Below are 139377 nucleotides of genomic sequence, written 5' to 3'. Positions count from 1 at the left end.
CAACGTCCCAGACTCTTCCATCACCATCCCTGGGTATGTCCTGTCCCACCGGCAGGACAGACCCACCAGAGGTGGCGGTACAGTGATATACAGTCAGGAGGGAGTGGCCCTGGGAGTCCTCAACATTGACTCTGGACCCCATGAAATCTCATGGCATCAGGTCAAACATGGGCAAGGAAACCTCCTGCTGATTACCACCTACCGTCCTCCCTCAGCTGATGAATCAGTCCTCCTCCATGTTGAGCACCACTTGGAGGAAGCACTGAGAGTAGCAAGGGCACAAAACGTACTCTGGGTGGGGGACTTCAATGTCCATCACCAAGAGTGGCTCGGTAGCACCACTACTGACCAAGCTGGCCGAGTCCTGAAGGACATAGCTGCTAGACTGGGCCTGCGGCAGGTGGTGAGCGAACCAACACAAGGGAAAAACTTACTTGACCTCGTCCTCACCAATCTACCTATCGCAAATGCATCTGTCCATGACAGTAGTGGTAGGAGTGACCACCGCACAGTCCTCGTGGAGATGAAGTCCCGTCTTCGCACTGAGGACACCATCCAACGTGTTGTGTGGCACTACCACCGTGCTAAATGGGATAGATTCAGAACAGATCTAGCAGCTCAAAACTGGGCATCCATGAGGCGCTGTGGGCCATCAGCAGCAGCAGAATTGTATTCCACCACAACCTGTAACCTCATGGCCCGGCATATTCCTCACTCTACCATTACCAACAAGCCAGGGGATCAACCCTGGTTCAATGAGGAGTGTAGAAGAGCATGCCAGGAGCAGCACCAGGCGTACCTAAAAATGAGGTGCCAACCTGGTGAAGCTACAACTCAGGACTACATGCATGCTAAACAGCGGAAGCAACATGCTATAGACAGAGCTAAGCGATTCCACAACCAACGGATCAGATCAAAGCTGTGCAGTCCTGCCACATCCAGTCGTGAATGGTGGTGGACAATGAAACAACTAACGGGAGGAGGAGGCTCTGCAAACATCCCCATCCTCAATGATGGCGGAGTCCAGCACGTGAGTGCAAAAGACAAGGCTGAAGCATTTGCAACCATCTTCAGCCAGAAGTGCCGAGTGGATGATCCATCTCAGCCTCCTCCCGATATCCCCACCATCACAGAAGCCAGTCTTCGGCCAATTCGATTCACTCCACGTGATATCAAGAAACGGCTGGGTGCACTGGATACAGCAAAGGCTATGGGCCCCGACAACATCCCAGCTGTAGTGCTGAAGACTTGTGCTCCAGAACTCGCTGCGCCTCTAGCCAAGCTGTTCCAGTACAGCTACAACACTGGCATCTACCCGACAATGTGGAAAATTGCCCAGGTATGTCATGTCCACAAAAAGCAGGACAAATCCAATCCGGCCAATTACCGCCCCATCAGTCTACTCTCAATCATCAGCAAAGTGATGGAAGGTGTCGTCGACAGTGCTATCAAGCGGCACTTACTCACCTATAACCTACTCACCGATGCTCAGTTTGGGTTCCGCCAGGACCACTCGGCTCCAGACCTCATTACAGCCCTGGTCCAAACATGGACAAAAGAGCTGAATTCCAGAGGTGAGGTGAGAGTGACTGCCCTTGACATCAAGGCAGCATTTGACCGAGTGTGGCACCAAGGAGCCCTAGTAAAATTGAAGTCAATGGGAATCAGGGGGAAAACTCTCCAGTGGCTGGAGTCATACCTAACACAAAGGAAGATGGTAGTGGTTGTTGGAGGCCAATCATCTCAGCCCCAGGACATTGCTGCAGGAGTTCCTCAGGGCAGTGTCCTAGGACCAACCATCTTCAGCTGCTTCATCAATGACCTTCCCTCCATCATAAGGTCAGAAATGGGGATGTTCGCTGATGACTGCACAGTGTTCAGTTCCATTCGCAACCCCTCAAATAATGAAGTAGTCCGAGCCCGCATGCAGCAAGACCTGGACGACATCCAGGCTTGGGCTCATAAGTGGCAAGTAACATTCGCGCCAGATAAGTGCCAGGCAATGACCATCTCCAACAAGAGAGAGTCTAACCACCTCCCCTTGACATTCAACGGCATTACCATCGCAGAATCCCCCACCATCAACATCCTGGGGGTCACCATTGACCAGAAACTTAACTGGACCAGCCATATAAATACTGTGGCTACTAGAGCAGGTCAGAGGCTGGGTATTCTGCGGCGAGTGACTCACCTCCTGACTCCCCAAAGCCTTTCCACCATCTACAAGGCACAAGTCAGGAGTGTGATGGAATACTCTCCACTTGCCTGGATGAGTGCAGCTCCAACAACACTCAAGAAGCTCAACACCATCCAGGACAAAGCAGCCCGCTTGATTGGCACCCCATCCACCATCCTAAACATTTACTCCCTTCGCCACTGGCGCACTGTGGCTGCAGTGTGTACCATCCACAGGATGCACTGCAGAAACTCGACAAGACTTCTTTGACAGCACCTCCCAAACCCGCGACCTTTCCACCTAGAAGGACAAGAGCAGCAGGTACATGGGAACAACACCACCTGCACGTTCCTCTCCACGTCACACACCATCCTGACTTGGAAATATATCGCCGTTCCTTCATTGTCGCTGGGTCAAAATCCTGGAACTCCCTTCCTAACAGCACTATGGTAGAACCTTTACCATATGAACTGCAGCGGTTCAAGAAGGCGGCTCACCACCACCTTCTCAAGGGCAATTAGGGATGGGCAATAAATGCTGGCCTTGCCAACGACGCCCACATCCCATGAACGAATAAAAAAAGGGATGATATGCTAAATGGATCATCAATCTAGGCCATATGAGTTGAGCTAAGAAATAAAAAAGGGTCAGTCACACTACTAGGAGTGTATTTTCGACCCCCGAATAGCAAAAGGGAGATAGAAGAACAAATATGTAGGCAAATTTCCGAGTGCAAAAATAAGAGGGCAATAATAGTAGGGGACTTCAACTACCCTAACATCAACTGGGATTCAAACAGTGTGAGGGGCACAGAGGGCGCAAAATTCTTGATCGGTGTCCGGGGGAACTTTTCTAGCCAGTACGTGACAAGCCCAACAAGAGGGGATGCAATTCTAGATTTAGTCCTGGGAAATGAAGATGGGCAAGTGGGTTAAGTGACAGTGGGTGGCCATATTGGGGATAGTGACCACAATTCAGTTAGTTTTAGCATTATTATGGAAAAGGACAGAGTTAAATCAGGAGTAAACGTTTTAAATTGGGGGGGGGGGGGGAAAGAGGCAAATTTTACAGAACTAAGAGGTGATTTGGCAGAAGTGGACTGGACACAACTACTTGAGGAGGAATCAGTGGCAAGCCAGTGGGAGACATGAAAAAATGAAATTCTACGGGTACAATGCAGACACGTCCCCTCAAAGAAAAAGGGTGGTACTGCCAAATCTAGAGCCCCCTGGTTGTCTAGAAGTATACGGGGCAAGATAAAGCAGAAAAAGAAAGCTTATGACTGTCACAGAAAACTAAATACTGCAGAAAGCCTAGAGGAGTACAGAAAGTACAGGGATGACGTAAAAAAGGAAATAAGGAAAGCAAAGAGAGGGCATGAAAAAATATTAGCTGGTAAGATTAAAGAAAACCCAAAGATGTTTTATCAGTACATTAACAACAAGAGGATAGCTAAGGAAAAGGATGGGACCTATCAGGGATGATAAGGGTAACTTGTGTGTAGAAGCAGATGATGTGGGTAGGATTTTAAATAAATATTTTGTCTCCATATTCACAAACAAAAGGGATGATCCGGACGTAGTAGTTAAAGAGGAGAGGTGTGAAATATTGGATAAGGTAAACATAACGAGAGAGGAAGTACTAAAAGGACTGGAATCCTTGAAAGTTGCTAAGTCACCAGGGCCAGATGGATTGTTTCCTAGGCTGTTGAAGGAAGCCAGGGAGGAAATAGCGGATGCTGTGAGGATCATTTCCCAATCTTCACTAGATACAGGGGCGGTACCGGAGGACTGGAAGACTGCAAACATAGTACCATTGTTTAAAAAGGGTATGAGGGAAAGGCCGAACAATTATAGGCCAGTCAGTCTTACCTCGATGGTGGGCAAACTATTAGAATCAATACTGAGAGATAGGATAAACTGTCACATGGAAAGGCATGATTTAATCAAGGATAGCATGGATTTGTTGAGGGAAGGTCATGCATTACAAATCTGATTGAATTCTTTGAGGAAGTGACACGGAGGATTGATGAGGGTGGTGCAGTGGATGTTGTCTACATGGATTTTAGTAAGGCATTTGACAAGGTCCCACATGGCAGACTGGTCAGAAAGGTAAAAGCCCATGGGATACAGGGAAATGTAGCGAATTGGATCCAAAATTGGCTCAGTAGCAGGAAACAAAGGGTAAAAGTCGATGGATGACTTTGCAAATGGAAATCCGTTTCCAGTGGTGTGCCACAGGGCTCAGTGTTGGGTCCCTTGCTGTTTGTGGTATATATTAATGATTTGGACTTGAATGTAGGAGGCATGATTGGCAAATCTGCAGACAACACAAAAATTGGCCGTGTAGTTGATAGTGAAGAGGATAACTGTAGACTCCAAGAAGATATCAATGGGTTGGTGGAGTGGGCGGAAAAGTGGCAAATGGCGTTCAAGCCGGAGAAGTATGAGGTAATGCACTTAGGGAGGGCAAACAGTAAAAGGGAATACGCAGTAAACAGGAATATATTGAGAGGGGTAGAGGAAGAGAGAGACTTTGGAGTGCATGTGCACAGGTCCCTGAAGTTGGCAGTACTGGTAGATATGCTGTGAAGAAGGCATACGGAATGCTCTGCGTTATTAGCCGAGGTATAGAATACAAAAGCAGGGATGTAATGATGGAACTGTATTAAACGCTGGTAAGGCCACAGCTGGAGTATTGTGCGTAGTTCTGGTCACCACATTACAGGAAGGACGTAATTGTTCTGGAGAGAGTGCAGAGAAGATTTACAAGAATGTTGCCAGGGCTTGAAAATTGCAGCTACGAGGAGAGATTGGAAAGGCTGGGGTTGTTTTCCTTGGAGCAGAGAAGGCTGAAGGGAGACTTGATTGAGGTGTACAAATTATGAGGGGCCTAGATAGAGTAGACAGGAAGAACCTGTTTCCCCTAGCGGAGAGTTCAAGAACTAGAGGACATAGATTTAAGTTGATTGGCGGGAGAATTAGAGGGGACATGAGGAAAAACTTTTTTACCCAGAGGGTGGTGGGTGTATGGAATTCGCGGCCCGAATTGGTGGTAGAGGCAAGGACCCTCAACTCTTTTTTAAAAGTACCTGGACCTGCACCTAAAGTGCTGTAAGCTGCAGGGCTATGGACTGGGTGCTGGAAGGTGGGATTAGAATGGATACCTGATTGTTCTTCAAGCCGGCACGGACACGATGGGCCGAATGGTCCCCTTCTGTGGTGTATCTTTTCTATGGTGCTATCTAAACCCCAGAACTGGACGAGAATCGGCACATATTAATCCATAGACCAGTTGAAAAGGAATCCGTCTAGTTTGTTAGAAAATTGTTCAATATAAAATGCGCAGGTCTCAGCACAAGTCAGTCTGAAATATCGACTAACTGAAACCAAATTTCCTCATAACATCAGCACCGAAGAAAAATATGCAAATTATAGAGCAGTCAAATAGCTTAACGGAAATATTTGGTATTTTCATACAGAAATTTCCCCCTTCCCCAAAAAAAGGGAAGGGGGAAGCTGAGTGCGCGCTTAATATTTTATTTGTGATATTTATGAATGAGTTACCTCTGGTAGATCAGATCACTTTGACCGGGCTTTTATCTCCGGGAAACACGGGGCAGCTTCTTGTAACCAAAAGGCACAGGTTCGTTTCATTTAAAAGCAACGAGCTCACATGGTTCACACTATATTTATTACAGTTCGCTGAACATACATTTGAATCACATTGACAAAATCAACAATCTTATGTACTGAGAAATAAATACACAGGATGAAACAAAAATAGGCAGATGTTACCTCTTAAAGAAATCTATCTAACCTTGCTGTGAGCCTGTTGGAGTTGCCATGGCAATGGTTGTGAGCATCGCTGCCAAGGGTTTCTCCCCAAATATTCACATATATTCAAAATTACTTCAGCCGAACTCATTCCTGGATATTTCCGCCAACCAATCACTGAGAGAAATTTATTTTGCAATCTAATAAAGTGGATTAATACACGTTTTACTGCCGGGGGCCCAACACAAAATGATGATCGATTGTTGTAATATGATCTGAAGAACCAGACATAATGACAACACCCTGAGGGATAAAAGTCTTAGAAAAGGCGTGTCATCAGTAAACTCCACAATGCTGTTTGTGAAAACCAACTCAAGTTCCATTTCATCAGTCTAGACTTTGCAGAACACCTATTTAACAAGCTGGGCTTCGCAGCACATTTTGCTGTGCTTCATATTATGAATGGGTTAAAGATTCTTTATAACGTGCCGTCAAGCTCCCCCAGTTCTAATTGCAGATCCGTCCCTGGAGATCTTTTGAATATACTTAGCTTGAAAGGAGCTGGTGTCTGCTCTCAGTGAACTGTGGCAGCTGATCAGCTCACTGTACACCATTCCAAAATAGGACTGGAGCCCTCGAGTTCACAGGATTGAATAGAGCCCATCTGCCACCCAGAGCCTTCACTTCCACTTAGTGTATCCCACTCGGTCAGGGAAATGTCTACAAACAATACCTTCTGAAAGATTTTATCTCTGTGTCGGTGGCGAAAATAATCAACCTGTACGAAAAAGGTATGTTTCCTGTGTATGGATTCTGTGTTTTGAAGATCGATTCCATAACTACATGTCGTGTTATAGGTGCATTGCTTTGTGGCTATTTATAAACTGCTCATTCTGATTTTTGCCCGGACAATAGCTACAATTAAGCTTTTGAACCGAAATTATTATATTTTGGAAAATAAAATAATCATATGTTATATTTCTAATCAGAACATTCAGGAAACTGGCGAAGCTGTAACCATAGTATCGATAAAACTAGAAACGGCCAGTGTAATTGGATATAACGGAATATATTTAGCAACAAACACAGACAGTCATGCTGGGAACACATAGTACCTTGAGAAGTTCTTGGCACCAAAGAAGCTTGTTAATATAGAAAGTATGTTTTACAGTGGATACTCGATAAGATCACATAATTTGGATCTTTCGATAGTACCTTTCATTTGAACCACCTTATTACAAAAATATATAATAATTTTTAAAAAACTTTTTAAGGCATCTTCCAAAGCAGTGAAGCTTACTGTTTAAAACCACTGTTTGCGGCAAATTTAATATTTGGTTGATAATTCAGACCGGCTATTGTGTTAAAAATTAAGAACAGTACTGTTCCAAGGAATAACTGACCAGCATTTTATTTATTTGACAATTACGCGTTTATGCTTATCCAGGTAAAGGAAGACATTGCTGGAGAACGGAACAATTTTACATTTTAGACACCCAAAGGTAGGTTTTCTGTTGGAGTAGGGTGGAGCTCAGTCATGCTCGATTTGTGATTCCCCATGCCCTCCAAACATCTGTGTTTTCTATCGTGGTTCTTCCCCTTGGGAAAACTATAAGACATCGGTGCCCGCAATCTCAGTGGCAGGAGTGCTGCTTTGTTTCAATGGGAGCATCTTGGGATTGAGTTGACTTTCTCCTTCTGGCAGCTAAAACCTGTAATGGACCTGCTGCAGGCTGTGTTACTTCTGGCAGCCTGGTCCTAATGTGCTTTCTGCAACCTTTTCAGGCATCAGAGGAGGCTGGTGGAAGAGTCCTGAATGCCAGTGACCTGTCAGGCAGAGATCAGCATCCATTTCTATTCTACTCATGCCTCAGGCAGACTCGAGGGGCCGAATGGCCTATTCCGGCTCTTAATTCGTATGTTTACGCTGCGCTACTGAGCACTGCCTCACCATAGCCATTGATCTGTGTGACAGATCAGTGAACCCTACTCTCAGTTCTCTGTGACCAATGTGGTCAAGGACAGAAGAGATACTTGTTCCAATCTGGTACCCAGGCCTATGTAACTGCAGTCTGAGCATCATGGGAGATGGCAAATATTAATGTAAAGCCATAGTAGGTTTTCCTACCTTGGCTGCAGTGTTAAGATCAATGAACTTTTTCTTGTACTGCTTCCATGTGCATGGTGTTGTGGAGGAAGCACCAACACTGGTGGCCATCTCCACCCATTCCCTCTGAGCTCCTCTTAGAATCATAGAAAGTTACGGCACAGAAGGAGGCCATACAGCCCATCATGTCCGTGCCAGCCGAAAAAGAGCTATCCAGTTTAATCCCACTTTCCAGCACTTGGTCCGTAGCCCTGTAGGTTACGGCACTTCAAGTGCACATCCAAGTACTTTTTAAATGAGTTAAGGGTTTCTGCCTCCACCACCTTTTCAGACAGTTTGTTCCAGACCCCCGCCACCTTCTGGGTGAAAAAATTTCTCCTCAGCTCCCCTCTAATCCTTCTACCAAATACTTTGAATCTATGTTCCCCGGTCACTGACCCCTCTGCTAAGGGAAATAGGTCCTCCCTATACACTCTATCTAGTCCCATCATAATTTTATATACCTCAATTAAATCTCCCCTCAGCCTCCTTTGTTCCAAAGAAAACAACCCTAGCCTATCCAATCTTTCCTCATAACTAAAATTCTCCAGCTCTGGCAACATCCTCGTAAATCTCCTCTGTACCCTCTCTAGTGCATTCACATCTTTCCTGTAATGTGGTGACCAGAACTGTACGCAGTACTCTAGCTATGGCCTAACCAATGTTTTATACAGTTCTAGCATAACCTCCCTGCTCTCATATTCTACGCCTCTGCTAATAAAAGAAAGTATCACATATGCCTTTTTAACCACCTTATCTAACTGTCCTGCTACCTTCAGGGATCTGTGGACATGCACTCCAAGGTCCCTCTGTTCCTCTACACCTCTCAGTATAGGAAACAGAGAATAGTGCTGACCAGTAGTTTTTCGGACTGGAAGTGGGTATACGGTGGTATTCCCTAGGGGTCAGTACTAGGACCATTGCTTTTTTTGATATATATCAATGATTTGGACTTGGGTGTATAATGATAGACTTCAAGAGGACATAGACAGGCTGGTGGAATGGGCGGGCATGTGGCAGATGAAATTCAATGCTGAAAAGTGTGAAGTGATACATTTTGGTAGGAAGAACGAGGAGAGGCATATAAACTAAAGGGTACAATTCTAAAAGGGGTGCAGGAACAGAGAGATCTGGGGTATATGTGCACAGGTCATTGAAGGTGGCAAGGCAGGTTGAGAAAGCAGTTAAGAAAGCATACGGGATCCTGGGTTTTATAAATAGAGGCATAGAGTACAAAAGCAAGGAAGTCATGATGAACCTTTATAAAACACTGGTTTGGCCACAACTGGAATATTGTGTCCAGTTCTGGACACCGCACTTTAGGAAGGATTTGAAGGCCTCAGAGAGGGTGCAGAAGAGATTTACTGGAATGATTCCAGGGATGAGAGACTTCAATTACGTGGATAGACTAGAGAAGCTGGGGTTATTCTCCTTAGAGCAGAGAAGGTTGAGAGGAGATTTGACAGAGGTATTCAAAATCATGAAGGGCCTAGACAGAGCAGATAGAGAGAAACTGTTCCCATTGGCAGAAGGATCAAGAACCAGAGGACATAGATTTAAGGTGATTGCAAAAGATTGCCTGAGGGGGTAGTGGAGGCAGATTCGATCGTGGCTTTCAAAAGGGAATTGGATAAGTACTTGAAGGGAAAAAAATTGTAGTGCGACAGGAATTAGGCGGGGTGGGGGAGGGAGGGGGAGGTGGGACTAGCTGGATTGCTCTTGCAGAGAGCCGGCACAAACTCGATGGGCCGAATGACCTCCTTCCGTGCTGTAACCATTCTATGATTCTATGAAGAATATAAGAAAAAAGCTAGCTGGTACAGTTGACTACTGACAGACATTTGTGTCTGAATAAACAGTCACCAAGCACACCCAAAATAATAGAAACAATGAATTTATATTCCCTGATTTATGGAGATAATTCTACAGAATGAGGCTTAAGGCTGAAGACACTGCTGCCTATGGTGGGCCAATGGGAGGGAGTGGTTTGAACAAGAGCCCAAAATCAGAGGAATGGTGGGTTTGGCGGAAATTTATGCTGGAAGAGATTACAGAGAAAGAGAGAGGTGATGCCATGAATGTATTTAAACATAAGAATGAGAATTTAAATTTGAGGCTTTGGGGAACCGTTAGCCAATGTAAGTCAGTGAGGACAGGGATGGTGGGCGAGCGGGACTTAATGAGTGATAGGATACGGGCAGCAGTTTTGGATGAGTTTAAGTTTACAGAGGTTAGAGGATGGGAGGCCAGCCAGGACAGCATTGGAATAGTCAAGACTGGAGGTGACAAACACATGGGTGAGTGTTTCAGTGGCAGATGGACTGAGGTAGGGATCAAGGTAGACAATGTTACAAAGGTGGAAGTAGGCAATTTTTGTGATAGAGTTCATGAGATCAGAAGCTCAGCTCAGGGTTGAACAGAAGCTGAGGTTACTTACAATCTGGTTCAGTCTGAGGTAATGGCTGGAGAGGGAGATGGAATCAGTGGATGGGGGGTGGAATCAGTGACAACTTCCTCTGAACTCTCCATTCCTCTGACTCTGGCATTTTGCTCAAACTCCACCCTCCCTTCACCTCATCATTCATGGCCATACCTTCAGATGCATGGGCCCCAAGCTCTGAAATTCCCTCTCGAAATCCCTTTGCCTCGACACCTTTCCTCCTCTTTAAAACCCACCTCTTTGACCAAGCTTTTGGCCACAATTCTTAATAGCTCCTTCTTTCGCTTGTTATCCATTTCTAGAGTACACCTCTGTGAAGCATTTTGGTAAATTTTAAACTTTAAACATACAGGTTATTATTATGGTGGGGAGCTGAAGGGATAGGGGATATAATGGGAGTGAGGTGGTGGGAGGAAGCACAAGTGATTGATGGTGACGATGGGAAGGGAGCTGCCAAGGGCCACATTTGCCCTGAAAACCCTACTACAAATACAGCCTGCATCTGTTGGTAGCTCCTTTCCCCACCACACCACCTACCACCTCCCACCTGAAAGGAAAGAAGAAAGAGACAGTGAAAGACACAGAAGAGAACAGAGAGAGAAGCAAAAAGAAGAGTTAAAGAGAGAGAAGCAGAAGAGAAGAAAGAAAGGAGAGACAGAAGCGGAGCAGATGAAAGCAGTAAAAGAGCAGCACAAAGACAGCAGAGACAGGTAAGATAGACCATTCATAGAATCATAGAATCATAGAAGTTTACAACATGGAAACAGGCCCTTCGGCCCAACATGTCCATGTCGCCCAGTTTATACCACTAAGCTAGTCCCAATTGCCTGCACTTGGCCCATATCCCTCTATACCCATCTTACCCATGCAACTGTCCAAATGCTTTTTAAAAGACAAAATTGTACCCGCCTCTACTACTGCCTCTGGCAGCTCGTTCCAGACACTCACCACCATTTGAGTGAAAAAATTGCCCCTCGGGACCCTTTTGTATCTCTCCCCTCTCACCTTAAATCTATGCCCCCTCGTTATAGACTCCCCTACCTTTGGGAAAAGATTTTGACTATCTACCTTATCTATGCCCCTCATTATTTTATAGACTTCTATAAGATCACCCCTAAACCTCCTACTCTCCAAGGAAAAAAGTCTCAGTCTATCCAACCTCTCCCTATAAGTCAAACCATCAAGTCCCGGTAGCATCCTAGTAAATCTTTTCTGCACTCTTTCTAGTTTAATAATATCCTTTCTATAATAGGGTGACCAGAACTGTACACAGTATTCCAAGTGTGGCCTCACCAATGCCCTGTACAACTTCAACAAGACATCCCAACTCCTGTATTCAATGTTCTGACCAATGAAACCAAGCATGCTGAATGCCTTCTTCACCACCCTATCCACCTGTGACTCCACTTTCAAGGAGCTATGAACCTGTACTCCTAGATCTCTTTGTTCTATAACTCTCCCCAACGCCCTACCATTAACGGAGTAGGTCCTGGCCCGATTCGATCTACCAAAATGCATCACCTCACATTTATCTAAATTAAACTCCATCTGCCATTCATCGGCCCACTGGCCCAATTTATCAAGATCCCGTTGCAATCCTAGATAACCTTCTTCACTGTCCACAATGCCACCAATCTTGGTGTCATCTGCAAACTTACAAACCATGCCTCCTAAATTCTCATCCAAATAATTAATATAAATAACAAACCGATCCCTGAGGCACACCGCTGGTCACAGGCCTCCAGTTTGAAAAACAACCCTCTACAACCACCCTCTGTCTTCTGTCGTCAATCCAATTTTGTATCCAATTGGCTACCTCCCCTTGGATCCCGTGAGATTTAACCTTATGTAACAACCTACCATGCGGTACCTTGTCAAAGGCTTTGCTGAAGTCCATGTAGACCACGTCTACTGCACAGCCCTCATCTATCTTCTTGGTTACCCCTTCAAAAAACTCAATCAAATTCGTGAGACATGATTTTCCTCTCTCAAAACCATGCTGACTGTTCCTAATCAGTCCCTGCCTCTCCAAATGCCTGTAGATCCTGTCTCTCAGAATACCCTCTAACAACTTACCCACTACAGATGTCAGGCTCACCGGTCTGTAGTTCCCAGGCTTTTCCCTGCCGCCCTTCTTAAACAAAGGCACAACATTTGCTACCCTCCAATCTTCAGGCACCTCACCTGTAGCTGTCGATGATTCAAATATCTCTGCTAGGGGACCTGCAATTTCCTCCCTAACCTCCCATAACGTCCTGGGATACATTTCATCAGGTCCCGGAGATTTATCTACCTTGATGCGCGTTAAGACTTCCAGCACCTCCCTCTCTGTAATATGTACACTCCTCAAGACATCACTGTTTATTTCCCCAAGTTCCCTACCATCCAGGCCTTTCTCAACTGTAAATACTGATGTGAAATATTCATTTAGGATCTCACCCATCTCTTGTGGTTCCGCACATAGATGACCTTGTTGATCCTTAAGAGGCCCTACTCTCTCCCTAGTTACTCTTTTGCCCTTTATGTATTTGTAGAAGCTCTTTGGATTCTCCTTTGCCTTATCTGCCAAAGCAATCTCATGTCCCCTTTTTGCCCTCCTGATTTCTCTCTTAACTCTACTCCGGCAATCTCTATACTCTTCAAGGGATCCACTTGATCCCAGCTGCCTATGCATGTCATATGCCTCCTTCTTCTTTTTGACGAGGGCCACAATCTCCCGAGTCATCCAAGGTTCCCTACTTCTACCAGCCTTGCCCTTCACTTTACAAGGAATGTGCTTACCCTGAACCCTGGTTAACACACTTACCAGACGTCCCTTTGCCTGCCAACAGACTCTCCCAATCAACTTCTGAAAGTTCCTGTCTAATACCATCAAAATTGGCCTTTCCCCAATTTAGAATTTTAACTTTTGGGCCCGACCTATCATTCTCCGTAGCTATCTTAAAACTAATGGAATTATGATCACTGGTCCCAAAGTGATCCCTCACTAACACTTCTGTCACCTGCCCTTCCTTGTTTCCCAAGAGGAGGTCAAGTTTTGCCCCCTCTAGTCGGGCCATCCACATACTGAATGAGAAATTCCTCCTGAATACACTCAACAAATTTCTCCCCATCCAAGCCCCTAATGCTATGGCTGTCCCAGTCAATGTTGGGAAAGTTAAAGTCCCCTACTATTACCACCCTATTTTTCTTGCAGCTGTCTGTAATCTCCTTACATATTTGCTCCTCAATTTCCCGTTGACTATTTGGGGGTCTTATTTTTCAGTTCTACCCATATAGACTCAGTGGGCGAACCCTCGGATATATCCCCTCTCACTACTGCCGTGATGTTCTCCCTTATCAAGAACGCAACTCCCCCTCCTCTCTTACCTCCTGCTCTATCTTTCCTATAGCATCTGTACCCTGGAACATTGAGCTGCCAGTCCTGCCCCTCCCTTAGCCATGTTTCAGTAATAGCTATAACATCCCAGTCCCATGTACCCATCCACGCCCTGAGTTCATCTGCCTTGCCCATCAGACTTCTTGCATTGAAATAAATGCAGTTTAATCTAGACTTCCCTTGGTCTTTGCCCTGCTTTCTCAGACCATCTGTCCAGTCATGTTCTGTACACTCTCCCTTTACTGCCTTTTGTTTCTGTCACCACTTTATTTCCCACTGACTTCCTACATCGGTTCCCATCCCCCTGCCACATTAGTTTAAACCCTCCCCAACAGCACTAGCAAACACTCCCCCTAGGACATTGGTTCCAGTCCTGCCCAGATGCAGACCGTCCAATTTGTACTGGTCCCACCTCCCCCAGAACCGGTTCCAATGTCCCAGGAATTTGAATCCCTCCCTCTTGCACCATCTCTCAAGTCACGTATTCATCTTAGCTATCCTGTCATTCCTACTCTGACTAGCCCGTGGCACTGGTAGCAATCCTGAGATTACTACCTTTGAGGTCCTACTTTTTAGTTTAACTCCTAACTCCCTAAATTCAGCTTGTAGGACCTCATCCTGTTTTTTACCTATATCGTTGGTACCTATATGCACCACGACAACTGGCTGTTCACCCTCCCCCTCCAGAATGTCCTGCAGCCGCTCCGAGACATCCCTGACCCTTGCACCAGGGAGGCAACATACCATCCTGGAGTCTCAGTTGCGTCCGCAGAAACGCCTGTCTATTCCCCTTACAATCGAGTCCCCTATCACTATTGCTCTGCCACTCTTTTTCCTGCCCTCCTGTGCAGCAGAGCCAGCCATGGTGCCATGAACCTGGCCGCTGTCACCTTCCCCTGGTGAGCCATCTCCCCCAACAGTATCCAAAGCGGTATACCTGTTTGAGAGGGGGATGGCCACAGGGGACCCCTGCACTACCTGCCTGCACCTCTTACTCTGCCTGGTGGTCACCCATTCACTTCCTGCCTGTACACCCTTTACCTGCGGTGTGACCAACTCGCTAAGCGTGCTATCCACGAGTTTCTCTGCATCGCAGATGCTCCACAGTGAATCCACCCGCAGCTCCAGCTCTGAGATACAATCGGTCAGTAGCTGCAGGTGGACACACTTCCTGCACACATGGTCGGCAGGGACACTGGTAGTGTCCATGACTTCCCACATCTTGCAGGAGGGGCATATCACGGGTGCGAGGTCTGCTGCCATGACTTGCCTTAGCTTAGTTACCCCTTTTAAATTACGTTGAAATGAGAAAATGTTAACTATACTAGGGACCTAGGTTCACTAAAAAAACACTACCTGCTATAAAACCTGCAGACCTTAAGTTTGGTTAAAAAGAAATACTCACCACCAACCACCCACCTGCTTTACCTGTGACGTCACTCTTTGATTTTTTTGATCAGAACCCGGTTGGTCCGCTCTCGCTCTGCGCTGTTTTTATCCCCGCTGCTCTGGTGAGCTCTCGCTCTGCGCTGTTTTTATCCCCGCTCCGCTCTCGCTGTTTCCCGCCGCTCTGGTGAGCTCTCGCTCTGCGCTGTTTTTATCCCCGCTCCGCTCTCGCTGTTTCCCGCTGCTCTGGTGAGCTCTTGCTCTGCGCTGTTTTTATCCCCGCTCCGCTCTCGCTGTTTCCCGCCGCTCTTCTTTATTTTATTCATTGGTTCTCTCAACTGGTCATTCAGGATTGGTTGCTTTCATAAGTACTTAATAGTTTTTCCATTGGCAGCTTTCCAGCTGCTTTCCTTGCTTTTTATTTATACATTCCCTAACTCATTTCTGACTTGCTACTGTTTTATTGTGAGCCAATCAATAAAGTGTGACAGAAAATGTGTGAAGGACAAAATGTGACAGGAAGTAAAGTTACTTACAGGAAATGTGTGCTACATGCAAAACTTCTAATCTATTCGTAGATATTACTGGCTTATCGCATGTGACATTGCTCATGGGTAGTCTGACACAGGCCCGGGAGTAGAGCAACGAGGCAGAGCAATTGGGCAAATTGGGAGCTGGAGTGGAGATGGAATTCCATACAAACCTTGAATTGAAGCAGGCGTGGCCTAGGGTCGGTTTTCAGTTTGTTAGCAACTGGGAGTGAAAACTGCAGGACCTGAGGAGACATTCCTTGGGCTGTGGCTTGGAGTGCATGAGTTCCTTGGGCTGACATTGGAAGGGAAAATATTTCTGGGACTGAGGCTGGGAGCAGAGGGCTTGCTGGGGCTGAGGTTAGGAGCAGAGGTGTCCCTGGATTTGAGGTCAGGAGAGTAACATTCATGTTGAGGCCAGGACAGAGGCTGGTGAGAGAAGCAAGGTCACTTCTGTGTAGTATAAAGTATGCTTGTACTATTATTATTTATTTGTAGACCTCCCATAGTGCAGTTCATTGAGTTGGGCACTTGGTTGGGTTGTAGGAGTACCTGAGAGAGACTGGATATGGGGAGTACTTGGGGATTGGGGTATTGGATAGCTCAGCAGGCCTAGGAACAGTCGAGATAAGGTGGTTCAAGTGCAAGGATACTTGGAAGGGCTGAGGCATGGTAGCACAGGGGCATCTGGCATAGAGGACTATTGGGGGAGATAAACAGAGAGAAATGTTGAAGGGGTGGGGAACAAAGCTTCTTGATGGGAGATGCAGCAGATCATAGTTGTCTAGGCTTTGGGAGTACTTAGAGGGGTTGGTGATCTAATAGTACGGTGGGATGCCTGGGTTTGGGAGAACTCATACCATCTTAATGCCCAGATATCCTCTTAGCTTCTGCCATTTGCCTTCTCTCCTGTCATTGCTGATGAACCCTATCCCCAGCCGCATCACGATGGAAAGTTTCTTCCCAATACCTGTTGGCGGTCACACCCATTACCTAATGTTTATGGCTTTAGCCACAATTCACTTTTGAAATTGTTGGGCTACTGGCTCCTACTGGATAATCTTTACAGATTTAGCTGCTGATTACTTTTCAAATGGCAGGCTGCTGCCATCAGCTCCTGCTGCCTAATTTTCACTGATGACAACTAGGCAGTGGGAAAAGGAGGTAGCGGCCTGGCCTTTTGAAAATAGACTGCAGCTACAGCCACAAAGATTATTTAGTAGAAGCCAGAGGCAAGTGACCGGCACTTTGAAAGTAAAGTGTAGCTAAAGCAGGGCAGATTAGGTAGCAGAGAAAGGAGGCCAAGCGACGCAGCAAGCTGTGAAGATTGGGCAGCAAGAATGAGGGGTTACCGGACCAGTGGTGGGAGGCAGCGTAACAGATAGGGAGCCAACAGGCTGTCAGGGATTGGGCCAAGAATGAAGTGGACTGGAGAAGCAAGTGGGAGGAAGGCTAAAGGAGCTTAATTGGGCAGTGGCAGAGAGCAGGACTGTCGTGTGGCAGAGAGCAGGACTGTCGTGTGGCAGAGAGCAGGACTGTCGTGTGGCAGAGAGCAGGACTGTCGTGTGGCAGAGAGCAGGACTGTCGTGTGGCAGAGAGCAGGACTGTCGTGTGGCAGAGAGCAGGACTGTCGTGTGGCAGAGAGCAGGACTGTCGTGTAGCAGAGATTGTGGTTAGAACCTGAAGCAGGTGGGAGGAAGGCAAGTGGCTGCATTTTGGATTTATATCATTTTAATTTTAGATAAAATGTTAAATTTAAGTGGAACTGGTTGTTTACAGTTGGTGTCCAGATTATATAAGGGTTAGCTGGCATGTATGAGAGGCACAGCAGCACCACCTTGTGTTGGGAGGTCTCAAAGGTATGTTTAATAGTAAGCATGTGTCGTTTAGAAGCAGGTGGTATCCAGGTGTTACTCAGCATGATAGAGGCATGGGAAAGGTGTGACAGAGAGGTGAAAAAGCCATGGCACAGGAAGTAAATGTGACAACAGGCAGTGCATGCAGTCACAAGTCTTTTAATGTATTACAAGCCCGTGTATAATTAGTTATAGTGTTTATCCTCTTAATGTTACCTCAGATAGAATCCAAAGATTTACTGAGCTTTGTTTTGATACAATAAAAACTGATATAGATCATGAAGTTCATGATTCCATCTGTTTTATTGTTTTTAGTGTTGTTCGTCCTTTGAGAGGGCTAGATCATGTCCTCCCACCAGTTAGTTGACAAATTTCACTTTCCCAGCATGACCAATATCACTGTCTGATGAAGCATTATCTCCAGAACCCTGCAAAACTTCTCATACATGAAGCAACCCCATCGAAAGTTTCCTCCACTCATCAATAGCCTCCTGCAGATTACATTTCCACCCTGTGCACCATGCTCACCTCCATGACCAGAGACAAGACAGAAAACCTGAGGTGAGCCTGGAAGAGCAACCTAGGCCAACCATTAAGGGAGGAGTGGTGAGAGATATGATGACAGACCTCAACAAAATATACAAAGGAAACTCAAGATCATATATTGCATGTACTGAACCCCACACAAGCTCCATAAATTTCATCCCTCCATACCAGGTGACTGCTGGAGGGATTATGGTCACCTTCCTACACATATTCTAGTCATGTCCCTGCATTCATCCATTCTGGATAGCAGTCTGGATGACCATCAGTCCTGCAATTCCAGAGAACCCAGCTCAGTGCTTGCTGGGCCTACTCGCTGGAGAGCAAGACCCCCCCCCTCCCACCCACTAATGTGCAGGCCAACACAACTCTTACAATTAGCTGCAAGAAGGTGCAATCCCTCTCTGCAACAAAGTACAGTCCTCCCTGCAACAGATATGTGGCTGAAGCACAACGGAGATAAATCCTAATCAGAATAAGTGAGGTCTGACTTCCACCTGGAATTTATAGAAATACCAAGCAGCCTGGTTCTTGGATGTTCACTCAGCAGAAGCTGCCCCACACCCAGCACAGCAACTCACCCACAGTGCATGAAGGCAATGACGTGACTACTAGTATGTAGGGCTTTCCCCTATCTGTTCCCAAGTGTAACTAATCTGCAGAAACCTAGAACAAACAAATCGTCTCAACCCCTTGACCCATGTTGCTCCCAGCACCAGCAAAGTCATGGCATCAAACCTGGATGTATCAATACAGTCCTCCAATGAGCACCATGCAATCAAAATAGATAGTGACTTTATAAAATATACATGCATGATACATTTTTGAGAATTCAATAACAAAAAAAGTGTAACTGTACATTCATCAGTTCACGTGTGTAACACAGCGAAATATATAAACATTTGTAATTTATTTAACAAATCAGATACCAGAAAAAATTTCAATGCTCCAAATATGTACTGCAACACGTGAATGGTGTCATCTCCCATTTATTTATCTATAAGAGGTCTTCAGTGCATTAACACATCAATGAGTCAAAGCAATCAGTTGTGTTGACCCGCTTTTGTAGTTAGTTTCTAATTATTGTCCTTACATCCAGCCAAACAAAGCTCTAATACATAAACTATACAGACTGCATTACATTTTATCAACTGTCCAACTACTTTTGCGCACAATGAAAGAAAAGCAGTTCAGTCATTTGTCTTTATGAGGCAACAGCATAAAAAGACACACCATTATCAAAGCATAATCTGTAAAGCTAGAATTCTTGCACAAAACTCCATCCTCCCAGCTGTAACTACTTAAATGTTCTTTCTTTGCAACTAGTCAAGTTAAAGTTCTCAGTATAGTACAGAATACAAACTTAAATGCAAACAAAAATCTGTCCTAATCTTTTCTAAATTCTTGTTTTGCAATTATTGCTTTCAGACATACAGTAAAATATTTCTATTTTTCATTTTCACCCCGAGAAATGCATTTATATAGACAAATTAACAAAAAAAGGTAAGCATCTGTATTAACATTTTTATACAATTTGAATCTTTATGAATAGCTACCAAAATATAAAAATATTGTTCATAGTGTACCAAATGCACAAGTCTTTTTCTGTCTTCTTCCTGTATTTCATTATGATTTGCTGAAATACAGTTTCCTGGGATCCACATCAGGATTCTTTGTGTTTTCACTGAAAATTCTTACTTTCCACTCACACTTCTTCTGTTCACACATATTTAACTACTTTGCGGACCCCCTCAAACTCATACTGTCAGGTTAGGGGGGCGCCATGGCTGCATTCACCATTACATCTGGGGAAGAGCAACATCACCAGCCTCGCCAGGCATGGCGTCCACCTCCGCCACTTGGAGCTCCACAACACAGTGCTGCACCACAGGCACCTGCACAAGAGCACAGAGGGCAACAGCAGAGAGGGGTGCCGCTTGAGGAGGTCCCATCAACATCTGCCATTCACATTGAGGAGGAGGAGGAGGAGGAGGAGGTGGAACTCATGGGCAGAGCAGTGGCTCACCTGGCTGCTCGTGAAGCCAGGGAGTCACTGATATGTGAACGGTTCTCCTAACATCAGAAAGTGTGAACAGTCCAGTCCTCACACCACCTGGATAGAGCAGCGTCGACACCCACCCCTCCCTCCACAAAACAGGCCTGCAACTACACATACACCCACTGTTGTCAGGGCCTGAATAGACTCATTTATGAGCCGTGCTTGAAGCTCAATGGAGGCTAGCCTTCCCTCCATCGCGGACATTCCCGCGCTTACCTGTGACAGTATCTCAGAGATTCCCTCCCATACCTGTGCCATCATTCCACTCATGCAGGAATTGGACTCCTCCATCCTCTGCGCTATTGTGGAGAGTGCGCGTGGCACCTGTTCCAGTACCTCGCAAATGTGCTGCTATCCCTCGATCATTCTCCTTTTAAAGGGTGGCCCCCAGGGTCCAGCATCTGCGTCCAGCTGAGCAGAACCTGGAGAGGAGTGCTCCCACCAACGCGGACTCTCCGCAGCTGCCCCTGCCACCAGTGTCTGCTCGTGCTCACGTGTGTGGTAACTCACCAGGTGCCAACCCAACTAACTGAGGACAAGGACCTCCGAGGTGTGAGTATCTGCACTGGTGGATGGCTCGCTAAGATGTGACGGTGTACCCTCAGAGGCCAGCAGTTCCTCTGAGGAATCGCCCTCTGCCATCACAGTGGTCGCTGAAGGCTTTGTAAGAGAACAGAAGGCAATATTAAGCATCATCACAGATGTGCAATGGTGCGATGAGCATACTGAGGTGCTGAAGATGGCAAGGCATGTTAACATCAATTCATATAGTGTGTGCTGAATGTTAAAGTTGTGTCACCAGACGTTTATCGGGTGCCAGTCTCGGCGTCCCCGACAGACAGGCACTCGAGGGTTCGGCTGAGCTCGAGCGCCTCTTGCTTTGCCACTGTGAGGACAACGATTTGTTGCGGCCCCCCTCTGGTCCTCGCCCTCTCCTGTACATTCTGAGCTCTCTTCTCCTATAAGGGGAGAAAGTACAGACGTGTGAGTAAGCGATGGTGAAATGGCCAACCGATGAATGCATTGCTTTGGGTGCAGCAGACCGTGAAAGAGATGCATCAGACAGAGTCATGACATTGTATGAGGATTGGGTTGAGTGGTAGTGGTGGGGTGAATAATAGGGAGGTGAGGAAGTGCTGAGAAAGTGCAAATAAGTTGAGGATGAGCCTTAAGTGGGTGTGAGGAGTGATGTGATAGAGTAGTGTTGGCAGTGCAGAATGAGTTGGGGGTTGGGGCGGTGATGTGGAAGACGGAATGTAGGAGAATCAATAAGTGTACTAGTTAGGTCATTGAAGCGCTTCCTGCACTGGACCCAGGTGCGCAAGATGTTGCTGCTGGTGGTGACCTCCTCTGCCAGCTCAAGCCAGGCCTCCTTGGTGGCAGAGGCAGGCCACTTCCTCCCGTCCGCTGGGTGAAACAGATTCCTCCACCTCCTCACCCCATCCAGTAGCACCTGGAGTGAGGCATCATTGAAACTTGGAGCAGCCTTTCCCCTGGTCTGCTCCATTATGATGTGTGGGTGTTTGGTCTAGGAAAAGCCATTGGAGGACTGCCCCGTTAAATAGAGCTCCTCCAGCTGACAGCCTGTGATGCGGGTGCACAGTCTGCCCGCTGCGCAGCTTTTGGACAGCAAACTTGGAAGCCATGTTAAGTGGCACCAATTGAATCGTGATCACGTGGGAAACGGACATTTTTTATTGGGTGGGTTACCCACGCGCGCATTCACCCCCCCACTGCCATCCCGTCTCCACTCTAATACCGGGGCCTAGGACTTGAACACATAAATCTAGGTTGACACTGCAACGCAATGCTGAGGGAATACTGTGTTATCGGAGGTGTCATCTTTTGGATGAAACATTAAAACCGAGGTCCCATTTGTCTGTTCAGATGGACATAAAAGATCCCATGGCAATTTTTTGAAAAAGAACAGAGAGTCCTCTCAATGTCCTGGCCAACATTCATCCCACAACAGATTAATTAGTTATTCATATTGTTGTTTATGAGACTTTGCTGTGCACAAATTGGCTGCTGTTTTTGCCTACATAACAACAGTGACTACACTTCAAAAAAAATTGGCTGTAAAGTGCTTTGGTACATCCTGAGGATATGAAAGACACTATATAAATGCAAGTTCTTTCTTCCTTAACTTTTCACGATCCTTCCTGGCCACTGCAGAAGGACATGAACCAAATCAGCCTATTTGTTTTTCACAAATGCATAAAGCAAGTGACAAAACTTTTTCCAAGTGCCTCATTTGCATTCTAACACTGAGCCTATGCCTTCTGCAGGTATTGTGCCCATTTTTGGAACCGTAGAAATCCCAGGATAGCATCTTTCTTGGAATTACATGGACATTCTATTTATGAAGCTGTCTTGCCTCCATGCCGGTTGCAGCTAAGTCAAAACCATAAATAACTGGTACCTCAAATGTGTTGGATTCTTATATCCATAAAAGCCTTTGAAACAGTGGGGTTGATTTTACCCCTACTGGGTGTAGGCATTAAAAACGAGCATTAAAATTTACCTGCTCAGATCCTGACCATTTCCAATTTTAACCTGTAGGGTTTTGCAGGTGGGTGAAGCACCTGCCTAAAACAGACAGCAGTCTCAAAAATTTAGGCAAATCTGGGTTCTATTACATCAATAGGACTCTGGTGCAGTTTTAACCGAAGTCTGAGCGGAGAAGCCACTGAGATACTAACAGTTTGGTTCATTCTGAGACAATGGCTGCAGAGGGGATAGAATCAGTGGTAAGGGTATGGAGTTTGAGGCTTAGGCCGAAGACAATGGCTTCAGTCTTGCCAGTATTTAGCTGGACCAAGTTACTGCTCATCCAAGTCTGGATATCGATCAAACAGTCTGAAAACACAAAGACAATGAAGGGATCAAGAGAGGTAGTGGAGAGGTAGGGCTGGGTGTTGTCAGTGTACATGTGGAAATTGACCCCATTCTGCAGATTATGTCACCAAAGAGCAACAAGTACCAAAACTTGAACCACAAACTCGTTTTACCAAATGAGTTAGCCAAAAGAATTACAGCAAAATAAATTGCAGGAAAAATCTTTAACTTACTGTTAGTCCCTTCTCAATTCGAAGGCATAACCAAGCAACTCCGGACATCCAATTTGTATGAGCAAATTTGTGAAAAAGTGCACTTCAAATCGGAAATAGCGTGTAGATCAAAATGATGTCATATCTGGACCGTTACAATATTCAAATAAACCTCCTGCCCCTTTGCTTCTTGAATCTGTCAAAACCCTAACTGGAAGTGTACATCATATTCATTATAGACAAAGATCTGGAGGCAGAAATTCATCGGCCCCCAGTTTCAGGTGCAAAGGTCAGCCTGAAATTGGGACTTGAGCCTCATTAATATTAATTGGGTGAGCTGCAGGTGTCTGTTGCGCTTCCACAGGCAGCTCACCCATTTGAACAAAATGTATATCGGATCGCTTGCCTCGCCTGCAGCCGGCGGTAAGTACTGGGAGGACGGAGGGGTGGAGTGGCAACAGGGGGGTCGATTGGATACTTTGGAGTCGGGGGAGCACTTCTACTCTTCCTGCCTCCACAGTGACATTTTTTAATATATATATACTTTTTAAACTTACTTTTGTTGGCATGCGCTGCTTAAGCTGCAGTGGCGGCTAAAGAATCTTGGGGTGAGAAGGCCAGGCACCTACATCTATGATATCCAATTTCACGATGGCGACTAAAACAGGTGTTAGGTCCCTCATTTACATAAGTAAGTGGCCTAACGACTATTTTAGGCAGTCACCAGGGATGCCTGAAAAATGGCCCAGTCCAATATTGCGTTGGACGTCTTTCAGGCGTTCTTTGGGTGTAAGATGTTGGTCCCTAAAATTGGTCCCTGTTGCGCCTGTTTTATGCCCTTAAAACAGGCACAATGAGGTCTAATTTCTACTCCTTGGTGTCTGAGATATCTTTCATACTTCTGGCAAGTTATGTCCCAATTATGCCTATTTATGGACAGGAATTTGCAACTGGTAAGACTTGTGATGCTGACCTCCCATTATATAAAATTGATGCAGCCACATGCTAATTTGTAGATGAACTAACTTGGTAAATATGCATGATCAGTAAGTTTTTCAAAGTTTGTTGCTAAGGACAGTCTTCAAAGAAATTGTTTTTAGATTAAGGAATTATAGCAATAAAGCACAAGAGGCTTTCAGTGTTCAGAGTGTGTTTGCATGCATAGAACACCGTAAGAGTGTTGGGCTCATGTATTCCATGTATAACATCTCTACCTGAAAGACTCACCTCAAACATACATTCTGTTTAGCATGGGACAAGAGTAAGTTCATCACTTTTATCTTAAGAAATTGTTTCACTGCAAGAAACTGTAAGAAAATATGAAAGGAGTATTTGTTGGACTATTTGATTTTAACTAAAGAATGCCCAATGCTTGAAAAGTGTAAATTAACCTCTTATGGACTGTTTTTAGATCTTTTGACAATTATTATGCTGGATAATATTTTGCCTTGAGGGCCAATTTTACAAATGTGCTCTATTGGCGGCAGTCTTGCCTGCCAGCTGCACACGTTGGGAAATCATGAGTGCACTGGCTTGGTAAAGCATAGGGTATAAATTCAGGTCTCAGACTGTAAAGGACTTGGCCCACACGAGAAGAGTGTTGGCAAGAGCCCAAGTTGTAACAATCAATCTCTTTTAATTGTTTGTGACTTAAGAAAAGTACCTATTCTTTTCATTCAAAAAGGCTTAACAAGCACAGATTTCTCAAAGGCAGTTCATTCTTCAAAGAAATAAAAGAGAGGAAAGATAAAGGAAATATGGCAGGTGTGGTTTATATGATTTTTATAAAGCATTTGACAAGGTATCATGGGGTGATTTTCAACTGCCGTGAAGGCCCCGTGAAGCCTCCCACTTGTCCAGATGTGCCAGCCAGCTTAGCATGGAGTTGGCCAATTTACCGCCTATCCAGAATTGGCAAGGAGCAGCAGGGTGCCTGCTTGAAGCCTGCAGCTCACTAGTGGCATGTTAATGTGACCTAGGCCTCGGAATGGCTTGGGGCCACACCCTGGCACAAACATGTGGTCGTAGCAGCTGCTCTATCGATTTCACACCTGTTTTGGATGCTACTTGAAAATCGCCTCCCACATGAGAGACTCATGGCAAAGCTAATAGCATGTGAAATTAAGGGTAATGTGGCCACATTGATAGAGAGATGATTGGAGGCAGAAAGCAAAGGGTAGGAGTAGAAGTAAGTTTCTGGAACTGGAAAAGTATGGTGAGTGTTGTTCCACAAGGGTATGTGTTGGGCCAGCTCTTATTTACTGTACACATAAATGATCTGATCTTAAAATCTGATGGAATAATAATGAAATTTGTTGATGACACCTCATTAGAGATATGGCAAATTGTGATGAGGATTGGCAAACATTTCAGGAGACTGTAGATAGGTGGCAGATGCAGTTCAATGTAGAAGCAGATCGAGTAATACATTTTGGAAGTAAGAATAAGGAAGAAAATACACCTTAAATGGTAAAATTTAAAATTGATAGAGAAGCAGCAGGACTTTGATGCGAATACACTTGAAAAGGAAAGTGGAAAATGAAAAGTGTGGGGTGATATACAAAGGTTATCTCATACAGACCGTGAAAATACATGAGAGAGATAAAAAGTGAGTAAAACATTTCCAAAATGGAAGAAGCAAAGTAGACCATGAATGGGGGAACTGTGAGGAAAATGGGGAAGCTGTTGAGATCTGAAGTTGCAAAAGTCAATGTTCATATCAGATGCCTGAAAAGAGCCTTAGAGAAAGATGAAATATTGTTTCTGAGTGTTTGCATTCAGCTTGGTGGGAGCAGTGTAGGAGATCAAAGGAAATCCAGGCTGACACTCCCAGTGCAGTACTGAGGGAGTGTTGCACTGTCGGAGGTGCCGTGTTTCGGATGAGACATTAAACCGAGGCCCCGTTTGCCCTCTCAGGTGGACGTAAAAGATTCCATTGCACTATTTTGAAGAAGATCAAGGGCGTTCTCCCCGGTGTTCTGGCCAATATTTATTTCTCAACCAACATCACTAAAACAGGTTACCTGGTTATTATCACATTGCTGTTGGGGAACCTTGCTGTGCGCAAATTGGCTGCCGCGTTTCCTACATTACAACAGTGACTACACTTCAAAAGTATTTACATAGAATTACATAGAATGTGCAGCATAGAAACAGGTCATTCGTCCCAACAGATCCATGCTGGTGTTTATGCTCCACACGAGCCTCCTCCCTCCCTACTTTGTCTAACTCTATCAGCATATCCTTCAATTCCTTTCTCCCTCAAGTGTTTATCTAGTTTCCCCTTAAATACATCTATGCTATTTGCCTCAGCTACTCATTATGGTAGCGAGTTCTGCATTCTAACCACTCTCTGGGTAAAGAAGTTTCTTCTGAATTCCTTAGTGCCATTGAAGGGCAAAGATTTATTAGTGACTATCATATATTTATGACCCTTAGTTCTGGTCTCCCTCCCAAGTGGAAACATCTCTGTGTCTACCCTATCAAAACCTTAATTGACTTAATTGGCTGTAAAGCGCTTTGGGACATCCTGAGGTTGTGAAAGGCACTATATAAATGCATGTCTTCTTTCCTTCAAATGGATATTTAATTAAACAATTATGATTCACTGTCCTCTGAAGCTTATCCCCTATACAGTTGATTCATCACACAGACAGCTCATAATACCAAATATTGGCACAATAATCACGTTTAAGGTAATTTTGTGGAAAGGTAATGTTTTTATTTGTGTTCTTTAAAAACTTGTTCTTGGGATGTTTGTGACACTGGCAAGTCCACATTTATTGCCTATCCGTGGCTGCCCTGAGAAGGTGCTGGTGGACATTCTCCTTGAACAGCTGCAGTCTTTATGGTGATGGTTCTTCCATGATGATGTTAGGTAGGGAATTCCAGGATTCTGTCCCAGCAATGATGAAAGAACAGCAGTATATGTTCACATCAGGGTGGTATGTGACTTGGAGGGAAACTGGACATTATAGTGGGTTCAGCATTAGGGATGCTGATCAAGGGGACAGCTTTGTCCTGGATGGCATTGAGCATCTTGAGTGTTGTTGTGGCTGCATCCATCTAGGCAAGTTATGAGCATTTCATCACACTCCTGACTTGAGCCCTGTTGATAGTGTAGAGGGATTGAAGGGGTCAGGAGTTGATCCACTCATTGCAGAATACTCTGCCCTAGTCTTGCAGCCACAATGTTGATATGGCTGTTCCAGCTAAACTTCTGGTCAGTGGTGACCCCTAGGAGGGGTAATTGGTGATGATCGTGCCATTGAAGGTCAAGGGAAGGTGGTTGGGCCTTTTCTTTTGAAGATAGTCATTGCCTGGTACTTATGTGGTGCAAATGTTACCCGCCACCACTAGCTGAATCCTGGATGTTCTCAAGGTGTTGCTGTAGGCTGGCATAGAGTGCTTCATTATTGAAAGAGTTGTGAATGGAGTTGAACACTATAGAATCATCAGCAAACAGCCCAACTCCTGACCTTATCACAGAGGAAAGGTCATTATGAAGCCTGTATGCACTATGGCAGTGATGTCCTAGGACTCTGACAACCATAACCATCTTCCTTGTTAAGTATGAGTCCAGCCACTTAGGATTTTTCCATCCACCCCTCCCACCCACCATCACCACTTGAGTTTTATTAGGGCTCCTTAGTGCCATACTTGTTGAAATGCTGCCTTGATGTTGAAGACAGCTACTCTCGCCTTTCCTCTGTCATTCAACTCTTGTGTCCATGCCTGGATCAAAGCTGTGATAAGGTTTGAAGCCAAGTGGTTCTGATGGAACCACACGTAAGCATCAGCGAGCAGTTATTGATGAGTATGTGTCACTTGATGCCACTATTGATGACTTCTTCTCATCGCTTTGCAGATGAAATATGAACAGACTAAATCTGTACACTAAAGATTGTCAAAGAAAATCATATATGAGGTTAACAATAGCAAATTGAATTATTTTTACAGATATGGCTGTGAAAGAGCATGAACGATATACCTATGAATTTAAGGATACAAATCATTCTGCGGAATTCCTTGGTGCTTTTAAAGAGTTTTATCTGAACGAGTTATTCACAGACGTTACTTTGGAATGTTTCTCAGGACGGTTATTTCACTGCCACAGAGTCGCACTGGCGGCTTGCAGCACTTATTTCAAAATAATGTTCACGGCAGATATGCGGGAAAAAGCCACCAGAATTATTAAACTTTCTAATATCGATCACACCATCTTGGATGCTCTTGTAAGATATGTTTACACATCAGAGGTGTTAATAACAGAAAAAAATGTCCAGAGCTTGTTAGAGACTGCAGATCTCCTACAGTTTATATCAGTTAAAAAGGCATGTGAAAACTTTCTGGCCAGGCATCTAGATGTTGACAACTGTCTGGGAATGCATTCTTTTGGAGAATTCCACGTTTGCCCAGATTTAGAAAAAGAATCTCGAAGGATGATCCTCTCTAGATTTGAAGAAGTATCAAGACAGGATGAATTCTTAGACATCAGCAAGGACAAACTCTTCTTCATTCTGTCCAGGGATAACCTTAATGTGTGGAAAGAAGACATACTTCTGGAAGCCATTATTAAGTGGATTGCATATGACGTGAAAAATAGAATTGAATGTTTGATGGGATTGTTAAAATACGTTAAAGTTGATTTGGATGAATTGTACCTCAGAACAGCACTTGAATTGAACGGGCGACATCTTCTCACCAGTGACATTAAGATGCACTTTTTAAAATGCCATGTTTTAAAACCAAAAGAAAGTGATAACGTGAATTCATTACCTTGCAAAAAGTCAACGTGTGATATGTATATAATTGGTGGTTATTATTGGCATCCGCTTTCAGAGGTCCACATTTGGAATCCATTGATCGATTCATGGACACAGGGTTCACAGATGCCCGATCACACAAGGGAAAGTTACAGTGTTTCTGTTTTGGGGCCAAACATTTATGTAACAGGTGGTTACAGTTCAGATAACCTGGAGGCCCTGGACACAATGTGGATTTATAATGCTGAAAGGGATAACTGGATAGAAGGGAGCCCAATGTTGAACGCTCGTTACTATCACTGCTCAGTGATGATGCAAGGATGTATCTATGTGATGGGCGGTTACAGAGGTGGGGCTCCAGCACAAGACGCAGAATTTTATGATCCTCTGAAAAAGAAATGGATTCCGATTGTAAACATGCTAAAAGGTATGTAACAACTTTCACTGTAAATAATCAAGTAGATTTAATCCCTATAGAGCTTTTGATTAAAATTAAATGAGACTCTGACACCATATATCTTTAAGAATGATGCTAGAATTTAGATTTTTTTAAAGTAAATGATAGAAGGGATAACATCTCTATTTATGTTTTGAGTACTTTGATACATAGATTTATTTCAGTTTAAAAGCAATTAACTTAGTGGAGCATCATTTAAAATGTAGCTTGCATTCGTTCAAATATGCTGGTGGAATTACTATTCCCTCGGCGAGGTTTTTGTTCTGTCACTGGGCTGTTACTAATAGAAATCTAATGGATAGGGGTTGGAAATGCAACAGCTTGCGTTCTTCGGGACGTCGTCTACGTAACAGGAGGTCACCATGGTTACCGAGGGAGCTCCACCTACGATAAAATTCAGAGTTACAGGTCGGATCTTAATGAATGGACGATAGTCACCGTAACTCCACACCCAGGTATATTACAGCATTTTTAAACTGAAATTAATATTTTTTTATTGGTTTTGTATTTTCACATCTGCTGCCCAATGCACTATTTGACATGCTCTAAAATTGTTTTGGAGCATGTCTAAATTGTTTTAGAGCATGTATTCCCACCAAACTGCTGACCACCCAACTTCCCTTCCTGGCCCCCATGTTAGCTGATATTGTAAACGGTTCCCTCTCCTCAGGTACTGTTCCCCTCCCTTCTAAATCTATCATCATCACCCCCCTCCTCAAAAAACCCACCCTTGACCCCTCTGTCCTTGCAAACTACCACTCCATCACCAACCTCCCTTTCCTCTCCAAAGTCCTTGAACGTGTTGTCACCTCTCAAATCCATGCCCATCTTTTCCGCAACGCCATGTTTGAATCCCTCCAATCAGGCTTCCGCCTCTGCCACAGTAGTGAAACGGCCCTTATGAAAGTCACAAATGACATCCTATGTGACTGTGACCATGGTAAACTATTCCTTCTCATCCTTCTCGACCTGCCTGCAGCCTTTGACACGGTTGACCACACCATCCTCCTCCAACACCTCTCCTCCGTCGTCCAGCTGGGTGGGACTGCATTCGCCTGGTTCCATTCTTATCTATCCAGTGGCTTCTCTTCCCGCTCCCGCACCATTAGCTCTGGTGTCCTTCAAGGATCTATCCTTGGCCACCTCCTATTTCTCATCTACATACTGCCCCTCAGCGACATCATCCGAAAACACGATGTCAGGTTCCACATGTATGCTGACAACACCCAGCTCTACCTCACCACCACCTCCCTCGACCCATCCACTGTCTCTGATTTGTCATACTGCTTGTCTGACATCCAGGACTGGATGAGCAAACATTTTCACAACAACCTCCATTCCTTAGCCACCAATTCCATCCCTCTCCATGGCCACTGTCTGAGGCTGAACCAGACCGTTCGCAACCTTGGCGACCTATTTGACCCTGAGATGAGCTTCCGACCACATATCCGCTCCATCACCAAGACGGCCTACTTCCACCTCTGTAACATCGCCCGTCTCTGCCCTGCCTCAGCTCATCTGCTGCTGAAACCCTCATCCATGCCTTTGTTACCTCTACATTTGACTATTCCAATGCTCTCCTGGCCGGCCTCCCATCTTCCACCCTCCATAAACTTCAGCTCATCCAAAACTCTGCTGCCCATATCCTAACTCGCACCAAGTCCCGTTCACCCATCACCCCTGTGCTTATTGACCTACATTGGCTCCCGGTCCGGGAAAGCCTCGATTTTTAAAATTCTCATCCTTGTTTTCAAATCCCTCCATGGCTTCACTTCTCCCTATCTCTGTAACCTCCTCCAGCCCCTCAATCCTCTGAGATCTCTGCGCTGCTCCAATTCTTGCCTCTTGTGCATCCCCGATTTTAATTGCTCCACCATTGATGGCCGTGCCTTCAGCTGCCTAAGCCCTAAGCTCTGAAATTTCCTCCCTAAACCTCTCCGCCTCTCTCTCCTCCTTTAAGATGCTCCTTAAAATCTACCTCTTTGACCAAGCTTTTGGTCACTTGTCCTACTATCTCCTGATGGTGCTCGGTGTCAAATTTTTTTTGGTAATCGCTCCTGTGAAGTGCCTTGGGATGTTTTACTATGTTAAAGGCGCTATATAAATGCAAATTGTTGTTGTTTTCTTCTTCCTATAGTGTTTCTGTCCAACTGTAGTGACCTTTGTTGTGAGCTTGGATTCGATTACTCTGTGACCAAGCCATGCAAATAGGGGGGATCCAAAACTAGGGGTAATAAATATAAGATAGTCACTAATGTAATTAGTGTCACTAATAAAGTTAAAATGTCTCTCACTTACCTTCTGCTTAAGAATATAAAAGCAGTCAAGGACAAGAAAAAGCAGGTTGGTCCATCAAAAATTGGTCTTTTAGTACTTCTATAAATTTGGGCCTGCCTTAGACACTTTCTGGGGTTCAGCAGCATTAGTTGCTCCCCTAAACACTCTGACCATATTACTTTTTATGAGCGTCACACTGCTATGTATCTACTCATACAATAGTACCACTGAGGAATGTATCAAAAGCATCCCTTGTGATCTAGACTGAATAATTACGCTTTTCGCATGAATACTGCTTCAGTCTTTTGGAAGGGAGACCGAGCAAACACTTAATTCACTTAATTCAATTGGTACAACTTATCTTTGCATAATGATACAAAAGAAAGCACACTTCGTCAAATCAGTGGGTCATCTTACTTAAACAAGGGGCTGGAATTTCCTTTCAACTTACTTGCTCTGGGACTTACTCAACTACTTCTACAAGGGGATCCCTGAGTGAGAAAAGGATGCGTGATGTGTGGTGGGGATGGTTTCCCTGAAGCATTATGGACCATAGGTGACTGCATCTCAGTGGTTCCAGAGGGACCACATTCCTGGAGCCTTTATCTTGCAATGTCAAATGGTGCCTGGCCCATATCTGTGCAGGCATTGGAGGGAGTCTCATTGTCACTCTCTGGAGAGACAGTGACATCTGTGACCACCCCTTGCAGCCCACTGGTATAGGGCACAGGCTCTGAGGTGCTACTGGCCAGTGTTATTATAGCCCCATCAGATCTTAGAAATCCTACCTAAGTGTGACATTAAGCCTCAAGACATCTACTGAGGCAGTGGTAGCTGCCCTCCAGAAGTCATCAATGTCCTTAGTAGCTACTCCTGGTGCCTTGTTGCTGCAAAAACCTCCTGAACTGTCACTCTCTCCAGGGTGTTCTGCATGCCAGGAGAAATTTCCTGAAATGTGTTCCAGGTGTGTTTGATGGACTCCTCCCACTTCTCCATCATCTCAACCATATGCATTGAAATTGTCTCCACTGCCTGCACAGAGCTCTTTGCTCTTTTGAAGGTGGGGCCCCTGAGATCTGTGTTGTTGTAAGAGTGGCCTTGAGCAAAACATTGCAGCCTTTAAAAACATCAGTGAGTAATGTTGCACTAAATAAATCCATGGACAGGTATTGCCACAGGGATGCAGGAAGTCAGAATTAATCACACAGTGGTATAACACCAGTTATAGCTGTACCTTGAATACCCCGAAGTAAAATTTTATCTTAAACTTCTTCTGGGCATTGTTAGGTTTATGTTTGAGAAAACAAAATACTTTAACCAAAAGCAAATTGGACAAAGATTGGAATCAATAACATAATGTGAGCCTGTTGTGATCTGTTTAATAGCAGCAGATTTGAAAACTAAACAACATAACCTTCAGAGGTTTGAGAGTCAGGAAAAAGATATTTGAAATGGTTATTGGTAAAGGGACACAGCTTTTGTTGGACAAATGTTTATAATTCAGATGTATGTTTTTTTTTTCTAGAGTATGGGCTGTGCTCTGTGGCTTTATACAACAAGATTTACCTTGTTGGTGGCCAAACAACTATCACTGATTGTTATGATCCAGAAAAGAACGAATGGAAACAGATAGCCCAAATGAATGAAAGACGGATGGAATGCAGTGCATTGGTGATGAATGGCTGCATTTATGTCACAGGTGGATATTCTTATTCTAAGGGAATTTACCTGCAGAGTGTTGAGAAATATGACCCTGAACAAGATTCTTGGGAAATAATAGGGAATCTGCCTAGTGCCATGCGTTCACATGGCTGTGTAAGTGTATATAATGTATAATGATAAAAACATTATATTTACAATCTGAAGTGATATGGACCAGTGGATAAACTAGAGAATATCTCACTGGTGGTGATAAGTTATGACAGTTGTTTCGCCCTAGGAAATAACTCACAAATTCTGTGGGCAAAAATGAGTTATGATGAGTGAAATAATGCCTGAAACTCACTATAAATGAGATATAAAAAATACTCAGTGGGAAGCTGTCAAATATATGGATTATTCTATGATTTGGTGTTCCTAGTGGGGAGCACTGCTCACAGGGAGCACATTACGTGCTGTGTGCCTGCAGTTTCCTGAAATGTACCTCCTATGAGCACTGCTTTCTGCTAGGAGTGTCAGATTGTGGAATCACCTCTCTGGAACTCATGCCATAAGTGAGGAAGGTCTGAGAATTTACAAGTGATGCAGTCACCAATGCACCACATTCAGTATAAGTCCTTCATCCCACTGCTTCCTATTGGGTAATCTGTTCACACCACATCATTCATTTTTAAAAATAATTGTTGCTACAGTCCATAGACAAAGCATACTGATGAAACAGCACACTATACCGCAGAGTAATAAAAAACCATGATTTTACTATATGGAAGGCTATTCTCTGGTGTTGTTTAGTGGCAACAACAGCAGAGACATGTGCTAAAAAAAGTGACAGAAAACTGGAGGATAAACTGAAAGCATAATTTGTTTCCTTTTCTACAGTATTCAATATTTTTTACTTCCCTCTCAAAAAAGTGTGAAATTAGTTACAAACTTTTGATTGTTAAGGCCTCGTTAATAAACATTCAGAGAATGATGTGATAGTTTTACAGAGGAAATTATAGTGACCTGATAGAAATTAGCTCCCGTTAAATATCACGTTTTGTGATTTTCTGGCCATTTTTTCATAGAAAAGATTTGAAAAAGTTACTTCTAATGTTGGATTTTTAAAAAGCATAGTATATTCACACAGGTTAAAAAGTCTCTGACTTGATAGGTAGTTAAGATGCTAATGAGCTAGTTTTGATATTGTTTGCCGATAGATTGTAAATAACAAGCAATTTGTTATATTGTCTCGGCAATTGGAAAACACCTCACCTCCATTGTTTTGGAATATCTTTGGTCCCATTGACTTGAACAGAGATAAGGCACAGATAGAAATGGGGACAAGGAGGCTTTTGAAACAGGAAGGCTGCAAAGCCAGTTTGTTAAAGAGAAACCTGTGAGGGCTTTTGCAGAGCCCAAAAAGTTAAAAAAGGTCCGATAGAAGCTATCTTGCCTAAGCTAAGTAAGACAACCCGCTGATGTAGGCAAGCATAATATGCTTTATTTTATAATATTATCTGAAGACAAATTGTGTGGATTGAACTGAGTCCGACCATAACAGCTGCTCTTTATGTTCGCCTGCCACGCCTCATCATGACGTACTGCTTCTTTATGATGTCCAGGTTACTGATTCTGATGTGGTAGATCTCTTGCCGGGCTCTCCACTCATGCTGATAGTTGGCCACTAGGTAGGTTGGCATCAAGAAGAATAAAGCGTGCACCAACCAAACCACAATTTTTTGCGCACCTCATAATGAAATAAAAGAACTAAATCTTAATATTTTAAATCTGTCTAATATTTGTGTTTAACACATTCAGGAACTTCTCTGTTGTTGGAAGCTCTCTTCAGTAGTGAAAGAGTGTAGTGTAGTTACTCACATATATCTATTCATAGAGTCCTTCTGGACAACAGTGCAGAAAGAATCCTGAGACTGCATCCATTGACATCAAGTTTAAACTGCCCTGCTCCACGCAGTCTTTCGGGGTGCCGAATCCCCCAACAGGCTGAGATGACCCCACCAAGATGATTTTCTAACCCTTAACCACATCCATTCCTCCCCATCTCTTTCATCCTCCTCTCCTTTCCTCATCCTCCCTCTCTCCTCCCTGCCCCTTTACTCTCCTCCACTTGCCTTCTCCCTCTCCCAGCTGCCCACCTTTACCCCTCCCTGTTCTCTTTGTTTCCTCTCCTTTGCCTACTCTTCTTCTCCATTCCCTCTCCCCTACATTATTTCCATATCCTCCATGCTCTAATCCTGTTGACTTCCAAAATTCAAATTGGTCTTGACTACCAATGTGCAAGACGGAGGGCAAGACGGAGGGCCTCCTTTTGGGGCTGCTCCTGACCAAGGTGGCCATCCACGGGTCCAGGTTGGCGCGGCTCGTGGTGGGTGGTCGCTCTGGTTGCCTACCTCTCTCCCGCGGCTTTGTCCGCGCCTGGTTGGCCCTGGAGAAGGAGCACACGGTGTCCACCGGTATGCTTAAGGCCTTCCACGACAGGTGGGCACTGCAGGGACTGGAGTGTGTCATAGATAGTGGAAATAATATTATTTAATTTGTTAAGTTTCCTTGTTTTGTGTGATTTGGGTTTTATTAGTTGTGCCTCTCTAAAAAAGGGGGCACTTTCTTTTAGATTTCTTTTATTTTAGTTGATGACACTGGGGTAACCCGGTCGGTGTCTCCTTGTGGTTTAACAGAAAAGGCAACGCTATGTAAGATCAGCTGGTATTTTATGATTTATGAATATGTAAGCAGTATTTCTAGTAAAATGAAAAAGAAACTAGTATTATAATGGCACTTTTTGCTGTACTATAACAGTTGTAAAAGTGGACATTTCAGGATTTCATTTGTCACAATGAGAGTGAAATCCCTGCTTTTGCTAATGTTAGGGGAGCAAAAAGTGGCATTTTTCTACTATGACAAAAATGATATATTTTTCTCTGGGTTTTGGTTTGCTAGCTGCGTTTTTTAATTCAGTCATTGCACATGAGGAGTTTAACAGCCAGCTGAGACTGGAGTCTTGAGCCAAGACCATCAGGACCATCCTTCCAAAATATTGTCCCTTGTAACAAGCTTAAGAAGGAGTCTAACATGTAATTTTCAAATATATACTGATTTCATGGTTGGATCAGTTTGTATTTGATTGAGTTCTTTTTTGAATGTAAATAGTTTCATAGTATGATACAGAAGGAGGCCATTTGGCCCATTGTGCCTGTACCAGCTCTTTGAAAGAACTATCCAGTTAGTCCCACTCCCCTGTTCTTTCCTCATAGCCCTGTAATTGTTGGCCCTTCAAGTATTTATCCAATTCCCTTTTGAAAGTTATTATTAAATCTGCTTCCACCACCCTTTCAGGTAGTGCATTCCAGAAAATAACAACTCGCTACTTAAAAAAATGTTTCCACATGTCGCCTCTGGTTCTTTTGCCAATCACCATAAATCTGTGTCCTCTGGTTACCAACCCTTCTGCTACTGGAAACAGTTTCTCCTTATTTACTCATCAAAACCCTTGATGATTTTGAACACCTCTATCAAATCTCCTCTTAACCTGCTCTGGCACTATTCAAGTAAATCTCTTCTGCACCCTCTCCAAGGCCTTGACATCCTTCCTAAAGTGTGGTGCTCAGAATTGAACACGATACTACAGCTGAGGCCTAAACAGTGTTTTATAAAGGTTTAGCATAACTTCCTTGCTTTTGTACTCTATGCCTCTATTAATAAAGCTCGGGATTCCCATATGCTTTTTTAACAACCTTCTTAACTTGTCCTGCCACCTTCAAAGATTTGTGTATGTGCACCCCCCAGGTCTTTCTGTTCCTGCACCTTCTTTAAAATTGTACCATTTAGTTTATATTGCCTCCTCTCATTCTTCCTACCAAAATGTATCACTTCACACTTCTCGGCGTTAAATTAGTTAGTTACCCAAAATCCATGAAGTCCCAGTAACTCCTTTCTGGCTGAAAAGGAGTTGGCAGTTTGCAGAAGGCAGTTGGAAAATCTTATTAGAGGAACAATTTAAAAATCTCAGCAAAGCAACCAGGAGATCAGTTGAGAAGAACCAACTGTTCAAAATTTCCAAAAGGCAAAAGTAATACTGTGTGTATTTAAAAGTAATTTACAAAGGATTAATTTAGTTCTTAGAGTTGCTATCTTTAATTATTTTGTCTAATCAATGAGTTAGATAAAATATGTGCTACTGGATGAATGTAACTATATTACATCACTGCTAGATTATTTACTTGTTTAGTATTTGTGTAATAAATTCACTTCATATTTTATACTTTAAATGTCTATTGCTTTTAAAGACTGATGTGAGATCTTGTGTAGGCATTAGATAGCCTGGTACCTAAAAGCAATTAGCAAATGGGTTATTGCTTACGTAGGTTTCAAGGCAAAGATAGACACTCTTGACAGTTTGTGGAGTTGACATTCACCCATGAAAGCAATCTAAGATAGGAGAGCTAAAATAATGCAGGTTAAGACAGTTTAGAAAGATCCAAAAATGTAACCACTTTCAAAATACTTTATTTTTTCACTAAAGTTAGCAGACAGAAATTTTAGTCCCACTGTGATTACTTGATTTAAGTTGACAAAATTGTTAATTTCTCTTAGGGAGCTGGTTTTGAAAGCAGCCTTTACAATTATGAAGGGGGTATCTTATTTGTTTAGATTTTTGGTGCATATCAAGGGATAACATTGCAGAATGCTAAGCAAAACTTCCTCTACTCTGTTCAGTGATATGACTTCACCTCAACCTCAGAAGCATACCTAATACTGTAGCATACATATTACATTGTATTACATAGTTTTTACAGCAAAGAAACAGGCCATTCGGCCCAATAGGTCCATGTTGATGTTTATGCTCCACACGAGCCTCCATCACCTTACTTCATCTCACCCTATCAATATATCCTTCTATTCCTTTCTCCTTCATGTACTTATCTAGCTTCCCCTTAAATGCATCATGCTATTTGCCTCAACTACTCCATGTTGTAGCAAGCTCAGCATTCTAACCACTCTCTGAGTAAAGAAGGTTCTCCTGAATTCCTTATTGGATTTATTAGTGACTATCTTATATTTATGGCCCCTAGTTTTGGGCTCCCCCACAAGTGGAAACAGCTTCTATACATCCACCCTATCTAACCCCTTCATAATTGTAAAGGCCACTATCAGGTCACCTCTCAGCCTTCTCTTTTTTAAGAGTACATATGTAGCAGTCTACATATTTTATTTTCCACACCAGACTTTTCTCAGTTATCCAAAATTGTCAACCTGCTGCCATTTGTGTAAATTGTGAGCCGTTTCATACTTAGGCCCACACTGAATATATGGATTGTGACTGTCAAAACTTATTTTACTTAAGATCCCACATCCCATCAATTTGGGCTCAATTCAACCTATTCCAGAGGTAAAAGAAGTACCCAATCTGCACAATAAAGTATTTTGAAATCGAAATAAAGTGTTCTGTGGCTTGAAAGCAATTTACATACTTGGTAAATGTATAGGTAAGAAATTGTGTATTTCATGCTGGATTTTATTTGCAAAATGTTGAAAGGCAACTGAATTAACATTTTTACATCTATTGTTGCAGATTTTATATTGCTGAAGCAGAGCAATCAGGTTTTTGTAATATACAGAAACAGATTCCTGTTCACAATTGTGTAATTGTGTAATGCACTTAATAAAATCAGCAAAAAAAGGACAATTAGATATTTGTTTATCCCTGATCCTTAGCATTCAATTTAAACTGAATGATGTCAAGATGAAAATCTCACAAGCACCATTTACAAACCAGGATCTGTGTTTTCTGGTAACATATATAACTGAGTATTGGTGAGGAAGGATGTGCTCAGGAGCTACCAAATGTGACACTGTGTTACTGAAAGAATTGAATTGGTTTCATCTACTGGTTAGAGATACGGAAGAATTTGCATGACTTAAAGAAGAGCACAAGTTAAGGCATGAATATTTACTGACATAGAAACACAGAAAATAGGAGCAGCAGTAGGCCATTCGGCCCTTCGAGCCTGCTCCGCCATTCAATATGATCATGCCTGATCCTCTATTTCAATACCATATTTCCGCCCTCTCCCCATACCCCTTGATGCCTTTTGTGTCGAGAAATCTATCTAGCTCCTTCTTAAATATATTCAGTGACTTGGCCTCCACAGCCTTCTGTGGTAGAGAATTCCACAGGTTCCCCATCCTCTGAGTGAAGAAATTTCTCCTCATCTCAGTCCTAAATCTCCTACCCCGTATCCTGAGACTGTGACCCCTCATTCTGGACCCCCCAGCCAGGGGAAACATCCTTCCTGCATCCAGTCAGTCTAGCTCTGTCGGAATTTTATATGTTTCAATGAGATCCCCTCTCATTCTTCTAAACTCGAGTGAATACAGGCCAAGTTGACCCAATCTCTCCTCATATGACAGTCCTGCCATCCCAGGGATCAGTCTGGTGAACCTTCGCTGCACTTCCTTTGTGGCAAGTATATCCTTTTTTAGGTAGGGAGACCAAAACTGCACACAATACTCCAGGTGTGGTCTCATCAAGGCCCTGTATAAATGCAGTAAGACATCCTTGCTCCTGTACTCAAATCCTCTTGCAATGAAGTCCAACATACCATTTGCCTTCCTAACTGCTTGCTGCACCTGCATGTTTGCTTTGTGACTGGTGTAGAAGGACACCCAGGTCCCTTTGTACATCAACATTCCCCAATCTATCACCATTTAAATAATACTCTGCCTTTCTGTTGTTCCTTCCGAAGTGGATAACTTCACATTTATCCACATTATACTGCATCTACCATGTATTTGCCCACTCACTCAACTTGTCTAAATCGCCTTGAAACCTCTTTGCATCCTCCTCACAACTCACGATCCCACCTAGTTTTGTGTCGTCAGCAAACTTGGAAATATTACATTTGGTTCCCTCATCCAAATCATTGATATATATTGTGAATAGCTGGGGCCCAAGCACTGATCCCTGCGGTACCCCACTAGTCACTGCCTGCCACCCCGAAAAAGACCCATTTATTCCTACTCCCTGTTTCCTGTCTGTTAGCCAATTTTCAATCCATGCCAATATGTTACCACCAATCCCATGTGCTTTAATTTTGCACACTAACCTCTTATATGGGACAATATCAAAGGCCTTCTGAAATTCAAATAAACCACATCCACTTGTTCTCCCTTATCTATTCTACCAGTTACATCCTCAAAAGACTCCAGTAGGTTTGTCAAACATGATTTCCCTTTCATAAATCCATGTTGACTTTGTCTAATCCCATTAATATTTTCCAAATATCCTGTTATCACATCCTTTATAATAGACTCTAGCATTTTCCCTACTACTGATGTTAGGCTAACTGGTCTATAGTTCCCTGTTTTCTCTCTCCCGCCTTTTTTAAATAGTGGGGTTACATTTGCCACCCTCCAATCTGAAGGAACTGTTCCATAATCTATAGAATTTTGGAAGATGACAACCAATGCATCTACTATTTCCATGGCTACCTCTTTTAGTACTCTGGGATGCAGATTATCAGGCCCTGGGGATTTATCGGCTTTCAGTCCCATTAATTTCTCCTGCACTATTTTTTTACTAATACTAATTTCCTTTAATTCCTCCTTCTCACTAGTCCCTTGGTTCCCTAGTATTTCTGGGAAGTTATTTGTGTCCTCTTCCGTGAAGACAGAACCAAAGTATTTGTTTAATTGCTCTGCCATTTCCCTGTTCCCCATTATAAATTCTCCTGTTTCTGACTGTAAGGGACCTACATTTGTCTTCACTAATCTTTTTCTTTTTACATACTTGTAGAAGTTTTTACAGTCCACTTCTATGTTCTTTGCAAGTTTACTCATACTCTATTTTTCCCCTCTTAATCAATCTCTTGGTCCTTTTTTGCTGAATTCTAAACTGCTCCCAATCCTCAGGCTTGCTACTTTTTTCTGGCAACTTTATATGACTCCTCTTTGGATCTAATACTATCCTTAATTTCTTTTGTTAGCCATGGTTGGGCCGCATTTCCTTTTGTGTTTTTGCGCCAGAAAGGTATGTATAATTATTGCAATTCATGCATTTGTTCCTTAAATGTTAGCCATTGCTTATCTACCGTCATGCCTTTTAATGAAGCTTCCCAATCTATCATAGCCAACTCACTCCTCATACCTTCGTAGTTTCCCTTGTTTAGATTTAGGACCCTAGTTTCGGATTGGACTACTTCACTTTCCATCTTAATGAAGAATTCTGTCATGTTATGGTCACTCTTCCCTAAAGGACCCCACACAACAAGATTAATAATTAACCCCTTCTGATTGCATAATACCCAATCTAGGATAGCCTGTTACCTGGTTGGCTCCTCAATGTACTGAACTAAAAAAACACCTCTTACACACTCCAGGAATTCATCCTCCACAGCATTATTGCTAATTTGGTTTGACCAATCTATATGCAGATTAAAGTCACCCATAATTACTGTAATACCCTTGTTACATTCATCTCTAATTTCCTGTTTGATTCCATCCCCTACATTACCACTACTGTTTGGAGGCCTATAGACAACTCCCACCAGTGTTTTCTGCCCCTTGGTGCTTCTTAATTCCACCCAGACTGATTCCACATCTTGATTTTCTGAGCCAATATCCTTTCTCACTCTTACTCTGATTTCATCCTTTACTTACAAAGCCACCCCACCTCCTTTTCCTTTTTGCCTGTCCTTCCTAAATATCAAATACCCTTGGATATTCAGCTCCCAGCCTTGGTCAGCCTGCAGCCATGTCTCTGTAATTGCTATTATATCATATCCGTTTACATCTGTTTGCGCTGTTAATTCATCTACCTTATTACGAGTGCTTCATGCATTCAGATACAGTGCGTTTAGATTTGTCTTTTTAACGTTTTTAGACCTCTTAACATTTTTTTGTACTATGGCCCTATTTGTCTTATTACCATTTTTTCTTACCCGGACTCTATTTGTTGTCTTTTGTTTGTATGCTCAGTCCCTTCCTGACACAATCTGGTTATCCTTACCCCAATCACTTTCCAGCACTGCTTCTTTGTCTTTTCTCTCCCCACCCTTATTTAGTTTGAAGCCCTATCTACTTCCCTAGTTATTCAATTTACTAGAACTCTAGTCCCAGCATGGTTCAGATGTAGTCCGTCCCAACGGAACAGCTCTCTCTTTCCCCAGTACTGGTGACATCAGTACGCATATACCTTGTATGCAAAGGCATATATTTCTTTCTCCTTGGGGGCAGGTGTTGGAATGCAAATGGGACGTTTGGCAATTTCGTTAGCAATAATTACCAGCTTGTGTGTTCTTTTTTGCAATGTGTAATGTGAAAACTACATTACAATATACGCAATGCAAAGAGTTGTGCATGTCTTTTCAAAGACCACGTAAAGCTAGTGTGTGAAAAACCTGGAAATCTAGGGCACACATTTTTGAAAAATGCAGGAAAACTCAGTGGGAGCAGAGCACTGTGGGTTAGAGCAGGAAAAACTGGCATAGAATTATGGAAATGCTGGATGTCGATCCAAAATACAGGTAAAGTAAGTTATAAATATAGAGACTGGGAGATGAAGCACCATGAAAAATAAATAAGACAGAGCTTCAGGCCAGTTCTAAAGAACTGTGTCCAAATTGAAGTTTGCATCCTTCAGAACCCCCCATGTGCTGATATAAGTCAACAAGTGAAACAGTTGCCCCCTCTATCTTTCAATCAAGACCTGCATAATTCAATTATCTGAAGAAACATCGATGTCCTGGGTATCACATCTGTCAACTGATAGGAGCAGGGGAGTCCCTTAAAATTTACTTGCAGGTACAGGTCTAACTCACCTTGCGGTAAATGCCAAGTCCAATTGTGTGAACAAAAAGCAAAATATGGCAGATGCTGGAAATCTCCAACTGCTGCCATTTCTGTGTATATTTAAATTACGGATACGTGTTTATAAGTAAAGCTGTGTGTGATATGAGTGTTGATATGTATGTGTATGTTATGTGTAAGTGTGCGTGAATGTGTAAACATGTGCGTGTATACAAGGAAATTCTGGGCACACGTTACGATTTAAGAATAGGTTAGATAGGTGGTAGATGGGAAAGGGATTAAAGGGATTTGGGAACAGGGCAGGCTCACATTATTAAGGAAATTGCTTGTGTGGAGGATAAATACCAATGTGGACTTGTTAGGCCAAATGGCCTGTTTCTATGTTGTAATTTCTATATATTTTTATGTAATCTGAAACAAAAACAGAAAATGCTGGAATTCACAGGTCGACATTTTCGGTATTGACGAACCACATAAATGCCGTGCTAATAGAGCTGGTCAGAGGCTGGGTATTCTGTGGTGAGTGGCTCATCTCCTGACCTACAAGGTACAAGTCAGAAGATGGAATACACTCATCTTGCCTGGATGGGTGCAACTACAACACTCAAGAAGCTCGACACCATCCAGAATAAAGCAGACCGCTTGATTGGCAACCCATCCACCACCTTAAATGTCCACTCCCTTCACCACCAGTGAACTGTGGCTGCAGTGTACACTGTCAACAGGATGCACTGCAACAAGTCATCATGGATTCTTCAACAGCATCTCCCAAAGCCACAACCTTCACCACCCAGAAGGAAAGGTTAACAGGTGCATGGGAACACCATCACCTCCAAGTTCCCCTTTAAGTCACAAACCATCTCAACTTGGACATATATCACCTTTCCTTCCTCCTCGCTGGAACTCTCCACCTAACAGTATTGTGTGAATACCTTCACCACATGGACTGGAGTGGTTCAAGAGAAGATCCACTACCAACTTCTCAAGGGCAACTAGGGATCGGCAATAAATGTCAGTCTTGTTAGTGAGGCCCATAACCCAAGAAAGAAGAAAAAACAAATGAAGGATATATATATATATATATGCAACGCAGAGAATGTGGGCATAGCTAAAGGGGGATAAGGTAAGTAGGATGGGAAGCATGAAAAACTGGCAAAGCGGAGCAGACTCCACTGGCCCAGGAGTCTGATGGGGAAAATAGCAAATGGACAGCAGCCGGTCAGCACAGGGTTACTTGCGCTTTCTGTTTAAATCCAATTGCGTGTCTGGTTTGGATCTCAGTACGCGTTCAATCCAAATTGAACAAGAATTACATTTTTAAAGTTCTTTTGATGCGCATACACGTGCTGAGCTGCTTGATTTCGACCACTAAACATTCAGTTATTTAAATAATACACAGCAAAGGAATGAACTATTTCGGACAGGCACAAACTCTGCGGATCCTCGAGCTCCGACTCGCCCTCGGCAGTTAGTCAGTCAGTGCGCGCGCTCCCAGCGCCATTACGTCAGTACGTTCGCTGCGGCCGCGGTGTCTGGTGGGATGCAGTCAGAGGCTTTAAATAGCAGCGGCGGAGGCGGGTTTACGCGGCTGGTGCGGGCTTGGAGTAGGTACGGGAGTGGTGGTTGTGTGAAAGTTTTTTTTCCCCCTTCCTCCCTCCCTGTAGGCCGCGGTGCGCGTTGGTTTTAAGTCTAAATGTAAAAGTGAGCTGGAATGAGAAGGACGCGGCGCTCTGGGCTGTGGTCGGGTTTCTCGGTCCCTGGGCCTGTCAGAGAAGTGGCGAGGCGGCTCCTGTAAACGTCCATTATTAAGTGGAGGCAGATTGGAGACGTTCATCCGCAAACCTCGAGCTTGTGCGCTGCGGGTTGTTGCTGTAGACGTCCTTCCAGCCGCTTTAATTTAGCCTGAGGTTGCGCGGCTCGGATTGGTCAGTCACCCCAGGGCAAAGAGGCTTTGCCTCCGCACAACTTGGGGACCTCGTGGTTCTGCGGCCATGCCTGGGAATGAGCAGACCCTGGGTGGGACTTACGATCTTTGCAGAAGACACTTCGTTTCACTTTCAAAGTTGTGATAAAACGATAAATTCGCAATAACCTCTAATAAAGATCCTACTTTATTTACATAATTGGTGTAATTACCATCCAGTAACCCTAAATTGGAAGTGAGGATTCATATGCTTTTAATCTACACGTCAAAATTCTAGGGGGTAGGGGATTATTTTGCGTCAATCTTGGCCTTTACCTGTGTTTCAGGATCTATTGTAACGTGAAATTCAAACGTGCGTAGGATGCTCGCTAGCCTGAATTTTCTTGTATAGAAAGTGCAAGAATGTAATTTCCTAAATCTACGTATTCTTCTGACAATAGTGAAGGTTATGGAAGCCAGCCTCCCAACATCACATGCAGCTAATCGTTTTGATTTTTTTTCTTTATAATGAATCTTATTACTTGTAACTGATGTCTATTATTAAAGTTTTACTTTAAAGGGGTAGGGAAAAACGTTTAGCATCTTAACATAAGAAAATTCTAGACCTCCAGCTGTATAGCTTCAGCATACTATTCTACATTAACTTAATTGGTAACATTTGAGACTAGATTGAACCTGAGCCAATTCATTTGGTTGGTTTATATGTTTACCTTGACTTAATACTGTAACATTGTCCTGTATATGCTGGTGTCTGCTAAATTATGGTAATGTTTGGGGATGTGTAACTTTAATGTTAGGCTATGGTGCTTGGATGTAGAAGGATGCAAAGTGAGTTTTATGAAGAACTGAGAAGTGCTCATTTTAAAATGCAGCTGAATAGGGGATTGATACCTGATGGAAGTCATTCTCCATTGTTTTGGCTAAGTGGCCATTCATATGTGAACCTAGACTATTTGGTCAAAGGGTGTTATAGTTTAGCTTGATATTATCCTCATCCAATGTCCACACTTGTGCACTTGCCAGTAATGATCAGAAGCAGCAATTGTGGCCAATTTCCCCATCAGAACTAAGAGGCTTAGAGTCAATTGTCGGGTCTCAAATTGCTAATCTGACTGGGAAACAAATCTGGTAATTCTTGGTCTGTATGGCTCACTTAAATGTTGCGCTTAACAATGGAATTGTGGGAAACCCTGAATTGTTTTTCTAAATACAACTCTTGAGATTACACTTGGCTGAAACTGAGTAAATTTGTCTTGGGAGTGTTATCCTACATTACAACAGTGACTACACATCATTGGCTGGAAAGTGTTTTGGGATGTCCCGAGTTTGTGAAAAGCCCTATATAAATGCAAATATTTTTTTGTTAACAAATTGTACTGTCAAAGAATTTTATGTAGACTGGAAGAATACAATTTATTTACATTTCCTATGACTGAATGATGAAGTACAGCCTTGTTTTTTTAGCTCCCACACCCTCTCAAGTCTAAACCAAACTTCCAGTTCTGTGTGAAGGAACAATTGACTTAGTCAAGGGCCAGCTTCCTTTATGAAGAGAAAAGTGGTGTCTGGCATTATGTATTTAATTTTGTTTTCTTATATAGGTTGCCAAAATGGCAGAGAATGGAGTGGTGCAAGAAATGACTCCCCTTGAGAAGAAAATATGTGAACAGATTGAAGTATGTAATATCCATATGTATCGTTGGGATAATGTTTTGATGATAATCCTTTTTCATGTTACTAAGGTTGGGTTAGCTAAGAAAATTGCACTGGAATTTTGTTTGTGGAAATGGTGTTCTGGCTTTTTAAATTACCAGCAGCTCACTCTTAAATTCATTGTTGCTTGGAAGAATGGGTAAACAAATCAATAACTACTTTTGTACCTTCCATGATTAAAGTTTTCCTTCTATTCTGCTCACTTCCCTTTCTCTTCTCTCTCCATCATCCCCCGCCCCCCCCCCCCCAAACAGATGTTGTACTCTCTTAGATACCTTAATTTTGATGGTGTCTGGGATAATTTAATCTGTTTGCAAGTCCAACAGATAATGGTAGTATGCAAGTTTCCACATTGAAACTTGCAATCAGTTAATCCCAGCAGGTGTGGGAACAGAGGAAAAAGGTGGGGATGGGAAGAAGTTATTGGGACAGAACCCTCTCCTGAAATAATGGAGGAGCTCAACTGCGCTGCCAGTTTTTAGTCATTTGAAGGAGCAAGTCCCTGTGTTTGTACATGCACAGTAAAATGCTAGAATTGAGAACTTGCTCCTAGTGGTGAGTGGGGCTATATGACAGCTTCGAATTGAAGGGCCTTCGTATACTGCAGTCGGGGAAATCATTGAAAAAGTGTAAACTTGCTCCTCTGCCAAGCTGGAAAATAACTAATTACGCCACCAAACAGGTACGCTTAAAAATACCAGGTCTAAACGAACTTTTAACAGCATGAATAGTCGTAATGACTGCCAAACAACTAAAAAACTTTTTAAAAATATGGAATTGCATATTACTCACTTTAAATTGTTGGACATTTCAAAAAGAAATTATTTCCTTCTGTCTCTCTAATTCAGTTATTTCTTTGGCTTTTTATTTAAAAAAATTAATTTTTATTTAGTGACATAAATAACTAACTTTAAATGAATGAAGTCTGCTTGCCTGCTTGAGCAATACAGCCTGAATCTGTGGGCATGACTTCTCCATGATAGATTTTGTGGGCTTGTCTTCTGTTCTCTCACTGTTCCATGCGTGTCAACTCACGCTGCTCAGAGGCTGAGTTGATAGTGCACAATATTTTAAAAAGTTCAAAATCAAGCAAGTCGATGCTGCAGAGCCTGCAGTAAGTACTTTTGTTAATTTAATTCGCAGAAGCTGAGGCGAGTGTTGGCTTTCCGCTCTGCGTGAGTTCTGGCCCAGTAAGTTGCACGTCTGTTAATAGGGTCGCTGCGCAACAATTGTTTTAAAAAGCCAGCGCCCATTTCAAAAGGCTAGTTGGTCTGGTGAAAGATGAGCATCTGGCAAATCTATTTTGTAAATGCCAAGATGTTGTCTTTGTGCTGTAGAACCAGAATTCTTTTGCAAAAGTATGAAACTCCTTTATCTTCAGGTTCCCTGTTTTGCCTGTGTTTGAGGGGGCAGTGGACAATTTTCTCCTGTGCTTCTATCAATGCTGATAGATCTTGCTGGAAAAATAATGGCGTGTTAACGATGCACGCTGTGAATGTGCAAATCGGCCAGCAAGTTCAGGGGATTAAGATATACGTCATGAGTTGCAAATCTCCAGATTTTGCTGGTCGATTCACACCGCTCTCATTTGCCTTGCACAGATGTCATATCTCTTAGCCTCCCTGTTATTTTTAAGAACTTGTGGATTTGTACATTAATTGCCCATTAAACTCAGCAGATTAAATCTGGTAATTAATAGTGCAAGTACCTTTTTAATTATGATAATTGTAATATAGTGCCAATCAACCCCTCTGCCCAGAAATTGAACAATTTAAATGAGTCTCGTTCCTTCGGGTGGTAAGTTCTTGTTAGAGATTTTAAAAATGTCAAATTTAAAAATGTTTTCTTTTGTCTTTTTTTCTCTTAATCGAGCTCTTTCCCCCTCTATTTCTCTTTCTGTACCTGATTTGACTCCAATTCACTCACTAATTCACCCTCCCTCAGTTTTTCCTTTATTTCTCTCCCAATCCTTAAATCTCATTGGTTACCGTGATACACTGTTGGTTCCACCGTTCACTGAGACCCCGGATGCCTTGTTGCCCTCGCCATGCCATTATCAGCTTGCACTTGCAGCAAGTTACGGTGCAAAAACTTTTTGAGCTGAAGGGTGCAGAAAAATATCTTAACTAATGGGGCATGTTACTAGATGCTCCACTCCAGCAACATACGGCCCAATATCACTGCTTATTATAGCTAGCTGAGTGATTTTGGTGGGGGGAAATTACTTCCCTTTGAGTTTTCTTTCCCACTGTAACAGGCTGAGATTGGGAACTTCACAATGAGAACTTAACCCATCTCTCACGACTGCCTTAAGTTGATGCTGCCTGGTATATTACTCTGCTGCAACAAGGGTGGGTTTGATTTCTAACTGCAGATTTGTTTTGAAAGTAAAACTTGTATCATAGCTTGAAAGCATTTGTCTTGCTTATTCTGGAAAACTGGATTTGCTACTTGCATAGAAGTGTTTTGACTGTAAAGGACTATTTGAGTGCATCTAGCCAACCCCAGAACTCAAAACTATGCAGTTCTCAAATTATATCCCTTAATTGATTTTTCTCGCCAAATGCCTATCCCCCTGGGCAGTCTATTCCAATTCATTGTTCGGGCGCCATGGTTATCAGTTTCTTGGGTTCAACTTTAATTGCCTTTAAGGACCTAGAATACTTCAAGAAGTCTTTTAGCCTCATCTTTTGTAGTGCAAACAAATTGAGCTTCTGTAGCAGCCTCTTTGTTATTCAGGTGTCAGATTAGGCAGGGAATTTATTTAATTAGAAATCCTTTTTGACAGTTTATGTACTAAAATTTACTTTTATTGCCTTTGTACAGTATTACTTCGGCGATCATAATTTGCCAAGGGATAAATTTCTCAAAGAACAGATCAAGCTGGATGATGGCTGGGTACCCCTGGAAACCATGATTAAATTTAACAGGTAAGGAAATTTGTAGTTGCTTAAAACAAGTGGTGGCATAAGTAGCCTCTGAATCTTGAAAATATCTTGCAGGTTAAGTCGTCTAACAACAGATTTCACCATAATAGTGGAAGGACTCAAGAAGTCCAAAACTGAACTTTTAGAAATAAGTGAAGACAAAACCAAAATTCGTCGTTCTCCAAGCAAACCTCTGCCTGAGTTTGATGAGTACAAAAACTCTGTGAAAGCCAGATCTGTCTATGTTGTAAGTAAGGCTTATGAAATTTCTAACTGTCAAAGAATGTTAAAAGATAATACTGGGTTTTGTTGATTTCAATTGTGAATAATATTTGGGTAGAAGAGCAAGTGACTTGGTAGAAACTATTTTTGGAGAGGAAATAAACTTGATGCTGGGATAGCTGCTAAAATTGTTGTTTTGCAACGAACCAGATAGAATTTAGAAACCGGTTAATTTCTCAAGTCAACTGATGGCTATTGCCTGAAATGTTAGATTTCACCATTCAAATGGAGCATGCCTGTTTGCCCCTGGATTTTGAGGTTGCTTTTGTCCTTTTGTGTTTGTAATGTTGGGCTTGTTAGGCTTTTGTGGGCCATTTACTTTCATTTTGACCCAGTGCATAGAACTAGAGTAGTTTGGGGTTGGGGCTGCTGCTTCATTAGAATATGTTACTGATTTGAAGTCTTGTGTAATTCACCAAACCCAATGAATGTGGACCGAGGTATAAAGGGGCATATCTTGTGTGTGAAAGTTGAACTTTTTTTTACTAAATAGGGGTGGTTTATAATTTTGTGGAATAATTTTCCTTTAACTTTACACAGTTAAAATATATCTCCTAGTTAAGTGCCTTATTTCATAACCCTTAACAAAGGTCAAGCTTCAGTAGTGGGTTGCATATCATTACCTTGGTGTAAGTGTTTACTTTTCATAATTTCTTGTACAGTATGAAATTTCAGGAAAAACTCTTGCTTAAAATAGAATCGGAATGTGAAATGGTTTTAAGTTTTTGTAGAAATTTTCAGTGCTTTTAACTTGCTATTTTTTCCCTAAACCTGCCCTAATGTTGCATCTTCCCACTGAACAGAAAGGCTTTCCCACAAGTGCTACACTTGATGAGATTAAGGACTGGTTTGATGAAAGTGGGCCTGTGGAGAATATACAAATGAGGAGGACATTGCAGAGGCAGTTTAAGGTCTGTTTTTTTTTTTTTGCACCCCCCCCCCCCCCCCCCCAAAAAAACCTACAGTTTGCAAGAGAACATTCAATTGTTCCCCTCCTTCTATTAACAGGGATCAGTATTTGTGGTCTTCGACAGTCTAGATTCGGCCACAAAATTTGTAGAAACATCGGGTCTGAAGTACAAGGACACTGACATGATTGTGCTTTTCAAGTAAGTACATCAACTTTGATGTAGCATATTGGTCTGAGTAATAGGGTGCACATTTACCATTGCAGCTCACTGAAAGGAAGTAAACTTGATTTGAGTGCCTGATTGTAAAGCAGAGCCAGGCTGAAAACTGGATGTTGCCTTGGTCTTGGGTTTCCTCCAAAAGGCAAAAAACACTTTAGGATGTACTTGTATGGTCTGGAGGCAATAACTATGATATATTTGCAGGTTAATTAATATACAAATCAAGATACTGATTCAGCACAATAAAGCAGTGAAAGTAGAATCCATCCATAAAGGTATAATATTCCCTCTTTAAAAAAAAAATTTAGTCTTGTGACACGACTTTTGGATGACTGTCTGGTTTGTTTTATGATGCCCCTTCTAGACATGTATAGATGAAGCAAATCTGCATTCATCATGGATTTTGAATTTTCTGCCAGCTCTTCATGGGAATGCACCAGTGTGTAATTCAGTGCAAAGACCTTTGAAGTTAGTTGTCAGTTTTTCATGATTAAAGGCAAAGTGGTAGGAATTACTGCATGGGATGTTAACTGATCGGTGTGCTCGTGTTTGATTTCCAAGTACTTGATATGCTTTGGCCGTTGATAATTTAATTTGCATCAAAAAGGAAGTTCCAGTATCCTGACTGATTTCTGGATGAATTAGCCTGGTTCTGTAGACTGCTTGTCCCTTGGCCTTCATTTTGAAATTTAGCAAGGAGACATACCTTTGATTTTAACTCCAGCTATTTCATAACTCTGAAAATACAAAGATGTCTCCATTTTATCTGAAGATGTGGCAACAAGACCTACTCAAGTATTGTTCTGTGATCTGGCTTAGCTGAATTTGCAGTCTTTATAGGGTGTTAGCAAATGCTTAATGCATTTTTGTAGCTACAAATTTACAGACTCTGTCAGGCATTGTATTGTTAAAGCCTCTGTTAAGAGTGCTCCATCTAATAAATGACTATCCACTGTGTAAAAATCCCATAGGAATAGAAGTTTGTAGCCACCTTTTCAAATAGGTGTACCTTCAAACTTAATGGGATATGCTGAGAGATCAGAATTGCTTAACATGTCAATGCACTTAAGAACCAGTTCTTATGTTCAGTTTTTCCTCTTGAAGAGAAGCTTATTTTATAAAGAAAGCTGAAGAAAAGAAGCAGCATAAAGCAACAAAAAGCAAAAACTAGTAAGTGAATACAAATTTTAGTGACTAATTCACTTAGTCTTATTGTATACTATTTTTGCATTTTGCTTAGTTGAGTACATCATTGTAATTATAAATGTCCTACTGTTTTTTTTTGGGGGGGGGAGGTGAGTGGGGGGGGGGGAATAAAGAGAAGAGAGCAATACTGCATTCAGCAGTTTTGAGCCTTCGTGTGGCTGTGAAACTTGGGTAGCATAAATGGTTGAGGCTGGGTTGAAATTAAATTTTGAGTCAAATGTTCCAAAATGGCTTTGTTTTGTAAGGCTGGTGGCTACATCTTGAACTGAGTGCTTTTGGGGAGGAAAGCTGATGGGAGACAAAAGATATTGGCTTCCAGTGCACCCAGTTTGAGCACTCTAATGGGTATGGCCAATGTGAGTAATGTTACTCTAGCTTTAATATGTATGGGTTTTTAACTTCAAAGGTGGAGAAATCTGAGTTTGGAATTTGCTATTTCTCTGTTGAATGCTCTGACGACTACTGCTCCCCACCCCAAAAAAAAGTTAGGCCCAAACATCTCTCGCTGTCTAAAAGATTGGGTGATTCAGAAAAGACCAGTTCATTGCTAGATCTGCCATGAGAAGGATCTGAATTATGCAAACCACCTCAGTTGAAACCAGTGTCTGTTTTGTTTGTGTCTTAATTTATTCTTTCCTTTTCTAGTGAGAAAGAACAGCTACAGGATCTTGAAGTGCATGATGTGGTAAGTTTTCTTTAGATTAAGAACTAATGGATGCAAATGCATTCAGCTGGTATTTCCTAAAGAACTTTAGAAAAAGGATGTTTGGAACAAAATTTGCTATCTCTCAATTGCTAATAAATTTGTTCTACTGTGAAACTGTCCTGATGTTGTATGCTGTTGACTACTTCTAACAATCATTGTGAGTGGGTTAAAAACAGTTCAATAAAGTCACAGCTGATAAACTTCATATAATTTTTTTTTTTCCCCTAGGGTGGCTGCTTCCCCATTGACTCAGCAAATTTATACAATGAATAGCAAAGCCATATAGATCTAGCTGATTTCAGTCAGAGGAGTGGTAGGGGTGCAACAATTGCACTCTGCATCCTGGGTTTGGGAGGAGAAAATCTGCCATGGTTCCCATCCTCTTGTCCAATGAAGATCAGATTGAGTTCAGCTGTGGTTGGGTAATCAGCCAATACTTGCTGTCCAGTGTTGTATTTGAATAATTGTCACTGAGGGGGTGCCTGTACCCCAACAGAGTTAATGCCTTAAGGAGGTGAGGAGAAAGCAATGTTTATTTATATTAAAGTGCTTTTTAAGGCTAGTATGAAACTGCACTTCTGTACTCTTTCCAGTAGGGTTTCCCCATAAAAGGGCAATTGTTAATGCTGCCCAAGACGAGCACTAGTGTTTCTCTATTGGATCCTCATTGGCTATGAAGTAGGTTGTCAGAAAAGTGTACAGCGGTCTTTTGCTTTGGAAGTGGCTTGGTGAGCATTGCTACTTTAATGCAGTTACTTAATTGCCAAATCTGTGGCCCAGACATCAATTGATGTAGATCATTAGGTACAGGGAGCCTCCAGGAATTTGTATAGTTTAGCTATATAGTGAGGTTGATTTTAGATTCCCATTTCCTACTAAATGGTAGGAATCGTACCTTTTTGGATACTAGAGATTCAATTTTATTGGTAACGTTACGCGAACATTTGCTGCAGGATCTTGCTCGTGCACGTTGTAGGGGGGCTAACTATCTGACCACCTCATCAACATTACCAGGATTAGGAGCATCTGGTTTATGGTGACTTAAATCAAAAATCTGTTTATTCAATTGGATACATAATACCCTAGACATTCAAGCAGAGAGGCCATTTTGGCCCCTTGACCTCTACTCTAATTTTCTTGCTCTTTGTCATATCCTTTAATATTTGTCTTTGTTTAAATGTTATACTGAAGCCCAACTTGCAATATTTTGTTGTAAAAACTTCAACTGCTCCCTTTTTTGTTTTCAATGCTGATCTTAAATTTAATGCCCCTTGTTGCCAACTCACTGGTCAATGAGGTAAAGCTCACTATTTTCCCTTGTGTATCATTTCATGATTTTTAACACTTCTATTCATTCACTACTTAACTGCTGCAGTAGTGAATATAGCCTGCTTTGAAATCTCTAATCATGACTATATCAAATCCCTAATGTCACTTTAGAAAATCAATACTGCACCTTTTCTTAGTTTGCCATGCCTCTAGATTGGCATTAGGAAGTTTTGATAGTCTCAATATTCTGGTGCCCAAATCGGTTTATGGATATGGCGAACAAGAGGTCCTCATACTAATCCATGATGCATGCCAATGCAAGAATCATTAATTTACTCCCACTCTTTATATCCTTTATCCCTCCATCCATGCTACCACTTTATCTTGAGTACCATGGACCTTACCATTTGCAACAAGTCTCTTGTGTGGCACTATAATGTTCATCACACTCCAGACTTTGAGCGATACCCCTCTTAGAATGGAGTGACTGAAGCAGAGGTTCTCTGCATTAGTGGTTACCAAGTTGTATCTTCTGATCTGAGGTATGGGGAGTGGGTTTTGGACGTAGCACTCGAGGTGAGATAGAAGGCATGGGAAATCTTTTTTAAACTTTATCTTTTTTTTATTAAGAAACCCTTGGAGGAAAAAACTGGATGCTTGCTGAAGTTTGCTGGTGACCTTACTGATCAGACATGCAGGGAAGATATTCATGAAATTTTCTCCAGCCATGGTGAAATACAATGGATAGATTTTATAAGGGGTGCTAAAGAGGTGAATACAACTGTTAAACTTTTAAAAATTGATTCCTTTGGTCATCTTACTTTCATACTGTAAGGATTCATTGTGTGATTTTTATAGGGAAATATCCTTTTTAAAACAAATGCAAAGGAAGCACTTGAAAAAGCAAAAGAAGCCCATGGTGGAAAATTGCAATTGCGAGATAAAGATGTGACTTGGGAAATGGTGGAAGGTGAAGAGGAGAAAACAGTTTTGAAGAAGATAATAGAAGACCAGCAGGAGTCTCTAAACAAACGAAGGGTCAAAGGTAAAGCTGTAGTAGTAGTGACACTTGATTGACAGCTGGCTCATTTTCTGAACACTTTTTAAAAAACTTGTCTCTTTTACTTACAGCTCGAAAGGGTAGAGGTAGAGGAAGAGGTGGTAAGGGAGGTTGGGGACAACAAAGGGTGCAGTTCCAAGGCAAGAAAACAACATTTGAGAGTGAAGATGAAGATGGTGGTGAGGGAACAGAGGAAACTGAAGAAACTAGTAAGTTGGAAAACTTAAGATTGCCAATGTCTATTAAACCAAAAATTGGAAATATTCAGTTGGGATGTGGGAAATTTCTTCATGCCCAAACTGTTTGGAGGGATAACCTGATTGTGTTACTGCAACAAATCCATTCATTTTAATACCAAATTCTATTCTTGCCTTTAACTCTGTTACTTTGTGCAAATGAAGAATTTCTGTTAGCTGTAGAATTGACGCATGCTATCTTGACAATTTAATTGTGTGTATTTGGAGATGCTTAACCAGGATAGCCCGATAAGATTAAATTTATATAAAGTTAACTGGTTATTATGGCCGTGAGAAATCGGGCTGTTTCCAAGAGTCAACCACCTGCCCTCATAACTTGTGCATTACACATTTTTACTTCAGACCCTTAAATTTGCTGTGGAGTTACAAAAAATATTTTGCCAATTGTCTCCTCTCCTCAAGTGCCTTTTAATGGTCCCTATGAGGAGTCCCATATGATACTGGAGCATGTTAAAGCAGAGACACTGAGAATTGCACATTTAGCTGAAGAGCTTGTGTGCAGAAATAACAATGAACAGGTTTCAATATACCCACTGATTTCACCACACTTGAAATGAGATTGCAGATGCACTATGGCTGCGCCTCTGGCAATACATAGACCTGGGAGATTTTCCTGCAATAAAATTGAGATTCTACTCGCTTTGAATACTTGATAAAGATTTTCAGCATCTAAGTTTTAAACTTGTTTTAACCACCCTGCATGATCTGATGTAGCTGCTACAAGTCCAAAGAAGCGAACCCTTGAAGAAACTGGATCTGTAGATGAGCCTGCAGCGAAACAACTGAAAATAGGTCAATCTGGTGATCAGTGAGATTCAATTTGTGGCCTGCAAACAGAACAAAATGACCACATGGACCTCAGTTTTAACTACATTTAATTCTGGTGGTATCTCAACATTGCCTCCATTGAACATCTTCCGAGGGATGGAATTTATTTAAACGAGAACCGTATGAAGTCCACTTCAATGTCAATCTAGAATTTAAAAAAACAAGTATGAACTGCTGTATATTTGAAATTGCCTTAAATGCATGCTTGTCTAAAGTTTGTTTTTTTTAAAATAAAACATTTTACTTCTGTTAAAACATTGACTTGTTACTTTGGTGTATTTGCAGTGTATTAATTTCCTTGTGCAGATTAAGTACACAAGACTTAACTGATTAAATATAAAATGCCTGTACCTTGTGGTTTGATAGATTAATTTTAGAGTCTTCATAAAAATACTACCACTGTAAATAGTCTTAAATTCTTTAATAAAACATCACAACTCTTCAAACTATAAAGGGTTTGATACTGCTCTTGCATAAATTTGTCTATAAGTGATGTACAGTAAAGAAATAGACAATAATAGTAACTTACACAAATGCTGTATAAATCTACTTTTTGGAATCTATACCTCCCACAGATAGAGCTGATAAGGAATTAAACAGTGGCTTGCCACATGTGGTTAGATTAAATCGCTGCTGTTCAAGAGCTAGTGCAGGTGTCCTAGACCAAGTGGCATGCTCTTGTGCTGTAATTTGGTTCTATAATTGAGTGACAACTCACCACCTGGATCTGAGCCAGGTGTGGTTGAGACCAGATTGAAAATTACTCTTGAAACAAAGTTGGTAAGTCACAAGTTAGTTTCTAGTGGGCTTTGTTCTATAATAAACGTACAAAAATTATGCCAACTCTTAAGCTTGGCTTTGAGTGCTGAAGAACACTCTGCTATCTCCTTGTACAGGACATGAAGTGATGAGTGGACTACAGCAATGACTAGCTCAAAAAGCCACCTTGTTTCAGTGACTCCCATGTTATGGCTCTAACTTTTTTACATTACAATAGAGACTCAAGTAGATGGGATTTTTTTTTATCAATGGCTAACAATTCATTTAACATGTACATAGGAATGTGGACTGACTTACTGATTTCCTCTTATGGAATTTGTATGATGCTGGTAAGTCATATCTGAGCTCTGTTTAGAAAAGAAAAGAAAACTTAATTTGGAAATCCACATTCTTGGTGCCTGACCTTTTGGGTTATGGTATCTTTGTACATCAGGTTTACACTGCATTCCTTCTAGCTAGAGGTGAAATTGAATTGAAAGGGATGAGTACAATTGAAATATAGATTTACGCAACTAGGCTAGAGGATTTATAAAGCTGATCTTTTCTTTATGTCCCAATAAATATAGATTGAATCTAATCAAATCTTGTTAGGATATTGCTAGACTCGTGTTCGACTAAGTATTTTGTAAAGTGTAGCACAACCACCCTGTTCCTTGTCTTTTTGCAATAAACTGGCTTTAAATTGGTGTAGGAGCTATTTATTGACCTTGCAAAGTGAAATTTTACCTTGTGTATATTAGTATCTCTTACCAGCAATTACTTCCATCTTTACCTTCCATTCGTCAGCCTTCTTCTGAATATGCTACAAAGGAGATGAAAGCACATTTGAAACTAAGCATTGCCTTTTTTTGAACAAAAAACTTCACTGCCTTTTTATTGTGAATTAGCAGTAATTGCTATTATACTTGTCTATATTTAAGCTGAAGGTGCTGATTTTATACTGGGGTACAGCTCAGTATGTGGTGGCTGTTATTCATGTTTTGAGTTAGTCAGTCTATTACCCACCACATTCTACTGGTTTGGTATCACAATATTGGATGATTGTGTGCTTTCCAATAAGAGTTCCAGATAGCAATGACAAGTGGGAATTCTTCCTCTTGTACATTGCACAGGGACATTGTGAAGGAGAAAATTATCTGCTGTAAAACTGCAGTAATGAACCATTTTTTTTAAAAACATACATTTATGTAATGAGGTTTCCCTGGTGCATTTTATGGGTAAATACACCATCGAATGTGCCAATTCATGCAAATCAGCAAAGTCTCACTGTCATTAATCTATGCTTAGTTTTGTGCTCTCAGCTGGGCAATGGTAATACACATCTAATTTGGGGGGTGGGAAGAGAAAATAGCCAACATTTCTCCTTTCAATAGCTCACTACTGACATTCACCATGCAGGAAAATGCACATGGGGTGACTTTCAGTTGAAGATGACTAACTTTGCATTGATTCTGCCTTGGAAGGAATAATCAGATGAGCTCACACAAAACACAGTGAGGTAATAAAAAGGGGAAAGCAAATGTATTTGGGCAAGTGAACTTGGAAACAACTGAACTAAATGATACTCAAGCTTGGTGAAGTCTCCCCATAAACCAACACTTCCCTGGCAATAAATATACGGGGGGTAAATGCAGCTTAAATTGAGATCATTGGTGCTTTCCTGTCTTAAGAGGTGGGAAAGTGGGTACTTTTAAATTAAGAGCAGCTAATGTAAACACTAAATTGTGCTGCATCCAGTAATCGGTCTAAAAATATTTGAACAATGTTTCCTTCTATACAAATGATCAATCTGAAACTCATCTGCAAAGTAGATCTTTTGGCTGCAGAAAAACACACAAGTAAATTCACTTACATCTCTAGTTGATGTTTTGTGGAGGGAATACACAGCTGTTCTGGCCATATCTAAAGCAGTTTTGAGGAATTTCATGTCCATACCTTTTGAGGAAAACATACAATTACATTGGTTCTAAAATAGAGAACTTTATACAGTGAGATTTTAGCTACATTTATTTGGTTAGAGCTCTAATGAGATCAGATGTAGCAAGGAAGTCTTACTACAATTGTACAGGGCTTTAGTGAGACCTCACCTGGAATACTGCGTACAGTTTTGGTCTCCTTATCTAAGGAAGGATATACTTGCCTTGGAGGTGGTGCAACAAAGGTTCACTAGATTAATTCCTGGGATGAGAGGGCTGTCCTATGAGGTGAGGTTGCATTGAATGGGCCTATTCTCTGGAGTTTAGAAGAATGAGAGGTGATCTCATTGAAACATAAGATTATTAGGGGGCTTGACAGGGCAGATGCTGAGAAATTGTTTCCCCTGGCTAGAGTCTAGAACTAGGGGGCATAGTCGCAGGATAAGGGGTCGGCCATTCAAGACTGAGATGAGGAGGAATTTCTTCACGCAGAGGGTTGTGAATCTTTGGAATTCTCTACCCCAGAGGGCTGTGGCTGCTGAGTCACTGAATATATTCAAGGCTGAGCTGGATAGATTTTTGGACGCTAGGGGAATCAAGGGATATGGGGATCGGACAGGAAAGTGGAGTTGAGGTCAAAGATCAGCCATGATCTGATTGAATAGCAGAGCAGGCTTGAGGGGCCGTATGGCCTACTCCTGCTCCTGTTTACGTTCTTATGTAGATGGTGTTTTATTTCACTTGTCTAAATTATATTGGTATGGAACTTATTTTACAGTTTAATAAAATTACACATCTTTCACAAAATCCAGTATCCAGCTCCCTCAAGAACTCAACTGGTAAAGGGAATTAATAGATGCAATCCAGGAAAGTCCTAGGTTTGATACCTGATCTGAGTTAGTGGTCAGCTAGATGGAAGTAGCAGCATTGCAATTGGATTTCAGGCCCTTGCGTACCCACTGGATGTGTGGATGTTGGGTGAGAAGAGGATTAGGTTTGATACCCCCAAAGTCAAATAGCTAGCACACTCTAGGTTCCTATAATACAACGGTTTGTTCAGATGAGAAAGAACTTGCATTCATAAAGCATCTTTCACATCCTCAGGACATCCCAAAACACTTCACAATCAATTAATTACTTTTAGAGTATTCCATGTTATGTAGGCAAACCTGGCTGTCAATTGTGCACAGCAAGGTCCCATAAACAGCAATGAGATGTGACCAGCTAATTTGTTCTTGAGGGTGTTGATTAAGGGATAAATGATGGCCTGGACAGTGGGAGAACTACTTTAAATAGTGCCATGGGATCTGTTACATTTACCCAAGGGGGAAGATGGGGCCTCAATTTAACTTTTCGTCTGAAAGATAGCATTTGTTCAGTTTTGTTAGTAATTTTTCATTGTTAAATGCAGAAGGGATTTCCTTTAGCTAAACTTAAGTACACTCAGCTGACAGTGCAGTACTGAGGGAGTGCTGAATTATTGGAGGTGTGTTAAATCGAGGCCCCCCTGTGCCCTCTCAGGTGGGCATAAAAGGTACAAAGGCACTGTTCAAAGAAGAGCGGGGGAGTTCTGGTCCTGGCCAATATATATCCCTTAACCAACATCACGAATAAAAAATATTGCTGTTTGTGGGACCTTGCTGTGTGCAAATTGGCTGCTGCGATACCTACATTATAAGTGACTACAGACAATGAAGTACTTTTGAAGTGTAAAGTGCTTTACGGCAACCTGAGATCATGAAAGGCACTATATAAATGCAAGTTCTTGACACAAATTAGTTTTTAATTTAATAGTAATTTGGTCAGTGAGACTTCTACAGTGTATATGAGGTGACACAGATCACAGACAATTACAACTAAGATGCTTATTAAGAAAGTTTGGACACCATGTCTCAAAAATGCAATGGTCAAAATGTATTAATCTGCCTTTTAAATTTTATTAAAATTATACTGCTCCCTCTTTGTATACAGTATTCCACTATCCAAACTCATTTTACATAGGACTCTTGCATGTTGCAGAGGTATTTTCATTTTATCAGTCTTGGGTGGATTTAAATCCAGGTCCTGGAGGTAAAAGGACAGTGCAAATTTACGATGCTACCAGGTCTCCGGCTTAAGCTGCTGCTGTATATTAGGCATAATTGAAGTTTATTTGTGACTTATGTTTGGGATTTATTTTCAGAACTACTTCCTGCCACTTCTCTTTCAGTTTATCATGTATTATCTATTAGCTAAACATGACTGTGTGAAACATGAGGGAGGCATTGACATCTGGTTGCACAATTTATGTAAATTAAGGATATCATGCACTATGAAATAAGTATTGATTACATTGGTTTGTAAATGTATACTAAAGTACGGCCTGAGAGGTGCCTGAAAATCTAATGCTACGGCTAGATGCAACTGTATATAGCTTAAGGAATGTATAGGAACGTGGGAACAGGAGTAGGCCATTCAGCCCCTCGTGCCTGCTCCGCCATTTGATAAGATCATGGCTGATCTGTGATCTAACTCCATATACCTGCCTTTGGCCCATTTCCCTTAATACCTTTGGTTGCCAAAAAGCTATCTATCTCAGATTTAAATTTAGCAATTGAGCTAGTATCAATTGCCGTCTGCGGAAGAGCTAGTATCAATTGCCGTCTGCGGAAGAAAGTTCCAAACTTCTACCACCCTTTGTGTGTAGAAATGTTTTCTAATCTCGCTCCTGAAAGGTCTGGCTCTAATTTTTAGACTGTGCCCCCTATTCCTAAAATCCCCAACCAGCGGAAATAGTTTCTCTCTATCCACCCTATCTGTTCCCCTTAATATCTTATAAAGTTCGATCAGATCACCCCTGAACCTTCAAAACTCCAGAGAATACAACCCCAATTTGTGTAATCTCTCCTCGTAACTTAACTCTTGAAGTCCGGGTATCATTCTAGTAAACCTACGCTGCACTCCCTCCAAGGCCAATATGTCCTTCCGAAGGTGCGGTGCCCAGAACTGCTCACAGTACTCCAGGTGTGGTCTAACCAGGGTTTTGTATAGCTGCAGCATAACTTCTGCCCCCTTGTACTCTAGTCCTCTAGATATAAAGGCCAGCTTCCATTAGCCTTCTTGTTTTCTGCACCTGTTCATGACACTTCAATGATCTATGTACTCGAACCCCTAAGTCCCTTTGGACATCCGCTGTTTTTAACTTTTTACCATTTAGAAAGTACCCTGTTCTGTCCTTTTTTGATCCAAAGTGGATGTCCTCACATTTGTCTATACTGACTGAAAATTCCCGAGGTGTTCAGTTACCCTATCCTTAATTATAGACTCCAGCATTTTCCCCACAACAGATGTTAGGCTAACTGGTCTATAATTCCCTGGTTTCCCTCTCCTTTCTTAAAAAGCGGAGTGACATGTGCAATTTTCCAATCTAGAGGGACAGTTCCTGAATCTAAAGAACTTCGAAAGATTATAATTAGGGCATCCGCAATGTGCTCACCTACTTCCTTTAAAACCCTGGGATGGAAACCATCTGGTCCTGGAGATTTGTCACTCTTTAGTGCTATTATTTTCTTCATTCCTGTTGCTTTACTTATGTTAATTTTATCGAGTCCGTGTCCCCGATTCAATATTAGTTTTCTTGGGATTTCCGGCATGCTATCCTCTTTTTCGACTGTAAATACTGACGCAAAGTAATTGTTCAACATGTCCGCCATTTCCCCATTGTCAATGACAATATCCCCACTTTCAGTTTTTAAGGGGCCAACACTGCTCCTGCAGTACAGCTATTTAAAACTTCTGCTGGAATATACTTTCAACTGTAAATTATTAAAATTATGGAGAAAATACGTTCAATCTTTCCGCTTAAACAAATTTCGAAAGTACACAACACAAAGTCAAACATTCAATCTACCTTTATTGTGCTTTGTTCCAAATGGTGGATTCATTATTATAGTGTCAAATTTCTTTGATAATTTGCCAGTCATTAAAGAACAGATATCACACTGAACCATATCGACATTGGCCAATTCAAATTCCTCTGCGTTTCTGTTAAATATGTCAAGCGCATCTTCATCTATATCAAATCCCACACATAATCTGCAAAAGATGAAAACAACCCAATTAGAGAGGAATTTTTCTTCTGTGCTGATCCTTAGTTGCTGTGGTTAGGTACTTTGTATAGCGGCTTAAACCTATCCTTCAAGGTTGTTTTCTTCGTTATACTTGGGTTTGTCTGCACAGTTTTAAACTATACTAATTACCAAAAGTATAATTAACACCAGAATGGCTTCTCCTGGTGATCTATGCAAGTGTGCTTTGAAGCAGACACCAACCTTTTAAAGTTTTGCAGATATATATATTACATTAACTCTAAACACCAGGTATTTGGAGTACTAAACCCACAGAAACAAACTCCTTGAGATTGCTTGTCTGATGCTGCTTAACATGTCAAAAGCTAAAACTATTGGCTGGAAGGTACATCCAGACCTATCCTCTTTCCCTCGCCCTCTCCACCGAGACAAACTAAAGCTAGTGTTTTCTCTGCCCATCCCATCTCCAATAGAGATTCAGAGTAATATAAATAATTGATTGTAGAGGAGAAGGTAAACAGAGGTAGAGCAAATAGAATGTGAAACAAGCACAGGCCACTGGAGATGAAGTAATCAGAAATAAAGTAAACCAAGAAAATATGAGCAACGTGTTTAAATATTAAATGTTTTATAAAACTGCTCCTGTCTTTGGAGTAGCATTATTACTGTAAGAATTTATTTACAACGTATGTGTGAGCTAAAATCTTAAATAACCATCCCCAGGTAGACTACATAGAATGTGCAGCACAGAAACAGGCCATTTGGCGAAATAGGTACATGCCCGTGTTTATGCTCCATATGAGCCTCCACCCTCCCTACTTCATCTAACCCTATCAGCATATCCTTCTATTCCTTTCACCCTCAGGTGTTTATCTAGCTTCCCCTTAAATGCATCTATGCTTGTCGCCTCAACTACTCCTTGTGGTAGTGAGTTCCACATTCTAACCACTCTGTGGGTAAAGAAGTTTCTCCTGAAATCCCTATTGGATTTATTAGTAGCTATCTTATATTTAGTGCCCCTAGTTCTGGTCTCCCCCACAAGTGGAAACATCTTCTCAATGTCTACCCTATCAAACCCTTTCATAATCTTAAATCTTAAAAACCTCTATATTCTCTTTTCTAGAGAAAAGAACCCCAGCCTATTCAATCTTTCCTGATAGGTATAACCTCCTCAGTTCTGGTATCATTCTAGTAAATTTTTTTTGCACCTTCTCCAGTGCCTTTATATCCTTCTTATAATATGGAGACCAGAACTGTTCACAGTACTCCCAATTGTGGTCTAGCAAGGTTCCATACAAATTTAACATAGCTACTCTGCTTTTTAATTCTATCCCTCTAGAAATGAATCCCAATGCTTGATTTGCTTTTTTATGGCCTTATTCACCTGCGTCGCTACTTTTAGTGATTTGTGTATCTGAACCCCCCCAGATCCCTCTGCTCTTCTACCCCATTTAGACTTATTATCCAAGGAATATGTGGCCTCCTATGAACTGTCCATGGATACTATTAAGTCTTTATTGGGGGGGGCGGGGAATCAAGTTTAGCTCATTTGGTAGCATTCTTACCTCTTTGGCAGAAGTACTTGAGCACACAATCTGTATTCACACTTTGGTGCAGTACTAATGGAGTGCTGTATTGTCAGAAGTGGCATCTTTCAGATTAAATGTTAAATTGAGGCCCTATCTATCTGTTCAAGATCCCGTGGCACCTGAAAAGTTGGGAGTTCTCCTGATGTCCTGGCCAACATTCCTCCCTCAAACAATATCACCCAAAAAACTGGCCGTTCATTTCATTTCACTTGTTGTTTATGGAACGTTGCTGTGTACCAATTGGCTACTGCATTTACCTACATCAGTGACTGCACCTGAAAGAAGTCATTGGCTGCGAAGCTCTTTGGGACAGTGTGAAGATGTGTTAAGATGCTTTATAAATAAGTGCAAGTTCTTTTAAATCCAGGCCAGAGTAATAGCAATTAAACTCCAGAAAGAATGGATCAGGGCCCATATTATCACTGGCAAGGGAAGGTCATTTAACTAGAAGTGAGAAGTTAAACCCTCCAGAAAATGTATCACAGTGTTTCCATAGTTGAAAATTGGAATTACTTCACATTCAGATACAAATAATCAGTGAACTAAAACAGGATGCATAATGAATATGGTCACGACTCCAACATTACAGCAGGTTTTTAAGCAAAATGTGTGAAGTTGTGTACATGATTAGAAGTTTTTATTTTACTAGAATAAAAATATATATGTTTCATTACTGCATTTTGCAATCCACATACCCTGCATCTAGCATAGCTGCTCCGATACTTAGAACTCCACATCCACACCCCAGATCTGCAACCAACTTATTCTCAATGTCATCGAATGTTGTGTGTATTGTATACAGCATATGTGCTAAAATGAGAGAAGATCATTAACTTTCACGTTATTAATAGGCCATCATTCCATAATACAGTAAGAACATACTTTCATTGAAAATAGAGTACTGCAGATCACATGAAGTGAATTTCTTTGTAATTCGCCATCTAAAAGCACTTCATGTAGTTTCAAATTTGCTTTCACATTTTATGACGCCATTGTACATTTTGGTTGTGCTGTGCTTGTGGGAGATGCATACTAATATAAAAGGTTTCTTAGCATAGTTGTGATGGGAACAAGGATGGTTTAAGGGTTGATTAATTAGCTTGTCCTTGGTTGCTCGGGTTCAGTCAGTCATGTTGAGAAGCAGGGGTACCCTTCCTACAGGTTGTCATCTTGACTTGTTGTCATGAGCTACCTGCTTATGGATTGTGGTTTTGGCTATTTTTTGGGAGGATGGGAATTGTGCTAAGTGAGCTTCTAAGAACATCTCTACTATGAAGCCGAGGCTGAACATTCATTTAGACTGTTACATCTCCTATAGATGTTCAGCCACAGTTGGTTTGTGGAGATCTACACTTTCCATGGTCAGGAAAGAGATATGCAAATGATTGCACCTCATGGTTAAGAACTGTGCGAGCTCACACTTTGAAGGATGCCCTTGCTCACCTGTGAGTGAAATGGAGAGGCTAGTCATGGTCCCTGTGGTCTCCTGGACCACCATCTGGAAAGGCTGAATGTGAGGGGGCTGACCAGAATATGTGTAGGAGTGTAGCCATCAGCACATCGTCTCTTTAGTGATTATCCAATATGGAATGGTAAATATTTGCAGTTTGCTTGAGGTATGGGATGCATGAACTTGAGTTGGCTTTTGTGGATTTTGCTGCAGATGGTGACATGGATGGTTTAATCACAACACCTTGTGCCATTTCTTGCTCAGCTTAAAGTTCATTCCCACAGCCCCAACTGACTTCAGATTTTGTGTTATTTTGTCATGGAGGTGATTGTGATGTACAGAATGAAGGTATCTGGTGGAAGGGGATCTGGAAGAGTCCTGGCAATTGTGCTAGAGTCTACTCTAGTGATAGGTTATGAAGGTACTGCCTAATCTCAAAATTGTGATGAATGAGCTGGGATTTGTCATTTAACTGGAGAAATTATATAAGCTGGCCCTTGTGGAGTAGTTGGCTGAGTCTAATTATCCCTTTCTCACCTCAGGCTTTGACGCTACATGGTCCTCAGAACTTCCCACGGTTCCTAATTTTGAGAGGGCTGATACATTTGGAGAAACGTGCAGGTCACTACAATGTGGGGATACTTCTGGATCAGTCAGCCTTTTTCTAAATATAATGGGTAGATTGTTCAAGGGTTATTAAAGAGTCTAAATCTGCATTCCTAGCCATAGCTTTTATAGGGAGGCAAGGTTAGACTATGATTCTTTTGGCTGTAGGCTGCGCTCAGTAATGTTTGGGAAGTGGAGTTACCCTTCTTGTTTTGAGAGCTGGAGACAATTGAGACATCTTTCTGCCCAGAGTCTGTCCAAGTCTTGGAACTGTTGGACTGGGACCTTGACAGGTAGCATCTGGAATAGGTAGAAAGGACTGTATTTCATGGGGTCCTGTACAATTTGAGGCACAAACCCAATTTCTGCAAGATCTGATATAATTCGAAGCACAGAATGGTATTGATAGGGTTTAAAGAAAAGTAATTCTAAATTAATATTAAAACGGATAGGTAGCAGTGTTACATTCAGTAATGCCATCTTGCAGGTGGAGTCCATAATGTTAGGGTTGTAATAACTTGCATTTAATTAGCACTGTTAATGTAAAAAAAGGTGCTTTACAAATGGAAATTGATAAACCTATCAATGGAGGAAGATATTAGAGGGGTGACTGAAAAATTGGGTTTTGATCAGGTTTTTAAAAAGGTGGGGGAAAATAGAGGGGAGAAAAGCTGTTTTGCGAGGGAGTTCGAGAGCAGGGCTGAGGAAGCTGAAGGCTCTACCATCAATAGTGACATGAAAGGGTGGGGGTGCACAAAAGGACCCAGGACCCAGTCAGAGGACTGAAAAGTGCAGGAGGGGATATACAAAGCTGCTGGAGGTTGCAGAGATTGGGAGGGAGCAGTCAAAGCCTTGGAGTGATTTGAAGATGTTAAAATTTAATACACTGGTGAACAGCGAGCCAATATAGGTCAGTGAGGATGGGGATAATGGGTGAGTGGAACTTAATAGAGGGCAGGATAAGGATTTTGAAGAAGTTGAAGTTCATAGATGGGAGACCAGCAAGGAGGGTACTGGAGTAAGAATCTAGAGGTGACAAAAGCATGCATATGGGTTTCAATAGCAGAGGGACTAAGGTGGGCGATGTTGCAGTGATTGATAGATTCAAACTCCACATCCTAACCACTGGATTAAGCAGAACACCAAGGTTTTACACTGACAGGTTCACCTTAAGCGACAGGGATGGTGTCGGTGACAAGGGTGTAGATTTTGTAGTGGGGGCTTAAAATGATGGCTTTGGTCTTCCCAATGGTTAAGTGTAGGAGGTTGTGACTTTTCCATGACTTGATGTCAGATAATTGTAAACAATTTTACAACACCAAGTTATAGTCCAGCAATTTTATTTTAAATTCACAAGCTTTCGGAGGCTACCTCCTTCCTCAGGTGAACGATGCGGAAATGAAGTCCTCGAAATGAATTCGCATTTATAATTCACAGAACAATGCTGGTGATAACAGACAGTTTTTTCAACTGCCCGTTGCCAAGGCAATCAGTGTGCAGACAGACAGGTGTTACCTGCCAGGTCTCAGAATATACAAATCACCAAAAAAAACAACAAACAAAAAAAAAAAAAACAGAGATAGAGAGGTAGAAACATAGAAAAGACAGCAACTGACCCGTTATATTAAAAACAGATAACATTTGTTCGCTGGTGGGGTAACGTGTAGCGTGACATGAACCCAAGATCCCGGTTGAGGCCGTCCTCATGGGTGCGGAACTTGGCTATCAATTTCTGCTCGACGATTTTGCGTTGTCGTGTGTCTCGAAGGCCGCCTTGGAGTACGCTTACCCGAAGGTCGGTGGCTGAATGTCCTTGACTGCTGAAGTGTTCCCCGACTGGGAGGGAACCCTCCTGTTTGGCGATTGTTGCGCGGTGTCCGTTCATCCGTTGTCGCAGTGTCTGCATGGTCTCGCCAATGTACCATGCTCCGGGGCATCCTTTCCTGCAACGTATGAGGTAGACAACGTTGGCCGAGTCACAGGAGTATGAACCATGCACCTGGTGGGTGGTGTCCTCTCGTGTGATGGTGGTATCTGTGTCGATGATCTGGCATGTCTTGCAGAGGTTACCGCGGCAGGGTTGTGTGGTGTCGTGTACGCTGTTCTCTTGAAAGCTGGGTAATTTGCTGCGAACGATGGTCTGTTTGAGGTTGGGTGGCTGTTTAAAGGCGAGTAGTGGAGGTGTGGGGATGGCCATAGCGAGGTGTTCGTCGTCATTGATGACATGTTGAAGGCTGCGGAGAACATGGCGTAGTTTCTCCGCTCCGGGGAAGTACTGGACGACAAAGGGTACTCTGTTGGTTGCGTCCCGTGTTAGTCTCCTGAGGAGGTCTATGCGATTTTTTGCTGTGGCCCGTCGGAACTGTCGATCGATGAGTCGAGCGTCATATCCCGTTCTTACTAGGGCGTCTTTCAGCGTCTGTAGGTGTCCATCGCGTTCCTCCTCGTCTGAGCAGACCCTGTGTATTCGCAGGGCCTGTCCATAGGGGATGGCCTCTTTGACGTGGTTAGGGTGGAAGCTGGAAAAGTGGAGCATCGTGAGGTTGTCCGTGGGCTTGCGGTAGAGTGAGGTGCTGAGGTGCCCGTCTTTGATGGAAATTCGTGTGTCCAAGAAAGAAACTGATTCTGAGGAGTAGTCCATGGTGAGCTTGATGGTGGGATGGAACTTGTTGATGTTATCGTGTAGTCTCTTCAGTGATTCCTCGCCGTGGGTCCATAGAAAGAAAATGTCGTCGATGTATCTGGTGTATAGTGTTGGTTGGAGGTCTTGTGCAGTGAAGAAGTCCTGCTCGAACTTGTGCATGAAAATGTTGGCGTATTGGGGTGCGAATTTGGTCCCCATGGCTGTTCCGTGTGTTTGGGTAAAGAACTGGTTATCGAAGGTGAAGACATTGTGATCCAGGATGAAGCGGATGAGTTGTAGGATGGCGTCCGGAGATTGGCTGTTGTTGGTGTTGAGTATTGATGCTGTCGCAGCGATGCCGTCATCGTGGGGGATACTGGTGTAGAGTGCCGAGACGTCCATCGTGGTGAGAAGTGTTCCTGGTTCAACTGGTCCGTGGGTACTGAGTTTTTGTAGGAAGTCTGTAGTGTCGCGACAGAAGCTGGGGGTTCCCTGTACGATGGGTTTCAGGATGCCCTCGATGTATCCAGAGAGGTTCTCACACAGGGTTCCGTTGCCTGATACGATAGGACGTCCAGGTGTGTTGGCTTTGTGTATCTTTGGGAGGCAGTAGAAGTCTCCCACGCGGGGATTACGTGGGATGAGAGTGCGTAGGATGCTTTGAAGGTCTGGATCGAAGGTCTTGATCAGTTTGTTGAGCTGGTGGGTGTGTTCTTTGGTCGGGTCTGCGGGTAACCGTCTGTAGTGTTCCTGGTTGTCCAGTTGTCGGTATGCTTCTTTGCAATAGTCCGTTCTGTTCTGTATGACTATGGCTCCTCCTTTGTCCGCTGGTTTGATGACGATGTTGCGGTTGTTCTTGAGAGCGTTGATGGCGTTGCGTTGTGCTCGGGTGACATTCTGGACTGTCTTCTGAGTGCGGCTGATGAATCTGGCATTGACGCATTTCCTGACAGCTTGAGCATACATGTCCAGCTGAGGGCAGTGACCCTCTGGAGGAGTCCAGTTTGACTCTTTCCTCTTCGGTTGCTGTACCGCGGATCCCTCTGTCTGCTGTTCCGGATCGTCAATTGTCTCATTGGGTTCGCTGCTGAAATTTTGTGGTTTGTGGTAGAATTCCCGGAGCCTCATTCTCCTGATGAATTCCTCTGTGTCTGCCGCGAGACTCGTGGGGTCCATTTTGGTAGTGGGGCAGAAATTGAGCCCTCGGCTGAGAACTTCGATTTCGTCTGGTTGAAGGGTGTGGTCGGACAAATTGACGATAGACTTCCCTGTGGTTGCAACCGTGGTACCAGGGGAAGCTTGGTCGATGCTGGTGGTGATGCCGAGTTTCTCAAGCTTCCTGCTCTTGGTTTTCATGTAGGCAGCGTAGTTCCGTTGCCTCGTCTGTTTGGCGGTATAACGTAGCTGGTCTGCTGTGTCCTGAGTACAGGTTGAGAGTATGGACTCTATCTTGGTTTGAAGGTTGTGGCGTCTGCTGTAGAGTTGGTGTACGAGATGGTTGCGGAGTGTGCGAGATGTACGGCGGCAGAGTCTCTCAGCATAATCCGAGTTGTATGTGGACCTGAGTGGGTTCGTGATCTGGAGTCCTTTCGGGATCTTGTCTGCTTTCTTGCAGCTCTGTAAAAACTTGATGTCTGTGTCTAAATGCGCGATCTTCTTGGATATCCTTTCCACTGTGAGCCGGCAGTTTGTGGTGTCGATGGTAGTCATGATGTGGAGATGCCGGTGATGGACTGGGGTTGACAATTGTAAACAATTTTACAACACCAAGTTATAGTCCAGCAATTTTATTTTAAATTCACAAGCTTTCGGAGGCTACCTCCTTCCTCAGGTGAACCGCGCAACAATCGCCAAACAGGAGGGTTCCCTCCCAGTCGGGGAACACTTCAGCAGTCAAGGACATTCAGCCACCGACCTTCGGGTAAGCGTACTCCAAGGCGGCCTTCGAGACACACGACAACGCAAAATCGTCGAGCAGAAATTGATAGCCAAGTTCCGCACCCATGAGGACGGCCTCAACCGGGATCTTGGGTTCATGTCACGCTACACGTTACCCCACCAGCGAACAAATGTTATCTGTTTTTAATATAACGGGTCAGTTGCTGTCTTTTCTATGTTTCTACCTCTCTATCTCTGTTTTTTTTTGTTTGTTGTTTTTTTTGGTGATTTGTATATTCTGAGACCTGGCAGGTAACACCTGTCTGTCTGCACACTGATTGCCTTGGCAACGGGCAGTTGAAAAAACTGTCTGTTATCACCAGCATTGTTCTGTGAATTATAAATGCGAATTCATTTCGAGGACTTCATTTCCGCATCGTTCACCTGAGGAAGGAGGTAGCCTCCGAAAGCTTGTGAATTTAAAATAAAATTGCTGGACTATAACTTGGTGTTGTAAAATTGTTTACAATTGTCAACCCCAGTCCATCACCGGCATCTCCACATCTTGATGTCAGATAGGCAATCTGACAGCACAGAAGTGGTTGAAGCATCAAAAGAGGGGATTGAGGTAGAGCTGGGTGTTATCAACATGCATATAAAAACTGACCAAGTGCCTGCAAATTATGTTGCTGATGCGCAACGTGCAGATGAGGAAGAGAAGGGGGCCTAGAATAGATAATTGGTGAACACCAGAGCTGAGAGGGCAGCAGAAAGAAAAGCCATTGCTGGAGATTCACTGGCAGCATTTGGATAGCTAGGAATGGAACCACAGAAAGGCAGACCAAGGGAGGTGGACAAGAGATGAGGGCTTGATCCACCATATCAAACACAGTGGAGAGGTTGAGGAGGAATAACGCACCATTTTCAAAGTCATAAAGGATATAATTTGTTACTTTGGCTACGGCTGTCTTTGTACAATGGAAGTTAGACTGGAGGGGTTCAAACAGAGAGAAATGGGCAGGGACCAGGTCTGCAGGATCAACTTCTGCTGGCTCACGGTCTACTCCTTGCTCCTCAGCTCTCATGTTAAATGGTATGTTGGCCTTTATTGTAAGGGGGTTGGAGTACAAGAATGGGGACGTCTTGCTACAATTGTACAAGGCTTTGGTACCAGCCCTGTAGACCACATCTGGAGTACTGTGTACAGTTTTGGTCTCCTTACCTAAGGAAAGGAGGGAGAGAGAAAACAGGGGACTACAGGCCAGTTAGCCTGACATCATTTGTTGGGAAAATGCTGGAATCCATTAAGGAAATGGTAACAGGGCACTCAAAAAATCATAATCATTTGAGGATGTAACTAGCAGGGTAGATAAAGGGGAACCAGTGGATGTTGTATATTTGGATTTTCAAAAGGCATTCGATAAGATGCCACATAAAAGATTGTTACACAAGATAAGGGCTCATGGGGTTGGGGGTAATATGTTAGCATGGATAGAGGGTTGGTTAACGGACAGAAAACAGAGAGTAGGAATAAATGGGTCATTTTCAGGTTGGCAAGCTGTAACTAGTGGGATACCGCAAGGATCAGTGCTTGGGCCTCAGCTATTTACAATCTATATTAATGATTTAGTTGAAGGGACAGAGTGTAATGTATCCAAGTTTGCTGACAATACAAAGCTAGGTGGGAAAGTAAGCTGTGAGGAGAAAACAAAGACTCTGCAAAGGGATATAGACAGGTTAAGTGAGGGGCAAGATGGTGGCAGATGGAGTATAATGTGGGGAAATGTGACGTTATTCACTTTGGTAGGAAGAATAGAAAAACTGAATATTTTTTAAATGGTGAGAAAGTATTAAATGTTGGTGTTGAGAAAGATTTGGGTGTCCTTGTCCACAAAACACAAAGTGAACAATGCAGGTACAGCAAGCAATTAGGAAGGCAAATTCGATGTTGGTCTTTATTGCAGGGGGTTGGAGTACAAGAGTGGGAAAGTCTTGCTACAATTGAACAAGACTTCGGTGAGACCACACCTGGAGTACTGTGTACAGTTTGGGTCTCCTTACCTAAGGAAGGATATACTTGCCTTAGAGGTGGTGTTGTGAAGGTTCACTAGATTGATTCCTGGGATGAGAGGGTTGTTCTATGAGGAAAGATTTAGAAGAATGGGCCTATATTCTCTGGAGTTTAGAAGAATGAGAGGTGATCTCATTGAAACATATAACATTCTGAGAGGGCTTGACAGGGTAGATGCTGAGAGGCTGTTTCCCATGGCTGGAGATTCTAGAACTAGGGGGCATATTCTCAGGATTGGGGTGGGCAATTTAGGACTGAGATGAGGAGGAATTTCTTCACTCAGAGGGTGGTGAATCTTTGGAATTCTCTACCCCGGGGGACTGTGGATGCTTAGTCGTTGAGTATATTCAAGACTGAGATCGATAGATTTTTGGACTCTAGGGGAAATCAAGGGAAATGGGGATCGGGTGGAAAAGTGGAGTTGAGCTATAAGATCAGCCATGATCTTATTAAATGGCGGAGAAGACTCGGGGGGTCATATGGCCTACTCCTGCTCCTATTTTGTATGTTCTAATGTTCTCATTTCACCAGAAAACTGCCACCAGCCCTTCAGCAGTTACTCTGCGCCTTGAATGGATTCTGGATTCACCTTGTATCTGCCGCTGGAAAAAAAAACTTACCATGTTCCTATGTCGCCAAGGGCAGTATGTAGATAAGAAAGAGGATAGAGCAAAAGATGGATCCTTGGGGGACTCCTGAAAGGACAGTACAGGGTGGGAACAGAAGCCATTGCTAGAGATGCTCTGGCTACAATTGGTTTGGCAAGAGTAGACCCAAAGGAGGATAATTGCACTGGAAAATAGAGGAGAGGCACTAGGAGAAGGATAGGGCAGTTGACTGTGTCAAAGGCTGTAGAAAGGTAGAGGAAAATGAAAATGGATAATGCACCACAGTAACAGACAATGATATTTGTGACTTTGGTTAGAGCTGTTTCACTGCTGTGGTAAGGGCAAAAACCTGGAGAGATTCAAATGGAGTTGTGGGAGAGACGGGGATGGATCTGAGAGGCAACAGTACATTCAAGGGTTTTGGAGAGGAAAGTGAGGTTAGAGATGTGGCAGTAATGTGCAAGAACATAGGAACAGAAGTAGGCCATTCAGCCCCTCGTGCCTGCTCCGCCATTTGATAAGATCATGGCTGATCTGTGATCTAACTCCATATACCTTTGGTTGCCAAAAAGCTATCTATCTCAGATTTAAATTTAGCAATTGTGCTAGTATCAATTGCCATTTGCGGAAGAGAGTTCCGAACTTCTACCACCCTTTGTGTGTAGAAATGTTTTCTAATCTCACTCCTGGAAGGTCTGGCTCTAATTTTTAGACTGTGCCCCCTACTCCTAGAATCCCCAACCAGCGGAAATAGTTTCTCTCTATCCACCCTATCTGTTCCCCTTAATATCTTATAAACTTCAATCAGATCACCCCTTAAACTTCGAAACTCCAGAGAATACAACCCCAATTTGTGTAATCTCTCCTCGTAACTTAACCCTTGAAGTCCGGGTATCATTCTAGTAAACCTACGCTGCACTCCCTCCAAGGCCAATATGTCCTTCCGAAGGTGCGGTGCCCAGAACTGCTCACAGAACTCCAGGTGCGGTCTAACTAGGGTTTTGTATAGCTGCAGCATAACTTCTGCCCCTTGTACTCTCGTCCTCTAGATATAAAGGCCAGCTTTCCATTAGCCTTATTGATTATTTTCTGCACCTGTTCATGACACTTCAATGATCTATGTACCTGAACCCCTAAGTCCCTTTGGACATCCACTGTTTTTAACTTTTTACCATTTAGAAAGTACCCTGTTCTGTCCTTTTTTGATCCAAAGTGGATGACCTCACATTTGTCTACATTGAATTCCATTTGCCACAGTTTTGCCCATTCACCTAATCTATCAATATCGCTTTGTAATTTTACGTTTTCATCTACACTGCTTACAATGCCACCAATCTTTGTGTCATCGGCAAACTTAGATATGAGACTTTCTATGCCTTCATCTAAGTCGTTAATAAATATTGTGAATAATTGAGGCCCCAAGACAGATCCCTGCGGGACTCCACTAGTCACATCCTGCCAATGTGAGTACCCACCCATTATCCCTACTCTCTGTCACCTTGCGTTCAGCCAACTTCCTAACCAAATCCGTACTTTTCCCTCAATTCCATGGGCTTCTATCTTAGCTAACAGTCTCTTATGTGAGACCTTATCAAATGCCTTCTGGAAGTCCATATAAATAACATCCATTGACATTCCCCTGTCCACTACTTGAGTCACCTCTTCAAAAAATTCAATCAGGTTTGTCAGGCATGACCTATCTTTCACAAATCCATGCTGGCTCTCTCTGATTAACTGAAAATTCTTGAGGTGTTCAGTCACCCGATCCTTAATTATAGACTCCAGCATTTTCCCCACAACAGATGTTAGGCTAACTGGTCTATAATTCCCTGGTTTCCCTCTCCTTTCTTAAAAAGCAGAGTGACATGTGCAATTTTCCAATCTAGAGGGACAGTTCCTGAATCTAGAGAACTTTGAAAGATTATAGTTTGGGCATCTGCAATGTGCTCACCTACTTCCTTTAAAACCCTGGGATGGAAACCATCTGGTCCTGGGGATTTGTCACTCTTTAGTGCTATTATTTTCTTCATTCCTGTTGCTTTACTTATGTTAATTTTATCGAGTCCGTGTCCCCGATTCAATATTAGTTTCCTTGGGATTTCCGGCATGCTATCCTCTTTCTCGACTGTAAATACTGACGCAAAGTAATTGTTCAACATGTCTGCCATTTCCCCATTATCAATGACAATATCCCCACTTTCAGTTTTTAAGGGGCCAACACTGCTCCTGACCACCCTCTTTTTCCTAATATAACTATAAAAGTTCTTCGTATTGGTTTTGATATTCCTTGCAAGTTTCTTTTCATACTCTCTTTTTGTAGCTCTTACTATCTGTTTTGTGACCCTTTGTTGATCTTTGTATCTTTCCCATTCGCCAGGATCTGTGCCATTTTTTGCCTTTTTGTATGCCCTTTCCTTATGTCTTATACTGTCCCTTACCTCTTTAGCTGTCCATGGCTGTTTTTATGGCAAGTAGAGTTCTTGCCCCTCAGGGGTATAAACCGATTCTGTATCACGTTAAATGTTTCTTTAAACATTTCCCACTGATCATCAGTCGTTTTACCCATTAACAGATTTGTCCAGTTTACTGTGGACAGTCTCTGTCTCATCCCATTGAAGTCGGCCTTACCCAAGTCTAGAATCATGGCCGCTGATTCACTTTTTTCCCTTTCAAACACTACATTGAACTCGATCATATTATGATTGCTATTGGATAGATGTTCACGCACAGGAAAGCTGTTAACTAAATCTGGTTCATTACTCATTACTAAATCTAGTATGGCTTGCCCCCTTGTTGCCTCTAGGACATACTGCTGTAGAAAACTATCCCGGACACACTCAAGAAATTCACTACCTTTCTGACAGTTGCTAGTCTGCTTTTCCCAATCTATGTGAAGGTTAAAGTCCCCCATTAAGACCACTATGCCTTTGTTACACACTTGTCTAATCTCTGCATTTATACAATCTAGCACTTCAGAGCTGCTGCCAGGGGTCCTATACACAACTCCCACTATAGTCTTGGATCCTTTCCTATTTCTCAATTCAACCATGAGGTCTCTGTTGGCTGCTTACCTCTCGTTATATCCTCCTTTATCATTGAAGTGATTTCATCTCTAATCATTAAGGCTACTCCTCCCCCTCTCCCATTTTCCCTATCTCTCCTGTAGACCTTATAACCTGCATCTCCTGCAGATGTACATGGCTAACACCCAGCTCGACCTCTTCACCACCTCCACTGCTTCTATGTTGTCAGACTGCTCGTCTAATATCCAGTCTTGGATGAGTTGCAATTTTCTTCAGCTAGAACATTCAGAAGACTGTCTTTGGCCTCTGCCACAAACTCTGTACTCTCACCACCAAATTCATTTCCCTCCCCGGACACTGTCTTAGACTGAACCAGACTGTTTGCAACCCAAACATCGTATTCAATCCAGAGCCGAGCTTCCACCACATATCCTCTCTATCACAAAATCGTCCTACTTCCATATCTTTAACTTCATCCACCCTCTGTCCCTCCCTCAACCCAACTTTGAATGAAACACTCATCCTTTATCACCTTTAAACTTGACCGTTCTTCCTTACAGCTCCAACCTCTAAGCATCTCGATTCAGGAACCGTTCCTTTAGATTGGAAAGTTACACGTCACTCCGCTATTTAAGAAAGGCGAGAGGTGGAAACCAGGGAATTATAGACCAGTTAGCCTAACATCTGTTGTCGGGAAGTTACTAGTCTATAATGGATAGAGTGACTGAACACCGTGAAGATTTTCAGCTGATCAGAGAGAGGCAGCGTGGATTTGTAAAGGGTTGGTCATGCCTGATGAACCTGATCGAATTTTTTGAAGCGGTGACTAAAGTAGTGGACAGGGGAATTTCTATGGATGTTGTTTATGTGGACTTCCAGAAGGCATTTGATAAAGTCACTCATAAGAGACTGTTAGCTAAAGTCGAAGCTCATGGAATTGAAGGCAAATTATTGACCTGGTTAAGAAATTGGCTGAGCAGCAGGAGACAGAGAGTAGGGATAATGAGCAGGTACTCAAATTGGCAGGATGTGACTAGTGACTACAGGAATCTGTGTTTGGCCTCAACTATTCACTGTATTTATTAACGACTTGGATGACGGGATAGAGAGCCATGTATCCAAGTTTGCCAATGACACAAAGATAGGCAGCATTGTAAGCAGTGCAGATGGAAGCATAAAATTACAGAGATATTAATAGATTAAGTGAATGGGTAAAACTCTGACAAATGGATTTCAATGTCGGCAAGTCATACACTTTGGACCTAAAAAAGATAGATCAGAGTACTTTCTGCATGGTGAAAAGCTCGAATTAGTGGAGGTCCAAAGAGACATGATCATTCAAATGGATCATTCAAATGTTATGGACAGGTACAGAAAATAATCAAAAAGGCCAACGGAGTGCTGGCCTTTATAACTAGAGAATACAAGGGGGTAAAAGTAATGCTGCAGCTATACAAAGCCCTGATTAGACCACACCTAGAGTACTGTGTTCCGTTCTGGGCTTCACACCTTAAGAATATATTGGCCTTAGAGGCAGCGTAGCTATTATGATATCTGGACTCCAAAGGTTAAATTACAAGGAGAGACTACACAAACTAGGGATGTATTCCATGGACTTTAGGATTAAGGGGTGATTTGATCAACGTTTTCAAGATATCAAGGGGAACTGATAGAGAGAAACTATCTACCCTATTTCCACTGGTTGGGGAGTCTAGGACTAGGGGACATAGCCTAAAAATTAGAGCCAGGACTTTCAGGAGTGAAGTTAGGAAACACTTCTACACACAAAGGGTGGTAGAAATTTGAAACTCTCCTCCACAAACAGCAGTTGATGCTAGCTCAATTGTTAATTTTAAATCTGAGATTGATAGATTTTTGTTAACCAAAGGTATTAAGGGATATGGGGCTAAGGTGGATATATGGAGTTAGCTCACAGATCAGCCATGATCTCACTGAATGGAGGAACAGGCTCGAGGAGCTGAATGGTCTACTGCTGTTCCTATCTTCAGTTCATACAAATCTCTGCTCCCTGTATTCTATCCCACACCTGCTTGCCCATCACCACTGGATCCCAGTCCCCTCAAAATTCAAATTCATTGTGTTTAAATTCCTCCGTGACCCTACCCCTCCCCATCTGTTAGCTCCAGCACTAAAACAGTGGTCAGCAGTATCACTCACTACCAAGGAAAGAATATATGGATTTAAAATAGATTCAGGAATAAAGGTTAAAACAAAATTAAATGGAGCTTCAGGTACAAAGTCACGTGTGTGCCCTTCACTGTTTAGCTGACGAAAATTACACATTTCCTCTTAACTCCCTTAAGGGCTCAGGAGGTAACTTTACTCTATGCTCCTGAGCCCCTGGCCAGGATTATCAATTATATCATCTTCCCATCATTTAAAGGGAATGTAGTCCTGACGAGCACCTTTCACAGCGTTTACCTGCTATATGCGGCCTGGTGGGATACTGCTCTAGAAACAGCTTCGGCTGCTCAAACGCATCGATTTTCTGCAGTGAACTTTCCAACTCCTTCAGTTTTAAACGTTTCATTGCTGTTGCTGTCCGTGCACACCCGTCTAAAACCCCCGGCTGGAAACACAACCCGATCCTTAGTTCCGATATCACAAATTAGTGAGTACGTGAGGAGACCAAGAAGCAGAATTAGCAATGTAGCACTCGTGGGGGTGGGGGTGACGGCGACCAGGAATAGGCCCCATCTCGACCTGCTTCACACCATCAAATAGGGTCGTTGGTAGCATAACTGTATCCCAAGAAGAAGTGACAGCGGCCGCTCGACACTAACGTTGCAGAACGGCAGATGTAGTTTGTTTTTCAATTAGACAGTAAGTACCCCGTTCACTGTTGCTTGACGACTGCCTGACTGGAACTCTTAAAATCTTGCTCTGGATACATAGAACTCTCTCCCAAAGTTAAAATGTTAGAGAGCAGGGAGGGGAGAATTCTTGCTCTGTAAACATTTAAATTAATTACCTCGGAGTACTTTGTAAACCAGGTACGATACAGCTCTAGATTTACAGTCCATACCATATTAAACTCCCTCCTTCAACAAGTCTCACCCTACTCTACAGTCGTATTCAGTATTTCAACTGCAAGTTCAGCATTGGTGCAAAACAGAACACACAAGAAATATTCACCTGCAGCTGCCACTCCCTGGAATAAGTCGACAGGTCGAAAGATAAGCAGAACGAACAAAGGCACAGATAAGACAGTTGCTGCTGAACTGTGAGAAATGAAAAATAGAAATAGCCTATTCTGCCCAGCAACAGACTCAAGAAGAAGAGGTATAAATTATGCAGTGATTTTCAGGAGATCCACGAGAAGAACCTCTTCAACTCTCCCAGGACAAGGACCTGATCACCCTTAGTTCCTCAGTTGTGCTCCCCAGAATAAGGTGGTATGGCGACATTATCTGGTAAAATTGTTGTCTGAATGTCAATAAAATTAGAAAATTATAATTCTCAGTAGATTCTTGACCTTTCAGGCCCAATAAAAGAGAAAACCCTACACTTGTGACCTAAACCGGATATCTGCGTCTTTTGCACATGTATTTCTTCAATCCCTCTGTGGCTGGACCGAGTGAACACTTGGTGAGTTGAGGCTTGAAGGGATTCTGGTCCTTAAGTAACACCAGAGAGCACGATGGACTGCTTGTCTGCTTTGCGCAAAAGCTTCTTGTCACGAGAAAACACTGAGACTTTAACATCAGAGGGCTGAGACTTCAAAGCAAATAGGTGTCGAAGCTACATATAGCAACAATGGCCCGGAGCTTGTTTGATGTTGACATGAAAGCAGATTTTTTTTTTATTCGTTCATGGGATGTGGGCATCGCTGGCAAGGCCAGCATTTATTGCCCATCCCTAATTGCGCTTGAGAAGGTAGTGGTGCGCTGCCTTCTTGAACCGCTGCAGTCCGGTGGGACAGGGCATACCCAGGGATAGTGATGGAAGAGTCTGGGACCTTGGCTGAAAGGTATGATTCTGTGAGTATGGCTATGTCAGGTGGTTGCTTGACTAGTCTGTGGGACAGCTCTCCCAATTTTGGCACAAGTCCCCAGATGTTAGTGAGGAGGACTTTGCAGGGTCAACTGGGCTTGGTTTGCCTTTGTCCTGTCTGGTGCCTTGTGGTCCGATGCAGGGTGGTCCGTCCGGTTTTATTAAATGAGATGAAGTATAAAGAAGGCATGAAATCAAAGCTAATGTGTGCATCCAGAATCAAGAGATTATGAAGAAGAGGAGATGTCAGGGAATGTCTAGGAAACACTGGTAAAGAGGGAATGGAAGATGACGTGTCAGGTCAGCTCCCACAACTGAGGACCTGATCACCTGATCAACCCAAGGTCTTGTGTGCCACTTTCCAAGTTAAGGTTGTATTACTGTCATTCATTCCTTGTATAACTGGTGTCCACTTCATTAATTAAGTTAATCTTGAATTAACAAAGTAATGTACATTTATCTCTCCCTCCATAATCGGTGGTCCCTACAGATTGAACGTATGATATGGAACAGATAGAACTAACCTTTTTTATTCCACAGGCTTGATACGAAATGTTAAGCTGCTCTATTTCATATCAGGTGAACAGCCTAACAATTATGATTGGATTCACTTATTCCAATTAATACAATTTGTCTTCACATAATACTATAAAATAATGAACATGCTATGCTCCCCCACGTCAGCCAGTCATCTTACTTAAATAGAATAATCTCTCTGCATTCTGTTCTACAGCCTAGAGCAAAACCTCCTCTTCCAAGAATCTCCTGTATTTTTCTGAGTCTCCCTTTTGCTGCCTGGCTGCCGATGCAGCATCCTGTTTCAAAAAGCCTCTCTCCCTGCAAGTTGTCCAGGATCTATCTGATGAATCCTTTTGCACACAAACAGAGATCAAAGGGCTTTCCAACATAATGGGTGTGAGGTGCTTTTCGAATACCCAGACAATCTAACAAATTGCTTATCATTTTGTTTATGATTTTTTAAAATTCGTTCATGGGATGTGGGTGTCGCTGGCGAGGCTGGCATTTATTGCCCATCCCTAATTGCCCTTGAGAAGGTGGTGGTGAGCCGCCTTCTTGAACCGCTGCAGTCCATCTGGTGAAGGTTCTCCCACAGTGCTGTTAGGTAGGGAGTTCCAGGATTTTGACCCAGCGACGATGAAGGAACGGCGATATATTTCCAAGTCGGGATGGTGTGTGACTTGGAGGGGAACGTGCAGGTGGTGTTCTCATGTACCTGCTGCTCTTGTCCTTCTAGGTGGTAGAGGTTGCGGGTTTGGGAGGTGCTGTCGAAGAAGCCTTGGCGAGTTGCTGCAGTGCATCCTGTGGATGGTACACACTGCAGCCACTGTGCGCTGGTGATGAAGGGAGTGAATGTTTAGGGTGGTGGATGGAGTGCCAATCAAGCAGGCTGCTTTGACCTGGATGGTGTCGAGCTTCTTGAGTGTTGTTGGAGCTGCACTCATCCAGGCAAGTGGAGAGTATTCCATCACACTCCTGACTTGTGCCTTGTAGATGGTGGAAAGGCTTTGGGGAGTCAGGAGGTGAGTCATTCGCCGCAGAATACCCAGCCTCTGACCTGCTCTTGTAGCCACGGTATTTATGTGGCTGGTCCAGTTAAGGTTCTGGTCAATGATGACTCCCAGGATGTTGATGATGGGGGATTCGGCGATGGTAATGCTGTTGAACGTCAAGGGGAGGTGGTTAGACTCTAGTGTTGGAGATGGTTATTGCCTGGCACTCTCACCTCACCTCTGGAATTCAGTTCTTTTGTCCATGTTTGGACCAAGTTTGTAATGAGGTCAAGAGTCAAGTGGTCCTGGGGGAACTCAAACTGAGCATCGGTGAGCAGGTTATTGGTGAGTAAGTGCCGCTTGATAGAACTGTCGACGACACCTTCCATCACTTTGCTGATGATCGAGAGTAGACTGATGGGGCGGTAATTGGCTGGATTGGACTTGTCCTGCTTTTTGTGGACAGGACATACCTGGGCAATTTTCCACATTGTCTGGTAGATGCCAGTGTTGTAGCTGTACTGGAACAGTTTGGCTAGAGGCGAGGCTAGTTCTGGAGCACAAGTCTTCAGCATTACAGCTGGGATGTTGTCGGGGCCCATAGCTTTTGCTGTATCCAGTGCACTCAGCCGTTTCTTGATATCACATGGAGTGAATCGAATTGGCTGAAGACTGGCTTCTGTGATGGTGGGGATATCGGGAAGAGGCTGAGATGGATCATCCACTCGGCACTTCTGGCTGAAGATGGTTGCAAACGCTTCAGCCTTGTTTTTTGCATTCATTTGCTGGACTCCGCCATCATTGAGGATGGGGATGAATACAGAGCCTCTTCCTCCCGTTAGTTATTTAATTGTCCACCACTATTCATGACTGGATGTGGCAGGACTGCAGAGCTTTGGTCTGATCCGTTGGTTGTGGAAATGCTTAGCTCTGTCTATAACATGTTGCTTCCGCTGTTTAGCATGCATGTAGTCCTGTGTTGTAGCCTCACCAGGTTGGCACCTCATTTTGAGGTACGCTTGGTGCTGCTCCTGGCATGCTCTTCTACACTCCTCATTGAACCAGAGTTGATCCCCTGGCTTGTTGGTAATGGTAGAGTGAGGAATATGCCGGGCCATGAGGTTACAGATTGTGCTGGAATACAATTCTGCTGCTGCTGCTGATGGTTCACTAAGTCAGGCTGTTGCTTGACTAGTCTGTGGGACAGCTCTCCCAATTTTGGCACAAGTCCCCAGATGTTAGTGAGGAGGACTTTGCAGGGTCGACTGGGCTTGGTTTGCCTTTGTCGTGTCCGGTGCCTTGTGGTCCAATGCCGGGTGGTCTGTCCGGTTTTATTCTTATTGTGACTTTTTTAGCGAGATTTTACAACTGAGTGGCTTGCTAGGCCATGTCAGAGGGCAATTAAGAATCAACCACATTGCTGTGGGTCTGGAGTCACATATAGGCCAGACTGGGTAAGAATGGCAGGTTTTCTTCCCTAAAGGACATTAGTGAACCAGATGAGTTTTTACGACAATCCGGTCGTTTCATGGCCACCATTACTGATACTAGTATTATAATTCCAGATTTTATTTAATTAATTGAATTTAAATTCCCCAGCTGCCATGGCAGGATTTAAACTCATGACTCTGGATTATTAGTCCAGTAACATAACCACTATGCTACCGTATGATGGGAAAACAACTCCTGTTTAGCATATTATCCACCTTTCATCTAGGTGTCTTATTTTAAACTAGAGTACACATTGTTTTTAAAAAAACACAACTTTAAAATGTAGCAAATGTAACCGCGCTATTCAAGAAAAGAGGGAGAGAGAAAAGAGGGAACCACAGACCCAGTAAGCCTGACATCAGTCGTCTGGAAAATGTTGGAATCCATTATTGAAGAAGTGGTAACAGGGCACTTAGAAAATCATAATAAGATTAGGCAGAGTCAACATGGTTTTATGAAAGGGAAATCGTGTTTGACAAATCTATTTGAGTTTTTTGAGGATGTAACTAGCGGGGTAGATAAAGTGGAACCAGTGGATGTAGTATATTTGAATTTTCAAAAGGCATTCGATAAGGTTGTTACACAAGATAAGGGCTCATGGATTGGTGGTAATATATTAGCATGGATAGAGGATTGGTTAACGGACAGAAAACAGAGAGTAGGGATAAATGGGTCATTTTCGGGTTGGCAGCTGTAACTAGTGGGGTGCCACAAGGATCTATGCTTGGGCCTCAGTCATTGTATTAATGACTTAGTTGAAGGGACCGAGTGTAATGTATCCAAGTTTGCTGACGATACAAAGCTAGGTGAGAAAGTAAGCTGTGGGGAGAAAACAAAGAGTCTGCAAAGGGATATAGTCAGGTTAAGTGAGTGGGCAAGAAGCTGGCAGATGGAGTATAATGCGGGGAAATGTGAGGTTATTCACTTTGGTCGGAAGAATAGAAAAACAGAAAATGTTTTAAATGGTGAGAAACTATTAAATGTTGGTGTTCAGAGAGATTTGGGTGTCCTCGTACAAGTAACACAAAAAGTTTGCATGCAGGTACAGCAAACAATTAAGAAGGCAAATGGCCTTTATTGCAAGGGGGTTGGAGTACAAGAGTAAGGAATTAAGGTACTACAATTGTACAGGGCTTTGGTGAGAACTCACCTGGAGTACTGTGTACAGTTTTGTTCTCCAAATCGAAGAAAAGATATACTTGCCTTAGAGGCGGTGCAACGAAGGTTCACTCGATTGATTCCTAGGATATGAGGGTTGTCCTACGAGGAAAGATTGAGTAGAATGGGCCTATACTCTCCGGAGTTTAGAAGAATGAGAGGTGATCTCATTGAAACATATAAGATTCTGAGGGGGCTTGGCTGGGTAGATGCTTAGAGGTTGTTTCCCCTGGCTGGAGAGTCTTGAGCTTGGGGGCATAGTCGCAGGATAAGGGGTTGGCCATTTAAGACTGAGATGAGGAGGAATTTCTTCACTCAGAGGGTTGTGAATCTTTGGAATTCTCTATCCCAGAGGGCTGTGGATGCTGAGTCATTGAGTACATTCAAGGCTGAGATATAGATTTTTGAACTCTAGGGGAAATCAAGGGATATGGGGATTGGGCGGGAAAGTGGAGTTGAGGTTGAAGATCAGCCATGATCTGATGGAATAGCAGAGTAGGCTCGAGGGGCTGTATGGTTTACTCCTGTTCCCATTTCTTATGATCTTATATTCTTAAAAGTAACTCTTTTTCCGAATCCTTTCTGTGGAATAATGGTCATAAAATCCTGAAACATAAAAGAGAAAGAAAAACATAGAATATGGCAATAGAAATTTTGACTGGTAAAAGAAAAGAAGCACAGCAAAAAGGAAACCAACCTGTGGTAAGTTTATAGTGAAACAATGAGAGAAACACAAAAGTTAGATGGAAAGCAACTACCATTGTTTGAATATTCCATGATATGTCACTGTTTCCATCTACAAAACTGTTATTTTCTTTTCACATCTATTATCTATTTAAATAAAAGTTATTTGCTGGTTACTGATGAACAGAGCTCCTGTATAAAGGGTATTTTGCTGCTGTACGGAAATTAATTACAGCACCACATACCTCAGAGATGGAGCTGAGAGAACTGGATGGGAAGCAAATATAATAGATACATTTAAGTGTGATGGTCAGGCATGATGGAATAATATATCAGGAAAGTGTTATGGGAAAGTGTGACAATTATACTAAGTATATGCCAAATGCAAGACTTTTAATATTATAATCATTGCCTATGGCATTGCTTATGGTTAGTTGAAGAAAATGGTATGTCTCTTAGCTCTGTTTGTTGTAACTGGCTGAGGGAGGTTACAGCACTGAATATGGAACAAGTAACTATAATAATTACAATGCTATCCATTTATTTCAATGTATTGGGGATGTTACAGCATTATTAACTCAAGGATTTTAATACATTACTACTAAGTCTGTTGAAGCCCTGCTCCTGGGAACTTTGTGTCTCTCTTATTCTGCCCCTCTGACATGTCTGACTGTCTCACTTGCCTGCATCTCCCTCTATGCCTCAATCTCTCTGACGTTTGATTTATTGGTGTGATCTTCTCACCATCTGCAATATCACTGTCTGTTTGTCCCTGATCTCTCTCTCTCTCTCTCTATACTGCTTTGTCTTGTCATCTCTATCTGCCTATCTGTCTCTGCTATCTCTTCTGCCAATTTAACAAAATTAATCCCAGCAGAGTTATGGACTAAGAGATCTGTCCAGTTCCCTACCTACCTAGCTGTTCATATGTCTTTCCCTGCCAGCTCAAGAACTTGCAAGTGCTGTTTCTCCCTCTTATTGACTTTGAATTTGTGTCATTCTCTCTCTTCACATTGTTCTTTCTCTTCTTTGCATCCAAGGAACTTTAATGCAGACTCTGATTCTTTTACTTTCTCTTCAGCAGTTATACGAGTTAACTCTAGCTCTTTGCCTAATTCTTTGAGAACTTTTTTGTGCTATCTTTTCCTTAACTACTGTAAAACTGTCAATATTCTACTTGTTTTAAATTCTGCTTCAGGTCTGTATGAGCTCTAAAAATCCTACCACTGCCACCACTGTTATGTTTTTCGATCTTTTCTACTGTTCTTATTGATTATTCAGCTCTTTCGTGAGTGAGTTCGAACTCCCATTACTTCGAGAGTGCCTCTCCTTGCCTTGAGATATAGGTAAGCTTTGAGTGATGTGCCAGGATAATGAACAATCAACCATGTCTGGTAATTATTTTTAAGTTACTGCAATTTATCCTATGCCTCCACAGGATCTCTCTTTAACCTTTGAAAATGGCAGTACTTTGCATTAGACCTTGGTTTAAGTTTGAAATATTAAGCAAATTTATTAAACAATGAACAAGAAAATAATCTAACAGCTAAAAAGTACAATGATCTATATGCAGCATTAAGTCTATTATCTAACTCCTGAGTGGAAATAAAACAATAAAAGTCACAACCTAATGCTTTTGAATGATCTTTTCTGACTATGGGAGCTAGCTTGTCAACCTTATCTTTTCCTGTAAAGATTCCAGTTGGTTCAGATATCTTCTACTGAACAGATCCAGCCACTTATATGTCATTTTACCGGTCACCATAGCTTGTTTGGATTTTCATAACTGATACTCAGATTCAAAAATGCATTCAACTGAACAAATCACAGTCTGCCTTTTTTCAAAAGTAGCTTGGTTTCTCCCTTCAAGTCTGTTGTTAGAAAACCAGTTTGAACTATCCTCACAATGTCTGAATTGGATTGAGCTGGCCACCAAGCCAAACCTAGACAAAAAAAAGTACTGCATTTAATCTACAGGTATATCAAAGAAGATAACAAGCAGTTCTACAAGTGTATTCGCAACAAGCAGATTGAAAAAAGGAACCAATTGGGCTATTGAAAGATGTAAATGATGACATGATATCAAGTGACCAAGAGACAGCAAAAATAGTCAGACACTGGAGGCGTTGCAGAAAATGACTACCAAACTGATCCCCTCAGCTTCATCCCCTTATGCCCCCCACCTCACTGAATTTTGAGCACATCATGCTGAGTTCTTCTGCCACTATCACCAACGTGCCCATATTTTTGGCCAGGAGGTTTCCTCCCTCACAGCAGACCCTTTCTCCTGTCTTCAGAATTCCTGCTCCACCTGGACCCCTCCCTCTGGCCTCTTACCATCTAAATCTTTTCATTGAGAACTGCTAGCCTCTTAGTTTCTCTACTCCTCTCACTTGTTCAAATCTATCTCCCTCTGAACACTCTCCCTCTGTTCTCTTAAGTCCAACCCTGACGTCATTATTAAACCTGCTGACAAGGAAGGTGCTGTTGTTGTATGTCAAAAAGACTTCTACCTTGCAGAGGCTGAACGCCAACTTTCTGACAACCTCTCCTACCTCCCTCTGGCCCAATTCTGAACACCAAGCCATCATCTCCCAGACCGTCACTGATCTCATAGCCTCTGGAGAACTTCCCCCCTCCGCAGCTTCCAACCTCATAATCGCTCAACCCCACAGAGCCTGCTTCTACCTGCTCCCCAAGATCCACAAACAGGACTGTACTGGTAGACCTATTGTTTCAGCCAACTTCTGCCCCAAGGAACTTACTTCCCCCTATCTCAGCTCCATTTTTTTCTCTTCTTTCCAATCCCTACCTAGCTACATCCACGACCCTTTGGCTCAGTGGTAGCACTCTCACCTCTGAGTCAGAAGGTAATGGGTCCAAGTCCCACACCAGCGCCTTGTGCAGAAAATTTAGGCTGACACTTAAGTGCAGTACTGAGGGAGTGCTGCACTGTTGGAAGTGCAGTCTTTCGGATGAGAAGTAAAAGCGAAACCCCATCTGCTCTCTCAGGTGGATGTAAAAGATTACATGGCACTATTTCCAAGAAGAGCAGTGGAGTTCTCCCTGGTGTCCTGGCCAATATTTATCCCTCAACCAGTATCACTAAAAAAGATTGTCTGGTCATTATCACATTGCTGTTTGTGGGAGCTTGCTATGTGCAAATTAGTTGCTGCTACATTACAACAGTGACTGCACTTCAAAAGTACTTAATTGGCTGTAAAGCGCTTAGGGATGTCCTGAATTTGTGAAAAGTGTTATATAAATGCAAATTCTTTCTTTCTGATGCCCTCTGCCACTTTAACCAATTTTGGTTTTCTGGCCCTAACCGTCTCTGTCTCACTATGGACATTCAGTCTTTCTACACCTCCATCCCCCACCAGGACAGCCTGTGGGTGTTCTATTTCTTTCTTGAATAGAGGCCCAACCAGTTTCCTCCTTCGCCTGAGCTCAAGATTAGACGAAGGAAGTTGGATTGACAGTTTAGATTTAACTACTTTACAAACATGGTGGTTAACATGTGGAATGGACAGCCCAGGCAGATAATGTATAAATATTTAATGGAGATTGGATAAGTGTTTGAGGAAGTGGGTGAGTTAGAGGAATGTGTTTTTGAGACCTATCAGATGGACTGTAGTCTTTTCTGGTTCTGTACTTTCCTATATCTTCCCAAGTTCCCTTGTTTCTCTAATAGCTACCACAAACTGCTCTCTCTGGCTTTGTCACCTGGCTTGTTCTCTTCCTTGCTGTCCATGTCTCTCTAACTTATGTTGTCATGTAAAACAAACATTTGATAATAGTTTGCATAGGAAAGGTTATCTGAATTTAGTGTTTAAAAATTCTCCAGGTACTATTCATTCACTTTGAAACACATAGAAATGGCAGATGTGGTCCCAGTGGCGTTGCTTCAGAGCCACATTATCTACCCCATTGTGTACAACTTTTTTGTCTAACTGCAGGTGCTATATTCCACTGATACATATTCCTCAATTCTTTCCTGTCAGCCTCCCGCCCGCTATATCCTCATTTTGTCCATAAAAAGTTCCTCGCTGTTTCTCATTGACTTGCATCTCTTTCATGATTCAGCAACAGAATACTGCAATATTAAGTTTTAAGGTGCATCTTTTCCCAGTTTCAAAACATTTAAAAATCTTGCACCTAACCATTCCTAGCTTCGAACTGGTCGTAAAAGCAACCCAGCCCTCCAAAAAAAAAATCACTCGGAAAACTGATAAAACGCATCGCTCTTTGCAGTAAGTACGCCTCCCAAGGAGCTTCGCTTATGAATGGTGATGCTTATTTTTAAAAAAAAAAATTGCAAGGGACACTTTTATTTTGAGTTTAAAGTTTGAAATCCAGCGACCACTTCTTGTGCTCGCCGCGGGGACATTCAGCTTCCGTGACCAGTGTCAGCGGAGCGACTGAAATATCGCGAGAGCAGCCGAGATGCTGGTCAAAGAACAAAATAAATAAGTGCTGGGTGGGGGGAGAGAGAGCCGTCATGGCGGTGTCGTTACTGCGCCGGGACAAGCGAAGTGCAGCAGCTTCGCTGAAGGCCGAGTGTTCTCGGCCGGATGGCAGAGGCGTCCAACACCTCAACGACCTACTGGATAGCGTGCTGAGGCCGGTGGCCGAGGCTGAGGCGATCGAGTGGTGCAAGTGCCTGATGGCCGGCGGCGAGAGCTTCGATGACTTCTGTAAAATGGTGCGCGCGTATGACAACGCGACTCTGTGCGGCTTGGTGTGGACCGCCAACTTCGTGGCCTACCGGTGCAGGACGTGCGGGATCTCGCCGTGTATGTCCCTGTGCGCCGAGTGCTTCAACGCCGGAGAACACACGGGCCACGATTTCAATATGTTTCGGAGTCAGGCGGGCGGGGCCTGTGACTGCGGGGACAGCAGCGTGATGCGGGAGAGCGGGTGAGTGACCGGAGCCCGGACTCTTGACCTGTCGCGGCCACTTTCACTAATAATCTCCGGTTTAAGGACTGTCGCTCGTGCTGTGGACTCGGGGCTTGTTTTTAATATTCTTTATAGAGACAGTACAGGTCACAGTCACTGGGTAATCGGTGACTTTAGGCCAGGAGCAGCAGCACTTGTTTGTAAACTCCTTGCTTTCCTCAGATAACGCGGGGGATCCCTGTGAACTGCTGTCAAGATACTTTCGGAATGTTTTTCCACGTTTGTTTCTTTGGATCCACTTTCGTTAAGATTTGAAAAGTTGTATAGTAAACTTTACCAAACCGTAATCTGTAAATTACTGTATAAGCGTTAATCGAGTAAAATCATTTTTTTCTAAAATGTTTAAAATGTAAGTTTGTACCTGGAAACCTGCTGCAAGCTTGGAATCTTAGGATTCTTGATCTTTTAAGTGTCACCTAAACAGCATACAGTTACTGGTCGAGTCCTTTCTGCAGAAATGTAAATTCGGACAAGTCCATATACGATCGTTATAGTGTGTCCCCCTAGACATTTAGGTTAAATATAAGTTTTGGCTACTGAAAGTTTTGGTATTCTGACATACTTTGCGCATAAGTATATATGTGATGCCGATGACCATGCAGATTTGACTCCGAAGTTGAGCAGACGCTGTAAAATTCAACTCTTAACGTAGCGAAACGTCCCAAGAAAATAAAGGATAGGAAAATTAACACTCAGCTGGTATTAAGAGTTGGGGCGCTGGCCTGATGACCTAGTTGAAGAAAGTTTTAAGGAGGCCTTTGATGGGGAAAGGTTTAGACAGAAAGGTTTAAGAATAGAGTTTTTGTGTGCAGGATTGTGATAACCTTGTCATCAATTGGGGATGCAATAGCGAGCGTAATCAGACAAAAATTGACACCGAGACATTAGGATCGGTGACCAAAACTTTGGTCAAAGAGGTAGGTTTTAAGGACTGCCTTAAAAGAGGAAGGAGCTGCAGCTACAGTCATGACTACCAATGGTGAGATGAAGGAAGTTGAGAATTTGCAAGAGGCCAGAATTGGAGGAACACAGTGTTCTCTGAGGATTGTAGGGCTGGAGGAGGTTACAGAGATAGGAAGGGGTGAGAATTTTAAAATCGAGGTGTTTGGGGAGCGGGAGCTAATGTAGGTCAACAAGCACAGGGGTGATGGGTGATTGGGACTTGGTGCGAGTTAGGATGTGAGCAGCAGAGTTTCGGATGAGCTCAAGTTTATGGAAGATGGGAGGCCAGCCAGGAGAGCATTGGAATAGTCGAGTTTGGAGGTAACAAAAAACAAAAGCATGGATGAGGGTTTCAGTAGTGGATGGACTAAGGCAGGGCAGAGATGGACGACGTTGCTGAGGTGGAAGTAGGCAGTCTTTGTGATGGAGAGGATATGGTAGTGTTTGACGAGTGCAGTGTGTGATTTGGGACTGGAGTGCAGTGTGTGATATTGTAGAAATAAGATGGGATGAGGAAATGGAGGGATTTGTAAATTAATAATTTGAAGCCACTGTATGAAAGGATGGAGCTACTGAAAAAAGAAAGGACTTGTGTTTATATGGCACTTTTCACATCTGCAGGGTGTCCCAAAGCGCTTCACAGCCAATGAAATACTCTTGAAGTGTAGCCATTTTGTGCACAGAAAGGAGATAATGACCAGATAATCTATTTCAGTAGTGTTGTTTGAGAAATATATGTTGGCTATGAGACTGAGAACTCCTCTGCTCTTCTTTGAATATCTCCTCTGCTCTTCTTTGGGATCTTTTATATCCACCTGAGAGGGCAGATGAGGCTCGGTTTAACATCTCATCAGAAAGATAATACCACTGACAGTGCAGCACTCCCTCAGTACTGCACTGACGCATCAGCCTGGATTATGTGTTTAAGTTTTTAGAGTGGGGCTTGAAGAGTTTGATGTGCTACCACTGAGCCATGGCTGACACTATGGAGATTGTTGAGAACAGGAGTTTTAGTGGGATGGGGGGGGGGGGGTCCTTAGTACAGTAAAGGTGCATGTGGCAGACTTTGCTGTATGGAAGACCTTGGGAGACTGATGATCAACGTGTTGAAGAAATGGAGGCCTGGATGATAGTTTCAGTAGATGTAGAGGTAAGTAGGAAATGTTCTAGAGATGGAATAGGTGGTTTTTGTGATAGATAGGATATAGAACTTTAAAGCTTAGCTTGGGGTCAAGCAGGCCGCTGAGGTCACATACTGTCTGATACAGTTGGAGGAGGCAACTGGGGAGGTTGATGGAATCGGGGATAGAGTCCTGAGTTTCATTTGAACAGGATGCCTTCAGTCTTGCCAATGTTAAGTTGGAGAAAAATTGGGCTCTTTTACGACTTGATGACAATCAAGTTGGTTAGTAGAGGTAGTTTGGTATTCCTGAGCTGGATGTTTTAACTAAGAAAAATTCTGTGCTAGTAGGATTTGCTTGTATGGAGTTAAATCTATGTTGGCGAAGATTTCTTTTGGGGGTCACAATTACAGCAATTGCTCTACTTAGTCATGCAATTTACTGTAGCTTTGAAACAGTGGGAAGAGCCCAGGCGGTTAGTTAGCTGAAATGATTACATGGTTGATGCGCATCACAGGACATTAATAGAGATGGCTCTGACGAAAGGTCATCGACCTGAAATGTTAACTCTGCTTCTTTCTCCACAGATGCTGCCTGACCTGATTATTTCCAGCATTTTCTATTTCTATATTAATAGAGATGGTATCATTTGTCTTCATACAATATTGTGGAGGTAGCCATTCTTGGTTAATTAAATCATGAAATGTATATTGAAAGAAATTCTCAGGAAAGTTTCCCACTTGCACAGGCAGAGCATGATCTGTGTTTTTGCAGTAACAGCAAAAAGCTGTCTGCGTTTTAAAAGTCTGAATCAGTTTATCTTTGAAAAGCTTTGCTAAAGAAAGTTAATAGTTAGTAAGTTGTGTGGTTTTATTCTTCATAACTAAAGAGTATAGAGAAATCGTTCTTGCTGCGAAAACTATATACTGTTCATTCATGCATTTTATATAAATAAATCAGTTGATGGTTTGAAGCAGTGCCTTATCTCCGTAAAATAGTATTCCTGTCTGCCTTCTATAAAAAGAGGAGAATTCACGTGGTGTGTATTATTTCAGTGGCTGGTATTTGGAGTAAGGGTTCTCTGTTACGATCGCTGGGTCATGCTGACATTTAACTAGATAATTGAGCAGGAAAAGGTGCACACTGGATCATAGGGGATAAGAGATTTGCTTATGTGAATGGTGATGCTAAACCCAAGAGAATATCTAGTGTGAAAACCCAAACATTGTCAGTGTCTTATACTGTACTCGACAACTGATAAGCTCAGGATACCAGAAATGGTTTGGAGGTGGGCTGGGCTGTGCTGGGAGCATGGCAAGATGGGCAGTGTGGGTCTGATGGTGTTTGTTTTACTGCTTTCTGAAATCTAGAGGGTCATGAGGGGGCTTGTGATATATCCATGTAAGCTGAAAACAATAACAAGTGTTTCTACTCAGCCTCTGGGCTCACTACAATACCAAGTATTGAGAATTTAAAGATGCATTCCAGTTCATAAACAATGAGGGCTCGATCTGGTAGTAACCTTTGGCTCTGTGCACGAGGAAAAAATAGTTGAAAAGCCCACAATTGTAATGGCCACGCCTACTGTCTATCATAGTTAACCTGTTAGGAAAGATCAATTGCCCCAGTTAATTGTCTCAAAATTCAAGATTTACACTAAGTTTCTACTACCCGGAAACTACAAAGTAAGTTTCTGGAAAATAAGCAGTTGGTGTTTTCTTTAGCCACTACAGTTGTACGAACAAATTTTGTGTACACAATGACTTATTTTGGAATTAGAAACATGAACATACATTTCAATATCTCACTTCCTTCCCTCAGAATCATACAGTACAGAAGGAGGTCATTCGGCCCATCATGCCCGTGCCGACTCTTTGAAAGAGCTATCCAATTGGTAGAAAGAATGAGGAGAGGCAATATAAACGAAATAGTACAATTTTAAAGGGGGCAGGAACAGAGAGACCTGGGGGTGCATATATACAAGTCTTTGAAGGTGGAAGGACAAGTTGAGAAGGCTGTTAAAAGGCATATGGAATGCTGGGCTTTATTAATAGAGGCATACAGTACAAAAGCAAGGATATGTTATGCTAATCCTTTGTAACACACTGGTTAGGCCCCAGTTGGAGTATTGGGACATTTTAGGAAGGATGTCAAGGCCTTCAGGAGAGTGCAGAGGAGATTTGCTACCAGGGATGGAAGAGTTCAGTTATGTGGAGAGACGTGACAATCCAGGTTTGCTCCCCTTTAGAGCAGAGAAAGTTATGGGGAGATTTGATAGAGGTGCTCAAAATCATAAAGGGTTTTGATCGAGTAAATAAGGAGAAACTGTTTCTAGTGGCAGAAGAGTCAGTAACCAGAGGACACAAATTTAAGTTAATTATCAAAAGAACTAGAGGCAACATGAGTGAAGAAATGTTTTTGCAGCAAATTGTTATGATCTGGAATGCACTGCTGAAAGCAGATTCAATAATAACTTTCAAAAGGGAACTGGATCAATACTTGAAGTGGACAAATTTGCAGGGCTATGGGGGAAAGAGCAGGGGAGTGGGATTAATTGGAGAGCTCTTTCAAAGAGCTGGCACAGGCACGACAGGCCGAATGGCCTCCTGCTGTGCTGTAAGATTCTATGATTCAAAGTAACTCCAAGTGTTTAGCAAGTGGCTATCTGTAATAGCTGAAGATCTTGGGTAGAGGGGAGAGACTCTGATGACTGCACCTTGTATTTAGATGACATGCCCACCACTTGAAAGTAAAAAAGGTCCTTTTTATGGGATCCCACATTTGTAGCACAGGACAAAAGAATTAATACCCATCACCATAATACGTGCTATGTTTTTCTTCACCACTCTTTGGGCCCCTGTGCCGCACACCATTCCGAAATCTTTCCCTCAATGCCAGTCAAGCTACTAAGCTGCTGAACACGGGCAACCAGGTGGAGATTTGGAATTAATTTAAGTATTCCAGTCTTGGATACCAAACACAAACTGTCTGTGCCTGAAAACATCATTATCAGCCAAGTACTAAACAGTACCTAGCTGGAACAAATGATTTCAAGTTTGGATGTCTCCTCAAAGGACCAAAACAATGGCAACCTGTACTGGTCCCTGAAGAGCCATCTTCTGACAAAATGCACAGATGACATCAACTGAGTGATTTTCTGGCAAATCTGGAGACATGGAATAGCGTGTTGCCACGCAGCTGAGAATTTTATTTTTAAATATACCTCCTGTAACAACAAAAACAACAACTTGCATTTATATAATGCCTTTAATGTAGTAAAACGTCCCAAAGCGCTCCACAGGAGTGTTACCAAACAAAATTTGACACCGAGCCACATATGGAGATATTAGGACAGGTGACCAAAAGCTTGGTCAAAGAGGTAGGTTTAAGGAGCATCTTAAAGGATGAGAGAGGCAGAGATTTATGGGAGGAATGCCGGAACTTAGGGCCAAGGCAGCTGAAGGCACGGCCACCAATGGCGGAGCGATTTTAAAAATCAGAGATGCGCAAGAGGCAAGAATTGGAGGAGGGCAGGGATCTCGGGTGGGGGGACGGTTGTAGGGCTGGAGAAGATTTTGGAGATAGGGAGGGGTGAGGCCATGGAAGTGTTTGAAAACAAGGATGAGAATTTTAAAATCCAGATGTTCCCAGACCAGGCACCAATGCAGGTCAGTGAGCATAGGGGTAATGGGTAAACGGGACTTGGTGCAAGTTTGGATACGGGCAGCAGAGTTTTGGATGAGCTCAAGTTTATGGAGAGTGGAAGATGGGAGGCCAGCCAGGAGAGCATTGGAATAGTCAAGTCTAGAGGTAACAAAGGCATGGATGAGGGTTTCAGCAGCAGATGAAGGTAATAAACATTATATTTCTTTTTAAAAAAAACTTGTTCAATTCAAGTGTACTATCAATGATTACAACTTACCTTCTTTAACCACATGTACTTTATTTCTAATTGACAAAATTTATATTCAATTTAATGTATTTTGCAAACATACTGCTCTATTTCATCAGTACCTCATCAACAAAATTGATGGCAACAAAACCAATCCTGCAATGCATCTAGGCAGTATCTGACCACTGTTCTGGTGTGTTCTTGTGTCTCCGAGAAAGAAATTCACAAAAGAATCCTAGTCAAATTACAAGATTGTTGAATGTCAATCTAATTCAATGCAATTAAGCATTCAGCAATGACAATATTAATAACCTTGTATCTGCTTATTTCACCAATTACTGATTAGTTTGCTCACTCTTACATCATCATGCAGGTTGCTCTGTACCACTTGTCCTCCAAATCGGATGGCTTGGGTAACTAAATGAATGTATCAAGAATACCAAGTAAATGTTCCTATCCCTTTATGCTTTGCTTTGAGGGGAGATTATAACCTCCAGGTTACCAGTATTAACTTCCATCATACCCCCACTTTCAGCTACCCTTTCCCTGGTGCAATCCCGTGCAACTGTGGCAGATATAATAAGTGTCCATTTTCCACTACAATGGTTTCTTTTTATTCGTTCATGGGATGTGGGTGTTGCTGGCGAGGCCGGCATTTATTGCCCATCCCTAATTTTCCTTTAGAAGGTGTTGGTGAGCCGCCTTCTCGAACCACTGCAGACCTTGTGGTGACGGTTCTCCCACAGTGCTGTTAGGAAGGGAGTTCCAGGATTTTGACCCAGCGACGATGAAGGAATGGTGATATATTTCTAAGTCGGGATGGTGTGTGACTTGGAGGGGAACGTGCAGGTGGTGGTGTTCCCATGTGCCTGCTGCTCTTGTCCTTCTAGGTGGTAGAGGTTGCGGGTTTGGGAGCTGCTATCGAAGAAGCCTTGGTGAGTTGCTGCAGTGCATCCTGTGGATAGTACACACTGCAGCCACTGTGCGCCGGTGGTGAAGCGAGTGAATGTTTCGGGTGGTGGATGGGTGCCAATCAAGCAGGCTGTTTTGTCCTGGATGGTGTCGAGCTTCTTGAGTGTTGTTGGAGTTGCACTCATCCAAGCAAGTGGAGAGTATTCCATCACACTCCTGACTGTGCCTTGTAGATGGTGGAAAGGCTTTGGGGAGTCAGGAGGTGAGTCACTCACCGCAGAATACCCAGCCTCTGACCTGTTCTTGTAGCCACAGTATTTATATGGCTGGTCCAATTAAGTTTCTGGTCAATGGTGACCCCCAGGATGTTATTGATGGGGGATTCGGCGATGGTAATGCCGTTGAATGTCAAGGGGAGGTGGTTAGACTCTCTCTCTTGTTGGAGATGGTCATTGTCTGGCACTTGTCTGGCACGAATGTTACTTGCCACTTATCAGCCCAAGCCTGGATGATGTCCAGGTCTTGCTAAATGCGGGCTCGGACTGCTTCGTTATTTGAGGGGTTGCGAATGGAACTGAACACTGTGCAATCATCAGCGAACATCCCCATTTCTGACCTTATGATGGAGGGAAGGTCATTGATGAAGCAGCTGAAGATGGTTGGGCCTGGGACACTGCCCTGAGGAACTCCTGCAGCAGTGCCCTGGGGCTGAGATGATTGGCCTCCAACAACCACTACCATCTTCCTTTGTGCTAGGTATGACTCTAGCCACTGGAGAGTTTTCCCTCTGATTCCCATTCACTTCAATTTTACTGGGGCTCCTTGGTGCCACACTCAGTCAAATGCTGCCTTGATGTCAAGGGCAGTCACTCTCACCTCACCTCTGGAATTCAGCTCTTTTGTCCATGTTTGGACCAGGGCTGTAATGAGGTCTGGAGCAGAGTGGTCCTGGCGGAACCCAAACTGAGCATCGGTGAGCAGGTTATTGGTGAGTAAGTGCCGCTTGATAGCACTGTCGACGACATGTTCCATCACTTTGCTGATGATTGAGAGTAGACTGATGGGGCGGTAATTGGCCGGATTGGATTTATCCTGCTTTTTGTGGACAGGACATACCTGGGCAATTTTCCACCTTATCGGGTAGATGCCAGTGTTGTAGCTGTACTGGAACAGCTTGGCTAGAGGCGCAGCTAGTTCTGGAGCACAAGTCTTCAGCACTACAGCCGGGATGTTGTGGGGGCCCATATATCCAGTGCACTCAGCCGTTTCTTGATATCACGTGGAGTGAATCGAATTGGCTAAAGACTGGCTTCTGTGATGGTGGGGATATTGGGAGGAGGCCGAGATGGATCATCCACTCGACACTTCTGGCCGAAGATGGTTGCAAACGCTTCAGCCTTGTCTTTTGCACTCACGTGCTGGACTCCACCAGCTTTGAGGATGGGGATGTTTGCAGAATCTCCTCCGCCCATTAGTTGTTTAATTGTCCACCACCATTCATGACTGGATGTGGCAGGACTGCAGAGCTTTGATCTGATCCGTTGGTTGTGGAATCGCTTAGCTGTGTCGATAGCATGTTGCTTTTGCTGTTTAGCATGCATGTAGTTCTGCGTTGTAGCTTCACCAGGTTGGCACCTCATTTTTAGGTATGCCTGGTGCTGCTCCTGGCATGCTCTTCTACAGTTCTCATTGAACCAGGGTTGATCCCCTGGCTTGGTAATGGTAGAGTGAAGAATATGCCAGGCCATGAGGTATCGGTTTAGTGCCAAAAACCCTCATACAGTCACAAGATACATTCAGATGATGGTGGTCCTGGCTCCCATTTAATTATATTCTTCCAGAATGTCAACCCTACTATCTTCCCATTACAACATCCAGTTCTTTATTAAATGAATCCAATGTCCTGGCCTCAAACATTCTTTCTGGCAACTAGTTTCTATCGTTTCTCATCCTATGTAGAAAGTACTTCCTATCGTCTGTCTTAAAACTGCCCTTTACAACCCTAAACCTGTGCCATTTTGTCCTGCTGTATCTACAAGTATTGTTTCAGATTTATTTTCTCTATCCAGTTAAGTATCTTTTACAACTCTATATGAAGGTCCCTGCAGACATATTTCTTTAAGGCTGAAGAGCCCTACCTTATCGTTTCTCATAGCTCTTCCCTCAGATCAGACTCGTGCGCTGCCTCTAGGACCTGGATTGCACCTTTTTATATTGTGGGGACCAGAACTGCATGCAGTATTACAGGTGTGGCCTGACCAGGTCCCTGGAGAGATTCAGCAGAACTCTGCTCATTTGGCAGTATAACTGTTTAATGCCACCTGGTACTGCTCAGATATGGTCAACCAACAGCTTTAGGTCTCTTGCAAGTTCTCGCCCATCCATGGAGTACGTGCAATTTTAAAAAAATCAAATATGCAGTATCTTTCATTTGTCTGTATTGAACTTCATTTGCCACTGATCATCCAGCTGCAAACTCTTTTGAGCTCTCTTTGGACTCAGAGGAGTTGAGATCTTACACACTCTCCCTTACTTTGATGTTGTCATAGTAGGTACAGCACAGGAGGCGGCCATTCGGCCCATCATGCTGGCTCTATGAAAGAGCTATCCAATTGGTCCCATTCCCCTGCTCTTTCCCCATAGTCCTGTAATTTATTTCCCCTTCAAATATTTATCCAATTCCCTTTTGAAAGTTACTATTGAATCTGCTTCCACCATCCTTTCAGGCAGTGCATTCCAGATTACAACACACTACGTTAAAAATGTTTCCTCATGTCGCCTCTGGCTATTTTGCCGATCACCTTAAATCTGTGTCCTCTGGTTACCAACCCTTCTGCCACTGGAAACAGTTTCTCCTTATTTGCTCTATCAAAACCATTCATGATATTGCACATCTCTATCAAATCTCCCCTTAACCTTATCTGTTTTAGGGAGAACAACCCCAGCTTCTACAGTCTCTCCACATAACTCAAGTCCCTTATATCTCGTACCATTCTAGTAAAGCTCTTCTACACCCTCTCGAAGGCCTTGACATCCTTCCTAAAGTGTGGTGCCCAAAATTGAACACAATACTCCAGCTAAGGCCTAACCAGTGTTTTTTTTAAAAAAAGATTTAGCATAACTTCCTTGCTTTTGTACTCCATGCCTCTATTAATAAAGCCCAGGATCCCAAATGCTTTAACAGCCTTCTCAACTTGTCCTGCCACCTCCAAAGATTTGTGTATATGCAGCCCCAGGCCCCTCTGTTCCTGCACCCCCTTTAAAATTGTACCATTTCGTTTATATTACCTCTCCTCATTCTTTCTACCAAAATGTACCACTTCACACTTCTCTGCATTAAATTTCATCTGCCATGTGTCTGCCCATTTCACCAGTCTGTCTATGTCCTCCTGCAGTCTGTTGCTATTCTCCACATCATTTACTACATTTCCAAGTTTTTTGTCATCTGCAAACTTTGAAATTGTGCCCCCCTATACCCAAGTCCAGGTTTATAATATATATCAAAAAGAGCTGTGGTCCTAATACTGACCCACAGGGAACACCACTGTATACTTCCATCCATTTTGAAAAAACAACTGTTCACCACTACTCTCTGTCTTTCGTCTCTTAGCCAATTTTGTATCCATGCTGTCGTGCCCCTTTCATCCCATGGGCTTCAATATTGCTGACAAGTCTATTATGTGGTATTTTATTAAATGCCTTTTGAAAGTCCATATACACAATTGAAAATCCAATTATGGTGGTTTGTTTGAGTTTATCATTAGGAGATGGTTCTGCAGTACTGCAGAGGGGGTTTAGTAGCACTGGGGGAATAGAATGGTGGGGTTTGGATTAGTGGATGATATCTGGAGGTGGGTGCTAGGGTTTGGCAACACGGGAAGAAGTTACTGGGAGTGGCAGCACAAGGGGGAATCCTAGGATACGTCCAAACTGGATGAGTGGTGACCCCAGAGTTTGATAGCCCTGGAGAGGGGTGTAATGAGGTGTCATAACAGTAATTGGGAAAGCCTAGTGGAAGGCTTTGCGATCTGGCAGCCATGTGGGAAGGAGTTGAGGTCTATGAATACTGGATGCGAAAGTCCCTGAGTCTGAGAGCACTAGGAGTGGGGTCCAGGGATTGGCTACACTGGGAGCTCGCAAGGAACTGGTAGCATGGGAGGGATGTTGCATGGTTGGGGAACATTGGATACAGGTGGTGGTTGGAATCTTAGACAGATTTTTTTTATTTGGATATTCAAAAAAAACATCTGTAGTGAAACTAGACGCTAAGATTGATGCACGAGGAATCTAAATATGAGGATCTTTTTGAGATGGAATCCTAACAAGGTGAAAGAATCAAATTCTGCGGAATGCAACATTTTTTCCTCCACTTTGCCAGCGAAATGTCGGCACCAAACACTTCTAGTAAAGTTCACCAGCCAGGTGCAGAGTAAATCTGTCTGTACTCTGCCCCAGCAATGTGTCCCACTCCCAACTTCAGAAGAGTACCCCTACTGCAGAAGTGTCGTTTGATCTTTTTGCCACATTCCAACCCAGCCATCTCTATGGTGCATTGAGTGAGAGTGCAAAATTATGGGCAGTTTTGTACTGCAGGTCTGTTTTCTAGCAACTCGCTTAAGATTGCCAAAATATTTCACCTGTGTAGAGAGACAGCGAGAAGCTTTATGATTTATTGATAACTTCTCCAGACGCTAAGAAAGACTTCAAGTATTGATTCAAAACATCCTGGAAGAATTTCCATGCAGCATTGAAGACTAGAATTGTATGTTTGTACATATTTCTACACTTTACAGACCAATAACATAACATTTTTAAAACTCTTGTAGGTTTTGCAAAAGGCATCGGTCTACAACAAGTTCAAATATTCCATCTGTTCCTAATGAGCTGATGATGATGTCGGAACACATACTCCCTCGAGTTATCCTCCGCCTTATTCAACATTTACGGGATGGCTATAGTGAACCAGGTATGGCTAGTGTCCCTTTTTTTTTTACCTGTTTTTCTGTATCTTAATCGATTATCGTAATGAGTGGAATTCAGTGGCTCACCTGACTTGTATTATCCAAAGGAGAGCATTTAGTAAGATTGTTTTGTCATCTTTTTCCCCTTTGCACACCCCAACAGAATATTTGGGATAAGAACTGTGATGGAGAAAGATTTTAGGTATGATTTTTAAAATATGCATTAAATTATACAGGAAAATGGCACTGTCTCCGAAAGAATAGCACATTCATGGTAATTTTATATAAATGTTGCTTCTCCAATTGCTCAAAATGCTCAAAGAATTTTCATTCAGCAGTAAAGACTAGAATTGTATATGGATCAATGCACTGTGTTGTGGTCCCAGTTATGATCCCTGGTTTGTGCTGATTTTAACTGATCTCAGTTGAGTGCTGTGAGTACCCTTCATAATGTTGGGCTAGGGAGAAAAATAAGCTAGGCTTCCTGCTGGTTATATAGTGACCCTGTGCTTCAAAGTACGCTTGTGGATAGGTTTCGGCTCAGCAGTTGAATAGCTTGTTAATATTTGGTGTCCAGGCTGACATGAGAATGGTCACTTGCAAGGCCTTAGAGTGATGGTGTCTATGATGCCATGCCCCAACAAGTGCCTCTCCTGTGAGGAGAGAGAAACAATGGGTGCAGACAAAGTGGGAATTTATCAGTGTGTAACTTGTTGAACAGACCAAAAGTTACCTCACCCTCTCACAGAAATATATAAACGCCTCCCCATTACAACATCCAACTGTCACTTGAATGACTCCAGTTTCCACTACCCTACCCAAAATACCATTCTAGGTTTTAAGCGCTCTGCGTGGAATAGTGTTTCTTGATATCAGCCCTGAACTTGACTTTTATACCAATGTGCACTCGTATCTCCTTATCCTGCAGTCATAGATTAACTTGAAGTAGGATTGTTTAGGATTAACCTTTTCTTTTCCACTTAGCATTTTGCATATCTCAACAAAAGCCTCCTCTCATCAGCCTCCTTTTGAAGGCTGAAGAGTTCAGGGTTTTTCTACCTTTCCTCCTGATACTGGGGATCAGCTTGATTATCCTTCTGTACATTGCTTCCAAGGCATAGATGGTTCCCTTGTGCCTCCATAACAAGGATGGAATACAGCTTGTTGCCATCCGATTTAAACTGCACTGATCTGGCAATATGACGTGGCATTCTGTTTGAAAGGTGAATTGCTGATTTGCAGTGACTGGATATGGTTAGTGTAGAGTTCACAATCATTCCTCTTTGTAAATAGTAGACATGCTTTCAGGAAATTACACTGAGAGAAATGAACATTTGATTTGCTGCCTTGGTGTTAACCTATTTACACAGACCTATTAGTCACATCACCTACTTTCAAGGTTACACTGAATGATGTGGGTATTAGTTTATTTTATTCAAAATTTCTGCTCCCATAGTCACTGGTCCAGCAGCTGAGAGAGACCTCCAGAAAACGCTGCAACAGATGGAACCCCTGATTTCTCTTCTAGAAGATCTGACCAAGATGGGAGGGGCAATGCGATCTATCCTGACAAGAGTTCTGGCTAATCATCAGATATACAAAGACCTCAGCTCTGGTGACCTGTGTAAGTCTGGTTTGTAGAATAGTTTGAAAATTATTAACCTTTTAAATCATAGATGTAAAATCATTTCAGTAAATTATTAGCATTTTCAACTAGCAAATCTCAAAAGTCCATTGATTTACTTGGATTGAGTTGAAGTTGCTTCGTAACATCAATAAGAGGTGTGCGATAATGCAACTTAGTGTTTAGTTAGATTTAACACTACTCTACTAAAGCTAGCTATTATATAATTCCAAGGTGCACATAGATGACTTCCAGCAGTGACTTTTTTTTAAAAAAGCAAACACTTTCTTTAGGCTATATAGCACTTATACTGTGCTTCAATTTATCTATTCAGCTGTCTCGCATCTGATGCGAACTTGCTGGGCCAAAATATCTCCAGGATATGAAGCATACTGATTGGCTGAAATGTCCCATTAACTCGTGAAGAATGCTGTTTGGCTGGCTTTTAGTAAGGCATTTGAGCCAATGAAAGGACAACTATCTGTTTAAGAAATAAAAATCTGAATCTCTATATATATTTTGAAGAAAATGACATTTACTAAAAGCAGGCAAAAGAACCACCAATCATAATTAGAAAAGCATGCAATCTAATCAAGCAATGCTTTTACAATTCTTTGAGTGACTGTTAGTTCCTCATCCACCCCTTTCTAGAGCCTAAAAACAACATTTCTAACAAAAAAACTTTCAATGATTTTGGGGGAAAAAATTCTTATTTCATCATCCTGTGCCTTCAACAACTTCAAACCACATGGGCCTCTCTCTCAGGATCCTTTAAGCTTGCCTGTTTCTCAGTTTCTGCAGCTCAGACCCCAAAAATACATTGAGTACGTAACCTCAATTATGGTCCTTCCCCGGGGGAGTTGTAGCTCATTGTTTCAAAATAATTTATAGCAATTATGATTCCCAGAGTACTACACTTCTGTAATATTGTCTACTTGGCAACTTTGCTTCTGGAGGCAAGACATTTTTATTGTAAGTTTTTTGCAAACAATGTAGCTGGCTTACTAGTTGTTGATTCCTCAATTTACTGTTTCCACATTCACTGACTATGCTGAAGGAGGATGGGGCGGGATTACATTATTTTTGTTAATATATTGTAATGTGTGCTGAATAATTTCTTACAAATATTGAGGCTTTATCATTTCAAATATGCTCGGGGTGATGCATTTGTGGAAATCTTTACTGTAACGGCAGAGACTTGTGGGAGAAAAAAAACACGCTGACCCTGCATAGCTTTAGTAGAAGCTTCCAATGAGGAACTAAACTCTCTCTATAATCTGTAAAACATAATAAAAATTTGCATTTATATAGCACTTTTTTTAATGTATGAAAAGTCCCAAGGTGGTTCAGAGGTGTAATCGAAAAAGTGGATGCAGAGCCAAAGGAAATATAGGGAGGGGTGACCAAAATTTTGGTCAGAGATGTAGGTTAAAGGAGGAGAGGAATGTGGAGAGCGGTTTAGGGAGTAAATTCCAGGATGTGGGACATAGGTGGCTGAAGGTACGGCTGTCAGTGGTGGGAATGAGGGGGAGGGGAAAGCAAAAGAGGCCAGAGTTAAAGGAAAGGATAGTTTTAGGGGAGAGGTTGTAGAGCTGGAGCAAGTTAGAGATAAGGAGGGGTGAGGCCATTAAGGATTTAAACACGAGAATGAAAATTTTACATTTGAAGCATTAAGCCAGTGTAGGTCAGCAAGAACAGGCGTGATAGGTAAGTGGGATTTGGTGCAGAATAAGATCGAGGCAGTAGAATGTTGAATTAGCTGAAGTTTACAGAAGATGGAGGGTGATGGGCCAGCCAGGAGAGCACTGGAGGTGACAAATGTATGGATGAGGGTTGCAGCAGCAGATAAGCTGAAATAGTCAGGTGGGGGATGTTAAGGAGGAGGAAGAACACAGTCTTTGTGATGGAGAGGATATGGGAACGGAAGCTCAGCTTGGGGTTGAATAGGACGCTGAGCTTGTGAACGGTTTGGTTTGGTCTGAGACGGTTCCTGGGGAAGGACTTGATGCCAGTGGCGAGGTATGGAGTTTGTGGCAGGGGTTGAATATGACAGCTACAGTTTTCCCAGTGTTCATCGAGAGGAAATTGAGGCTAATCCAAGAATGGATGTTGGTCAAGCATTTCAATAGCACAGAAGCAGTAGAAGGGTCAAGACAGGTGGTGGAGAGGTAGAGCTGGGTGTCATCAATATACATCTGGAAGCTGATCCCATATCTGCAGGTGATGTCGTCTAGGGGCAGCATGAGGTAGAGGAGGGGCCCAAGGATTTTTGGGGGACTTTGAAGGAAACAGTGCAGGAAGAGAAGCCATTGCTGGAGATGCCCTGGCTATGATTGATAGGTAAGAGTGGAATCAAGTGAGGGCAATTCCAATGAGCTGTACAACGGAGGAGAGGAGGAAGATATGCTCGACCATGACAAAGGCTGCAGAGAGGACGAGGAGTTACAATGCTCCAGTCACTAGAGAAAGTCATTTGTGACTTTGATTATGGCCCTTTTGGTGTTGTGGGGGGCGAAAATGTTGTTAGTGATTCAAAGAGGGAGTTGTGAGAGCGATGTGCATGGATCTGGGAGGTGACAACACGTTCAAGGACTTTGGGGAAGATAGAGAGGTTGGAGATGGGGCTGTAATTTGCAAGGACTGAGGGGGTCAAGGGTGGGTGTTTTGAGGAGGAACGTCTTTGAAAGGGCAGGGGAAGAGGAGAGGGAACCATTTACAATGGGAGATGGATGGTCAGCAATTTAGTGGGAATGGAGTCAAGGGAGCAGAAAGCGAGTCTCATGGACAAGATGAGCTTGGTGAGGGCATGAGGGGAAATAGGGGAGAGAAAGTTGTGAGATATGGAGGTTCAGGGCTAGGGCAGAGGTAGCTGGATGGAGGCTTGGCTTAGTGGGCAAGGGAAAACAGCAGTGGCAGTTGAGTCAATGGTTTCTATCTTGGTGATCTGAGCTCCTCGCACATTGTTAGAGGAGTGATGGTTGGTGATTTAAAAAAAAAAGGAGCCTGAGGTTATCTTTTCTATTGTACAGATGATCCTATGGGGAGGTGGGGGGGGAGGGAGGGGGAAAAGGCAGAGAAAGAGATTTTTTTCCTTAGGTGGTCGCTTAATGAAATGGGGTGGGAAGTGGATAGTTACATATACGTGGAAGATTACAGCACAGAAACAGGCCATTTGGCCCAGCAGGTCTATGCCAGTGTTTATGTTCTACTCGAGCCTCCTCCCACCCTACTTCATTTAACCCTATCAACATAACCCCCCATTCCTTTCTTGCTCAAGTGCTTATTTAGCTTCCCCATAAATGTATCTATGCTATTTGCCTCAACTACTCCATGTGGTAGTGTGTTTCACATTCTCACCGCTCTGCGAGTAGAAAAATTTGTCCTGAATTACTTATTGGACTCATTAGTGACTATCTTGTATTTATGGCCCCTAGTTTTGGACTCCCCTATAAGTATTTGGAGGGAAAAAATTTGCAGGGCCATGGGGATAGGGCAGGGGAGTGGGACTAGCTGGATTGCTCTAGCAAGAGCCGGCATGGGCTCGACGGGCCGAATGGCCTCCTTCTGTGCCGTAACCATTCTATTCTGTGGAAACATCTTCATATAATCACGTATAGTTTTAATCAGAGATTGGAACCTGTTTCTCCCCCCTGCCCACCCACTAGCTCCTCGACACAAAGGCACATTTTTTAAGAATAGAGACTCTATTCTGTGGTGTCAAAAGCACATTTTGCAATATTGTTGTTAGTACTCGGCAATATATAATCTTATTCAAAGTACTCTTCAAACCCTCCTGGGTGATCAGTATTCCTCAGGAAGCACCGAACCAATTAATTACTTCCAGAGTGGAAACACACAGCTGGTCAAATTGTGGTTTAAAAACATAACTGGTTCACTAATTTCTTTTAGTAAAGGAAACCTGCCGTCCTTACCCGGTTTGGCCTATGTCACTCCAGTCTCACACCTACGTGGTTGACTCTTAACTGCCCTCAAGTCGCCTAGCAAGCCATTCAGTTGTATCAAACTACTATAAGCAGTTCAAGAAGGCGGCCCACCACCAACAGACCTAGCAGCTCAAAACTGGGCATCCATGAGGCGCTGTGGGCCATCAGCAGAATTGTATTCCACCACAATCTGTAACCTCACGGCCTGGCATATTCCTCACTCTACCATTACCAACAAGCCAGCGGATCAACCCTGGTTCAATGAGGAGTGTAGAAGAGCATGCCAGCAGCAGCACCAGGCGTACCTAAAAATGAGGTGCCAGCCTGGTGAAGCTACAACGCAGGACTACATGCATGCTAAAGAGCGGAAGCAACATGTTATAGACAGAGCTAAGCAATTCCACAATCAACGGATCAGATCAAAGCTCTGCAGTTCTGCCACATCCAGTCGTGAATGGTGGTGGACAATTGAACAACTATCGGTTGGAGGAGGCTCCATGAACATCCCCACCCTCAATGATGGTGGAGTCCAGCACATGAGTGCAAAAGACAAGGCAGAAGCGTTTGTCACCATCTTCAGCCAGAAGTGGCGAGTGGATGATCCATCTCTGCCTCCTCCCGATATCCCCACCATCACAGAAGCCAGTCTTTAGCCAATTTGATTCACTTCACATGATATCAAGAAACGGCTGAGTGCGCTGGATACAACAAAGGCTATGGGCCCCAACAACATCCTAGCTGTAGTGCTGAAGACTTTTGCTCCAGAACTAGCCGCGCCTCTAGCCAAACTGTTCCAGTACAGCTACTACACTGGCATCAACCCGACAATGTGGAAAATTGCCCAGGTATGTCCTGTCCACAAAAAGCAGGACAAATCCAATCTGGCCAATTACCGCCCCATCAGTATACTCTCAATCATCAGTAAAGTGATGGGAGGCATTGACGACACCTTTATCAAACAGCACCTGCTCACCAATAACTTGCTCACTGATGCTCAGTTTGGGTTCCGCCAGGACCACTCTGCTCCAGACGTTATTACAGCCTTGGTCTAAACGTGGACAAAAGAGCTGAATTCCAGAGGTAAGGTGAGAGTGACTGCCCTTGACATCAAGGCAGTATTTGACCAAGTATGGCACCAAGGAGCCCTAATAAAATTGAAGTCAATGGGAATCGGGGAAAACTCACCAGGGACTGGAGTCATACCTACCACAAGGAAGATGGTAGTGGTTGTTGGAGGCCAATCATCTCAGCCCCAGGCCATTGCTGCAGGTGTTCCTCAGGGCAGTGTCCCAGGCCCAACCATCTTCAGCTGCTTCATCAATGACCTTCCCTCCATCATAAGGTCAGAAATGGGGATGTTCGCTGATGACTGCACAGTGTTCAGTTCCATTCACAACCCCTCAAATAATGAAGCAGTCCGTGCCCGCATGCAGTAAGACCTGAACAACATCCAGGCTTGGGCTGATAAGTGGCAAGTAACATTCGTGCCAGGCAATGACAATCTCCAACAAGAGAGAATCTATCCACCTCCCCATGACATTCAACGGCATTACCATCACCGAATCCCCCACCATCAACATCCTGGGGGTCACCATTGACCAGAAACTTAACTGGACCAGCCACATAAACACTGGCTACAAGAGCAGGTCAGAGGCTGGGTACTCTGTGGCGAGTGACTCGCCTTCTGACTCCCCAAAGCCTTTCCACCATCTATAAGGCCCAAGTCAGGAGTGTGATGGAATACTCTCCACTTGCCTGGATGAGTGCAGCTCCAACAATCCTCAAGAAGCTCGACACCATCCAGGACAAAGCAGCCCGCTTGATTAGTACTCCATCCACCACCCTAAACATTCACTCCCTTCACCATTGGCGCACCGTGGCTGCAGTGTGTAGCATCTACAGGATGCACTGCAGCAATTCGCCAAGGCTTCTTCGACAGCATCTCCCAAACCCGCGACCTCTGCCACCTAGAAGGACAAGGGCAGCAGGCACATGGGAACACCACCACCTGCATGTTCCCCTCCAAGTCACACACCATCCCGACTTGGAAATATATCGCCGTTCCTTCATTGTTGCTGGGTCAAAATCCTGAAACTCCCTACCTAACAGCAAATTAAAGTCAGCAAAGAAACATTCTGATTTTTAAGGGGAGGTCATCATGAGGTTTGCAGCACAGGAGAGGGGCTCTTGGGCTTTGGTACCATTGGGTAAGGGGGGGGGGGAGGAGTTCCTAGTGAGTTTCCTCCTACTGTTGCATAGTTTTTCTTTCCACAAACAAATTCAATTTTTACAGCTGCTCAGTTTTAAAAACTCGGGCTTTGATTACAATCTCTTGCATTTTGATGAGATATGTAAACTTTCCAACAAATCACAACTGTGTTTGCTGTGTATTTATTGCAGCGTATAACCAAAAATGCTCAGCTCCCCCCAATTCTCCAGCCCAAATGCTGTCCGTGCTCCTAATACTCGTTGCCCAGCTCTCCAACCCAAGTGCCAACTGGCCATCCTCTACACTGCAACCGCTTGCTCCATCAAATTCTCAGTGCCTCAATACACGATGGCCGAAGGGCCTCTATCCGTGCTGTATAACTCTATGACACACTGCTCCCGCTACTGCCATGCTTATTTACTGCCATGTAAATTATGCTGTTTCATAAGAACCGTACTTTTTTTAAATCATTATTACTAGTGGGTCTCTCAATGAGTTGGAGGATGTGGCAGTACTAGGGAGAGAGTTAGGAGACAAGAAGGATGGAATTTTTTTAGTGTTCAGTAGCAGTGCAGAGGGATGAGCTGAAGTTTAGTAGCAGTGTGCAGACTGAAGAACCTGAGGTTTGGTTCTGTGAAAATAGCAGGTGCAATCGATGGTTACATTTTTAAGTAAAATGAAAAATTGGTTTGGAATTTTAAGTGTGAACAAAAGAAAGCATTGATGGTGTATGTTTGCCTTTGTCCTTCTCTCAGCGAGACTCTGAAGTTTTAAAAAAAAATTGAAAATATTTTTGATGTCCAACAACTACATTTCATCTTCTGGCTTTTTTTAAATTTGAGAAAACAAACTCAAAGACTAATGGCAACCACACACCTTGACATTTATATTGAGAAATACATTTTCTGCAAACAGTAACTTTTAAAATTTTTTCAGCAACCAAAAGGATGACGAGTGGCATAATCACTATCTGAGTTAGACTTTTTCTCTCGGGTAGAAATTAAAATTGATAACAAGTCTGAAAATACACCTGAAAACAGTTTTTTGAAAACATGTTGGAGAATGAATTCTAATGCTTTGGAAAAACAAAGCTGCTCAAAAATCCTAATACAGAATGAGGAAATATGTACTTCAGGTTATAATTAATCTGACGCAGACGGGGCAATTTGGCATACTTCATATATTCAGACTGTGGCATTTTGGGAATTTCAGGCGCAGGTGTAATTGGTAACTCCCTTGAGTTGACAAACTCCTAGCTCTGGGGAAAAATATCAACTTCAATCCCAGGCTTTTGAGAGATGCTAAGACTTGCAAGTTAAAAAGAAATCTCAATGAAGGTACTCAAAGACACAAAAGATAACATTATAGGTAAGTTTAATCATGCATATAATTAAAAAATGGTTTGTTCTGTTAAAAACCTTATTTTGGGCATCAGAAGTTTCAGTTATTAAGGAAGAAAATGCAGACAAACATATTTTCAAAAAGCTGTTCGAGCGATTTAATTAGTTCAACTTTCATTTATTGGTAGATTCTCCTGACTAGTTATTAAGGATTGATTATGTTCATTAATCCTGAGTAGTTTATCATAGGATGTTTAGCCACGCACTTTTGATATGATGCGGAATTGTTCAATTGTTGCTGATTTACAAATGTGTAATTTGAGCCAATCAGGTGTAAGTGTGGCACAAACTTTGCATTCACTATTATGGGGCTGGCTGTTGAATTTATGTGATTCTGTCCCTATTTCTTTGGAAACTGTAAATCTGTAGATATAAAAGAACTGTAAATGCATGGGAGGTCAGTCAGTATCTACAAAGAGAAAAGACAGATTATCGATGATCTTGGTGTAATAACCCTTCATTAGAATTAAAGACTGAAAAATAAACAAGCATTTTCTAACTGTCAACAGGTGATAATTGGTCTTTTTTTGAAAATGAACTCCAATTACAATGAGGAAAGACATTCTCTCATTTAGCTTAAAGTGCTTCTGAAGTTTACAGAACACAAAACAAAAACGACAACAGATATTTAATCAGTAGTTTCTTTTACTAACAGCTTTTTTAAAAAAAAACTTCATATAAAATAAAATCAAGATAAACATTATCTGAATGAAGTTTCTATGAAATTTGTCCTAGCAGAAACTTCTAGAAGCTAAAGGAAAAGATTCCATCAGCACAGTTGACTGAACAGTGCTTATGCATCCTGGGAAGTTAGGTACACCACACAATTCAAATTTAGCTCACAACTTTGAGCAGAGATATCAATTCCAAGCTAAGACTTTTTGCGGAGGATGAGGCCTTCTAGTAAAAATTTAAATGAAGGCATTAAAAAAAGTAAAAGACACTTCAATGGATACATTTAATCATGTTATTGTAACATAATGTTTTTTAGTCTTAAGCCCCTTTGGATAACAGAAATTTCAGTTACTGAGGGGAGAAAAAAGTAGCTGATGGAAGCATTTTGAATGATTTGTAGGTAAAAGATAATACAGTGCCACACAGTAGCCAGATTGTGCACTTGCAGGGTGACAAGTTTGTAGAGGCAGTTTCCATTATTACATAGAATTACATAGAATGTACAGCACAGAAACAGGCCATTTGGCCCAAGGGGTCCATACCAGTGTTTATGCTCCACACGAGCCTCCTCCCTCCCTACTTCATCTAACTGTATCAGCAAGCATATCCTTCTATTCCTTTCTCCCTCATGTGTTCATCTAGTTTCCCCTTAAGTGCATCTATGCTGGTCGCCTCAACTACTCCTTATGGTAGTGAGTTCCACATTCTAACCACTCTCTGGGTAAAGAAGTTTCTTCTGAATTCCCTATTGGATTTATTGGTAACACTTTATATTTATGGCCCCTAGTATAAATGTGGACATAAGATTTACAGCAGTAAAAAGTTGACACAAGAGTAACAAAAGGAGGCAACGTTTTGTAGACGGTGCGTGCCGATATAAGATGTTAACTCGTTATAAAAATATATACTGCCAGATCTCCTGTGGCATTGCTCAAGGTGAATTAGAACTTTTGTAAGAATAGAAGTGGTAAGCCAAGTAGTTTTACTGGGAACACTGATTAATTAGCATTGGCATCTGGCATAATTGAGAAGAAGGCAATACTGGATGGGATCTTGGTTTTAGTGGTACGTTAAGGCAGATCCTATAATTTGAGAACAGCGGGGAAGGTCCTAGGATTTCGGTTAACTGGAGAAGGATTCTGGGGTCCAGCAGGAATGTGGCGGGGGGGTTGTTGAAGCATTGGGGAGGAAAAGGCTGGAAGTATGAGGGAATACTGCCTGGTGCGAGGAAATTAATATGTGAAGAATGACTTAAAAAATTGGGGCTGTTTTCGTTTGAACAGAGGAGGTTTCAGTGTGATTTGGGTCATGACTGACTAACTTGATTGAATTTTTTGAGGAGGTAAAAAGGAGGATGGGTGAGGGTACGCGTTTGATGTAGTCTACATGGATTTTAGCAAGGCTTTTGACAAGGTTCCACATGGCCGACTGGTCAAAAAAGTAAAAGCCCATGGGGTCCAAGGGAAAGTGGCTAGTTGGATCCAAAATTGGCTCAGTAGTAGGAAGCAAAAGGTAATGGTTGACTGGTGTTTTTGCGACTGGAAGGCTATTTCCAGTGGGGTCCCTTGCTTTTTGTGGTATGTATTAATGATTTGGACTTAAATGTTGGGGGCTTGATCAAGAAGTTTGCAGATGATACAAAAATTAGCCGTGTGGTTGATAGTGAGGAGGAAAGCTGTAGACTGCAGGAAGATATCAATGGACTGGCCAGGTGGGTAGAAAAGTGGCAAATGGAATTCAATCCGGAGAAGTGAGAGGGAATGCATTTGGGGAGGGCAAACAAGGAATGGGAGTACACAATAAACTGAAAGATACTGAGAGGGGTAGAGGACCTTGGAGTGCATGTCCACAGATCCCTGAAGGTGGCAGGACAGGTAGGTAAGGTGGTTAAAAAAGCATATGGGATACTTCCCTTTATTAGCTGAGGCATTGAATATAAGAGCAGGGAGGTTATGCTAGAACTATATAAAAGGTTGATTAGGTCACAGCTTGAGTACTGTGTACAATTCTGGTCACCACATTACAGGAAAGATGTGATTGCACTAGAGGGGGTACAGAGTAGATTTATAAGGATGTTGCCAGGGCTGGAGAATTTTAGCTATGAGAAAAGATTGGATAGGCTGGGGTGGTTTTCTTTGGAACAGAGGAGGCTGAGGGGAGATTTAAATGAAGTATATAAAATTATGACTGGAGTGGATAGGGGGGACCTATTTCCCTTAGCAGTGGGGTTAGTGACTAGGGGGCATGGATTCAAAGTATTTGGTTGAAGGATTAGAGGGGAGCTGAAGAGAAATTTTCACCCAGAGGGTGGTGGGGGTATGGAACTCACCGCCTGAAAGGGTGGTAGAGGCAGAAACCCTCAACTCATTTTAAAAAGTAGTTGGATGTGCACTTGAAGTGCCATAACCTACAGGGATATGGACCAAGTGCTAGAAAGTGGATTAAGCTGGATAGCTCTTTCGGCTGACATGGACACGATGGGCCAAATGGCCTCCTTCTGTGCCGTAACTTTCTATGATTTGTTAAAGGTGTTTAAAATTTTGAAGTGATAGGACAGAATAGAAAGGAACAGCATGTTTCCATTGATTTGATGGGGGGGCGGGGACTAGAACGAGGGGATGTAGACACAAGATTTAATGTGTGAGAATTAAGATAGAGAGCAGGTGAAACTTTTTTTTTAACAGAGGGCTGTGAGGCTGAGGAATGCACGAGCCGAGTTGGTGATTGAAGCAGAGATGATGCCAATATTTAAAAATAGGTTAAAATAGGTGGTTGAAGGGGGGAAGAGTAAAGAGATATGGGTACAGAGCAGGCACATGGGATTAGGACTACAGATCGTGTGGAGGATAGACTGCAACATGGAGGGGTTGGGCTGATCAACCTGTTTCCTTGTTGTAAATTTTATATCCTGTGACATTTTAGCAGTTACCAGAATATATCTATAATCTATCTATTTCCTTTTCACATGGGTTCAATTATAGTTTGTTTAACTGAGTAGTTATACTTTAAATTGCATGATGTGTGGTAGATATCCACCATATCATAACACTATTGAATGTTGTTATTGCCTGCTCAGTGGATCTTTTGAAATGTTTTTTGATGCTATTAAAAGTTTAGTTGGTTGAAAAAGATTACTTTATTTCCTGTTTAAGGCACTGGAGAAAAGACGTTTGCAAAGAAAAATTACGAAAAGTATCTGTCAGCGTTAAAAGGTTCTGGTCTAGTATCTTCTGAGGAACGATCTGTGACCTCTGTACTGGATCAAATGGCAGGGGCAAGTAATGTAACTATTTTGGGTAAGTAACAAGTTTGAGGATGTGTTGAATCACGAAAGATTATACAGATTGGCAGTGTAATGACCAGTATAAATGTCTCCTTTATTCCCTGGAAGGTATGTCTATGTCCCTGTATTGAGTGAAATAGCCTGACTCGTGTGCAGATGTCGCTTCAAAGGGGGAATGAGTCACTTATGACTGGGTGAATTGTGCAGCAAGTATCACAGATGACTGCCATTAATGGTGCTGGCTAACCCATGAAAGAGGAAGGCATTTTAAAAAAAAATCAGAGTTGCCTTCTTTCAGAGTTGTAAACATAATGGGCTATTTCTGTGACTTTTAATAACTTATTTGTAAAAGAGATTTTGATATTCCATTGCCTCAGTTTGGACTTCAAAACAATGAAGAGGCATAGCTATTGCCCTGTGTCATGGTTATATCAAATATTTCATGAATCATGTGTGCACTTGTGTTAGTCTGAGATCTAGAAAAAACTCAAAATATTTTTTTATTGTTTTGGAACAGGGACTTTAAGTTTAATGCAAAGTTTTGTAACATGGCACAAAGCTTATGTATTATTCGGACCAATTTCAACAACTCACATCTGCTTGCTTCTTGAGATGACTCAATTTATGTATAAACCTGTTTGATGATTTAATCTTTGTCTGCAGTAACCAATAATAATAGTCTTCCGAAGTGATGTACACATGTAGTGGAAATCTGTCTTGTAAATCTAATTGCCTATTTGCTCAGGACATGCTGTCCCAGATAACTTTGTACTTGATGTATATGCTTAAGAACTAATTTTTGTGTTGAGCATGAGAAAAGTATTTGGAGCAGTTGGAATTGTAGTCGATTCACAGTAGTATGGAGGTATACTGTGATGTTCCCCAGGGGTCCTTATTTAGGACCACTTGTCTTTTTGATATGTAGTAATGACCTGGACTTGGGTATAAAGGGCATAATTTCAAAGTTTGTAGATGACACAAAACTTGGAAATGTAGTAAACAGTGAGAAGAATGGTAGCAGACTTCAGGAGGATGTAGACAGACTGGTGAGATGGGCAGACACATGGCAGATGAAATTTATTGCAGAGAAGTGTAAAGTGATGGATTTTGGAAGGAAGAATGAGGAGAGGAAATATAAACAAAATGGTACAATTTTAAAAGGGGTGCAGGAACAGAGAGACCTGGGGGTTCATGTACACAAATCTATAAGGTGACAGGACGTTGATACGGCTGTTTTTAGAAAAAAAAAGCATACGGGGCCCTGGGCTTTATAAATACGGCAATAAGATCGAAGATCAGCCATGATCTGATTGAATGGTGGAGCAGGCTCGAGGGGCCGTATGGCCAACTCCTTCTCCTATTTCTTATGTTCTTATAAGAATACAAAAACAAGAAAGTTATAAAGTTTTAGCATAAATCACTGGTTAGACCCCAGTTGGAGTATTGTGTCCAATTCTGGTCACCACACTTTAGGAAGGATGCTAAGACCTAGGAGAGGGTGCAAAGGAGATTTACTAGAATGGTACCAGGGATGAGGGACAGTTATGTGACGAGAGGCTGGGATTTATCTCCTTGGAGCAGAGAAGGTTAAGGGGAGATTTAATATAGGTGTTCAAAATTGTGAAGGGTTTTGATGGTTTCTCCTTATTTACTCTGTTTCACTGGCAGCAGGGTCAGTAACTAGAGGACACAGATTTAAGATAATTGGCAAAAGAACCCGAGGGGAGGTGGAGAATTTTTTTTTATGCAGTGAGTTGTTAGGATCTGGAATGCACTGTCTGAAACGGTAGTGGAAGCAGATTCAGTAGTAAATTTTCAAAAAGGAATTGGATATATACTTGAAAAGGAAACATTTGCAGGGCTATGGGGTAAGAGCAGGGGAGTGGGACGAATTGGATAGCTCTTTCAAAGAACCAGCACCGAATGGCCGCCTCCTGTGCTGTATTGATTCTATGTGCTCGGGGTCCACTTATGGTTCTGGAGTTTGATGTCTGACATTGCTACTATTCACAATTGTCTTTTAACATCATTGATTCTGACTACACTAAAGTTGATGTGTGACTGCATCCTGAGTCTTTGTGTTTCTTTGCCTTTCTTAGTCTGAAAAACTATGGTAAAGCTGTATATTTTTTATACTTTAAAACAACAGAGTGAACTAAAGGAAAATGGCTTATCAAATAATTCATTCACCAAGGTTGAATACTTCCTCTCCAATCCCACTTATCTAAAATTTCAGCCATTGATGTATCTGTTGCAATGGTACTGTTGGCGGTACAGTCTAGGTGTTTATTGAGTATTTGTTGTTAAAAACACTGCAGAAGTTTATCTGTTTTCTACTTTAATTAAATAATACAAATACACTCGTTATAGCTTCCTTTTCCTTGTGTTTTGTTTATTGCTGTCGTCTTCTCTGGCTTACTGTGTTTCAAACTGCAGAAATTCTTTGCTTCAAGAATTTTCATGTATGAAACAATGGAGTTTTAAATCCATCCTATTTTTCTGCATATGCTCCTAATTATTTGACAAACATTTATTGTCTTTATTTTCTCAATATTACTACAGGTGGTGCTCTTTTGAACTTGTTTTCTAAGCTCTAAATTTGCAATCCAATTCTCTCATCCTCCTCCCTATGTCAAGATTTATGACATTGTCTCTTAGTCTAACAATTTTTTCCTCAAGGCCTGAAAATTATGGAACTCTTTACCTCCTTCAGTCTTTCTTTCATCCTGTAATCTTCAGATTTTTGAAACTCAACCTTATTGTTGCCTAAATCATCTAATTCATCTTGGTCTTCTGTTTTAATGTTTTTAAAGTTGGTGGCATCCTTGGGAGTCTTGGCCCTTTTCCTGGATTTCCCTCTTTTTAAAAAAAATAGGGAACTAAGTGGTGGGGTGGGAAAGGCACTGGCCTTTCACCACTGGCATCTGGATTCAAATCCAGCCCATGCTGTTGGGATGAAAGTCATCTCCAACTGCTGGCTGCAGGAGAAATTAGTTTGGGCAGTCTCAATCTAGCTTTTAGTAGACATGAGCCTACAGCACAAGCTGTCCTTAATTCAACAGTATTGGCAACCTCAGTACTGGCATCTACCCGACAATGTGGGAAAATTGCCCAGGCATGTCCTGTCCACAAAAAGCAGGACAAATCCAATCCGGCCAATTACCGCCCCATCAGTCTACTCTCGATCATCAGCAAAGTGATGGAAGGTGTCGTCGAAAGTGCTATCAAGCCGCACTCACTCACCAATAACCTGCTCACCGATGCTCAGTTTGGGTTCTGCCAGGACCACTCGGCTCCAGACCTCATTACAGCCTTGGTCCAAACACTGACAAAAGAGCTGAATTCCAGAGGTGAGGTGAGAGTGACTGCCCTTGACATCAAGGCAGCATTTGACTGAGTGTGGCACCAAGGATCCCCAGTAAAATTGAAGTGAATGGGAATCAGAGGGAAAAGTCTCCAGTGGCTGGAGTCATACCCAGCACAAAGGAAGATGGTAGTGGTTGTCGGAAGTCAATCATCTCAGCCCCAGGACATTGCTGCAGGAGTTCCTCAGGGCAGTGTCCTAGGCCCAACCATTTTCAGCTGCTTCATCAATGATCTTCCCTCCATCATAAGGTCAGAAATGGGGATGTTCGCTGATGATTGCACAGTGTTCAGTTCCATTCGCAACCCCTTAGATAATGAAATAGTCCATGCCCGCGTGCAGCAAGACCTGGACAACATCCAGGCTTGGGCTGATATGTGGCAAGTAACATTCGCGCCAGACAAGTGCCAGGCAATGACCATCTCCAACAAGAGAGAGTCTAACCACCTCCCCTTGACATTCAACGGCATTACCATTGCCGAATCCCCCACCATCAACATCCTGGGGGTCACCATTGACCAGAAACTTAACTGGACCAACCATATAAATAGTGTGGCTACAAGAGCAGGTCAGAGGCTGGGTATTCTGCGGCAAATGACTCGCCTTCTGACTGCCCAAGGCCTTTCCACCATTTACAAGGCACAAGTCAGGAATGTGATAGAATATTCTCCACTTGCCTGGATGAGTGCAGCTCCAACAACACTCAAGAAGCTCGACACCATCCAGGACAAAGCAGCCCGCTTGATTGGTACTCCATCCACCGCCCTAAACATTCACTTCCACCACTGGTGCACTGTGGCTGCAGTGTGTACCATCCACAGGACGCACTGCAGCAACTCGCCAAGGCTTCTTTGACAGCACCTCCCAAACCCGCGACCTCTACCACCTAGAAGGACAAGGGCAGCAGGCACATGGGAACAACACCACCTGCACGTTCCCCTCCAAGTCATACACCATCCTGACTTGGAAATATATCGCCGTTCCTTCATCGTCGCTGGGTCAAAATCCTGGAACTCCCTTCCTAACAGCACTGTGGGAGAACCTTCACCACACAGACTGCAGCGGTTCAAGAAGGCGGCTCACCACCACCTTCTCAAGGCAATTAGAGACGCCCACATCCCATGAACGAATTAAAAAAAAGTCAGACAGACTCCAGGATGGCTGATGTGGGAAGAAGAAAAGATGATGCAATGGCAGGCTCTCTTTTTTGAGTTTGGGGCTGAGGCACGTTGGGGCACAGTAGAGGGAGCTGTATTTTGCATCTGGCTGTGCTATGCCTGACCTATGCATCCTTGTCGCTGATGCTGGGTACCAGGAATGAGAAGAATTCCATTTCCCAGCACTTAACATCTTTTATTTCGATGAGCACAAAAATTTGAAATAAAAAGTCACAGGTTAGCAGCTATGCAATGGGGGGGAATAAAAGGTCGCTTCAGAATATATCTCTTTGACAAAATCGTCGAGCAGAAATTGATAGCCAAGTTCCGCACCCATGAGGACGGCCTCAACCGGGATCTTGGGTTCATGTCACGCTACACGTAACCCCACCAGCAGGGAAAAAAAAAAGTTATCTGTTTTTTAATACAACTGGACATTCTCTCTCTCTCTCTCTCTCTCTGCTTTTCGGGTCTCTTTCTCTCTGTGTAATTTGACCCATTGTGTATTCAGTATACTGGGACGTACTGTTTTCCGTGGCTAACCTGTCTGAACACCAACGACACCTTTTGATTCCCAGCCTAATATAAGATATGCGATTTGAGAACCTCTCATTCACTCACTCACCTGATGAAGGAGATACAAGGCTACGGACCAAATGCTGGAATATGGGATTAGAGTAGACAGGACTTGATGGCCGGCACGGACACGATGGGCCGAAGGGCCTCTATCCGTGCTGTATAACTCTATGACTCTATAATCTCCGAAAGCTTGTGATTTTCAAATAAAACTGTTGGACTATAACCTGATGTTGTAAGATTCCTTACATTTGTCCACCCCAGTCCATCACCGGCATCTCCACATCATGGTTACAGTAGGTAGACTGGAAAGTAGGGTTGAGGTCACAATCAGATCACCGACTGGCCTACTTCTGCTCTTAATTCGTATGTTGATAGTAAACTATTTGAATGTGGAATTTATGTCCCCATATGTGAGACCTACACATCTCGCTTCTCTCCTCCACTGTTATAAGAATAAATACGATGGCTGACTTTTTGATGGTTTATTTAGTAGCATAATTGTTTTAACTTACTTTCCAGTTTTATTAAAGATTGTCCTCAAAAGTGGTGAAGTATCATGTTTAGATTTTTCCATTCTGTATTGGGTTACTGTTTTCCTCCATCAGTAATACAGCTAACATTCTGGTATATTTTTATCTTTTAAGGTGCAACAGTAGGTACAGGACAGATAGACTCTTCTGATGAGGTGAGTTTAAGAAAAAACTGGGGGATTGGTGCAGCAGTTTAGTCACTAACTGTTTAGTCTCTGGGACCTACATTGAAATCCAGCCCAGAGTGGTGATGATCTCCCCGAAGCTGATTATAAGAATCCTGTGTAGAAATGAATTTGGGTAGTCTCAGTCCTGTTCTTAGTTAGCATGGGTGCACAAGCACAAAACTGTCCTTACTTTGGCGCAAATCACTACTAAATTGGTAATCTCACTGAGAGGCCACAGGATAATCTGTGTGCGAAATGAAAAATGTCACACTAGTAAGGCCTTTCATGAACCATTAGCATGACATTTGCTGGGTTTTCATCCTTTTGTGTATACTTTTATGTGAGCTACACGGAAGTTGCATCCAAATAGACTTCCCTTGGTTCCGAATTCACAAGCTAACTGATTACAGGTGAGGAAGGCCATTAGGTCAATCTTAATTCATCCATCCAGAAAGACCCTGCAGTCCCTCCTATCCCCTCTCCCCCACAATTGTTCTGAAATCTATTTTCTCGCTGTGGCAGCCCGCTTCTCTCGCGGCACGCACTTTCACTCTACCTCGTGAACTTGCACCCTCAAATCCCTTTGCTGTTCCACATCACCCAGCTTTCCATCATTCAAAATATAATTATTTTTATTTCTTTTACCAAAATGTGTTATCTCACACTTAACTGACATTGAATTCCATCTGCCACTTTTTTTGCCCATTCCACCATATTATCAATATCCTCTTGTAGCTTTCTTTGCTCCTTAGAATTATTTACTATGCCTCCTATTTTAGTATCATCTGGACATTACTCCCTTGTGTGCAAATTGGCTGCTGCATTATAACAGTGACTACACTTCAAAAGTATCTCATTGGCTGTGAAGTGCTTTGGCACATCCTGAGGTTGTGAAGATGCTATATAAATACAAATTTTGTTTATTTGCTATTGGCAATCTAACTCTGAGGTGCCACAGGATGCCTGCTTTGGAAATGGATAAACTCTCATTGGTGCAGTCTCTGGCGCTCATCTGAGGTTGAGGCTGATGCAAATTGTTGGGTTAGAGTAAATTAGCTTTATTTGGCATTTGGATGTGCTATGTCTGACCTTGGCGTGTTTTGTGTTGACCCACTGGATGCCTGAAATGGAAAGGGTTCCTTTCCCCAACACTAACATCCCTCATCTTGATAAGTGCAAAATTTAATTTAAAAAAAAGTTAGAAACCACCTGTTAACTTCAAACCAGGGGATAATCATTTGCTGACTGTCTTCTCTTTAACTCTCTTTAGACAGTCTCAATCCAATTTCAAATGGGTTACTAGATACATTTCTAATGTTTCTTGCTTACTCTGAGAGATCATAGAACATTATTTTGTCACCAAGTATCCTGAATAGAAGTGAGTGACTGTTATTGGTGTGCAATCTTAAAGATCTGTTTTTCTAGAGCATAGATATAACATAAAACATTGACTTTGTTACTTGATTGTAATGTAATGGGTTCCTGATAAGCTTTCAGTTTACCATAGATAGAAGCAAACAACCATTTGGCATGTTATAGAAGCATAATGTAAATTGTGAGTGCTTGCTACAAGTGAAGGTGATGGAAAATTTGTCAGTGGAGATAATTTAGATTGAAAACAAGTATGTGAAAATGATGAAAGAAATCACGGAAGAAGCAGCATAGTGCCTTTCATGTATTTATAATGTCCCGAAGTGCTTTACATCCAGTGGATTAATTTTGAAGTGCAGCATACCGTTATGTAGGCGAATGCAGTAGCCAATTTCCACAGAGCAAGATCCCAGCAACAGCAAATGAATGAATGACCACATAATCTATTTTTGCTGATTGAGGGAGGGATGTTGTCTAAGACACCACAATAACTCCCAGCTCTTCAAATAATGCCATGGGATCTTTTACTTCCACCTGAGCTGACAGGCAAACATGATCTTGGCTTAATGTCTCATCTGAAAGACAGCACCTCCAACAATGCAATACTCAGTATCGCATAGAAGCATCCGCTTAGATTATGCAATTCAATGTATAGAAGATGCGAACCGACCACCTTCTAATTCAGCGGTGAGAATGCTGCAAACTGATCAAGGTCAATTATTTGTGGTTTCACAGGAAAATGGATGGAATTGCAAAATACAATCCAAATTGCAGAAAATCCCTTAATCTTGTGCAATGAAATTTGATTTAGTTACTATAACCAGTGGACCTAATTATAAATGGACGGAACTGTGGAATGCAATCTCAAACACTGATTTAAAAAATCCCAGAATCCCATTTAAGAAGAATTTGACATATTTAATCACTGTTAAATAGTGGTGTTGTTTTGATACATAATGGGTGGAGGTGGGGCGGGGGGTGCGAGGATCCGGCTGGGGCTGGTATACCATGCAATCATGGGATTATTGTTATTTTACACCCTTGATAGAAATGTGCATGTTCATTAAAGTTTTGCCTCTTCCTTTAAAAGGTAATTTACAACAACACTCTTTTGGAGGACAAAAGATTAACTTGGGGGAAGTGGATTAAGTTTTTCCTTAACAGACATTCCTTAATTTTTCAGGAGGAGCAGGAGGGCAATCAAGGTGTTGGCAAACAGAAGAGGGTTAAACTCTGCAGCAGCACCAAAGGTATTTTTTTTAAAAGAACTTACTGCTATGGTTAAAGATTTATAAGTAATCCATTCTGTGGAATCATTGCATTTGAGGGAACTACTTTTTCTTTGTTACATTCCCTCCACTCATGAATGAGTTGGCGCCTTGCTGGGCCATGTTTCCACAGGTGCTAGTTACCCTTTCTGAAGTGGTCATTGTTCATGTGCCAGCCTTGAAAGTGCAGAAGGCATTACAGCCAGGTCTACTCTCCGATGTCCACACACACCGCAATTTATTTGTGCTTCCTCGAATCTAGTATACTGTATTTGCTGTTCATGTTGTGATCCCCTCTACATTGGGGAAACCAACCGCAGATTAAGTGGCAGCTTTGCCGACTGCCGTAGTTCTGCCTGCAAGTGTGACCCCAAGCTACCTGTGGCTCTCCTCTTTAACTCTCCCGCCCATTCCCCCCCGACTGCCATTGGTGTTGTACACTGTTCCATTGAAACTAGATGCAAGCTTGAACAGTATCTCATCTTTTTCTTAAGAACCCTACAAACCTGTGGTTTTAACATTAATCTCGGACTTTCGCGATATCCTCACTTCCAGACAAAAAGTAAAAAAACTGCAGTTGCTGGAAATCTGAAACAAAAACAGAAAATGCTGGAAACACTCTAGAGGTCAGGCAGCATCTGTGGGAAAGAATAGACCGTTTTGGGTGCAGATTATCTTCAGAAGTCTGCACCCAAAATGTTAATTGGTCTGTTCTCTCAGATGCTGCCTGACCCTTCTAAATGTTTCCAGTATTTTCTGTTTTTGTGGTACCTCATTTTCACACCTGTTTGAAAATCTGCAGGTCAGGTATGAAATTAAATGTTTTTCGCCTCTCCCGTTTTCTTGCCTTTCTCTAGGCCTCCCACTTCTTAGAAATTTGCACAATCTTTGTGTCTGGCCACGACTTGACTGAGATGATCTGTTACCCAGAGAGCAATCATGAGTAGAATTATGTTTGTCTTCCTGGGGACCTAATGTTCTAATTTCCAAAAGACATGATCAGCTGTCCAAAGGAAAATAGCATTATCATTGCAGAAAGCGTGTTTTATTCAGGTACATCAACTTAAAAAAAACATTAATTAATGGACAAGTGCAGAAAAAAAATCAGAAATCTGTTGACCTTGTAGACTCCAATTTGAAAACCCATGCTGTAGATTAACTTTGTAAAATACTAATAAAGGAGTTTCAAGAACAGTAGAATTTTGCCCTAATGAAGCTTTCTGGACCAGGATCCATTTGATATGCTTGAAATGAAGGGACTGTAGAAGACTAACCACCTGCCTAAGTTCTGATATTCTGAGATTTCCCCAGTTAGTTTATCCGCTTGTCTATTTTAATCAGGAGTGTATTTTAAAGTGCTGGTGCTCTGTCTTTCTCTGTCCAGTTGACCCAGTAACCATCTGGTCCTACAGCCAACTGATCAGGCAGTATCTGTAGAGAGAGGAAGGTAGGGTTACTCTTTTGGAGCGATGACTCGAAACATTAACCCTACTTCCTCTCTCCACAGATGCTGCCTGTCCTGCTGTTGCCTGCATTATCTGCCCTTTCTTTAACTATTCTTCATTTTATATGTTTATAAATTGTCTACTTTATACTTATTTGCCTTTCTGTTTCTTTTCTTCCACTCTTCTATATTTGGCTCGGTTTTCTTTCATATTATAGCCCTAGATTTTTCAAGTGACTTTTTTATTTAGTTCCATTTTAATTTTAGTTTCTTTACTTACCCAAGAAATTCCAGCTTTAGCTGCATCATTGCTACTTGTTGGAATATGTTGTCTGAACCATAATCAGCTCCCGTTTGAAGATTTACCATTGTTTGTGCATTTTCTTATTTGCAAACTTTTTTTTACCCATTTATCTGGGCTAGTTATCATTGAAATTTTGTTTATTTTTCCCCTGTCAAGTATCCTTACCTTTGACTGAGTCCATTCTTTGAATTTTTATATTGAATCTAATTATGTTGTAGTTGATGTTTCTTAGTCATTCCCTATCCTTATATTACCTACTTGCCCTACTTCATTTCCTGCCTCTTTCCCTGTTGGAATAAAATATTACTGAGTAGAAAGCAGACCTGGACATACTATAGAACCCCTTGCATTACTTTTCCACGAGTTTATCTTTGAATAGTTGAAGTCATTATGATTGTTACCAGGAAGCTGAGGATGCCAGCTCAGAATGAAAAGCTGGATAAGGTTTGCGTACATTGCAGAAAAGGGCATGCCCATCCTATAGGATAAACCACTGGAGCACAGCAAGATATGAGACGGAAGTCCAGAATTCGCATTTAGTGTAGAATGGCTGTTTAGGAGGAAAGCACATTGAGATGTAAAGCAGATGCCTGTCTGTGAGGAGGAGCTATTGTCTGATCCTAGCGTTGTAGCCTGCTTCAGGGGAATTTTTCAAGAAAATGATCAAGGGGAAAACTTGTCCTCAGCAAGTTTTACTCAAAATTAAAATAAATTCATCATTGTTATTGAAAAATAAAAGTCTTTATGGCACTTGAATGTTTCATTATGCACAATTAAGTAGCTATATTGACTGTCTTTGTCTTTGTCTTTACATAAGAACTAAGAACAGGAGTAGGCCATACGGCCCCTCTAGTCTGCTCCGCCATTCATTAAGATCATGGCTGATCTTTGACCTCAACTCCACTTTCCTGACCTATCCCCATATCCCTTGATTCCCTTACTGTCCAAAAATCTATCGATCTCAACCTTGAATATACTCAACAACTGAGCATCCACAGCCCTCTGTGGTAGAGAATTCCAAAGATTCACAACCTTCTGAGTGAAGAAATTTTTCCTCCTCTCAGTCTTAAATGGCCGACTCTTTATCTTGAGACTATGCCTCCTAGTTCTAGACACTCCAGCCAGGGGAAATGGCCTCTCAGCATCTACCCTGTCAAGCCCTCTAAGAATTTTATATGTTTCAATGAGATCACCTCTCATTCTTCTAAACACCAGAGAATATAGGCCCATTCTACTGAATCTCTCCAATAGGACAATCCTCTCATCCCAGGAATCAATTTAGTGAACCTTCGTTGCACCCCCTCTAAGGTAAGTATATCCTTCCTCAGGTAAGGAGACCAAAACTCTACACCGTATTCCAGGTGTGGTCCCACCAGAGCCTTATATAATTGCTGCAAGACTTCTTACTCTTATACTCCAACTCCCTTGCAATAAAGACTAACATACCATTTGTCTTCCTAATTGCTTGCTGTACCTGCATGGTAACTTTCTGTGATTTGTGTACAAGGACACCCAAATCCCTCTGAATACCAATATTAAATAGTCTCTCACCTTTTTAAAAAAAAAATCCTGTTTTTCTATTCTTTCTAGCAAAGTGGATAATTTCACATTTCTCCACATTATACGCCATATGCCACCTTCTCGCCCACTCACTTAACCTGCTTATATCCCTTGCAGCCTCTTTGCGTCCTCCTCATAGCTTACTTTCCCATCTAGCTTTATATCATCAGCAAACTTGGATATATTACACTTGGTCCCTTCATCTAAGTCATTAATATAGATTGTAAACAGCTGAGGCCCAAGCACTGATCCTTGCGACACCCCGCTAGTTACAACCTGCCAACCTGAAAATGACTCATTTGTTCTGTCTGTTAATCAATCCTCAATCCTATGAGCCCTAATCTTGAGTAACAACCTCTTGTGTGTTAGTTCAAATGCCTTTCAAATACCTTATCAAATGCCTTTTGAAAATGTAACTATATTACATCCACTGGTTCCCCCGTATCTACCCTGCTAATTACACCCTCAAAAAAAACTCTAATAGATATGCCAAACACAATTTGCCTTTCATAAAACTGTGTTGACTCTACCTAATCATATTATGATTTTCTAGGTGCCCTGTTACTATGTCCTTATTAATAGATTCTAGTATTTTCCCATACATAATATGATCAGGCCAGCTGGCCTATAGGCCTACAGTTCAGTTTTCTTTCTCCCTCGTTTCTTGAATAGCGGGGTTATATTTGCTACCTTGCAATCCACGGGGACCATTCTAAAATCTAGGGAATTCTGGAAGATCAAAACCAATGCTTCCACTATCTCTGCAGCCACCTCTTTTAAAACCCTAGGATGTAGGCCATCAGATCCAGGGGATTTGTCGGCTTTTATTCCCTTTAATTTCTCCAGTACTTTTTCTTTACTAATCTTAATTACTTTTAATTGACTTGCACAACCTATGAGTCATGTCACACATTCTGGATTTCCACTTAAGTCTCGTCCAACATGTGTAGTGCAAGGACTATTACTTGGTCCATGAAACGTCTTATTTATAACAGTTAATTTTAAAAATCCTGTCTTTTTTTTATTCAGCTGTTTCTAACAGAGTAATTCTGCATTCTGATTGCTACTGAATAATTTGAGTCAGCTTGGTAGTGATCAGAATGCTACCACGATTACCTGACTGATGCGGATCAGGGCTTTTCTGTGCTCACAACAGACTTTTCCTTAAACACCAATAATCTTCAAACCTGAATTTGACACAGTAGATTGAAGTCGGCAGCCTTCATCCAGTAAGATATACAAATCCTCTTTTTGTATTGCTTTTTAGATCCATCCATCATGGATATTTTGAAACATAAATGCTTTCTAGAAGAGATATTGTTTTGGACTGTCAAATACGAGTTTCCGCAAAAAATGGTAACCTTTCTACTAAACATGTTGCCTGATCAAGACTATAAGGTATGTATATTGGACCTATGTATGTATCAGGTTCACTGGTAAACCTTTTGTGTATTTAAATACTATCCACTTAAACCAAATAGTAACTTACTTTAATTCTCTCCCATACCATACAGGAACATTTAAGCCATATGTGCTTTTTAAAAATAATCTTAGTAACAACACATAAAGTAAATTTTATCAATTTAGAAATGTTATATCTCGATGTAATATAGAAATATTTTCATGGATGCATTCATAATGCAGTTGCATGTCTGAGACCAATAGCTGCATTGTTGGTTCCAGCAAGGCAGTATCCTGTTTATATTGCTTGCCTTGACCTGCAGTTTTGCCCAGGAGTGCATGTGTCGTTGCACCCGAGTGCAGAGCTCCCTTCCCGGTGGTTAAAATTCAGATGTTTAGAGAGAACAGGCAGAAGTGCCTGCACTCTTTTTTTTAAATTAAAAAAAAACACACCTCCAGGTAAATTTAAATTTGGTTTGCTGTCCCACTGGAGTTGTACTCCCTGCTGTGTCAAAACCAAGTTGTTGTAAGACTGTCTCCTACAGGGAGTCTTGCACTGATTCTCTTGGAGTCAAGTTGATCCTGACTCAGGATATATACAGCATAATCAGTGCTGTGAAACAGAAAACACTTGGATATAATAAAGTTGCTTATATATTAAGAGTGCGGTTATACTGTAATAGTTGACCTCACAATGGTACCAAGTTCATAATGATATCAAGGAGAAGAGTGTAATATCTGTAGTAACACTGAAGTTTAGTTACTTTTATCTTTAACAAATACTGAGTTGTTAATTATTTATATGGACTAAACATCTGTTTAAGCTGTCTTCTACTTGGCATATTTACCATCTGAACAATTGACATTTTAATATGGTGATAAATAATAACAGACATGTAACCTACATTTTTGAACTGAGAACCCGCTTCCATTTCGAAAACTAATTTCAGCATTTTTCTGTGTGAGGTTTTCACTGGCTATTCTAACAGTACTACGCTGTTTTTGTCATATTGATGAATGTGAGTCAGTACTGCTTATTTTATGTGGAATCTCGCAATTTTAAATACCCTTTTGCCCTTTTATTTAAAAAAAAATTATAGCAAGATTAGATGCTTATCCTTCCCTTTCCTTCATATTCTGTTTTGGGGAGTTAGGGCAGAATGATACAACTGGATTTTACAACCTTACTGTTGGTGGTGATCCAAGATCAGATGCCAGTTGTTTTAAATTGCATAGCCTCACTTTTTGTACCTATGCTTTTACCCAATTTAAGATTACATTGAAAAAACACCTTTGATGTACTTGTAGTCCTGATTCCCAATTCATATACTTAAATGCAAATAATTTCTGTGAATAAGAACCCCAGATTAAGGTTGGGGAAGGGATAGAGGAGGAGAAGGCAGCGTTGAACTGCATCTTCATTGTTTTCTGGTCTTTCTTTAGTGTCGGCAACACTTGTTAAGGAATAGGAATTTACTCCAGTAAATTGTAATATTCCTAAAGCAAAAATCTGTGTAGTAACTTCTTCAATGAATATAGAAACATTGAATTCATAGGGGTTGAAACTCTTGCTGTCTCTGTTCAGCCTGTACTGTATTATCTAAGCATGTAACTAAGAAAATCCAGTTATTTGCAATGGAACATTTTTCATTTTATATTTTTAAAAACAAAAATTCCCTTGGCTAGGAAGATGAGTAAGTAATCTGACCTGATCTGAGACCTCTGCTTGTGCAGCTTTTGCACTAATTGCAGCAAGGTGCTTGAGCACCTATTTTGTTGTGGAGATTTTTTTTAATACGATGTTCCTGCTGAGATTGAGATTTCAATGTTGGGAACAGTGGATATGGACATGTGCCCTACCACTCTGGTGTAGTACGTTGGTTGATATGTGAAATATTTGGTCTTAATTTCCCCCATTTACATGTTTCTTACTATGCCGCTCCTGTCCTTTGAAAATGATGTCTCATCCTTCCATGGGTGGAGATGGGTTTCATGTAGTTAACGCAAATGGTTGTTCCTCACCTGTGAGTGTTGGTGGACTGTTCGATTTATCGTTTGTGTATTTGCATTTCCTGCAGGAGTTGCTAGCTAGTATACAAAGCAGGAATCCTGGACTCTTTTTTTATATCCTCTCTAGTCAGGGATTGCACCAACTAATTTGGTATCCTCAGCTGCTTTTGGTTAAGAGGGGCACATAGCAGCGATTGAACTTAAGTCTTGGTTTTAGATATCCAGTAAATACGAACATATGAAAATGATGGGCAGGAAAAGACCAGCTGGTCCATCAAGCCAGCCCCACAGTTGTAAAGGCTGGAACATCATGATCAGGTACTTCCTGCCCCCCTGCAGCTATGTAATCCCCTAGGAGGGGCAAAAAACAGGACAATACTCTGGAAAATTCTTCTCCGACTCCCCCAGGCGATCAGAACACGTCTCGATGATCACGTGGACCACGTAGTATCTGTTAATTCACTCACCTTCTATTTGATGCGATCTCTGCCCCAATAAAATATTGCAGTATTAATTTTTACTTTTTTTTTGCAGATAGCTTTTACTAAAACATTCGTCCAGCATTATGCCTTCATTATGAAAACTCTGATTAAGAGCCATGAATCAGACACTATGTCCAATAGGATTGTTCATATTAGTGTTCAGTTATTTAGCAATGAAGAGTTGGCACGTCAGGTGACTGAAGAATGTCAGCTGCTGGAAATAATGGTCACTGTGTTACTTTATATGATGGAAAGTTGCCTTATCAAAAGTGAGTTGCAAGGTGAGCTGAAATTCAATTTTATGACATTTTAATCCTTTTGAAGGCCGCTTTTCTCAAACTACAATATTATGCCTTGTATTAGGAAAAAAAAAAAAATTTTGGAACCGGCTTCCTTGTCTTTGTTTATATTTAATTGGGGCACAATGTAATTTTCTAATATTGCAGTATATATAAAATCTAGCAAATACTGGAACATTTCATCACTTTCAGGATTTTCAAAATTGCCTTGGTTTGCAGTCATTATGTTGTTAAAAGGAAACATTGAGATTTCCGCTGTAGTTTTGAACTCTGAACCTGCACTTGTATTTTCATTTTGTAATATCTTGTTTCTCACTATTTAGACGAAGAAAACAATTTTCATGTTGTTGTAAACTGTGGTGAGCCACTCCTAAAGAACAACACCTATTGGCCTTTAGTTAGCGATTTTATAAATATCCTCTCACACCAAAGTGTAGCAAAACGTTTCTTGGAAGATCAGGGCCTTCTTCAGATGTGGATGAATTTTGTTTCCTTCTTTCAAGGTAAGTTTCTTTTCTAAGGATTACATAATTATCATGTTTTCAGAGTCTGCTATTTTAAGTGGCCGTCCAACAATTAGTGCTTGGAACATTTATGCACTGCTTAAATAAAAATGGTATTGCCCCATTCTGTAGACCAGGTCTAAAAATATTGTGAAATAGTTCTTAGTTGAGGGGCTTTTCTATAGAGTTCAGAAGCCTTGAGACTATATTTAAAGTTTTGCTCTCGACCCCAAGCTATATGGTTGACTCTTAATGCTATCTGAAGTGGCCTAACAAGCTGCACAGCTGTAAATGATCATTAGTTTATCCAATCAGGCATAAAGAAGATAAGTCCTGCTAAGTTTGGGATGTGGATCTGTTAACTGAGTATTTTGATCTTTTTACATACCAATGGCAAGGAGGTGTTGCCTTTTTAAATATGCTGTCTGTGAAGTTTGGGCAGGAATAGTACAACCAAAAGACAGTATTAATTGATTAGCTCTCCAACTACAAAGCAGTCAGCAAAAAATGTAAAGATCCCTATGCCTGCTGTTGCCAGATTCTATTCACTTTTGGTTGCATGAAGTGCTAATCTCCTGGGCTGTATAGAGAAGTTTTTCAATTAAATATTTTGTTACTTTCTAAATTTTCCAACTTTAAAGGGTAGTCAGGTGACCTGGTTCTAGCTGCCACAACTGCTGGGTGCACAGTTGTATGTTTCCCTAGTGTTATTTTCCCCTTGGCTAAACTCTTCAACTCCATTTGGTGAAATCCTAACACGTTGAGATTCATAACTTAGCTATGTATTGGGAGCTGGTTGCATTCAACATAGAAACAGTGGAAAGTGATCCTGCCTGCACATGGAGATAATGTCTAGTGTGATTTGTAGGGTGTTTTCTCTCTTCCTTCCTAATGCACTTATCAAAACCCAAGAAAATTTACATAAATAGTGAGAGTCAGAATGAATAAGTGAACTGAAGATTTTGCTTAGTTTTGTTTTGTAACACCAAATACCATGTCTTTCTCTTCCTTTCCTCCCTCCCTGGTTTAATGTGATGAACCTGACTGATACCAGTGCTGGGGAGTAGAACACATGTCAAACTTGATGTCAATATCAGCACCAAGCAGTTCCACATCAGGATTAGGTGCAAAATAAGGTTTCCCCTGATATGCCCCAACTTCAGTTTTAACCTCCAAAGAGCATGCCTCAGTTTCAGAGTGTGGCATTTTTATTTATTATTGTAGTCATTGTTGTGGCCTTTGAGTGAGATTAACAGTTGTTGGCAAGTTAGGAGTTTTCTGCTGTGGCCCACACTCACTGGGGATTGGGTTGAGACAATCCAATCTCCCTCCACAAAGTACTTTTACAGCTAACAGGAAGAGGAGACTTTCACACTGTTAATCCGGACAGGATTCATACCCAAAACCTAGAGAAGAAAGGAAAATGTGCTAACCTTCTGCACAACAGATTTATTTTTAAAAATGAAATTCCTGGGAAACTTTAAACCCATCTTCAGAAAAGTGAGAATCCAGTACTCAAACCTTGAAATTTGCAAGTGATGGTAACAAGACTGTGGTTTATATCATCTTTGAGTTTTTTAGGCTGACAGTAAAATTCTTTTCATTGTCTTGTGTTTTTGTTTATCTAATTTTTCTAGGGATGAATTTAAACAAACGAGAGCTAAATGAGCACGTAGAATTTGAGTCGCAAACATACTATGCTGCATTTGCAGCAGAATTAGAAGCCTGTGCACAGCCAATGTGGGGACTATTAACACATTGTAAAATTAGGGTAAGATATTTTATGTGTTGTCAAGGCATTTGAAATAACATGGAATTGTATAAAATTATACTAATAAATCTGAAATAAATGAAACATTGTAAATGTTGGCGTCGTTACTGGAGTAGATTTAATTCTGAGCTTTAATAAATGATTGAACAACACTGGTAACATCATAGAACAAGGGATTGGATTTGTGGCTCTTGTCGCTTAATGTGCTTGCTTTACTTGGGTGAGTGTGTGATCACGATTTTGTTTTTAGATTGGCTTATTGGATGGTGAGTTGCATGAAGTTGAGCTATTCCATCATAGGAGTAGTAAAAACTGAAATAAAAACAGAAAATCCTGAAGATTCACAGAAGGTCCATCAGTGTTTGAAAAGAAAAAAGACAGATTAACATTTAAGACGGAGACCCATTGTCAGAAGTGAAAGATAGGACCTTTTTATTAGGACTGAAGAAAAGAGGGAGTAAGAGAACAATAAGCAAAAGTCAAGAGTTAGGTATATTGAAGCATGTCATAAAAGGATAATTAATGGGTTTAATGATCTTCAAACAGATATTCTTAAAAAGTTGGAATGAAATATAAAAATCTGGATGGGAAACAAAGATTTCTGCACACTGTGGGGGGAAAAAACATTAAAAGGCCAAAAGGGGCATGGCAATAGCTCAGTACAGCACTAAAATGGTGTGGGATGAGGGGAAATTTTAAAATAGGAGTCAAGCGGAAGACGGGATAAGGTGAATGGGCAAGAAAGTGGGGGAGGTAGCTAAGGTCTGAATTTACTAATGCTAATATTCAGACCAGAAGAAAGGTCCAGGAGAAAGGTGAAGTACTGTACCTGAAGTTTATGTTGAGCTTGGTTAATACAGTTTAAGAGACAGAAAAATCACAGTTGTGGACAAATGGAGACATTTTGTAAAGCAATCCTCCAGTTGGTCTCCTTAATGTAGAGGAAATTGCACCATCAGCAGTGATTGCAATATGCTCAATTGGAAGAAAAACAAATTTATGCTTTGCAAGAAGGAAGACTTTTTTGAGTGGGTGACCTGCTGAGGGAAGAGGGTGTGTGAAGCTATATAACACAGTGTGCCTTAATTTCCAAAAGGGGGTTGATAAAGTATTGCACAAGAGACACGCTCACAAGCTATTATCAATGCTGCAAAATTGATGTGGATTAATATCTGGCTGAAAGGAAGGAAGCAAATAATAGTTGTAAGGGGACCTAGGGCACAGCATTTAGTTAGGTGCTGGGACTCCATTTTCCTAGTATACATAAATGACCAGGAATTGCAGTCTCCAGTCAAGGTAGTTTAAGTCTTTGATGAAGTAACGGAGTGGGTTGATGAGGGTGGTGCGGTTGATGTCACAGATATGATGGGCTGAATGGTCTCCTTCTGTGTCAATTTCTATGATTCTATGTTGTGTATATGGGCTTTCAAAAGGCATTTAATAAAGTACCACATAATAGACTTGTTAGCAAAATTGAAGCCCATGGGATTAAAGGGGCAGTGGCAGCGTGGATATGAAATTGGCTAAGAGACAGAAAGCAGAGAGTAGTGGTAAACAGTTGTTTTTCAGAAGGGAGGGAAGTATACAGTGGTGTTCCCCATGGGTCAGTATTAAGACCACAGCTCTTTTTGATGACCTGGACTTGGGTATAGGGGGCATAATTTCAAAGTTTGCAGATGACACAAAACTTGGAAATGTAGTAAACGATGTGGAGGATAGCAACAGACTTTAGGAGGACTTAAGAGTGGCGAAATGGGCAGACACATGGCAGATGAAATTTAATGCAGAGAAATGTAAAGTGGTACATTTTGGTAGGAAAAATGAGGAGAGGCAATATAAACAAAATGCTACAATTTTAAAGGGGATGCAGGAACAGAGAGACCTGGGGCTGCACATACACAAATCTTTGGAGGTGGCAGGACAAGTTGTTAAGAAAGCCCAGGATCCCGTATACTTTTTTTTAATAGAGGCATGGAGTACAAAAGCAAGGAAGTTATGCTAAATCTTTTTTTAAAAAAAACACAGGTTAGGCCTCAGCTGGAGTATTGTGTTCAATTTTGGGCACCATACTTTAGGAAGGATGTCAAGGCCTTGGAGAGGGTGCAGAAGTGCTTTACTAGAATGGTACCAGGGATAAGGGACTTGAGTTATGTGGAGCGACTGGAGAAGCTGGGGTTGTTCTCCTTAGAACAGATAAGGTTAAGGGGAGATTTGATAGCGATGTACAATATCATGAACGGTTTTGATAGAGCAAATAAGGAGAAACTGTTTCCAGTGGCAGAAGGGTTGGTAACCAGAGGACACAGATTTAAAGTGATCGGCAAAATAGCCATAGGCGACGTGAGACATTTTTTTTTAACGTACGTGTTGTAATCTGGAATGCACTGCCTGAAAGGATGGTGGAAGCAGATTCAATAGTAACTTTCAAAAGGGAATTGGATAAATATTTGAAGGGGAAAAAGATTACAGGGCTATGGGGAAAGAGCAGGGGAATGGGACCAATTGGATAGCTCTTTCAAAGAGCCGGCATGATGGGCCGAATGGCCGCCTCCTGTGCTGTACCTACTATGACAACATCAAAGTAAAGGAGATTGTGTAAGATCTCAACTCCTGAGTCCAAAGAGAACGCAACAGATTTTGCAGCTGGATGATCAGTGGCAAATGAAGTTCAATACAGACAAATGAAAGATACTGTATATTTGATTAAAAAAAAAGTGCATGTACTCCATGGATGGGCTAGAACTTGCAAGAGACCTGAAGCTGAGGCAGTACCAGGTGGCATTAAACAGTTATACTGCCAAATGCGTTGAGTTCTGCTGAATCTCTCCAGGGACCTGGTCAGGCCACACCTGCATTACTGCATGCGGTTCTGGTCTCCACGATATAAAGGTGCAATCCAGGTCCTAGAGGCAGCGTACATGAGTCTGATCTTGGGTCATCTGAGGGAAAAACTATGAGAAACGATAAGGTAGGGCTCTTCAGCCTTGAAGAAATATGTCTGAGGGGACCTTCATATGGAGTTCTAAAAGATACTTAACAGGATAGAGAAAATAAATCTGAAACAATACTTTTAGATACTGCAGGACAAAAGGGCACAGGTTTAGGGTTATAAAGGGCAGTTTTAAGACAGATGTTGGGAAGTATTTTCTACATAGGATGAGCAACAACAGAAATGAGTTGCCAGAAAGAATGTTTGAGGCCAGGACATTGGACTCATTTAATAAAGAACTGGATGTTGTAATGGGAAGATAGTAGAGTTGACATTCTGGAAGAATATAATTAAATGGGTGCATTGACCACCTTCATCTGAATGTATCTTGTGACTATATGAGGGTTTTTGGCACTCTACAATGGTATGGGTAGTGGAAAATGGACACTTATATCTGCCACAGTTGCATGGGAATGCACCAGGGAAAGAGTAGCTGAAAGTGGGGGTAAGATGGAAGTTAAAACTGGTAGCCTGGAGGTTATAGTCACCCCTCAAAGCAAAGCATAAAGGGATAGGAACATTTACTTGGTATTCTTGATACATTCATTTAGTTATCCAAGCCATCTGATTTGGAGGACGAATGGTACAGAGCAACCTGCATGATGATGTCAGAGTGAGCAATCTAATCAGTAACCGGTGAAATAGAGAAATGATTGGTAAATAAGCAGATACAAGGTTATTAATATTGTCATTGCTGAATGCTTAATTGCATTGAATTAGATTGACATTCAACAATCTTGTAATTTGACTAGGATTCTTTTGTGAATTCCTTTGTAGGAGACGCAAGAACACACCAGAACAGTGGTCAGATACTGCCTAGATGCATTGCAGGATTGGTTTGATGCCATCAATTTTGTTGATGAGGTACTGATGAAATAGAGCAGTATGTTTGCAAAATACATTAAATTGAATATAAGCTTTGTCAATTAGAAATAAAGTACATGTGGTTAAAGAAGGTAAGTTGTAATGGAGAACTTTCATTGATAGTACACTCCCGAATTGAGCAAATTTAAAAAAAAAAGAAATATAATGTTTATTACCTTCATCTGCTGCTGAAACCCTCATCCATGCCTTTGTTACCTCTAGACTTGACTATTCCAATGCTCTCCTGGCTGGCCTCCCATCTTCCACTCTCCATAAACTTGAGCTCACCCAAAACTCTGCTGCCCGTATCCAAACTTGCACCAAGTCCCGTTCACCCATTACCCCTATGCTCACTGACCTGCATTGGTGCCTGGTCTGGGAACATCTAGATTTTAAAATTCTCATCCTTGTTTTCAAACACTTCCATGGCCTCACCCCTCCCTATCTCCAAAATCTCCTCCAGCCCTACAACCCCCCCCCAGCCCGAGATCCCTGCCCTCCTCCAATCCTTGCCTCTTGCGCATCTCTGATTTTTAAAATCACTCCGTCGTTGGTGGCCGTGCCTTCAGCTGCCTCGGTCCTAAGTTCAGGAATTCCCTCCCTTAAATCTCTGCGTGTCTCTCCTCCTTTTAAGATGCTCCTTAAACCTACCTCTGTGACCACCTGTCCTAATATATGTGGTTTGGTGTCAAATTTTGTTTGATAACACTCCTGTGGAGCGCTTTGGGACGTTTTACTACTTTAAAGGCATTATATGAATGCAAGTTGTTTTTGTTGTTACAGGAGGTATGTTTAAAAATAACATTTTCTCAGCTGCGTGGCAACGTGCTATTCCATGTCTCCAGATTTGCCAGAAAATCACTCAGTTGATGTCACCAGTACATTTTGTCAGAAGTTGGCTCTTCAGGGACCAGTACAGGTTGCCATTGTTTTGGTCCTTTTGAGGAGATATCCAAACTCAATCATTTGTTCCAGCTAGGTACTGTTTTGTACTTGGCTGATAATGATGTTCTCAGGCACAGACAGTTTGTTATCCAAGACTGGAATACTTAAATTAGTTCCAAATCTCCACCTGGTTGCCAGTGTTCAGCAGCTTAATAGCTTGACTGGCATTGAGGGAAAGACTTTGGAATGCTGTGTGGCACAGGGGCCCAAAAGTGGAGGGGGAAAATATAGCAGACATTATAGTGAGTGGTATTAATTCTTTTGTCCTGTATTGCAAATGAGGGATCCCATAAAAAGGACCTTTTTATACATTCAAGTGGTGGGCATGTCATATAAGTACACAGTGCAGTCATCAGAGGCTCTCCCC

At 42.2% G+C, this 139377-nt stretch overlaps 4 protein-coding genes across 9 annotated transcripts in view; 3 read left to right on the top strand and 1 right to left on the bottom strand.

Annotated features, from left to right (window-relative positions):
- Positions 1 to 28302: 28302 nt before the first annotated feature.
- klhl23 (kelch-like family member 23) lies at positions 28303 to 39175 on the top strand. The gene is made up of 3 exons (XM_067987510.1): positions 28303 to 29533; positions 29866 to 30018; positions 33366 to 39175. The coding sequence occupies exons 1-3, from the start codon at positions 28303 to 28305 to the stop codon at positions 33674 to 33676; spliced, it is 1695 nt and encodes a 564-aa protein (XP_067843611.1). The 3' UTR covers positions 33677 to 39175.
- A 5653-nt stretch (positions 39176 to 44828) lies between these two features.
- Positions 44829 to 58074, top strand: ssb (small RNA binding exonuclease protection factor La). The gene is made up of 12 exons (XM_067987505.1): positions 44829 to 44914; positions 46832 to 46906; positions 49770 to 49873; positions 49946 to 50117; positions 50956 to 51063; positions 51161 to 51261; positions 52387 to 52452; positions 53134 to 53173; positions 55094 to 55234; positions 55322 to 55508; positions 55595 to 55732; positions 56495 to 58074. Exons 2-12 carry the CDS (start codon positions 46841 to 46843, stop codon positions 56590 to 56592), a joined length of 1221 nt encoding a protein of 406 aa, XP_067843606.1. The 5' UTR covers positions 44829 to 44914; positions 46832 to 46840; the 3' UTR covers positions 56593 to 58074.
- mettl5 (methyltransferase 5, N6-adenosine) lies at positions 56639 to 80233 on the bottom strand. Of its 3 annotated transcripts, XM_067987509.1 has the most exons (8): positions 79662 to 79722; positions 66948 to 67074; positions 65656 to 65770; positions 63194 to 63378; positions 59241 to 59323; positions 58139 to 58190; positions 57686 to 57735; positions 56639 to 56753 (listed from the first exon to the last, which is right to left on the bottom strand). In XM_067987509.1, exons 3-8 carry the CDS (start codon positions 65763 to 65765, stop codon positions 56712 to 56714), a joined length of 522 nt encoding a protein of 173 aa, XP_067843610.1. In that variant the 5' UTR covers positions 65766 to 65770; positions 66948 to 67074; positions 79662 to 79722; the 3' UTR covers positions 56639 to 56711. The 3 variants fall into 3 exon arrangements, with proteins under 3 accessions (XP_067843610.1, XP_067843608.1, XP_067843609.1); XM_067987507.1 differs by lacking the exon at positions 66948 to 67074 and having other exon boundaries at positions 79662 to 80155; XM_067987508.1 differs by lacking the exons at positions 57686 to 57735; positions 66948 to 67074 and having other exon boundaries at positions 79662 to 80233.
- A 10298-nt stretch (positions 80234 to 90531) lies between these two features.
- ubr3 (ubiquitin protein ligase E3 component n-recognin 3) overlaps positions 90532 to 139377 on the top strand; it is a 323662-nt gene continuing 274816 nt past the window's right edge. For 3 of the 4 annotated variants that reach the window (XM_067987503.1, XM_067987502.1, XM_067987501.1), the window contains exons 1-11: positions 90532 to 90997; positions 102733 to 102872; positions 104324 to 104491; positions 115872 to 116015; positions 121747 to 121787; positions 124354 to 124420; positions 129014 to 129144; positions 131692 to 131920; positions 132262 to 132441; positions 134079 to 134212; positions 137979 to 138065. In XM_067987503.1, the coding sequence (XP_067843604.1) occupies positions 90579 to 90997; positions 102733 to 102872; positions 104324 to 104491; positions 115872 to 116015; positions 121747 to 121787; positions 124354 to 124420; positions 129014 to 129144; positions 131692 to 131920; positions 132262 to 132441; positions 134079 to 134212; positions 137979 to 138065 (1740 nt within the window). In that variant the 5' untranslated portion in view covers positions 90532 to 90578. The remainder of the gene's footprint in view (positions 90998 to 102732; positions 102873 to 104323; positions 104492 to 115871; positions 116016 to 121746; positions 121788 to 124353; positions 124421 to 129013; positions 129145 to 131691; positions 131921 to 132261; positions 132442 to 134078; positions 134213 to 137978; positions 138066 to 139377) is intronic. The other variant, XM_067987504.1, reaches the window with a different exon arrangement.

The sequence above is a fragment of the Heptranchias perlo genome, chromosome 7 (genome assembly GCF_035084215.1).
Source record: "Heptranchias perlo isolate sHepPer1 chromosome 7, sHepPer1.hap1, whole genome shotgun sequence".
In the NCBI taxonomy this organism is placed as follows: Eukaryota; Metazoa; Chordata; class Chondrichthyes; order Hexanchiformes; family Hexanchidae; genus Heptranchias; species Heptranchias perlo.
This window is presented reverse-complemented; position numbering and strand designations above follow the sequence as displayed.

Bases quoted from the DNA above. Each gene is read 5' to 3' on its own strand.
- klhl23 (XM_067987510.1), top strand. From the start codon at position 28,303: ATGGCTGTGAAAGAGCATGAACGATATACCTATGAATTTAAGGATACA. The intron at 29,534-29,865 runs GTATGTAACAAC...TCTAATGGATAG, and splicing joins GATTGTAAACATGCTAAAAG to GGGTTGGAAATGCAACAGCT. The intron at 30,019-33,365 runs GTATATTACAGC...TTTTTTTTCTAG, and splicing joins CACCGTAACTCCACACCCAG to AGTATGGGCTGTGCTCTGTG.
- ssb (XM_067987505.1), top strand. From the start codon at position 46,841: ATGGCAGAGAATGGAGTGGTGCAAGAAATGACTCCCCTTGAGAAGAAA. The intron at 52,453-53,133 runs GTAAGTGAATAC...TTCCTTTTCTAG, and splicing joins GCAACAAAAAGCAAAAACTA to TGAGAAAGAACAGCTACAGG. The intron at 55,733-56,494 runs GTAAGTTGGAAA...GATCTGATGTAG, and splicing joins AGAGGAAACTGAAGAAACTA to CTGCTACAAGTCCAAAGAAG.
- mettl5 (XM_067987507.1), bottom strand. From the start codon at position 79,770: ATGAAACGTTTAAAACTGAAGGAGTTGGAAAGTTCACTGCAGAAAATC. The intron at 63,379-65,655 runs GTATGTGGATTG...CATCTTTTGCAG, and splicing joins GCAGCTATGCTAGATGCAGG to ATTATGTGTGGGATTTGATA. The intron at 59,324-63,193 runs GTAGATTGAATG...TTTCCTCAAAAG, and splicing joins TGGAACAAAGCACAATAAAG to GTATGGACATGAAATTCCTC.